The sequence below is a fragment of the Haemaphysalis longicornis genome, unplaced genomic scaffold, assembly GCF_048455015.1.
Source record: "Haemaphysalis longicornis isolate Haplotype H1 unplaced genomic scaffold, Haemaphysalis longicornis Haplotype H1 scaffold_1, whole genome shotgun sequence".
Lineage (NCBI taxonomy): Eukaryota > Metazoa > Arthropoda > Arachnida > Ixodida > Ixodidae > Haemaphysalis > Haemaphysalis longicornis.
The window spans coordinates 136,811,400-136,955,578 of record NW_027526203.1 but is presented as its reverse complement, the minus strand read 5'-3'; the positions used below and the strand labels follow the sequence as shown (position 1 = coordinate 136,955,578).

Here is a 144,179-nt window from a genome sequence, read left to right as displayed (position 1 = left end):
CGCGCCCAAGCGGGACCAGATCTGCGGGCCGCCCTTTGGTCCACGCCGTCCGCCGGCTCATTCCACAGCGAAAAGCGCCCACGGGGACGAACAGCTTACCGTCCCCGAGTCGCGACGGAGGTCCGTTTTCAAGGCGGCATCGAAGGGGTCGCATGCAGGGCGCGTTTTAGATGCAAAGCATCTCTTAGTCAACCCTGAGCCCTCCGGCGTCCGCACCTTTCCCCCCACACTATAAAAAAGAAATAGTTAGCGGCGCCCGGTTTCAATCCCCGACTCTCTGGCTGCAACGGGAGGTACGCGGCGCTCTTCCCACTGCGCTACATAACCGAGACAGGAGCAAGTGCTAAGAACGCGCCTTATGTCCTTGACTCATTCAAACTACGTCAAGAAGCTACTGATGCAACGAAGGCACGTGAAGCTGAACGTCAATGAAAAGGACGAACTGGAAACTTTAGAGGAGGATGTTGAATTTCCTGCGGGAAAGCTGTGGGGGGAAGCGCCACGCGCCTTGCAGCTCAACCAGAGAAGCGGACGAAGAGGCTGGGCAGCGGGGTAGGAGCGTGGGCACGCAATAAAGAAAGACGAGAACCAGGAGGTGTTCGATCAGGTAACGCTGGTGTCGGTCTCTTCGCTCTCATCTACATTTCTCTACATTTCTCTGTCTCTGCATGGGGGTTCACACTACGTTCCCATTCGTGCTCCGATAAATGAAACAACATGACGGCAACACAACGGAACCAACATGGAACCCCTAATTCGCATCCTCCTCATGGTTCCCCACGGGAAGATGGTGTAATTTTTTTTAAGTTGACAGAGCTTTCGTCATCCCGAAAGCAAACAGACGTTTGTTGTTGTTGCTTTGTTTGGCGTCCACGCCTGAGCTCTTCACACCGCTTAGGCCTGCTTATTCCCCAGCTCGAAGGTAGCCGCTGGCCCGGCGGCCTCTGCGTCCACACGGAGTGGGGCATGCAGAATTACTCTCGGAATGGAGTCGCGCGGACATGTATATAGCTTCCGCAACGCTTCTTGCTCAGACAGCCTGCAGAGGTTGCAGCGCAGAGGGGCGGGCTGAAGCCGAACGACCCCGCGAGTGGCCTACACATTCTTTGAATATCTAAAAACCAATATATACGCTGACCATTCAGCGAGAAATATCGAGTTGATATCAATCACGCCTATGCGATAAAGCTAATCGGACTAGCTTTATCGAACGGGTCTTCATCGCAATAAACTTTTTTGTCAACTGCTATACATTAATTTTTGTGGTAGAAACAGTGTATGTGGCCGTAGGGGAGGGCTTAAGTTGTCAATAATTACATATAACGTCTCTCAGGGCTAAGGAATTTACAATGTTCTTCAGACATTATTTCATTATTCGTATGCCTGACCCTTTCTTATACCGAAACGTGCGCATGCCGAAACGTCCGCGTACTTCGATGTCCGTGTACCGAAAAGACTACCGAAAGGAGCTGTGCCGAAAAAGACCGTAGCAGTGCTCGGGACCATTTTTATGTGCCTTTTTTAGGCCCGGTCAAGCTGTGTACCCACGACTGTTGGTCCAAGACGTCTTCTCATAAACCTCGGGAAAACAAGGAAGAGGAGTTGAAATAACTAAATTAAATTGAAATAGACTCGAAGGTTGGAAGGTTGTCAACCATAGCGTGAGCCCCTTCTCCCGCCCCCCTTCCCACTTCCTCCCTACCTGTCCCGAGTAAGTCAGCTTCGGTGTGCAGGTGAGGTTGATGCTCCTACCTTCACCTTTCAATGCTGGCAGCGAGCACACTCATGATATTTTTTTATATGATCGAGTGGGGCCCCTGACAGCTGGGGGCCCGGGGCTGCAGCCCCTGTAGCCCCCACCTTAATCCGGCCCTGGCAGTATCGCTTATGCCAGTTGGCCGGTGTCGTGTATGGAAAGCCGTTCGCGCGAGCTCTCTGCTCCGACCAGAAAGATACCAGCGTCAATGCGCGGTGTGTACGGTATTTTTTTTCCCAAGCTCAGAGCGCTTTCACGGCGATTTGATGAAGTCGGCGACGAGCGGCGGCATGCCCCAGGAGTGAGCTAACGTAAGGGTCTCTGCCGTAATCACTTCGTCGGAAATGAAGCGGGCACACTCGTACTTCCTTTAGCTCCCTTTCTCCTCCGTTTGCAAAGTTCACAAAACGTAGCCACTTGCTTCGCCGAGGTTCGTCGTTGGGCAGCGTATGAAAGGAGATCTCTTCATCGGGGGGGATGTCGCACTCCCTCGACGATTTGCCCGTACTACATGGGCATTTCAGGACGCAGCAACAACATTTCATTCTAAGTACTCGAACAAACTGAAGTTTTCAGTTGTTGTAAACTGAAAACGAGCTCTAACGACAGCAGCAAGCCAACACGACCACCATTCCGAAACTTCTGCGATGAGTGGCACAATCTCGTCGCTGCTTGCTGGTTTTTACTCCCCTTGTTTCTATTTTTACTTTTGCTGGTTGGCGATATGACGCCAACTTCCTGTCAAGGGATTAAGATACCAAGCAAGGTCGCGGCTGTGCGTGCTAGAACTGTTCAGTGGCCCCAAAGAGCCTCGAACCCAAAAATTCGTCCGCGCGACGGCGAGATGTCCAGCTCGGCCGGCGGTAGTTTCGTACGCATTGGCGTACATGTTTGCGTGTTCGTTCGGAACTTCAACCGTTTACTCCACCGTTCTCAGTGCCATAAAATGAATGTGCAGCATGTTTCAACGGCATATAACTCACTATGCAAACTGGTAGGCCCTGCCTAACTTGCGTTTTGCTTTTGCCGGCCTCCGCCAATCGCAGAGCATTCTAGTATGACATCGTAGGTTCTGTTGCGGGAAATGAGCTAGTGGGTCGCATGGTCATTCCCTTTTTTCCTAATTATGTAGCTTATTTGAGCGAAGTTTGCGGTAAAAGTGGTGTCAGTATGGTTCTAAAGAGGCAATCTTTCGAATGAACCAAACTTGTGTTTTCTCTTCATGGCTCCTAGGGGATCAGGTCTGGGTTTATGTGTTACACAGACAGTAAGATGCCTACGAAGGGAAAGGGAAAGGGCCATATTTTTACGCGAGAATAGGGCTCAGGAGCTTCCAGGTTATGAATCGTTACGGGACGGATGCATGCTGTTTGTTTGGAGGAGGAGCTAGAATGGAAGAATTATCGACTCGAACAGAAGCCCAAATGGGCGCGAAAACGGCGTAAAGCTGCTGCCGCCATTACCGCCTCAAGTTCCAGCTCGTCAAGTAGCAGCGAATCCCTCTCGGATGAACAGCGACTTGCCCGCCCGCTTGGAACGCTGGCGTGAGCCAATATCACCTCTTTAGAATAAGGGCTTTCAAAAAGACATTTTCGACCGCGCCTGTCACTCCTCAGCACGCGCACATGACCGGTTGTCGGTTTATGCGTGCACAGGTTTTAGTGGATAATAGTGGGAGGGGAGAAGGGGGCGTGCACGCGCAGCTATTCGCCCCGAGCGCGAACAGAGTCGGCCCCTGGCGGCGGCGGGACGAACCGCTCCTAGTGTGGATGGCGCTCTCGCGTCGTCTGCTTTTTCACGTTGCGTGCGGCGCAAGACGCGTGCTGCACACGACAAAACAACCAATATGTGTGCTCGTTTGGCAGTAAGCAATGACATAGTTACCTCTGCTTGCGCATTTCCTCTAGAAACGCAATAATCAGTGGCCGTTGAGGGTTAATGCGCTGGCTTAATTCCACGAAACATCTTCGCCGTGGTCACCGCTTGAGTGTGAACATTGCTTACACACATTGCACTTTTCCTATTGCTGAGTGCAGTCGTCTGCCGTTTCGGGAACGTCGAAGGGTGCTTATTGAAGGTGGCGTGGTGATTATTTAAAGGATAAAAGTTTAGTACGCGAAACGGGTCGGGTAAGAAGCGACAAGACCTGTGCATACGCGTGCAAATTCCACACCCTTGTAAAACTGCGCTGTGTCCTTATAGAAAGAAGAAACAAACAAAAACATTTACACTGCACACGACCCCTGAGCTATCGCCCATACATTACCGGACACGTATTTTACACCAGCAAGCGCCTGTGTGATCGTGTCCTTACCGTACCTTTTCTAAAATAAATACCATTTTTGGACAGTCGTTGTTTATACTGAGGAGGATGAATAAACATTTATTCAACTGTATCGAGTTGCTAATTTTACGTATTATTTAAAATACGTTTCTATGGATGCGCAAGAGTATTTAGGGGGGATTTTTCGGTAAAATTAAGCAGTTGTGAGTTTGCGTCTGTCGTGTGGCATTTCGTGTGTCATTTTCATATATATCATTTTCAAATCCGACATGAATCACCTTGTCCAGAAACGTGTCTCACTCAGCATAACCAAATGCCTAATATGGTCACGTCTTAACCTCTTAAGGTGGACCTAAGTTTAAAGAAAGAGGAGAAAACGTGTAATATAATACACGTTGTTGCCCACATGTGTGAGGAGTGTGTGCCTTGACTCGTTGATTTTTTTTAATTTTTTCCCACAATGCTAAGCTTTCAATACATTTTTGAAAAAGGCGAGCCACAATTCCTGGACAATCTCGGACCAAAGGGGGCTTAATTAATTTTGAAAATACGTGTTAAAGTACTGCTTTTTCACCGCTACAGAACACAACGCCTAGTGTAGTTTCCATTGTAAGTAATACTGATAACCATAGTTTGGCTTTTCGCGTTACATGCGTTCTCTTCTCTCTGCTCTTGCAACGTTGGCAGGACCTCCCCCCCTCTTCCCGAAAAAAAAAAGGAAATGCACAGAATTTCATTTTTTAACCAATCCTCAAGAATTAATGCCAAGACAAAGGCGATATTCAGTTTGCAAAACATAGTAGTTACCGGGAACCCGTTGCGCTGATTCGCAACGAGACATAAAAAGGAAATGTTTTACTACATCTGCAACAGCGCAACTTCGATCATTTATTGCCATCTTTAGGGTTCGTAAGCGACCTTATACGCAAGAATGCAAACACATGTCGCTGTTGCAGGCACCTGTTAGATTTTAAAAGGAACGCAAATGGTCAAAAGAGCAGCCGTAACAGAAAACTTGTGCTCACTGTGAGATCCCAGAAGCTCGGTTTGCACACTGTAAACCTGCTTGTCACTTTGCTAAAACCTATCTAAACATGAGATGTTGATTGTACTGTGTGCGTTGATAATTCAATTCGCAAGTTCACTTGCGACGAAAGCCGTAAATAAGTCATCTGAAACCGTTATTCATCAAACCTTCCTTCAGAGTCGCTAAAATTTAATTTAAAAGACCTGTTGGTTACATTTATATCTCTGCGCTGATCAAAATTCAGTAATTTTATGTTGCCTTTTGAACACACAAAAATATCGTAAGCTCTTAGAAAGAATTTCGGGGCAGTTAAGTAGTGTTACCATTTCAGGGCATCCCACAAATGCAAGAATGCATCATGCTACCAGTGAAAGCGATTGAGATTGCCGTTGTAAACTGAGTTTCAGAGATCGAGGATTCCTGATTTGTTTCTATTTATGCTTTTATTGAAGGCTCAAAGCCATAGTCTGGAAAGATCGAGGTTGCTGCGAGCCACAGCGTACAAGTTCATTGTCACAATTACGGCAATTCTGAGATTCCCGATGAGCCGTCGCTTTTTTTGGCGTAGTAATGAAAACTGACTGCCGCTTCCATGCTAAAACCTTTTTATCCGTTAATCTTTCATAAGATCAGAACATATTCTGGGCTGTGTTGCGCATGCGCAGTTACAACTTCCTGTCGAGCGCGCCAATTGTAGGGCCGCTAGCACAGCCCACTGATAAAATGGAAGCTCCCAGGGCGAAGAAAATAAAATGGTCTATACATTGAGCGTTGAGGAACCGAACTACAGCATACCACTCTTGTTTGCGCCTTTCGTGCGCACATACTGCGAGAAAAAAGCACGAAGCGCGGCCACAGTGTGCATTCTTACGGGCCGCTCAGCGGAGCATCCACACTAGCAGCGCGACGGTGTCGCCACCTACATGTCGAGCTCGCGGCGAATAGGTCTTATGCCTGTACTGATGGAGGACATGTTCTCGTGCTGGCGTCAGGTTCAAATGCGGACGTTAATTAAATGGCCCAATGTTATCTGTCCGGTGCCCTTAGTGATAGCTCGGATTGGGTTGGTGTGTTACACAAACAGTAAGATGCTTACGACGCGGGAGGGACACAGGCAGCTCCGTGTTTGTCCGCGAGAACAAAGCTTGGATCCTTAGAGGAGGAGGAGAAGGAGGAGGAGGAGGAGGAGCACAGCTTTATAAACAGTGAAGTCGAGTGGGTTCGTGGGCGGGCTCCTCAGTCCAGGACTACGTTGTTGCGGCCTGCCGTCTTCGCCCTTTCAGCGAGCCAAAGCTGGTTACTCTGGTCTGAGGTGGCAAACGCACTCTCCCACTGCTCGTGAGTTGCAATAAAGGCACGGAGCAAGAATAAGACAGGAGGCGAAACGAGACTTCCCAGAGCAGCCAGATAATGTCACAAGCGGTCGTCATATACTATAGGTTAAGCTAGCGGCATCTGCCACGGTTGAAGAAACTGCGCGGCCGCCGCTTTGGACATTGCACTGAGCAGCCTCGGAATGAATTGCGGCCGCTATCATTTCGTCCATCAGGTGCCGCTACCCTCTCCTTCGCCGTCGCAGCTGCGCAGCTTTGCAGCCCGTCTTGGTTTTCATTGTGACATTATCTGGTCGCTCTCCCGCGCCTGCCACAATAGGCCGTTCCGCCTCCTGTATATTCTTGCTCCGTGATTAAAGATTAGATCAAGGTCTGGGCTTGACTGGCAAGCCCAAAGCATACCGCAGTCCCTTCACAGGGGGTAGTATAATGTGGGGCGGATGGTGTGTAGCCGCGTGGGGGTGTGGAAATGTGTTAGTTTAAAGCCGTCGAAGGGTGACTTGTTCTTGTTAGCTGGTCAGCCGGCGGCGGGAAGGTGCGTCGTGTGAGCATGTTGTGTTGGGTGATGTCGTATGCGATGAGTGACTGGTCCTCTCATCACCCTCTTGCGGTGCCCGGCGAGCAAGTTCTCGGGCGTGAGCGTGCGCCGCTTGATTGCAGCGAACAGACGAGTGGGCAGGTGTCCAGATAATCCAGACTTCTCTAGGGGAGGTTTTGGTTTATAATTCGTGCGGCTACCTTGGAAATCCTTCTAGCCGTCTACGTTCGATACACCGCTTGCGAGTCCGCAATGGTGGTCGCGGCTTGGGTCTGCGTTATGGCTAGTGCGAGTGCCACTTCTTCTTTGAGGATGGTGACCGTACGAAGGGTGACACTTGTAATGACACCAGTGGGGGTGGCGACGACTTGTTTGGTGTTTGCGCGCGCTAAGTCCGCGGCGTCCGTGAAGACTGTCGTACTGGATCGTCGTGCTTCTGCCCTCGTGGTGCTAGAGGCTCATGTTTCTTGGCAGTGGGGGAACTGTTAACTTGGATCTTAGTTCCCGGGGTATGTCTACCGCAGTATGTTTCCGTTGGAGACACGTACCGTAAGTTCGTGAGAACTTGGCGTCCTGTGGGCGTAGTACTTAGTCGCGCTTCTTGGCCGCTCAGGTGCGCCTCCATAAGTTCGTCTAGAATGTTATGTACTCCCAGAACCATCAGGCGAGCGGTAGAAGTGCTAGTCGGAAGTGCGAGGGCTTGTTTGTAGACCGTGCGTATGATGGTGTCAATCTTTCAGCGCTCTCTTGTCAGAAGGGTGGCGTACATTATTCTAGAAATTATTCTAGACATATACTGCTTCGCCGTAAAAAAGTAGCGCAGGTTTCTTTTTTGCACCAAACAAACTCCCCCTCGGCGCGGTATTCGCAGGAGGTGGCACCTATGTTCCAAGCGCACACCCATGATACCAACGCATGCAGAGCGTGGCTTACAGTAACAGCGGTAATGGTATCGCCATAGCACCACTCACCAGTACAGCCCGTCTAAGAAGAGGCCCCTGCGCTGCACCTCCTCTATGCAGCGCACCATCAGGGCGGGCACCATGGGGGAGGTGCAGGGGGCGTAGTCAGCGATGGTGCCCCTGCGAGCGGCCCTTTCCTGCGTGGGGATTTGAAACACGGGGACACAGAGAAGGGGAACCTGCCACAGAGAGAGTTCAAGGACATTCAAGGTTCTGTGCGTGCATTTCCCTCTGAGAAATGTGAATAAGACCGAGGTTAAGTGAAAGATAACAGTTTGAAATGAAAAGTTATTGAAAAATAGAAATGTCGCTGGTGAAAACATTTCGATGAGATTGCCTGGGTTCGGACAGGTCCTCTTGTTAAAGCGATGGCTCCAGCGACTTCTTTTGTTTGTCTATTTCTCATAATTGTTATGGTAAAAAGGATAACCATTCTCACGTGCTACGAAGTGCGCGCGAATATTCGTTAAACCAGAAAATCCGAGCAACAGTCACTCAATCCGTTCTCATGTGGACCCATGTACATTTTGTGCTTATCAAAAAGAAAAATTGAGGACATGTAAGGAATCTAAGGTTACAAGGTCACCTTCGCATTCACTAAACGCGCGCATTGTTAGAAGGGAAACGCCCTGTGAGCCCAGAAGAGAAGCAGCAAGCATTTATAGGAAGCGTTCGTTAAGGCGAACTCGGTCATGACAAGTTTTGTGGTTAACACAACGATTTTGCTGGGTTCTGACATGTACAATGCAAAGCGCGTTTGCTCAGGAAGAATTGCTCGCAATACAAACGAATTCTCCGAGTCCCTTCAAGCTCGTTAAACGGAGTTTACTTGTAAACATTGCTAAGTGTGAAGCTACAGGGTATAATATCTAGATTATATCTAGTGGGTATAATACCCACACAGACTGGATAAACAGACAGACGTGGCCAGGAGACAATGTCAGTGAAAAAACACCCACCTTGTCTCTGCACTCGTGGTGGCAGACGGAGCGGCAGGACACGCATTTGAGCGCAGACCCGCAAAAGAAGACCTTTCCACAGGGCCCACAGGTCTCCGTCTTGGTCATCGTCTTGGTCACAAAGGCATGCTGCTTCGACAGCAGCTTCCCCGCAGAGTTGATCCTCCGCGCTGGGGTCGAGGGGATGGATTCATTTGGGGACGGCGAGTGGCTGCGTCGCTGGCACGCTGGCGCGTTGGGCGCTGACTCTGCGACGATGCGGAAGAAGATAACACACACAATAAAAGCCACTGTACCAGTCGCAAAAACATTGCTGATCCCGGACCACTTCGGGGTTGTGCAAATGAACCGGTTGCATGAAGAGCTGTGTGCAACTTACCGCTACTGAATCTGGGCGTGTGTGAGGGTGTCTCAGTAGGTGTTTCCAAAGCCGGTGTTTGTTCAGGGGTCGGCACGGGTGCACGTGCGGGTTTCGGAGGTGCTGATGGGCCGGGCATAGCGTGTGGCTGAGACGTGTACACCCGGGAGGTGGCCACCAAATCCTTGCCATTGGGGAGGGTCACCATGGCGGTGGCAACCACGCTGGCACAGCCTCCGTTCCCGTCCTCCTCCTGAATTGAAGCGGTGGTCCAAAACTTGACCCGGAATACTACACCAGGAAAGGACAAGATTCCAAACAAGCTGTTACGAAATTTGGACACCACGGCGTTAGAGGCTCTATTAGAATACATTAACGAACATTGGATTGCCGGAACACTCCCATCCCAGTGGAAACACGCCGACATTACACTAATACCAAAACCCGGTAAGCCACTAGCCCCACGAAATCTGCGACCCATTTCCTTCACATCTTGTGTTGGGAAGTTATTGGAACACATGGTACAAAATCGCCTTTCCCCGTTTATCGAAGATAATGGGCATTTCCCAACAAATATGTATGGATTCCGCCCCCATTTATCCACGCAATATATCCTGCTGCAACTTAAAGAAGAAATAATAAACAGGCTTTCCAATTCGCACAAAAGATGCATACTAGCTTTGGATATCAAAGGAGCCTTTAATAATGTTAACCACCAAGCCATTCTTCGTGGACTAGCCTCAATTGACTGTGGCCAGAGGCTATATAACTATGTTGCGGCCTTCCTGACAGGACGCACGGCAACCATCGGAATAGGCCACCTCCGTTCAAGAACATTTAAAACAATACCAAAAGGCACTCCACAAGGTTAGGTGATATCACCGCTCCTATTCAATATAGTAATGAAAGATCTCCCTCGAATACTCAATGACATCCCGCATCTACGGCATGCGCTTTACGCAGACGACTTGACCCTTTGGACCCCCACGGGATCAATGGGGGAGCAACAAGACGCCCTTCAATTAGCCATCGACAAGGCACACGAATACCTTCGAGCCCGAGGACTACAATGCGCCCCAGAGAAGTCAGCTCTGCTTACTCTAATATCTGGGAAAGCTACGCAGAAGAAGAAAAGCATCCCTGAGCCCGAGCTCACAATACAGGGCAAACCAGTTCCCAGTGTGCCTCATCTGCGTATTTTAAGGCTTGTGATTCCCAAAAATGGATCAGGAATGCATACAATTGCCCCTCTCAACCGCACTCTCAGCCAGCTAATGCACCTCATACATCGGGTGTCGAATAGAAGGTTTGGCTTGCTGGAGTCGGATACCCTGCGCACCATACAGGCACTGCTCATCAGAAGGGTCGCATATGGCACTCCCTATCTTGCCCTTAAAACAACGGAGAAAGCCAGATTGAATACTATAATTCGACAAGCTTACAAGATCGCCTTAGGACTACCATCAAAGACATCAACGAAAAGGTTGCTCCAACTGGGAATACATAATAGTTGGGAGGAGATACAGGAAGCACACCGAACCTCCCATCTTGAACGACTGAAGCTGACTCACACGGGAAGGACGACTTTAAGACAGCTAGGATATGCGACGCCACCCAGGCAAGACCACAAGATACGTGTTCCATTAGAGATTCGACAGCACATCCGAGTTCTACCGATACCAAGAAACATGCACCCCGTTCATAACAAGGCACGGCGCATCGCTAGAGCTAAAGCCGTCAACGCCAAGTATGGAAATAACCCAACAACAAGATTCAGCGACGCAGGCATACATCCAAATCAACCAGCACACGCCGTCTGCGTTGTTAACGCGGCAGGTCAGGAAATGACAGCTATGACTGTGCGTACAGCCTCAACAGAAGCTGCAGAGGAAGTTGCAATTGCCCTGGCTGCCACGACCAGCAAGGACTTTATAACAATACTAACTGACTCGCAAGCGGCATGTCGAAGTTATCAGCGGGGGCGCATCTCTACACCAGCACTGACCATTCTGAAAAATATTGCAGAACTACCTGATATGGAAATCGTCTGGGTTCCTGGGCATGCATCCATCGACGGTAATGAGGCGGCTCACACCGCTGCCCGCGCGTACATACACCGGGCCATTACCCGAGACGGAATGTTCTCCGCTGACACCAGAACGGACCCACTTCTCCGGTACTCAGACGTCCTGGGACATTATAGGCTCGGCAGAAGAGTATTCCCACCACCTCATCCTCAATTAAGCAGAGAAGAAGCCACCACTCTTCGGCGATTGCAGACAAATTCTTATCCCCACAGCACCCTCCTCCATTCCATCTACCCGACTCAGTATCCCTCCCTTTGCAATTTCTGTCCAACGCCGGGCACCCTGTACCACCAGGTATGGGAGTGCTAAAAAACTCCAAACCTACCCCCAATCCCCTTCCCAACTTTTGAGCAGTGGATGGCTCGTCTGGTCGATCCGGACCTTGGACACCAGCAAGAACTGGTCAAGAGGGCCTGGACGGCAAGTCGCAGCCTGGGTATCCCGGAATAAGGATGCCCTCCACCGGGCGAGTGCCCTGCCATCAGCACTTATGCTCAATAAATGTTTATTCTCCTCTCCTCCTCTCCTCCTGCATTCCCTGACACAGCCAGGGGTTTCACGAAGAAGAGAGCGAGCGAATCTTCTGTATTCACAACAGGAAAACAGCAAGGTGCAGCTAAGACCTTGCAAATCTGAGAGGCTGACTCACGGGCTCCAACCTTCCGGCTTCAAAACCAGCTTGGCACTTAAACTGCGGCAAAAACCAGTTCGCAAAGCGTGCCTGTAAAAGTACGCAGTGAAAAGGAAAGATTTATAACATCCCGATGAGTTATGCCTATTACTTTAGGAGTAATAAAAGTGAATTATGCATAATGTGTATCATCACCCATTCAAACGTTACGGATATAGTGTTGTGAATCGACAAAGACCACTAAAATGATCCCAAATGTGCATTATTGATGGGCAAACAGAAACAACGCAAATACATTGCGTTCTCTGGTTGACCTCTGCAAAAGAGCGCGAATCGGTGCGCAAGAACTAAGCAGGAGCTACTTACAACCAATCCCCGTTTCCAGAGCACACGGGAAATACGTACAATATGCACAAAAACGTGCACCGAGGATGTTTTCTTATTGTTCAGAAAATCATAGACACTAGGCATTAATGAAACGATGGTCCGGCAATGCTGGTCACTACTCCGTGGTTATTGGCCAATATCCCCAAGTGAGTAAAGAATCGCCACCTCCCCTTTTCACTCTGAGCTTCCCTGCACAACACTCTGTTGTGGGTAGCACCTGCCGTTTCTCACTCCTTGCGCACGTTCCTTATTGTCAATTTCTTTCCAACGCGATCATACAGCTTCGCCCTAGTTTGCAACCTTAGTTCCACAATTACTTCCACAACAACCATTTGATTTAACAAAACGCAAAGGAAAACACAATGCAAGTTTGGTTCACTCGAAAGGTTGCCATGTGAGATGCCAACTTTAACAAGCTTGATACTTCTCAGCCGGATAAAAAAGACAGACGAACGACGTATTATCAGCTATTCTCTCAGACTGCCCCTCGTTGTCAAAGGGACATGTTATATATGTGCAACTGAGAAAAGCTCATGCCGATAAATATGATTGTGCAATTGTATTGGTCCCCGTAGTCGAATGTGATTGAGGTGCTTCCGTACTATATGGAGTTACCTTTGGTACCTCACTGATGATATCACTGCTTACATTGCTTAGCGCGAAATGTGAAAAGGTAGTTAAGTTAGGGATTTTTTGTGGCTGTGTGAAAACAATGTCGTTCAGGGTTAGAATTAAGTTTAGCGAGTGGCGAAATACGTCCAAATAAAGCAAGTTGTTTGTCCTATTGTGGCCCTCCTAAAAAGATATGCATTACACTGTCCCGTGCAACTTTCGACAAAATTCGAAGAGGTTTCCCCCAGTGCAATGCTGAACTAGGTTAAAACAAAAGCCCCCTCAGTCTCTCAAAGGCTAATCAAAATTTTAGATTATAGGGTTCATTAATGTACCCAGCATTTTGTCTGGGGTGGTTTGAAAGTCTGACAACAAATTTTTATTTTATTTATTTACAGATACTGCAGGTCAAGAATTTGACCCAAGCAGGAGGGGCTTTTACAAAACATAGGAACGAAACAAGTACGAAAGGGAACACAGGCAAAAAATATATCAGAAACAATTCATGGTACCCCGCATCTTTTACACATGTATAACAAAAGCAACACGATAGAACACATTAATTTGAAAAAAGATGACGCTGTAACGCTTCTGCAAAATCTTTTGCTTTTAAAACATCAAGAGGTAAAGAATTCCACTCTTCAACGGTCCTGGGGAAAAAACTGTTTTTGAAGGCATCCGTTCGAGCGAAAATAGGGGTCAATACGAATTCATGAGTGCGTCTCGTAGCCCTAGTTACACGTGGTTTAACGCTGCCAGGAAGAGGTATTTTTATTTTGCCTGACAAGCAATCATGGAGAAATATCAGCCGACTTACCCGTCTGCGATCATCTAACGTTTGAATATTATTTTCTTTCATCAGAAGAGATGGTGAGTCATGCCTGCGGTATTTCCCGTAAATAAATCGGACGGCTTTTCTCTGCACATTCTCTATCTGAGGAATATCCTTTTTAGTAGAGGGACCCCAAACCACTGGAGCATATTCTAATATCAAATATAATATATTATATATACAAAAATAATAACAGAATAAATGAAAATAGAAATGAAATAAATAATGTAATTGAATAAATTAAAATACATACAAATAAAATATATACTGTAAGGAGACAGGACGCTTCTCTCAGGGAGGCAGCAGAGCGAACGGTTCCGTCCTTTACTTGCCAGATCGCGATTCCACACACCCGCGACATGAGATGATGATTATGTACAAATGATGATTGTAATGGTTATGGACAGGTGAGGAGTTGACCACACCGGTAGACGGTGGACGGGCACGGTGTGGGGCAGTTCACAGGTGCACAAGTAAGCGCTCACAATATATATAAATAATATTAAGAGTAGCTGTCTATTTTTACTTAATTTTCTCGTGAAAAAATTAACGTCAAAGCACCCGCTATAAAAATGAAATTCACCTGCGGGACAAATATAATAATGGGCACACCTTTACATAGCAAGAAATGACACGGGAAGCCTTTTTTGCCATTCCCGAAGCTTCGGACCCGAATTTCGAAGTAGAATAGGATAGACCGGGATGATGGGAGATCAGCGTGGGAAGGAAATAGAGCTAAGGTATTCCTGAATGCCTTCTTTTATGATGAAGTCAAGGAAAGCGTAGCGCACGTGCAGCCTCTTCGTGACCCTTATTTTTTCAGAAATGGAGAAAGAAAAACTATGAAAACTATGCAGTACAGTTGACTATTATTCGCTGGTATACCACATACAAAAAAAAAAGACAAACTGCAAAATATGGTTTTCACAGCGAAGCCAATTTCGAGGAACAAAAATAGAGCTGAAACTTGAAATACGTCTAAATGCGAAAGTTTACTCAAATTGTATCTGCCTGCAAGTGAACGAAATCTCTTAGTATACGTTGACAAAAGTTGCGCTGTGTAGTAAAATCGACCCATGTTTCTGGACGCTTATTCAGCATGACGTCATTGTCATCCGTGTTCACTGGTTTTCTTAACTTCGTACGGAATGTTCCCGCTTTCCTCGCTAGGATGTTATAAACTCAGGCGATATAAGTGAAGGAAAACGGAACCTTTTCATTTAGCGGGAGAGGGAGGATTATTTCTGTTCGCACAGCACTTAGCACTAAACCTAAAGTTGTTTTAGCATCCAAATAAAAAAAACAAATTCGATCTGATCTTATTAGTTTGATTTGACGTCAGAAGGCAGGCTCGACCGTACTGAGCCCAACCTGAAAAAAATTCAGCGTCCTTTTTTTATAAGTCGGCTAATAATTCAAATCTCGTGACAGTAGTTGCGCACAAAAATTCAGGAAGTGTAGTGACCCCACAAAAGTTGTAATTGCAGTCGCGCTTTGGAGGTGGGGCGGGGGGCTACGGATTAATTTAAACCCTGTAGCGACAAGGAGGGCCGACCCGAGCCGAGCTCAGTAGCCTCCGACATACGTGTGGTAGCGTGGTGTGAAGCGAGCGGCCAGTCGCTGTTGCAGCCCTGAAGAAGTCCAGAAGCCGTAGGCTAACGTAACTGTTTACTTCATAGCGAGAGATGAGCCGAAGCCAAAGAACAATGCCCCGACGGGCGAGGTTACATTACAGGATTCGAGCAGAGTGACAGCATTGATTCGCTGCTCAAACAGGAATGAGTTATAGCGCTTGAGGGGCTCGTATTTATACCCAAAAGCGCCAACGGTCCAAACAGCGTTCCCTCTAGATTATGCACACGCCACGGACGTCACAGACACACACAACACTCTTTCCAGAGTTCGTGAGCAGTCGGTAGCAGCGGCGAACGCTGAGTCCAAGAGAGGGGAGAGAGGAGGACATCTGCTGCGGACGCGGGGCTTCCGTGTCCTTGGGGTGCGTTGAAGCCTGCCTAGCCGTCAACCGCCGAAGTTTTGAAACGCGCCGAAAGATAGGCGCCAGAGACCCAGGCTTGTCGAAACGTGAAAACGTGAGTCACCGACACGGGGGGGGGGGGGCATGCTTGAAAGGCGCACGTAGTGGAGGCTTCGCCGTACGGCCGAGGAGTGTTGAAACAAAGCCCAACAGCGGGCTCAATCGTAACAGCTTCTCCGCCGGGGGTCCGAGATCCCGATGGATAAGGGTCTTCAACCATTGTCCGGAGGGATGCTTTCGGAGAGAAGTGCTCGCCAGATGCTCGACTCCGGGCCTGGGCTGTACGACACCGTACTGGAGCTTCACCGGGCCGGTCACTGGACGAGTAGTGGCCCGCCAAGAACGTCTCTGGCTTGGTCAGGCAAGCAACCGAACAACACAGGAAGACACAACCGCATCGCAAGCAAAGTGCGAAGACAAATCCACACTGAAGCTCTACCAGGCTTTTAGTTGCGATAAAATACGCTAATAACTAACTACACTAGTTATATTTTAGCCCAGCAGTACTTTAGACAAGTGCACAAACTTGAAAGGTGACATTTCGCGTGATTGGAAATGTCCCACACAAAGGGCGAAACCTGATTCAGGAAAAGCAATGAAATTGAGAAAGTCAGTCGTCTACAGGCCGCTTCTCGCACTGACAGCTGCGACTTGAGCTCTCGGCATTGCCCTGAGCTCTCCCCCTTTTCTTACGCACTTTAGGTGTGCCTGTTCTCTGAAAGCGACTGCGTCCGGTCGAGAGGACATCGGCCTTCTTCCGAGACGTGTCTCGAGTGCGCGGAGAAAACTGCCCTACTTTCCACCGCTCGAGCAAGGCGTGCGCTTTCGTTCTCGGCCTCTCCAAGGTCCGCTGAGACCCGGCGCAAAGCGTGCGTGCGGCGCTGCCACTCGGCAGGCGCGCATGAGAGCTCTTGCCGCATTTGTTTGCGACACTGTCGGCAAGCGAACACCGCAAGGTGCTTTCGCTCTCCTTCCGGCTGTCAAGGCCAATCTAGGTACGGGCGGCCCGGTCTCAACAGACGGCTCAACCCCAGGCGACACCGGAATCGCTACTAGCTCGGCTGGCCGTGGCTCGACATCGAGTATCTGAGTTGGAGGTGGAACGCGAGCGCTCGCTTCGTTGCGGCGTCGTCGTTAAGCTTAGCTGCACCGTGGAAACCATAGAGTTTCTTAGTAAGTATACTGTAAGAAACTCTATGGTGAAAACCGCAGTGTCTCGACTGCCGGCTCTGCCACAGCGTTGCTCGGTTCGGAAATCGCGTCCGGAGAAACACCATTCGTTTCAATGCACTCGTGTTGCCTCCTTTCGCTAACGTCACAGTTTAGGCTTTCCCGCGGAACGTCGGTAGCCTGTGTACTGCGCGTGTTCGGGTCAGCAGCCGTTTTCAAGGCCTCCCGTGAACCTGCGCACTTCGAACACGACGACGAAACATCTCTGCTCACTTTAGGGTCCTTACACGCAGTGTAAGGACCCTACGACCCTACCGTGGTAAGGTCCCTGAAAGACCTTATACCGTGGACCTCGGAGCCGCCCTCTGTCGTGAGCCTCCGGAAATGCCCCCTCCTCGCTATCTGTCTGAGTTTCGCCATTCCTCACAGAGGTGGCGACACTATCGCTACTTGAGCCCTTCGCAGCGAGCGCAGCTGATGCTTTCCTTGGCAGTTTCTCGAAATTGTACCCCTTGTCGCGTAACAGCTGATCCTACCTGTTCGAGAATAGGTACCTGTATTCTGGAAGAAGTTGTGGGGATACCGCCGCCTGCGTGACAAGTTCACCAAACGGACCTCCGACGCTGACCTTAGCAATCGGCAGGCGCACGTTTCGTGCTGCTACGGCCTGCTTCACCCGAACACACTGTCCCGTCAGCTGATCCGGTTCAATGTATAAAGGGTGGATCATGTCTGCCGTCGCCGCGGAGTCGCGAAGAACTTGGCACGGTTTACCGTTGACCATGAGCTCACGTACGTACGGCTCTAGAAACTGCCTGCTGTCCTCACTCTGATCTAGCACGTGAAAAACAAGCTTGCCTTTCTTGCAACTCGCAGCGAAATGTCCCGTCTCGCCGCAGTTGTAACACGCAGCCTGTCTGAGCGCTTCAAAAGCTTTCTTTCTGCGCTGCTCCTCAGCGTCTTCTGCTCTCTTTTCGTTTTCGCGGCCAGTTTCCCTATCCTCGAAAACGACTTCCCTTACTCCACCGTCTTCCTGGGGAGCTCTGCCTTTCGGCCCTGACTTATCAGGCCTCGGCCTGAACTCTTTTTAGCCGTCTTTCGGCCCCTGCGCACCTCGTCGTGCGACGAACTCGTCGGCTGGCTGAGCTGCCTGATCCACAGTATTCACCCTTGGCCTGTCTTGCACCCAGAGTCTCAGGTTTTCTGGTAGACGGCGGTAAAACTGCTCGAGACCGAAGTACTCAACTACCTTCTCGTGCTCTCCGAAAGCCTTTGCCTCTTTGAGCCACTCTTCCATGTTAGCCCTCAGCTTATAGGCGAACTCCGAGTACGACTCGCGCTTAGCTTTCTCGGCTTCACGGAACTTCTGGCGAAACGCCTCTGCCGACAGCCTGTACTTACGCAGGAGGCTCGACTTGACTTTCTCGTAGTCCTCCGCCTCCTCCTTTGGCAAGCGGGCCATCACGTCGGATGCCTCACCTGGCAAAAGCGTAAGGAGCTTTTGCGGCCATGATTCTCGACTAAACTGGGCCCTCTCGCACGTACGCGCGAAGTTGACCAAAAAAAAAGACCGATGTCTTCTCCAAACTTGTAGGGTCGCATTAGGTCACTCATTCGTACCGTAGGCCGCCCAGTCGCCGCAGACTGCACGCTTGGCGCGCTGCTGTCCCTCTCACGCCTAGATCGAGATGCCTCGATCTCGAGACGCTTCATTTCCAGCTCATGCTGTCGCTTTCTTTCCTCCTGATCGAGTAGGAGTTTCTCATGCTCTCGTCTCTTTTCCTCCTGTTGTTTTATTTCCTCGCGTTCCTGTTTCTGCCTCTCGAGCTCCTGTTCTCGCTTTCTTTCCTCGCGTTCCTCACGCTGGCACCCTGCCTCTGCAGCCTGACGTTTCGCGGTCTCCCTGCCATTGATGCGCTCTATGCATTCCGACAGCTCATCATCGTCAGCCCCAACAGCGAGTATAGCCTGTATCAGCTCTGGCTTTCTCAGCGCGTCCGAAACATCCAAGCGCAACCCTTTTGCAAGCTCCAACAACTGCGGTTTTTTCAACGCCTTCAAATTCATGGCCGGTCTAGAGTACTGCTTTCCCACTGCTCGAAAAATGTTTTGCGCGAATAACCCACGCGACAAAAACACACGCCCCACCAGCTATCCTCAGAAGCCTGGTAAAACTCAGTGAAGAAAAGTCCCGCACTTGCCCTTGACCGCCGTGAATTCTGCGAAGTCCGAAGCCGCCTTGACGTCCGTGGTGTTGGATCTCGCGCCGCTGGCTCCAGGGGTTACGAAGTTGCCATCTGAGCGCTGCCAACCGTTGCCATCCCACCGCTGAGAACCCGTTGCTGCGTACGGGAAGGCCGACCCGAGCCGAGCTCCGTCGCCTCCGACATACGTGTGGTAGCGTTGTGTGAAGCGAGCGGCCAGCCGCTGTTGCAGGCGTGAAGTCCAGAAGTCGTAGGCTAACGTAACTGTTTACTTCATAGCGAGAGATGAGACGAAGCCAAAGAACAATGCCCCGACGGGCGAGGTTACATTACAGGATTCGAGCAGAGTGACAGCATTGATTCGCTGCTCAAACAGGAATGAGTTATAGCACTTGAGGGGCTCGTATTTATACCCAAAAGCGCAAACGGTCAAAACAGCGTTCCCTCTAGATTGTGCACATGCCACGAACGTCACAGACACACACAACACTCTTTCCAGAGTTCTTGAGCAGTCGGTAGCAGCGGCGCACGCCGGGTCCGAGCGAGGGGAGAGAGGAGGACTCTGCTGCGGACGCGGGGCTTCGTGTCCTTGGGGCGCGTTGAAGCCTGCCTCGCCGGCAACCGCCGAAGTTTTAAAATGCGCCGAAAGATAGGCGCCACAGACCCAGGCTTGTCGAAACGTGAAAACATGAGTCACCAACACGGGGGGGCAGGCGGGCATGCTTGAAAGGCGCACATAGTGGAGGCTTCACCGTACGGCCGAGGAGTGTTGAAACAAAGCCCAACGGCGGACTCAATCGTAACAACGCCCAGAGATCCTGACGCATTGAGAAATTTCGTACCCACGGACAGTTTTTCTCTCACTAAGAAATTTTCTCGCTCTTTTTCTTAAGCCACTTCAAGTCATACGCTAGTTGTGCCGCGCTGACTTTAAAGCACATAGTCTCTAAACACCTGTGCTCGTGCTTTCTTCCTCTTATTTTTTTAATACCAGTAAAACAATTTTATTTTTCGAGATTTAGCTAAAAACGTCCAACGATAGAAGCTTCCGATACTACAAACCTGGATCGAATTGCCTGTTCGGTTGAAGAGTGGGGAGGGGGTTGGGTCGACGGAACTCAGGGGAGGGGGTCACAACCCCCCCCTTCTGTAGGTGCGCCACTGACAAGGTTTAACATTGCAATGCTACGCCTGAGCTATGATCCATGCTGTAGTGACGGGCTCTGGCTTAATTTCGAGCAGCCGGGGATCTTTAGCATACGCCAAAATCTTGACACCCCCAAGGGTTAACCCGGATCTGTCTTTGTAAAACGTTACAGCGGCAATGATGAGGCTTACAAAAAAGGAAGATTGATGGCGAATTGCCCCATACACCAACTCGCCAAGCGTTCCCTACTGCCACATTTTGCCTGTTCACAGCACAGACATGTCAATAACGAGACTCGCAGCTTCTAAAGCTTAATACTGAATCAAAGTAAACAGGTGGCACTTTTATACCAAGTTCTGGAGACGATTAATTGTTTATGAGGTTTAACGCGCCGACGCTACACAGACGATGAGGCGCGCCGCAGTGGAGATCTCCGGATTAATTTTGACCACCTGGGGATCTTTAATGCGCGCCGAAATCTCGAACACACGGCCCTTTTCGCCTCCATCAGAAAGGCGGCCGCCGAGACGAAAGGAGTGACCGAGCTGACTTTTGTGTACGAAACACAAAGAACAAGCAGTAGATCGCGCACGCAAATAAATGGGTGTTTACACGTAACTAACAATTGAAAAAATGAAAAAAAAGGGAGAGCTGGACGGTACTACAAGACGCACAGAGCATAAAAAACGGCCAAAGGACAGATAGAGATGGGAGCTCAGCATTCGACTGCTCCTCCGTGTCTGTTTCTTCTGCTCTGAGCGTCTTGGAAGAAATGCAATGCAGCAGCAGAGGTGCCTCACCTTGGACTTCTTCCGCTTCCTCTGTGGTGAAGCGTGCTATTGGAGGTGACTCCTGCTCTAACGGTGGTGGTGGTACGGTGGCCTGAAAAATGGCGTTTCCTACGCGAGCTGCGGTGGTGGTCCTCCTCTTCCTCACCACTGGCATGGAGGCAGAACCAGTGCTGGATTAGGAAACTTTCGGGCCCGGGTCTACTGCGTCCTTGGGGCCCTAATGATGATGGCGAGAATGATGATGATAATGATTCCGCTTTATTATGCTTAAATTTTCGAAGCCCACGTTATGCTCTTTGATCAGTGATAACTACATAATTTTACAGTTTCCGGAAACTAATTTCTTGGCTCGCTGTGTAGTATTATATAATGGATTTTATAAGGCGCAAATGTTAGTATCATTTGATTGCCGGTCCATCACAAATTCACAATCGAAGTGCCGCGTCGGCCTGCACACGCCATAGTACAGAAAAGTATTCTCTTGCAAGAAGCCCAGTTTATTAAGCAGTTAAGGTTTTAGTTTTATACGCATTAAAATAAACAGGAGGTATGTATTGTTGCAAATTGTAACCGGTAAAGTTTTTTTTCCCGAATGTGCGGCGTCGATCAGAAACCAGGACTAAGTGATGTGTGGTGACATTGTGTGTCTGTTATTTTAGGACTAAGTGAGGTGTGATGACTTTGAGAGTCTCTGATATTGTATTGTGGACGATTAGGCGGAGCAATTGCCGGCAACTGTGCAAGTCTAAGTCCGCCTCATTCAGCAATACTTGCTACTACTACTACTACCAATCTCCCGGCTCAGGCTGATTGGCAGGAGGCTCAGCATGGAGATGGTGTTGAAAGTTTTGGAGATTGTGGCCGGGAGACACATTCTCCAAAATTTGACGGTAGACACATTTTGGAGAATGTCCGAAATGTCGAATGTCGAACGGCGTCCGACGAACTCGAATGTGACGAACACATTCGAGTTCGTCACATCTCAAGGGGCGAATTGGAAATGTCGTTGATACCCGCCGCGGTGGCTCAGTGGCTAAGGCGTTGCGCTGCTGAGCTCGAGGTCGCGGGTTCGATTCCCGGCCGCGGCGGCCGCTTTTCTGATGGAGGCGAAAAGCAAAAACGCCCGTGTGTTCGAGATTTCGGTGCACGTTAAAGATCCCCAGGTGGTCAAAATTAATCCGGAGCCCTCCACTACGGCGTGCCTCATCGCCTGCGTTGCGTCGGCGCGTTAAACCCTACAATCAATCAATCAAATGTCGTTGATATGATATAGGGAAGTAAAGAATCTGTATACTGTGAAAAGTGCTACGTATGCTCCCCAGATTGTGTGCTACACTTCTTGTACATACTCATCATCATTCTACCGACTGGTAGACTCTTCTACTTCCTCATCGCCCTACCATCGTAGTCAGAGATTCAGACTGTGGAAGCTCGGTCGGGGTCGCTGGAATACACGGTTCTCTGCCTCACCGTGCCTTCGCCTCACAATACAACTGTATATGTTAACAAAACTGAATACATGAGTAATAAATGAAAAACTCCAAATGTGCAGTTAGACTCCTGCTCCAAGTGCGTGAAGACCCCTTGAGCACCCCAAACTCCAACTCTTCTCTCTCCTATGCTCCGAGTGCACACAAACCACTCTAGCGACAGCGGCCGGGACTCTTTTCCCGCCGCGAGAACCTCCAATTGCCCGTAACACAGCTGTATCATTAACTTCCCAAGCCATCCTCAACTTGAATCTCTTTTAGGGAGCTCATAAATTCCAAGCCTAACATCGACGGTCGCGACCCCTTGCACGGGAAACTGTCTAGCCCGAATGCTCAGCCAAGACCCTTGTTTATGGCAAAACCTCGGCATTTCGTTGTTTCAACAACGCCCCTCCAGTTCTCCACCTGCATGGGAAGGCTCAAAGTCCACGCAGGCAGCTGTTAATCAGACATCTGCCAAACAGGTAGCCGCCGCGGCTTACGGGCCAAAATCCTGTACGTTACCCGCGCAGATCCGCAGACTTTTTCACCAGAATTCAGAAAGAATGTCTACGTCGCAAACCTCCCAAAAGATATGCACCCAGCCCATCATGAGGGGAGGAGAAAAGCCAGAGCAGCGGCACTCGACAAGCGGTATTCCAAAGACTCCCCAGCAGTGGTGTACGCCGCCCCACACTGCAGCGTTACCGAGGAGCAGCAGTTGCAGTGGTCCCCTCAAGGGATCAACCACTCACGAGTCTCACAATCAAGACCGGTTACATCCAGGAAGCGGAAGTGGCGACCGCGTTGGCCATAACAGAAACCACCGCAATCACGATAATCACCGATTGTCAAGCGGCATGCAGAAGCTACGCGGCTGATGCAGTTTCTTCAACAGCACTGCGCCTCCTGAGCAAAACCCCTCTTTCTCACACGGTCAGAATCGTCTGGACCCCTGCTCACTCCGATCTCCCGGGCAACGACACAGCCCATGCATTGGCCCGCGCTCTCACCAACCGGGCCCAGAGGAGGAGCACAGTCTGACGCTTATTGAGACTTTCCAGGAAATAACCAAATATTATAGATTAGGTAGGAGGACCTTGCCCCACGCCCAACGCAGTTTGTCTAAAATACAAGAAAACACATTAAAACGAATTCAAAGAAACACGCTCCCAAACCCAGTGCGACTAAACCATCTCTTCCCCACACAATACTTCCCGGAGTGTGCGTTTTGCGGCAATTCAGGCACACTCTCACATCGTCTGGGAGTGCGACCGAAACCCACACCTTCCCCCTCATTCCCAACCCTTCCCGTGAGCAGTGGGAGAGCATGTTGTCCAGCTCCAGCCTCGACGACCAGATGATCTTGGTTGACCGAGCGGACAGAGCCAGGATTGCTCATGGACTTCCGGACCAGGAAGCCACCCCACAATTTATTTAATCATACTGACACCAGTTTTAACGTAAACTTTGCTCAAATGAGCTATATAATTAAGAAAAAAAGGGAATGGCCATGCGACCCACTCGCTCATTTCCCGCAACATTACCTATGATGTCATACCAGCCTGCTCTGCGATTGGCGCAGGCCGGCAAAAGCAAACGCAACCCCGACTATGTCCTTGCCATCGACATGCGTAAAGCATTTGATCGCGTGAGCCAAACTGCAATCCTTACAGAATTGGCACAAGCATTACCAAGCCAGCGAGCCCAAAACTGGATCCGGTAGTTTCTAGAAAACCGCCCCATACGTCTAAGCGCCACACACCTGGGATGGAGCCCAAGACCTACTACCTGGACAGGGGCGTGCCTCAAGGCTCTATCCTTGGACCTGCCCTTTTCAATTTGGCAATTGCCCGCGTTGCATGGCAACTAGAAAAGGACTCTGCTGCACGTTTCGCGATCTATGCAGATGATCTTACTGTATGGACCGAAGCTGCAGACTACACGTCAACTGAAGACATGATAACTGAGTTGCAGGCCGCAGCCCACAGCCTCACGTCGAACCTTCCGACGTTAGGGCTACACCTGGCTCTTGAAAAAACAGAGTTCTTTGTAGTTCACGGACGGCATAAGATACCTCCTAATATGCACCATACCATCTATCTATCTGACACACCAATTAGGTCTATGTGCGGCAAAATGAGATTGCTGGGCATCCCTTTGTCCAGTCACAATAGCGCACAGTGCTGGATACAGCAACTTCGAAATACCTGGAAGCCAATGCTTCATATAATTTCTAGAATGTCAAATAAGTACGGAGGGGCCCAACAAGCGGCTTACATTACCCTAGCACGAGCAGTGGCTCTAGGCCGCCTCTCTATGGTGCCCCTGTATATACTTTCTCAAATAGTCACAAGAAGCAATTAACAGTACTGCACAGGGCCACGCCCCGAACAATAACTGGATTGCCGCGACATACCCGTATCGACGCCTTCGAAAAGGCGGCTCCTCTGCCTCCTATGGAAGCCCTGCTTTCTGAAGCTGCCCTTCAACACGAACAACGCCGATCTCTTACGTGTCAGGGAGCGGCGCTCGCTGCGTGGGATGCTCGAACCATGTTGCCATCACCACTGAGTCAGGCACCGCCTGCCCCTGGGAAAGGCCAATTCTGATATCGCCACATCGCCGACCTGGTATTTCCAAAGTAAGGATGTTTCCCCGCCAAAAAGCCTTTCGTCGCATCCTGGACCAGAAGCTCCCAGATGAAATTGACCTCTTTACCGATGCCAGCCTGGACCAACACCGAATGGGCCTCGCGTGGCATTGTCCAGCACGTCCCGAATATGACGGTTCCATTACGATACATATACTTTATCCGTCTCCCACTGAAGCCGAATTACCCGCCGCGGTGGCTCAGTGGCTAAGGCGTTGCGCTGCTGAGCACGAGGTCGCGGGTTCGATTCCCGGCCGCGGCTGCTGCTTTTCTGATGGAGGCGAAAAGCAAAAACGCCCGTGTGTACGAGATTTCGGCGCACGTTAAAGATCCCCAGGTGGTCAAAATTAATCCGGAGCCCTCCACTACGGCGCGCCTCATCGCCTGCGTTGCGTCGGCGCGTTAAACCCTACAATCAATCAATCAATCAATCAATCAATCAATCAATCAATCAATCAATCAATCAATCAATCAATCAATCAATCAATCAATCAACTGAAGCCGAACTGCGTGGCATTCTCCATTCACTGAACCATCTTGCCTACAACATCTCTGCTCCACTACCTGCCCGCATTCGTATCCTCACCGACTCCAAAACTGCTATTGAGGAGTTCAACAAGGCTTTCTCTGACCATCCTACTGTCCACCAGATTCAAGGTATGGTCAACATACTCGCTAACAACGGCACTAAAACTCGCCTGGCATGGATACCGGGACACATGATGCAGGGACATGGCAACCAGACCGCGCACTCCGCGGCTAGGGAGAGCCTCCTTGTAACCCCTCCGCTGAATGACCAATCCCCTGCTGCTGTCTCGCCCACCTCCTTTTGCCTGCAACCGCGCCACGATCGCCACGCGCGCCGATGCCGCCTAGCACCAAGCACTCCGCTTGGCTACCAACACGGTGTCCCATCTCTACCACACCCAGCCGAAATTTTCATTAATAAGACTCTTGCAAATGCTGCTCTCACTCCTCACATCATAGCCAAATGGATTCACCCTGGGAAGTCACCACCCCAACGTTGTCCGCACTGTTCAGCGACTTCTATCGCGGACCTACATCATTTAATCTGGCACTGTGCTGCATTCTCAGACCATCGATATATTCTCGAACGTGCACTCCCAAATGGTTCTTCACCAGGTAATCCCCCATACCATGACCCATGGTATGGGTCATGGTATGGGGTCTGGTTCGAGTACTGTAAGCCGGAGCCTACAACCCACTCGGCCGCTCGAACTGGGCAATTAGTGCCTCACTTGGAAGCTGCCTGCACGACCCTTGAAGATTCAAGAAATGTTATTCCTCCCTGCCTGATATTCCCATTTCCCTCCTCTGGCCAACCGGCCTTCCCTTCCCAATAAAGGACTTTACTACTACTACTACTACTACTACTACTACTACTACTACTACTACTACTACTACTACTACTACTACTACAACTACTATTCAGCTCGAGCCTCGACGACCAGATGATCTTGGTTGACCGAGCGGACAGAGCCAGGATGGCCCATGGACTTCCGTACTAGGAAGCCACCGCACAATTTATTTTTGCTCAGTAAAGTTTCTTCCTCCTCCTTCTCCCGCGCAGACGAGAAAGCTCGCGGTGGTTGGAACTGGAACACGCGCCGCCTGTGAAGGTCTGGGAGGGGGGGGGGCACAGCTCAGACGGGCCGCGCAACGCAACCTTCCTATAGCAGCACGATTAGCACAAAGACGATAAGCAGAAAAATGTGGCTTGTTTTTTGGGCTGGGGAGCGGTCCGCTTCGTGCATGGGTTGCGCATGCCGAGCTTTCAGCGGCGACGAACTCCTGTTGCGCCGCTGTGATGGTCTTGCTAGTCGGCAAGCCGTTACAAATTAACGGGTCCCCTTTGGGTTGGAAAGCGACAGTGAGTACGAGAAATGGCGTCAGACAACAGTTTAATTGGGAGAGAACGCCCCTGCTCACCCCTGCGCTGCTGCTCCCGTCGGTGCCGCACAAGAGTTACAGCAGCCAGTAGTTCGTTGTCGATCGGTCAGGTCGTCGTTCGGTCGTCACTGCCAGTGGAAACACGCTGAATCTCCTTGTCTGGATTCGGGCTCTACGACCGAGACGAGTCTGGGTCGACCTGTAGCTTTCGAGTTCTCAACAGGTCTGCCGCGTCCACTGTATTCCCCGGGGCTCCTTTGGGGGTTCCTCCCCTCCTGCCGCCATGCCCAAGCGAGACCAGATCTGCGGGCCGCCCTTTGTTCCGCGCCTTTTGCCGGCTCATTCCAAAGCGAAAAGCGCCAACGGGGACAAACAGCGTACCGTCCCCGAGTCGCGGCGGAGGTCCGTTTCCAAGACGGCATCGAACCGGCCGCACGGAGGATGCGTTTTTAAGTGAACGCAGCTTTCGTCGTCCCGAAAGGCAGCCACGCCTGAACTCTTCACAACGCCTATGCCTGCTGATTCCCCAGCTCGCAGGGAGCCACTATATATGGACGGACTGGCCCGGCAGCCTCTGCGTCCACACGGAGTGGAGCCTAGAGACTACACTACTAGTGGTCACGCGGACGTGTAGCTTCCGGCGCGTGATCATCGGCGATCCTTAGCACAAGGTTCGGTGTTCGGTTCCGGCGTCATGGAGTGATCGGAGGAAAACGTTATTGACTTGGTCCGCAGATCAATTATTGCACCGTTGTCCGTCAACAAGTCCATTCCGAGAATTAAGTGGCGGGAGCAGTTGGGCAAATGATGAACGCAGCAGGGTAGGTGGTGCCGTCTATGGTGACGCGTGATGTGCACGTTCCACTTGGCGTTACGAGATGGCCTCCTGCCGTGCGTATGTGCGGACTGTCCCACCTGGTCATAACCTACTTGAGCCTAGACGCGAATGACCCGCTCATTACTGAGTAATCGGCTCCCGTGTCTATGAGGGCGACTACATTAAAGCCGTCGATGGACAACTGGACGTCGGACGGCGCCGTCGTCGAGTTCTGGGTGCGTTGGGGCGTCGTATATCGGCTTGTGCGTCTTGAAGGTTGGACACTGCGTCGTCGTTATCGTCGTCGTCTCAGCGGCCGGCTCGGGCATGTTCGGCACGCGTCGCGCCGTGTTACTGTCGTCGTGTTCGTGACTCGCGTCATAGTTAGATCGGGTTGTCGGACTAAGGGCATGTCGTGAATTCCATTCATCGGCGAGTCGTTTCGTCGTTGGAGGGTTTTCATTTTTCCCCCGTTGTGCAACTTCACCCCCAAAAGTTGCTGCTTTTAGTTTCCCCTGCGTGGGCTATACGGGGACCTCCCACGGGTGAAGTGTGCGTTGTTTCGACGGCTTGGCGATCGGTATAGGTAGGGTGACGGCGAATGGTTAAAGCGCGCTGGACCTTGGTTGGTGTTGGACAGGTATTCCTCGATCTCAGTAGGGTGCTGGCCGGGTAGGGGAAGTGGTGCGTCGACGGAGAACCCTCGCAAACCGAGCATATATTGTAGGGGCAGCGACGGTAGATCTGGTCGGCCTCTCCGCAGTGGTAGCACAGCGGACGTTATCGTGGGTTCACCATACGTCCGCCTCCCTCGGCATCTGCTTTTAGACTACGGGGGGTACGGCGGGCGACAGTGGATGGCGGTACGGCGACGCCTCTTGACGACGAGTTGCAGCAGGGTGGGGTCGGCGAACAGCTGCGGAGTAGGTCATTGCTTGTGGCTCGCGTGGTGCTTCACATGGCATAGATGTCCCCAGCGACTCCGGTGATTGTCTCGCGTAGTGTACTGAAGCTAATAATCTCACCACCGATTGTCTCCGAAACTAGCGCATTGATGGGGCGGTCGTACTGCCTCGTACGAATTTCCAGCGTGTTCTCCATTGCGGCCGCCTCAGACTTGAATTCGGCCACCGTTTAGGGACTCTCGGACAAGGCAAGCAAAGATTTCTTGCTTCGCTCCTCGCATCAGGAACCCGAGTTTCTTTTCTTCTGTCATTTCCGGGTCCGTGCGGCAAAATAGTCGCTTCATTTCCTCAACGAAGATCACGACCCCTTCGTTGGGTTGTTTTGTGCGCGTTTCAAACAGAAGTGCGGCTCGTCCTTTCCGCACGACGGTGGCGAATGTTTTAAGGAACTCGCTTAGTACAGTCGGTTAGGGAGCTTTCATGGTTCTCGAACCAAGTTCGGGCTGTATCTTCTAAATAAACGAAAAAATGGCGGAAAGTTTCTTCGTCAACCCACCAGGTAAAGGTTTTGACGCGCTCACTTTCTCCAACCAGTTTTGAGGGTCTTCACGGGGGATCTGCGGAACGATGTTGGTGCTCGAGGATGTTGTAAGACGATTGGAGGAGTGGCTTATTGCACCATGTTTTGTATGTTGCAGCGGTCTTTCTCTTGGTTCGTTCTGGTAGGAGACCAAACTCGGCCGGTAAACCTTGAAGTCGGCGGCTCGTTCGGCTAGGGCTGGCTTGCCGGCTTCCAGAAGGCCTAGGGAACATACAGGGTTCGTACCCAGCACCTCCAGCGGATGTCACGTAGCCAAGGACGACGTAGCCGGCTTCCAGAAGGCCTAGGGAACATACAGGGTTCGTACCCAGCACCTCCAGCAGATGTCACGTAGCCAAGGACGACGTAGTTGACTTGAAGGTAAAACAAGTTTATTGGGGCGAACTTGTGCTCCCCTAACAACTAAGCGAATACACAGGCGGTGAAACAGCAGTCAACAAAGTGACGTGCGCAAACTGGTGTAGGCGAATCGGATACCGTGGCGTCTGCTCTGCGAGTATTTATCTTTTGGCGCGGGTGGTTCTCGAACCACCGAATTACATCGAGAACACTGTAGATCAAAGAAGATTATTCTAGGCTGGTGAACTTCGTCACACTCTCCCTATCAAAAGAGATAACAAATGCGGTATACAAAATAATCAATGAACACGCGCTTCACTTATCACACATAACACAGCCCGGCGCGGCCGGGCGGTAAAAACAAACCATTAATAAACAAACCCAATGAATGGTTCACGGCAATATAAAATGCTGGCTTTCATAGGAGCTAGAGAACACATCACATACGCGACAAAAATCGGTGGTCCGCCCCTTTAAGCTCTCTCAAACGCGATTTACCGCTTCTGACCAGTCGCATGGTTACACCACTGGGCTCCCTACATCACCTGCAGCCTGCCGACACCCGTCTGGACTTTTCCCTCACCGGACAGCTGGGCAACGGGACCTTCTGACCTTCTGAACCCATCACGCGGGCCCCACTGCTAGGCCTTGCCACCAGGCTTGGTGAGGGCGGCCGCCATCCTCCCAAGCCGGCGCGGCGCCGCCACCTGCGCCTCTCTCCTGCCACGTCGCCCGCACCGCCGCGCTCTGCCGCCCCCAATTACGCCTCAAGAAGACGCGGGTACCTCGCACAACGCTTCCTATAACGCGAATGCCCCTGGTAACGCCAGTCAGCCAACGGATATACTCCTTTCATGGATTGCAACGTGGACACTTCGCACAACGCCGCCGCACGTGAAACAATGGACGCTGCCCACGCGGACGCCCGAGGCAACGCCACTCAACCAAGTGGCCCTACGACGCCCTCAGCGGGCGCACTATTCACGCCCCAACCCATGGCTCGAAGCCTTGGCCTCTCGCACATCCAAACATCGCAAAGACAACCTCGAAAGCTCTCCGGAGACACCCAAACCCACCCCAACCAAGCCCCTCATACCTCTGCCCAGAATTCCATCTACCCAGTATGTCACTGTTTTCCTGGCGGAAAAAGGGCACCGGGTATAAGACCTCTCCAATCCCGACATATCGCAAGGGCTCTCCCAAGCCAGTGGAATCCAAGACAAGATTTCGCGCCCTCATCACAGTACAAGTACAACCTCAACAAAACTTGTTTGTGATAGGCACACCAGATCTTTATGTCGCCGGAAGGCTCGCGCAACTCACAAGCATCCCACGCCGTACAACGCAGATGGAAGTCACTGCGTACATGAATCCACCCCCGGGACGACACGGGGGCCATACACGGCCTCCCCGACGACATCACTCCTGAGACGCTTCTAGACTACTTAGATCCAAACCGCCCATACCTGATTCATGCACGCCTTATGGGCCGCTCCAAATTGGCACTCCTCAATTTGAATGCTATCCGGGGGCCTTAAATGCAACTGTGAACAGATCGGATGTCGTCAACACCGGCGTGGCATTCAAGTCTGCAAGCAATGCGACAAGATGGCCCATCGCCCGGACGTCTGCCCTCACTCAAAACGACAACTCTACACTAATTGTGATACGTTAGCTCCAACAGCAGACCACACCTGTCAACGTCAGTGTGAATTGTGCAACGCGCCCCATATCACTGCAAGTAAGGGTTGTCAAAAACGCCACCTTCATGCCGCTCCTAAGCACCGCAAAGATGCAGCCACTCAACATTAGAAGCACAGCTCCCCCCACTTCCAAGCGGGCTTTCCGAGTTTGCCCCCCAACCAAACAAGAGGGCCGCCGCCACAAGCACCTCAGCCAGACACCCAACCGGTAAGCAGGTCAGCCAGAGTTTCTCACGCTCCTTCTGCTCCATCCACTCCCTTCTCCCCACCACCTCCCTCCCCCTTCACTTTCGCTCAAGACATTGCACACACCCAACAGAAAGCCTACGGATTCCTCCAGCAGGTCTCCAAAATCAGCAAGCAAATCCAGAAACTTGCGGAGAAACCCCTGCCCCCTTCCCTACCAGCATCCCTCGACCTGGAAGGAATACTCGCCAACATGGAAGAGAAACTCTCTCAAACTGTCAAACACATCACCAAATCCCACACAGCAATGATTACCCCGCTTTGCGAAGGACTCCAGACTCGCACTTACAGATAGGCCAAGCTAGAACTAGCATTCCGAAGCATCTCCGAATTACTTCACGTCTCTCATCCCCCAAGAAATCCAAGCATCACCCGTATCATGACTAAACCGCCAGACGACCGACTTTCGATACTACAATGGAACTGTCGCTCCTACGACAACAAGAAACCAAAGCTAGCATTTAACCTCACCTCGTTTCACTCAAATGTTATAGCGGTGCAAGAAAGAGACACTCCTCGCCCTACTCTTCGCGGATACTAAACCTATGCGCAAGACACCCTCCATCGGACGGCAGTACTGGCACCCAGCGCCCTTCCTACCCAGGCGCACTCGCTCGCCCAACACGTTCGTCAAGCTACTGCCCCGCAAACCTCTGCACCCTAGCATGTACATCTTACACATCTATACCCCTCTCAAACAGAACTTTCACACGACCCACGGGCCACAAAAGAAGGTTCAGCGCTAATCCGAGCCACACAAAACCACAACCTTGTGCTGCCTCTCTATGCCCACTAGAATTGGCAACAGTGTCACTAATGGCAGCATTCCGGATCTCCCATGGTCCCGAAATTGCCCCCATACCAACTGGACCTATCACTCGGAAACTCTCGGCAGCGATGATTATATTATCACCATACAACTACCGGCGCACAAGAAACCGCTCAGCAGAAGTACTGCCAAACTAATATACTGGCCCTCCTTCCGAAAGGACACCGAGGCCTTTCCCCCCATTATGGATGATCTCAATGCCTGGACGGAGGCACTGGAACAAATATTTAAGCGCTATACTCATGAACTCACACTCCCCAACGATCGCCCAGAAGCCGACGGCCACCTGCTACATATATGCGAGGTGCGCCGTGTCACGTTTTGTGGCACGTCTCGACCAGCTCAGAAGAATGGACACGGGAGAATCGTTGGCACGTTTACCACAGCAAACATTTATTATGCACAACTAAAACCCCTACGCAAAATAAACAACAAAGCAAACAAAGAACTCAACCAAAGAGATTCCTCAATACTAATCCCTAACAAAAAAAACAAACGAAAAGTCGCTACACTGAAGTCCCTAATAAAGCAAAGTTCCAGTCTATACAACGTCCATGTTACCAATCCTAGCAACAATAGTCATATGATACCAAGTCCCTAGCGGACGGGCCTACCGCTGCCTCCGGCGCTGACGTGTCGTACCCGTAGCGTGGCCGTGACACGCTGGTAGTCGTACTTGTCCGCTGCCGCGGTGCCGGTGGTGGCGGTACCGACGTAGTTGTGCGCGATAGTCACATGGTGGACCCCTTTTCAGCTACCCCTCGTGGTAGCCCTCGTAGCAGGAAGCAACCCCTGGTCTCGGGGCCGTCGCCGTGGAAGCAGGTAGCACCGGGGAGCTACGGGAACGTCGCCGCGTGGGGACCGCCAAGGCGTTAGTTGACGGTGCGTGCTCGCTGTACGCAGGCGCCCGACCGTCGCCGCTGGGGCCACCAAAGCGCAGGTTGGTGGTACGACGCGGAAGTAGGAGCCGATGCCACGTCGGTCCACTCCGGCCCAGGCTGACGTGGCTCTGGTCGATGGCGTAGCCTCGTACCCCCGGCTTGTTCCTCGGACTCGTGCCACCTGACCTTCCTGCTGTGGCGTTCTTCTGATCTCGCTCTCTCTCTCGGCCTGTGCCCCGGGATTAAATAGCCTTTGCCCGGCCATCGCGGCACTGTTGCGTTCGCTGTGCCCGTGTCCACCGCACGGGTCACCACCACATTGGTTATTTCTTCATGTGCCTCCATCGCGTCACCTCGTCATTCGTCCGCCCTCTTCGCGGGAAATTTGAATTCCCTTTCTTCGTCTTCATCTTCGTCGGCCTTTGGCTCCGGTATGACACGTCATCTTTATTCCCACGGGGGATCGCCCCCTTAATCATGACACGCCGCAACCTTACTAAACGCTAGAAGCATCAGCGCCGCAATAAAACGCTTAGGGAACGAATTTCGTTCCTCCTTATCCAAGCGAAGAAATATCCCTCGACCCTCCATCGGCAGAACTGGTTCTCGCTATGCGACCAACTCAAAGGCACGCAAAGCTGTAAACGTACTTCGCCACCTACTTTACAGCACCACCTCCACCAAATACAGAGGCTTATTCGGAACAGCTCCATTCACCCGAGAGACTTGGTCCATGCAGGCCAGACAAACCCCTTCGGCACGCCCGCAACCTACCCCTCTCCCCGGACCCGGACTTACACCGGCAAACGCAACCCCGCACTCGACGCCCCGTTCAGCATGGAAGAATTACAGGCCGTATTAACCAATCTGAAACGTAACACCGCACCTGGCAAAGACCGCATCACAAACCGCCTCCTTCATAACCTCGACATCCTTGACCTCGACTCCCTTCTGCAACCCTTCAACACTCACTGGACGAAGGGCACCCGTCTAGAGCAGTGGCGGCACTCGGAAATTACCTTAATCCCCAAACCCCATAAACCCATTTCGCACATCACTACGTCCGATCGCCCTTATCGCTTCACTGACTACCTTGAACAAAAGCACCTATACCCACTTACCATGTTTGGTTTTCGTACCAAACTTCCCACGCAGGGCATTCTTTTACAACTTAAGGAGCAGGTACTGGACCATCTCAGCCGGACCACGCCTCGCACCATCCTCACGCTCGACGCAAAAGGCGCATTTAACAATGTTACTCTCTAAGCGATCCTAGACAACCTCAACGCCAGCCACTGTGGGTTTCGCACCTTCAACTACGTTGGAGCGTTTCTCCGAGAGCGCACAGCTACTATCAAGCTCGGAAGTCTGACCTTGGCCATCATCGGAACACCCCCTAAAGGCACACCGCAAGGACCTGTTCTTTCCCCCCTACTTTTCAATATCGCATTACTTCAACAACGCACTCTTCTGAAGAAAATACCCAACCTGCAGCATGATATATATACAGCGACCGCAGTACTTTCTGGACTACTTCTAGTTCGAGTGGAGAGCAGCAAACGCCCTCCAAAAAGCAGTAGACACCACCGTCAACTAGCTGCGTCCCAGGGGCCTAACCGGTGAACTTGACGAATCAACCTTTCTCATCCTGCGGGCCCGCTCAGGTGCCCGCTATCCTCCCACACCTTATCCTTAAGTGTCGATACTAGGCGAACTAATCCCCTCGGAGACCACCCTCCGCGTCCTAGGCGTCCCCTTCCATCGGGATGGCTCAGGTTCAGCGCTCCTTCCGCAACTCCAGATCTCCGTTACTCGCCTGACCCATCTTATCCGCAGCATCCGCAGGCGACGTCACGGCCTCACTGAATCGGAAATCTGTCGTCTGGTTCAAGCTTTCCTGATCAGCAAAATCACCTACGCCACACCATAACTAAATCTTCGACCACAAGAAACCGCAAAAATTGAACCCCTCATTCGTAAAGCCTACAAAACAGCTCTTGGCCTCCACATTTACACCTCCACGGACCAACTGCCCAAGCTGGGACTGCACAACGTCCTCGGAGAGCTCGTGGAGGCTCAGAGAAACTCTCAGCTTCAACCCCTCAGCTTCACACCAACTTGCCATTCCATTCTCCGCACGCTCAGCTACCCTACGCCGCCAAATCAAGACCGACCACAACGTCTCCCAACTACCATCAAACACTGCATCCACGTTTCGCCCATACCGCGCCATATGCATCCCACCTTCAACCAAGGCCGTCGGGAAGCGCGCGTCCGCTGCCTTATAAAGAAGCTAGTGGATGACCCCCAGGTCCGTACACTGACGTCGCCTATGATTTCCTGCACTCGGCGAAAAACTTTGGTCCCCCTCAATCACGCGGGCCGAATCTCCACGGCCGCCACCACGCACGCCAACAAAATACAGACGGCAGAAGCTCTGGCAATCGCCTTCGCGGCCATTATACCCACGCCAAGCGGCCCCCCATCACTGCAGTCTCCGACTTACAGCAGGCATGCCGCCTCTGGGCATGAAACCTATAGCTGCGCGTGCACGCCCCCCTCCCTCCTACCTCCCACTATTCTGCACTACAAACCTGCATGCGCACGCACAAACCGACAACCGGTCTTGTGCGCGTGCTTAGAAGTGACAGACGCGGTCGAAAATATCACATGAAAGTCCTCAGAAGAAGTGATATTGGCTCATGCCGGCGTTCCGAGCGGGCAAGTTGCTGTTCATCCGAAAGGGATTCGCCGCTACTCGACGAGCTGAACTTAAGGCGGTAACTGCGGCGCCAGCAGCTTTCCGCTGTTTTTGCGCTCGTTCGTGCTTGTGTTCGGGACAACGCTTCAATTTTAGATGCGACGCATCTCTTGCTCTCGGGTATGTCCCTCCGTTGTCGTCGCGGCGTTGTCCGCACGCTCACTGCACATGCGCAACTCTCCTCCGTTCTTCTCTCCGACAGCTGTGCGCAACACTCTCACTCCGTCTCATTATCATAACAGTTGCGCCTGTGCGCTTCGCTGCTCTGGGTGCGCGCATGTGTGCGCACTCTCCCTCCGTCTCACTATCATAACAGCTGCGCGTGTGCGCTTCGCTGCTCTGGGTGCGCGCATGTGTGCGCATGCGCGCGACTCTCCCCCCCGGCTCCTCTCCTTTCAAAAGCGGGAATATAAGCGGGGGAGCGCACGGCGCCGGATCACTCCAGCGCTCGCTCTCGCACTTGACTTGACTTTGCTTGACGATACCTCCGTGCAAGATCTTCCGACGAAGACGTGATGGAAGCGACAGTCCCTTCAGCGAGTGGACTGACGCAATCCAATACCAGCGTCAGTCCAAACGCTCCCTGATGCGTCGCATCACATCAGGGTTCCCTCGCGGGAAGATGGGCGTAATTTTTTTGCTCTTCTTCCTCCAAATGAACGGCATACATCCATCCCATAAAGATTTAAAACCTGAAAGCCCTTGACCTCTATTCTCGTGTACAAAGATGTGGTTGTCCGTTTTCCTTCCCAATCGTATGCATCTTACTGTTTGTGTAAGATGTCTGTGTAACACATCAACCTACACCCAGACCACTCGATTAAGGAGGACAGCCTACTAACCGCATTAAGCCATTAAATTTCGACATCTTAATCTCCCACCAGCACAACCGGCATTTCATCGGTAGCGGCATGAAGCCTAGCTGTGCGTGCAGCCCCCCTTTTCTACCCGCAAACCATGCACGCATAAACCGGCAACCGGTAATGGCGTATACGTGGGCGTGAAAGACACCGGCGAAAATGTCGCACGGAAGGCCTTCCAAGCTGAAAAAGAAATATGGGCTCAATGGCGTTCCAACTGGGGAAGTTTCTCTTCTACCGGGAGGGATTCGCACCTACTTGGCGAAGTGGAATTTGAGCGGAAACGGCGACGGCGGGTTTCGGCCATTTTAGGGGGCAGCCCTTTGGCAGCCGTTGCCTGGGCTTCGCGGGATCGGCGTCTGTTCATGGAGCTCAACCGAGTGAGCGAACGCAGCAGCGACGAAAGGAAGCGAGAGGAGCGTCTAGCTGAGGGTGAGGTGGAGTACGACACATGCGGCTTCGGCTTCATCTCTCTCTGCCTTTCCCTTACACATCTCATGCGTCGCCACCAAGAAGCGCCCTCACCCTGACACTTTCCCACGGTTTCATTCTCCGCTAATCCAAACTACGTGACGTTTGCGCGGGAGGTTCAAACACGATATGCAACAATGCTCGCTGCTCCCTTGTGCGGGGCCACGGTGTACACCGTGTGCGGGGCTAATCCGAACCACGTGACATTTGTGCAGGAGGTTCAAACACGATTTGCAATATGCTGGCCGGCGGCGGCGGCGCACTGCGGGGTAGCAGCAGAGTAGCGCACGTCGCCGTGCGTTTATATACTGCTATGCAGTATATAAACATATACTGCTTTGCAGTAAAAGGGCGAACGGCCAAGGCGCCGGCTAACCAAAGCTGATTTTCGATATTATACAAGCAAACAACTTTGTAAATCTGGACCTGCTTTTTTACTCGCAATACCAAGGATGCTACTCACCCGCCGCGGTGGCTCAGTGGCTAAGGCGCTGCGTGTTAGAAAGCGCATCAGACAAAGGAAATGTTTGTTTGCTGGGCGAGGAGGGCTTTCGCGGTTGTGGCTGCATGCTAGGCTTCCTAGCTATGGAAAATTGCACTTACATTTCGAATTGGCCGCCACATTCATTGAAACACGTCACCAGCCGATGTTGCGTTCGCTCAAGACTTCCAGCGCTCCTCGATATCAAATCGTCTTCTCCAGGGCTACAAAATCACCGTTGACAATAACCACCAAACTCCGCTAATTAAGAAGTTCATTAGTAGAGTTTAACTGCCCACCTAACTAATGTGCACACCCTTGATACTATCTGGCGTCCGCCGCAGCTAGCAATCCTTCTGAAGAGGCTTTCTTTTTTTCTCTACGAGCGTATTTATAAGAATATTTGAAAGTGTTCGCTGAAACACCCTGTATATAACTCCACCTTGACTACGGTAATATTACCGGCGCTGCGCTTAACATAAATAAAACTGCAACTTCTTGACGCTGCCGATAAGCAATAAAAATGTGGGGAGCTAAACGCGCAACTTCTTGACGCTGCCGATAAGTAATAAAAACGTGGAGAGCTAAACGCCAAACTTCTTGACGCTGCCGAAAAGTAATAAAAAAGTGGAGAGCTAAACGCTAAACTTCTTGACGCTCCCGATAAGTAATAAAAGAAGAAGCTACAACTCTCCAGTTAAAATGGGTGTACTGCTCCTTGTATAGCGCCCGTACAAAATAAAACTGGATTGTGTAAACAACTGTTTTGCTACTAAAATGCTCTTTCTGTCAAATTTCTTTTAATGTGCATGCATGATCGTTTTTACAAAAAAAAAAAAATATCGCATGGTGCATCTATGCGACAACCTCCGCAGTTTTACCTATGCGCCCTATCGTGTGACGCCACGGGAAGAGAGCTATAAGGCCTAGCCTTCTAGAGGGTGTTGCACGGGCACACGCCTACTACTACTAAGTGATTCAGGTGGAAAAAGGAAAGGAAGTGCACTGGGGATATTATTGCATAGAGTTTCTTAGTAAGTATATTGCTTAATCTAAAAACGTTGGTATATTGTAAGAAACGTATTATTGAGCCCATCTGGGGGCTCACCTGCATACAACCCAGTGCGGGGGGATCGAGGGGGAAGAGGGGAATGAAAGATTAGAGAGGAGAAACAGGGTGGTAAAAGAGATAGGCAAGCTAGAAAAGGAAATAGTCTGGCCTCTACGCAAAACTAAGCGAAGCAGCAGCAGCAATGGCGCGGACAGCAGTCTGCCGTCTACAGGCGCTGGGTGAGTCCGGCGGCCTCAAGGTAGAGCAGGAGGTGTCGGAATACGTCACGGCGGGTGCCGTCCGGGCCCGTCGGGGAGAGCAGGTCCTCGAGGTGCTGGTGGGGCAGCCCAAGACGCTGGAGCGAAGTCTGCAGCACTCCTCGCTGTGCTGCAAACTCGCACGGGCACGCCTGCTTCCATTCCATCACCGATGTCATGTCCGGCAGACGGTAATAACCGGTTCCGAAAACGCCAATCTTCACGAGCTGTTTGCGTTGCCCGCGTTCCTGCTTGAAATGCAGAGTTTTGCAGTTAGCACTCCTTTTAAGAATAATAATAAGAATAATGTTTATTGTGCGTTCATAAACTGTATACATAAGTGAATATACAGAAGGAGGTCCCATAGCACTAGGCTGTAAGGGGACCTCCTGTGAGTAAGTACATACAGAAAATGCAAAAAGATCAAAGCAGCTACTTTGACAACAATAAAATACAAGTAGAGCAGTACACAAAGCAACAACAAGGGGAATTACCGAATGAAAAGAGTCGTCAAACGTGTTTATACAATGCTAAATGTCATGAAGAGAAGAAGAAAGTGCAGTTTTGAAGGAATTTATAAATGGTCGTGTTTTAATTTCACTAGGAAGACTATTCCAGATTGAAATTGCAGCAAAATAAGCAGTGTGTTTGCCATAGTTAGTGTTCACTTTTGGCAGTAAAAAGTTATTTTTTGAGGCAAACCGGGTACAGTTGTCATTCATTAGTGTTTCGGGGTGGAATATGATCGAAGGTATCAGTTTATTAACTGATTGGTACATAAGGATACTAAGACTGTATTTGAAGAGATTGCCTATTGTTAGTAAATCTATTATCCTTGAGTAGCTGAGCGCCGCTGCTGTTATATGGACTATATGTAATTATTCATATCGCTTGATTTTGAATGTGCTGAATAGGAGCGGTATGGGCATGATAGGTATTACCCCATGATGCAATGCAGTACGTGAGGTGAGAGTGAATGAATGCATAATAAAGCGATATTAAGGTTGATAAACTAAAACATGCACGAGCTTTAATTAGTAATTTTAATTACTAATTACTTTAATTTTATGCATACTATTAGATGACATTATTTTTACGTTGGCGAAAATTTGAGTGCAGTTGGTTTTTAAGGCCACGATGGCGGTGAGTGATTTGTCGAATGAGGCCGATTAGTGTCATGACAGCGGTTTGCATTTGGGCGAGTGTTGCGTGGCCAGCCCCGTCTTGTTGAATTTGAAGTTCCATGACACGAAGAACGGTCACCTTGGGAACGGGTTTATCCTGTATGGTGAGTGAGGGCTCAGGTGGTGGAGACAGTTGTCTGCACCCGCCGCGGTGGCTCAGTGGCTAAGGCGTTGCGCTGCTGAGCACGAGGTCGCGGGTTCGATTCCCGGCCGCGGCGGCCGCTTTTCTGATGGAGGCGAAAAGCAAAAACGCCCGTGTGTACGAGATTTCGGCGCACGTTAAAGAACCCCAGGTGGTCAAAATTAATCCGGAGCCCTCCACTACGGCGCGCCTCATCGCCTGCGTTGCGTCGGCGCATTAAACCCTACAATCAATCAATCAAATCAGTTGTCTGCAACGACAGCAGGTGCGGAGAACGAGTAGAGATGATTTTTCCGGAACACAAGTCCACAGGTTGCCAGATAGGCGAGCGTGGCATTGGTAGCTTGTTGGAGTGGGTCTTCCTGGTTGCGTACTGATCTCCTGGTAGTCCAGATGGGGAGGTCGTCGGCATATGTGTGGTGAATGTGAGGAAGAGAGTCGCAAGTTGGTGGTAACCCGAAAAGTGCGATGTTGAAGAGGAGTGGACATATACTGCAACCTTGTGGCATGCCCTTGGGTGGTGGGTGTAAAGCAGGGCTACGGAGGTCACCGATTCCGACCGTAGCTATCCGGCCAGTTAAAAGATTGGCGTACGTGGTTGGCGTGGAGGCTGCAATGGACCTTTTCCACGACCTTTATCTGAGCCTGCGCTTGCAGGCGCCGCCATTACTTTTGGGGGCTCGCTCTTATCGGAGCCGGTGCTTGTGACCGATGCGGTGGGCATGCCGAGCCAAGCTCCGAACAGATTTGCGTTGACATCCGGTGGCCCCTCCCAAATCTCAAAATCATCAGACAGCCAATCACCAGTATTTACAAATTTCGTCAACCGCGCACCTAAAGAGAGACCTTTGTGCATGAAGTTAAAGCAGAGCTGCACTTTGTGCAAGCCTCATAGCTATCACCATGGACACGGCCCCAATGATAAGCAATACTGGAAAACAGTGTCGCCGCCAAACGTGAACGAAGTCGCCAATTGTACTTTTCGTATTTGCCACTACTGGCGGTTTTCTTGACATGGAAAAGGTCCATTGGTGCATTTAAGGTTCTTTAGGATAGCAGCATGGGAGACATTATTGAATGCTCCTTTGACATACAGAGTCAGAACGGCACATGGGGTGGATGTGCAGAGATGGTCCAGAGCCTCTTCTTAGATTTGGAGCAGAAAATTGAAAACTAATCAGTATGAATGAGGTGTTCATAAAGCTTGCCTATGCATGATGTCAGAGGCACCGGGCAGAGATTGTTAATGGAGAATTGTTTGCGAGGTTTCTGGACAAGTGTAATATCCGCATGTCGCCACTGGGCTGGAATGTGCCTTGGGTCCATTGAGAGTCCATGGCCGGGAGTGGTGTTGCTGGTGAGCTTGGCCACTAGGATGTCATGAAGTTCTTGAATTGTAAAAGGGGCATCGAGGGTGGGATCTAGGGCACCGGAGTAGTCTGGACGGTCTGCTGTAGAAGAAGAGGGAGACCTAAATATGGTGGTTTTAATGGCGATCTCGGGGCCCTTTCTTTCTTGACGAGATTAGCTACCTGAAACTAGCCGAGATTAGCTATACGAGACTAGCTACCTGAAAACTTCGACACGTTTGTCCCGTCACCATTGCTGTGCGTTTTTAGGAAGGAATTTGGTGCGGTTTTCCCTTGTTCCTCCTTCACCACCCCTCCTATTTTTCAGTGTTATTTTGGTGATCGACCAGCATGTATAAAGTTGGTGCCCCGGTTCAATAAATCATTTGCTTGTTAGTAAGCGCATCTGTTTGTCTCGTCTCTTCTTCATCCCCTTCGTTGCGCTGCCCCTTGCCCTCAAAACAAAATATGCATTAATCAACTATTTACCAGCTCCAGTGCGAAACATCAACCTTACACTAGAAACAACATAACAGTGCAATACGGTCATAAAGAAGGACCTTTTATAGCATTTAGGTTGTCTCGTCACCCATAAACTTTAGGGTCTTTTTGTGTGTAACCAAATTTTCTCATTGGTTTAGAGGGAGAATGCCGCAAAATAACCCCAAAAATATCGAGGTTGGTCCGACCAACTCTGTTCCCTCTGTTCTCTCTGTTCCCTCTAAACTCTGTTCACTCTAACAGTTCCCAAAACCGTTTCACTAACCCTTTCTGGAGCCGGTTCAGAAGGGTTTTTTCAATTCGTTCCGATTTGGGTTCAGTTCCAAAATGGCAGAAAAAAGGTTCGGATTGGTTCCGGTTCCAGTTTTCAGTTCGGCTCCAGTTCGACACCCTAGTCAACGAGCAACTAACCCCTCAGATCACTTTGACGAGTGAGAAAGTGGCCGGTGAGTTGGCGCTGCCGCATCTTTTGTGTCTTTGTTATTGAGACAAAGCAGTCCTCTTAATAAACCAAAGTTGTCTTTGCGGTCCCTTTAATGCTGGCTTTGGAGCTGCGTTTACATCAGAAGAAATCTCCCTTCCTGCCACCGTTTCCACAGGAAGCAGCCACTTTCAAACCCCTCCTTTCGGAAAACATGGAAGCAGACAGAACAGCTCTAGAAAAATAAGACTTTATTCGGCCTATCAAAAATGCCAGCTCCCGAGGAGCAGACTGACATGTATTTACATGGTTATGTACAGAAGGTCAAAGTCGGTGTTCTACACATGGCTAGCCAGATTACAGCCAAGGACCTTAAGTCCTGCGCACACTGCTGTTATGTCCATATATTACCAAAAACTTGCACACACTGCACCAGTGCAAACCAGCAGCTCTCGAACAGCCAGGAAGCGTGATTTGTGTCCTGAACGCTCACCTCTAGTACAGGTGCAGGGACTCCCCGAAAGCACAATGCTGAAGGCAAGCATAGGGTTTGTTAGTGGCTTTCTGCCCCGGCACATTCAAGCCTCAAACCAGGATGTGTTCTTTTTCCCCTCTCGGCACTTTCTGGTTAGTGCTAGTCAAGGTTGATGACTAGACTGCAGGGGCTCTACTGCGCTGTACAGCGACCAACAAGGCCACTGGCAAGAGCCCGTGCCCCTAAGCTACCACCTCCACATTTGTACAAAGTAGTGCAGCTCATTTTTAGTGCCACTGCATGCAGCACATTTCAGCGTTACCACTGACGGTGGCTAAAAATGTGGACACCACCCTGGTATGGCCAAATTTCCTTTCTTCACAGCTGTCCCCAAAATATACTTTGTTCTTCCACGTTGCCCACGAAAGCACTCAAGCAGTAGCTACACTAGCTGGGAGTAATGCAGAACCCTTGATTTCCCAATCCTCAAGTGCCTTTTGCATGCACTCTTTTTTTCTCAAGAGGGGTGGTAAGGTGCAGCTTTATTCCCTCTCACAAAGTATAACACGTCGCGTGTTTGCCCTTGGCTGCTCGTGCCCCCCAGAGTGCAGGTTTTGTATCTAGTGCTCTTAACAGGCTGCAGCTTTACCAGAGGCCAACCATGCTGCTACGAGATATTGAAGGCACTGAAACTTTCCTTGCCTTGATAAAAACTGCAAAGCAATAATGAAAAAGTGAACAGATACCTGGTCTCACAGCTCAAACTACACACAGGCAGTTAGGAGAGAAATCTCAGTTGAGTTTGCTTTCACATGTAAAATATAGACACTCAGACATCTATCGCTAACACCAGCATGCTACAAAGGCACTTGGGTTAAATTTTTCTCTACAATGGAAGCCGAGTGCTAGCCAAGCTTTGCTGGTGTCCCCCTTTCACACACTTTGCATAACACCAAACACTCTTTAAAATAAAAAACAAAGGGCGTACAACGATAGTGTCAAAAGAAAATTGGCACAGACGCTCTTGTACCGTAGTGTCAAGTGCCAGGTTTCCGAGAAGCCCTCTTGCCTTGTCAACATTCAAAAATTTTGCCCCAAAATTGCTGAACTGGTTCACAAAATACGTACCAAACAACACCACACTAAAACAGCCAACGCAGGATACAAAGTCAGGATATGGATTTGTGCAACACCTTTGTGGGTCAGACTTCAGTTACTACGTTAGAGCTCCCAGTCCAGGTTTCGCTGACCTCTTGAAATGTTGCAATATAGTTCATTGTCATTTGTTGCCCAGCCTTGAAACTAAAATCTGCAAAGCTCCTAGCACCGTTTTTGGTTCACCCAAAACAGCGCTGGTTTGGGTGAACCAAAACCAGGAACGTTTTGGTTCACCCAAAGTGTTCCCGAAACAGTAGCACAGCTTTGACGGTGCACATCCAACAATTTCCCTTCATGAGAAGGCTTCCTTGCATTGCCAAGAAAACTTTCAGAGTTGGCACAGAAGGGCACATTGCTGGCCTGGTGCATGACATCCAATGCAGAAAAAAGGCTCTTCCTTAATCAACGTGACAGGTGCACTTACAACACAAGTTGACAGACGTAATTTCACAATAGTTGTACCCCAGTTAAGCCAGCGGTACACCAGTGGTACAGCCCAGTGGAAAGCATTTGGCTCTCATCCCATCTCAATGGTGATCCAGTCAGTTTGGGATGTAAAAAAAAATTTCCAAGCAGGAAAAATACCATTTGGGAACAATTTTGGATACCCTTTGGAGCTGTGCAAAAGTACATTTGTAAGATCAGGCACAGTGCTTTATTACCTATTGCCACACTACCAAGAAGTGTTCTGCTGTGGTGAAAATTAATACTGTTATGGAAAGAATGCACAGGAACAAATATATTTACAGTATTTACAAGGCAACACCGCCAAGGGAGCCCGCATCGAGGTCAGTGGCACTGCCACCGATGACGCACAGCCTCCACCTCCTTGTTCTATGCCCACCCAAACGAAACCCTGCTGCAGTAGCCAAACCTGGGTGAAGGCTGCCCTTTGACATGGCCCCCTGATCACTAAAGGCATGCTGCCATAATAAGAGGGCTGTACGGTACGGCTTGACCCACATGGGCCGATGTTGGCTGGGTCATTTCATGACATTCGTCACCCTACGCAGGATGTGATAAGGGTCCGTGCAAGGTGGCAGCCGTTTGGGACTACAAGAGCACCAAGAAACCAGGGGAGAAGTGGATGTGGGGTCTAACGTAAAGAACCGTGTGGTGGCTTAGTGAATCAGTGAGCCATCAGCAGCAACAGCCCATGCTATGGCGCTGTGCACGCATTCAGTGGGTGAAGCCACAGTCGATGGTACAAGAGTGTCTGATGCCAATGTTGAGCCCCATCCAAATAAAATGATAAAAACGAGAATAACCGACAGTATCATGTCGAAAGGAACTGTATGTAAACGTATGTATGGCAGGGTCTCGTCCCTGTCACGGCGATCAGACGAAACATACGTCAAAAGCTTGCTTGTGGTGGTACAATCCACACGCTCAGTGCGGACATTCACCTGAAGGTGATACGCTGTCATTGGCTTGCGTTTAGCTTAGTACGAGTGCAGCATGTCCTCAGTGACATTCAATAGTTGTCGAGGAGCGCCATGGTGATGGACGATATCATACAGCACAATGTCCACAACGTCAGTAGCGAAGCTTATTGGGAGGGCTTGCATAACTGCAAGGCAGGTCGTGTAGTCGGTGGCCCACTAATTGCCAGAAAATGTTGCAAAGAGACTAAGGAAGTCAAGACCGACACAGGGAAACTGGGAATGTCGAGTGGTTATAGGAAGCCAGCCAGGAGAAGGGTCACAGTTTTCCACCGTCGGCATTTATTAATCACAGGCAGCAATGAAATGCTCAAACGATCGATAGAGACCTGACCGAACTGGCGCCAAATGCAGTTGTAAGTGCGAATGACGCCCCGGGGATCAGCTGTGGGTTGGTCGTAGAGCTGCCGAAGTGCCTGCCAGTGCCTAGCGATCATACAAAGGCCATCATACGAGTTGGCCAATAAAGTCTCTAAAGAGAGACAGCCAGCAGAGTGCATGATACCACCGAGCGGTTTGCTGGAATTTGGAGACAGCCCCCATGAGCGAGGCATCCGCATCCAGAGATGGAGTAGCTGACTTTGGAATTGAAAAGCAGGTGGCTGCAGGAGGCAGCGATGCAGACATGACCACTCCAGAGCTGGGCTGAGACGACCACTCCACTGGCATTAGTTTGAAGCTTCAAAGTGTTCAAAGTGGGCTAAAGCAGTCGAGTGGAAAGGGCATTGATCTCAGTGGAAAAGGCTTCGGCTTGTGGTGGGCCCTTAGAAAACGGAACATCTTTCTTTGCAAGAGTGGTAAGGAAGCCAGTCTTAACAAGCGCTCACAACCCCGCAAATCAAGAGTGAAAACTGCGAAAGCTTCTGACATCTTTCAACGTGCGTGGCCTTGTATGGCCCGAAGTTTACCTCAGTTCGGTGGAACGCCCGTTAGCGTGAACCAGGTGCCCAAGAATAGCAATTTGGTGGCAGCCAATGGGGCACTTAGATGAATTCAGTTGAAGGACAGCCTTGCGGAATACAACGAGAATAGTTGGATTTCAAATCTCGATAAAGAAACAAGCACATTGTCTAGACGGCAAAGACAGGTTGATTATTCCAGGTCATGGAGAAGAGAGCCCATTATTTTAAAGGTCGCACAAGCAGAATGGCAAGAATCAACAGAGATCGGCAGGAGTAATAAAGGCCATTCTTTTTTAGCACACTTGATTCAAAGCGACTTGCCAATACTCTGAACAAAGATCGATTAAGAGATTTTGGCACTGTGTAGGCAGCCTATCTCATTGTCCATTTGAGCTAGGGATAGACATCCTTTTTGGTAATCTCATTCAGGTGATAGTCCATGCGAAATCTCTCGGTGAAATCCTTGGTTTTTACCAGGACAACCAAGGACTGGAAGGGCCGGAAGAAGGTGCGATGGTGTCTTCTCTGCCCCTTCAGCTTGGATGACAGTGCTCAAGTATTGAAACATGGTATGGGCAGCACTGGATAGGCCTAGCATCACCAGTGTGAATGCAGCATACAGTACCACGACCCAAGGAAAGTTTGGAAAGATAGAAAATGTCAGCATATTTCAGCAGGAGGTCTACACATATTGTCAGCTTGGCCAGGTAGCAGATTGGGGGCAAACATCTTTGACAGCATAACTGTGGACATTTGGACATGTGGACAAGAGGATGCCAATTCTAATTGAGGTAACTTCAATACTTACTATTCAAGGACAAGGCGTGGTGTCACTAGAGAGAACCTTCGCGGTAAAAGTTGCCGGAAGTGGCAGAAATTTAGAACGGAAAGAAAAGTCTGATTGTGCTTGATAGTTGCTACCACATTGCAAATAAGCAGAATACCCACAACCAGGGTAAGAATGTAATCACCATCTAGAACTGGTGGGGAACAGGACAATGGCACAAATGGTGGTAACCATGCAAACACAGAAGGATGGAGGCGAGTTTCGGCAAGGTCCATTGTGGCGGCAACGAACTCCGTGGCAAATACTAGCGAGATAGGTGGCTGATGTGCCAGTTGCTGAGCATATGCCACTCAACTGGATTACAAGTACCGACACGACGTCTCTGGTGGTTACCACAATGATTCACCACACAGAGAGACCAGAGGCTTGAGCTTCCGAATTCTTGAATGAGCGATAAGGAAGGCTGCTTGTCGGTGCAGGTTTTAAAATGGCAGGGAGAGACATGGCTTTCATTTCCTGGTCAACATCTCAGACATTGTTAAGTCCCGAGAAGTCATGGCCGTATTAGGAAGCCAGGCAAATTATTGGGAAATTTGTGTTTTTGGCTTCCTCGAACCAGTGACACATTGTGATGATGCGTCAACTGTGGAACAGCTTTAGGAAACCAGCCAGTGAAATGCATCGTCTGCAATGCTTTTGTGACGTGGCAAACCTTGCCAGATTCTGGCATGGCACGATCAACTTTCCGGCACACAGCTAAGACATCCTGGAGGTACGTGACGTACGACACTGTCGGCATTCGGGTGCAGGATGCAAGTTCTTCCTTGGCAGAAAGCCGTCGGCTTCCAAAAAACTTGATGGAGGTTTACCTTGCATTGGTCCCAACTCGTTGGGTCATCTTCGTGGGTTTCAAGCCACACACGAGCTGTCCCTTTGAGATAAAAGATGACATTGACAAGTATCAACCTCTGGTCCCGCCTGTTATGGCTGCTGGCCTACTCGTGTGCGCTCATTCAGTCTTTTTTCATGGAGCACTGCTGGGGGTGTTGGGCATGCGAGAGGACTATGGGTCCGTTGGCAGCCATAGCAATCGCAAAAACCTGGTGCCCACTACACAGTTCCATGGTTCAGTACCTCCACCATGGGAGGAAGGCACAGGAACAAGCATATTTACAGCATTTAGAAGGCAAGTTCGGTGGGAGTGGGTATCGACAGCCAACAAGTTCCGCATCTTCCTTCTTGGCCATCCAAATCATTTCTGCAGCAGTAGTGGAGCCTCACGTCAACATTAGATGGAGAATGCCCTTCGACAACACTGAAGCCCCAGACTTCCTGGAGGGTTAAATCTGTCATCAGATTGCAGCCCCTTGGCACAGTGCTTTTAGAATACGTGTGGAATCCAACATCACATTCCACTGCTTCGTCCCCTAATTTTAGCAGCCAGTATGAAACACGGGCAACTTCCAAACAGTACTTTGAAAATGAGCATGTTTGCTACTAGTGGCTCACGGGAAAAATGAACCTAACCAGAAGCTAAATGAATCCAGCTGGCAAAGACATCGTGGAGGGCGGTGCAAAATAGTGCCACGACTTTCAGAATACCGCGTGCTGCCAATGCTGCACAGTCATCTACAGCATGAGCTGAACCGACTGAGCGAAGACCAAAAGCTACGAGTGGCGAGGCACAGATGCGAGACCTACTTTACCAGGCATGCGACTAAGGTGATCTGCCCTTGCTGCTGCCCAAATGAAAAGCTGGCAACCAAAACAAAAGCAGTTCATCCCCACAGGAGCAGCAGCAGTCACTTGGCGACCCCTGATTGCACGCCTTACCTCGCCGCAAGCCTCTGTTTTCACGCCAGTGCTGCCATGCCACAGGCTAGCTTGGGTCGATGCTCGGCCTTTTTAGCCTATATACAAGCTGTTCGCGACTTCCCATTATTAATTACAAGTAAGTCCCAATAAAAATGGCACCCCCGCTGTACCAATAATGCAACCGAAAGATTACGCAGCACAACACTCTTAAGATGTTTCTAGGCTACTAGCTTAAGTGTACACTGCAAAGAAGCAAGTCCTTTTGTTCATCCACAGCTGCACTGATAGGCTAAACGTATGATATACGAAGGGTGCTGTTTCACTGACGCTTCAGGAACGGAGCAAAAAACGATACTGATCACACTGGTGTGGGCACAGCAATGGCATCCGAATATGCACTCCAAGAAGGCTACCAGCCCGAAAAACTGCACATACTAACAAGCCTTACGTGGACAGCAGTGAGCTCTGGCACACGCCGGGCTTGATAGGGCTGCCACCGGACACGGCCAAGTGGCACTTCAACAAAACGACGCCACTGCATTCCTCCTCCCCCACCCCTGTAACGCCGGGTAAGAAGGAGGCACTAGCAGTTAGGTGCAGAGATGCTACTACTGCAAAAGCAGGATGCCTCGCAGAAAAAGGTGATCGCACAGAGAGACCAACATTTTTAAATGAAAATGCCCGCTGTTGTTTGGTTCCAAGTCTCGCACAAGCACTGGCTAAGAAAGCCACCTCTCAAAATGCTTGCCGTTCTGTTCAGTGCTTGTATAAACTAGATGCTTTACCAGTAGTGCAGCGGAGCCTGTGGTCTTCACTCGCCCCTAAACACGAGCTGCACAAGCTGATCGTAAATTCCTCTACACTTGCTAGCCTGCAAAGCACCTGGTTCAGTTGCAGAACTACAAATACTTGCAAACGAAACAAGGCATAACTTCCAAAAGAAAGTATTCCCAGATTGTAGAATGCACTAATTTTTTTTTGCCCAGTGCGTTCAAGCATTTTACAGCCACTGATGTATCACTAGGCAAGCACTGCACTCTTGGTGCGAAAAACATAGTCAACTGCAACAGTGTTTCTTAGGCTAGAACCAACCAAGCTTGCCTGCACTACAGCCTCCGGCTTGCAGCTATGAGGGCTCATTTATTACCAGTCTCGTGTCGAGGGAGGGAAGCATACGGTGCCTTGCCACCAGTTCTGGCTGACAGCCTCTGGACACCACCTTTCTTGACCTCTCCACGGTTCAGTCGCCCAAATGTCTACTCCTCAGTCACTGGGCACCCCTTGCTTGTGCCCTTGCTCCAACACAGGCAACAGTCTTGATGCAATAAAACTGCTCATTATCAGCCAATTTTCGGCAACGCTCGACGGAATGTCCACCAGTAAAAGAAGCAGTCCAGCATGCCATGCATAAAATACACATCACTACACCTAGGGAAAGTAGCTAACTCGCTGCATTGTATCAAACTGCAGCTGCTTGAAAAAAAACTGTCGCCTGAATGAATACGCCGCACTTACCACACAACTTCCAATCACAGCTTTTAAAAGTAGAGCACTCAAAACAACTCAGATCCCGGCTTGTAATAATGCCTCCCCAGTTTAGAACCTCGGAGAATTTCCTTCTGCCTACATTGCGGGAAACTGCCCCACAGAGTTTCACACTACTATATATATACTAGAGAGAAATCTGGTGCTAGTGTCCACACGAGATGAGCGTCAACGAGTGTGCCATTACATACAGCAAAGAAGTGTTCAGTTTTACTTGGCATGGCCCATAACCACGCTCAAAAGTTGCCTGTGGCTGCAAAAAAACACAATATTGTTGTCCAAAGACTATTGAAAGTCATCCTATCAGTGTAAAAGCATGGCCCTTAAAATATTTATTCGTCATAAATTTTTTAAAAGCTTTACGCAAGACAAACAACTGTCAGCTTTTATGGCAGCCCCTGTGGCGGTGCAGCACTCGAGTAACAGTGTTCCTTTAGTATATATATTACAATACGAAACTATACGCAATGTCTATCGTTAATCCCGCTTTCCAACAAGGAGCACGTGGGACTTGAATGTCTCCTTTTTGCACAACATATTTTAACCGCCGGCAAAAAGAGACCTCAAACACCGGCTATTCATTCGAACATAAACAACAAATAATAAAAAAAAACTTTCCTCATGTTAAAATATTCGTTCAATAAATGCAGAGATCAGTATATAAGTACTAAACCTATGTAAATTCGTAAGCCTCTAGAAGACAATAGCGAAATAAAAACTCGTAGTATATAAAACCTTGTAAATACATGTCACGAGCACATTTTCAGAAGCGCGATGCTCCTGGAACGACACTGACTGCTCTCCCTAGCACTGCATAACAACGCTACACAACAAAACCTTTGACAGTTACGACAGGTGTACAAGCAGCACACAGTCCACAAATGCCAAGACATTCACCCACGGCCAAGGACTGCACGGCACAAACTCTGACGGCTCGACAACCGTGGAATGACAAGTTCGACTCGTTTGGACGCTCGTTTACGACTGAAAGAGTTGCACACGCAGCTTGTGATGACCATTCACTATGGCACAGTGTTTCAAGAGACCGCGGTCACTTACTGCGAGAGCTGCCGTTTCCCGTACGGCATTGAGTATATTACGACAGCTGCGTTGAAAGGAAACCTCGATGATAGAGACTGCGCAGGAAAAGAAATAAAATCTCATTCGAAGCTGACTACCAGCATGGACTAGCCTCTTCCCGTTGACTGTTGACAGCCCTTGGTTGAATGCTTGACTAGTGGACCTGCTGCCTACCGTTAGGGGACCTGCCACTCAATTATGCTACGAGCATCTTGTAGTCATGCAACACTCGGGTTGAGACAGCATGTTGTCACCGCACTCATAAATTCCCCATTGAGTTTGGTTCATCCTTGCATTGGACTACTTGGGCTACTTTGGAAGCACAAACCCGCAATTCGAGGGTTTCCTCTATGCTGACTGCTCACAGCTTGCTGGTGAAGACACAGGGCCGGCCCCGACCACACTGCAGCACGAGGGACGACGACTGCGTGCGAACGACGATGACCAAGTTGTGCCCCGAGTACTCCAAAACGTTTTCGTGCCCAAGTTTGTTGATTATCGCCAGACAGTAGAAGCAGCAGCCAATCACGGACGACCAAACGGACACTCGTGGCGTGTGATGAGAAACGAAACTGGCTGACTGAGGGTGCCCTCAAGTTTCCCGAGTAAATGAATGCCTCAGTGGGGTACGAACCAGCGGGGCTCCGCATCTGCTACGAGATCTGCCCGAGCGCAGCGCACCTTCCTCGAAGGACAGCTTTCGGGTCGACAGAGGGCCAGAAGAGTGCGCCTTCCGCACGTGGTGGCTGCCTCGTCGGCTCGAGTGCGCGCACAGCGCCGCAGAGGGGGCAGACCGAGGCACAACGTGCTGGGCGGGTTTGCCCAGGGGGGCGAGGGGGGCCTACACGTCCACCACGTCGTCGCTTTCCTCAAGAAGGACTTTAGTCTCCAGGGACGACTTCTTGTGCCTGCACCAGAGGGGAGGGTGTGGCAGGGCAGAAAACACCCACTCACCTCAGGCAACAGACCGGGGTAGCCTAGCACCAATGCACAGCGGGGCCGCCACGTGGGCTACGCTAAAAATGGAGGGCCAAATTTTGGCACAAAAAGTTCTGCTCACGGCAAAGGGCCAAAAAGTATTCAAGACAAGGTGGAGGAGAAGGAGGCGGTAGTGATAATACTAAAAACAAAATAGAAAAATAAAAAAGAACAAAAAGTGCCACACACACATAATTTTCTCATTTTTTTTCAAATCTCAAGTAAACGTGGTGCCTGGACACAGCCTTGTGCAGCATTGAGAAGGAAACATCCCAACACTAGAGCCCTTTGCAAGGTGCTGCCCAGAGGGTGGAAAAGGCCTTGCAAGGTCTGTCAAGAGTATGAACACACGCACAAAGCCTAGTAAATGTGAACCGAAAGCCCCCAATACTTGCAAAACGCCTTGCGAGGTCTGTCAAGAGTATGAACACACTCACAAAGCCTAGTAAATGTCAACCGACAGCCCTTAATACTTGCAACTCCCAATTATCCATAAAAACAAATCTTATGCACCACATGTTGCTAACACTACTAGGGACCTCCAGACAATTTTCTTCCAAGCTTTTCAGGACCAAGTCCCATTGTCAGGCTGCTAGATGCCTCCTAAAAACCCATTGCCCACAATATACAGGATTGTTTCTCGGAATGGCCGGTTTTGCTGATACCCTTTAGCTTTCGGCTGCGCCTATTTTACTGGCAGCCGGCAGATTAGCCCGGGAGAAAAGTTGCCAGCAGTTCCTTCCCACATCACGAGTGCAGCCAGCCAATGGCTAGGAACTGCTGGAAACTTTGTGCCGGCAGCCGGCAAAGTACACTGTGTAAAATGCTGCCGGCACTGCGCCAACATTGGCTGGTCGCGACCATGTGACCACCCTGCCGGCATTTTTTTTTTGCTGATAGTATTTTTTGCCGATAGCCGGTATCCCGCACAGCTAAATTGCTTTCCATGCATGCTTTATTCGTATTTTAATCCAACATGTAATCTAACCCAACCCATAAGAGCAAGTCCCGAGGGGAGAAAAAAAAAAAAAAAAACGGAATGCCTTATTTGTATTGCCTAGTATCAAGGTTCTGAGAGAAGGGCGACGAAAATCACAAGAAACAAAGCTGATAAAAATAAAAATAAATAAGGATTGCAGAGGTCAGATCAAATCAGGAACCAGAATCACAACCACCGCCCCACGCTAACCGTAGCAGACAGTGCTACCTGAAGAGGTAGATATACCATTCACAATGAAGTAAGCCTGAACCACCAATCAGAAGAATACCAGCAAATATTCTTACCCTACCAGATAAAGTGCCGGCTGCCGGCAATTCATCCACTTCCTTAGCTTTCCACTTCGAGAAATCGGTTTCTCTCTCATGCCGGCTACGTTACCCAGTGATTGACTTCAGGTGCCCGGCCCACAATCTTACCCGAAAAATGCGAAAAAGAACAGCTGGTGACGGCGTGTTGCCAGAACACAGCTGTTTTTGGTAAATTCTTTTCCATAAAAATCCACCATTGAAATGAGAAGTGCAAATCAAGCATTGCACTGTCCTAAAGCTCAAAAAGACGGTCAAATCCCGCTACAACGAAACTGACGGGACGTGCAAAAAATTGCGTTGAAGTGGAAATTCGCTGCGGAGAACTCTGCCCCAACACACCACAAAAGGGCGCGAAAAAGACCTCTGTACATTATCCCCATCCGTGACTGTACAATGCAATCTTTATAAAAAGAAGTGATGCACAGGTACAGCATGTTTATTTAGAAAGCCAATGTACTGGTGGTTATCAAACTGTTATTTTTTACCAGGACGTAAAGAGCGCCTTACTGAGGGAAGAAATGCAGTTGCATAACATACTGCTAGGCAATTAGGCACATCTACCAAGCTTATTACTTGCAGATACAGTTGAACCTCGATGTAACGAAGTCGGTAAAATTCGTAATTTACTTCGTTACATTGAAATTTCGCTACATTGAAATTCGCGGTTATAATGAAGTGTTCATCCCGTGAAGCGTTTCCTGAAAAAGAAACCCAGCGCGCATACACGGCCGGCGCACTGTTTCTGTTTCTATCGGTGCTTAATCGTATACGCGGGCATCAGCGTGATCCGCATGGAGCGTTTTCTTCCCGCAAAAACGCGCCCCGCACGCCACAGGCGCCCTGACGCAGCCGCGGAGACCACCCGCGCGATGCGGGTAGCTCCAGCGACCGATTCTAACCGTTCGCTGAAACGCAACTCGAGGGGCAAACGAGAGGGGTATGCGAGAAAAAAAGCGGCTAACGTGGGCGAAATTTTCACTGTAAAACGTCATACGCGCCACTTACGAGAGCGCCCATCAAATATCCTTCGCGGCGGCCTTATCGTCTAGCCAGCAGGCATCCCCGAGCGCTTCGAAGCTCCCGCCATAGGGTGCGGGCCTCCCCATTGGCGGAACCATGGCGAAACTGGTCAGGCTCCTCCCACTGCCACGCGCAGCGCGAGTCACTTCCCGCTGCCGGCACGCAATTGCGGACGCCGGTGAGAGAGAGAGAGAAGAAAAAAAAAAAAAAAAAAAAAAAAAAAACGCGCGTGCAAGGCTTATGAAGATTCACAAATGCTTGATGGGACGACGAAACCCAACAAGCATGAGCGCACTTGAACGAAGTGCAAGGCGGCGGCTTGCGGTGGCGGCAGCAACGCCAGAGGCGATTAGGCTTACAACCGCGGAGGATATTTGATGGGCGCTTTCGTAAGCGGCGCGTGTCACGTTTTACAATGAAAATTTCGCCCACGTTATCCGCTTTTTTTCTCGCATGCCCCTCTCATATGCCCCTCGAGTTGCGTTTCAGCGGGAGGTTAGAAGCGGTCGCAGGAGCTACCCGCATCGCGCGGGTGGTCTCCGCGGCTGCGTCAGCGCGCCTGTGGCTTGCAAGGCGCGTTTTGCGTTTTTGCAGGGAGAAAACGCTGCGTGCGGTTCCCGCTGATGCCGATTAAGCCGTGGACAATTAAGCTCCAACAGAAACAGTGCGCCAGCCGTGTATGCACGCCACGCAGTTTGTAGGCAAGGGACTTAAAGACTCCGTGGCTGGCTGCATCCGCGGCATTGGGCGGCCGTTCGCGTTTTATCGGGACCCCATTTCGGCGCTTGCGTCTCCCAAAATCTACTTCTACAACTTAAATATCGTGCCTCGTTCTCCATAAAACTTCGTTACATTGAAATTCCGGCAAACGGGACTTCGTTACACAGAGGGGGAAAATACATGGTGTGCATACACTTGAAGTTACAAAAAATTCCGTGGTTCGTTACATCGAGGGTTTCGTTACATTGAAGTTCGTTACATCGAGGTTTAACTGTAATTACTTGCAAGGTCGTTGGAAGCTCCCCTCTCACTTGTGGCAGATGCAGCGCCTGTTTTCTTATCCTCTGGCAGGGCACGGCGGCACCTGACCGTGGACGGCAAGCGAGTGCTTGCCTTCATCCCCCGAGCGCGCTCGCGATTGAGATAGGATGATGCGGGTTCAAGACTAAAGAGGAAAAAATTATTTTGGGTGGGCAATACTGGTAAATGCTTTCTCGCGCAGTCCATGCAGCCGAGCGGCATGGACTTCACCACACTAATTTCCATCAGCACAGTGACAGCGAGTTGAATTGGCCACTGACGTCTTCAACCTGCGCCTAGAAGCTGCAATGGTTGGCTGAACGGTCCGGTCCGTATGCTGTGACATGCCCACAGGCAGGGCCAAACCGTTCGTCCCCTCGAACCTTGGTCGCAACATTGGGGATTTGAGCCACTCAACAGCTGTGTACAGAGAGGTTCATGCAGCCAGGAATGAACCGGGATGTCTGACGCTGGACACGAGAGTGCCTCGCATGCCAGCACTCCAAAGTGCAGCCATGTACAGTGACCCTCTTGGGATCCTTCCCTCTGCCGGACTCTATTTGCCCACGTGGACATTGCGGGACCATTGCCCTCTTTTCAGGGGAAAAGCTATTCGCTAACTTGCATAACGCGATGGCCGAAGGCCGTTCCCATTCCAAGCATGACTGCTGACACCGTTGCCTGTGCATTTATCTACCACTGGGTAGCTCGGTTCGGAGTGCCAGCAACCATGACTTGAGATCACGGAACGCAATTTGAGTCTGCCCTATTCGCATGCGTCACACGGCTCTTGGGTACTTCCTTCATCAGAATAACTGCCCACCATCCGATCAGCAACGGTATGGTGGAAAGGTTCCATCGGCAGCTGAACACTAGCCTGATGGCAACTGCGAGTCACAATTGGGTGGAGGCACTGCCTTTTGTTCTGCTGGGAGTTAGGACGGCTCCGAAAGCAGATACTAGATGCTGCTCAGCTGAACTGGTGTATGGAATAATGCTTTGCCTCCCAGGGTAGCTTTTTGCTGACAGTAAGGACAAAAACGTGTACCCGAACATGGACTATGCCCTGCGACTGCGAGACATCATGAGTAAGCTAAGCGCTGTTCCTCTGCATCACCAGCAGCACGGACAGTCTACGTGCACCGTGAACTCTCCTCCTGCTCACACGTGTTTGTGAGGCACGAAGCCATACAGCGTCCACTCCAGCCCCCATATGACGGGCCTTTTAAAGTGCTGAAACATGGAGACAAGCACATTGCGATCGACCGGGGCAGCCGCCCTGACATGGTTTACCTGGACCGCGTAAAACCAGTGCACGTGGACTCTGACAGCAAAGTACCTGCACCACCTCGAGCTCCATCACCTCAGGGACCCCTGGCAGACCACACAGTACAGCCCCGACAAGCCATCAAAGGGTACACGTGGAGTGGACGGCGTGCAAGACCTCCGGTGCACATTGTGGGGACCCTTGTTTCCCTACGCCTCGTATGCCCGTTTTGGCGGGTTGGGAGCTGCCATTTTGGACAGTCAGCACATCCTGTGAGTCGTGACCTCTTCGTGACCCCATGCGATGCGCCGAACTGGCTCGCCGTGAACGTTTGCACAAGGGCGCGGGGGAAGGAGGACCAGCTTGTCGCCTTCCTTCGGGCCACCTTCTCCTCGACTTGGGGGAGACCTCCTCTCCTCCCCCCCCCGAGCTGACTTGCGGGACGTGCAAGCGTTCCAAAGGAAATTCGACTGGGCAAGTTGGTTGGAATCGGTTGGTTCAGAAGTGCCTACTCTGAATGCCCCGATGATGGACAACCCAGTTGGATCCACGAGATTCTGCTGAGAGATTTGGTCCTGATTGGTCGCAAGGGAAGTGCCCCCCACTCTCGCAACTGCGATGACAGATATCAAGGTCTCAGTACCCGCGGCTTGAGTGAGCGAACGGAGCCACTGTCTCCCTGCAAGCGACAGTAGTGTTGTTTGGTTTATGCCCTGTATTTGCCAGGCAATAAAGCCACACTTTGGATAGCCAAAGTCTGTCTACCACATGTGAGTACCTGAACCCAGGTGCGAGTCCGGATTCTGCTAGGTCCTCAGCTATCCCGTACGTTAGCCCACAGCACGGAATTATGAACCGCAGTGTGTCATCCAAGTGCAGCCGTTGTTTGCACACTCACTTGGGAGGGAGTACTGTGGCGACACAAAGCAGCGCTTTCGCGTAGGTGCCAACAGCGCATGTGCATGTAAGAGGAAGTTATCTTCGAGAGAAAGGCCAATAATAAACGGGCAGTTGTTTGGGACGCGTGCTGTATATATCCAGAGCATGTAGTCAGAAACATGGCATCTGCACTGGCTGATGAGTGGCACCAGTCCTGCGCAATATCTTCTGCGTTGGCTGTAGACAGATGCTGGGATAAAGAAAACTAAGTGCTTAAAGGGGGGGACGCGGCTTTCAACTTCGGAAAAATGACCAAAACATCGTTTTTTTGAAACCCACATATTCGGCTTCTATGTTTCCTATTCTATGCGTCTGCGAAGTTTTTCCGCTGGGGCAAGGCTTGTATTTTACTGATGCGCTCACTTCCAAAGGGAAATTGCAGTTTCTTGATGATAAGCTTACTTTGTCCCACTGCCATGTTTGGGCACTCCCATGAACCTTTGCTGCTGTCCAATTTGGCCTGTTCAAAGACTAAAGCGGGCATTGCCTTGGTTTGCTCAAAATCCATCCTCCAAAACTGTTGCAACCACACAGCCGCCACCAGTTTTTATCAACAAACACAACGGCTGCACTCATCCGGTTATCCGTGTACCACTTTGGTGGCCACTGCTCCAGAAAGTAAAGGGAAAGAAGCGCAGAAAAGTGCCACAAGGCCCGAAATGATACCGTACATCCACAAAGGCATCAAGAAAGTGGCGATACAGGTGCCAATCGTCTTTTCAGCACCGCGCAGGCTGTCGGAGCACTCCTTTTTTTCACTCACGATGCCCTCACTTTGGGCATCGTGATCTTGAAAAAAAAAAGGGGTGCTTAGAATAGAGTAAATACAGTATTTTTTATAGTTGTCAGATAGGATTCATGTTTTTTTGTTGTTTTTACTGTCTATTTCAATTTGGTCCTGGTTTGTGTGTCTTCTTTTGTGTTTTTGTGAACCCTAACATTGCACTGTACCTGAACACTTGCCCTCCCTTATGTAATGCCCTCAAACCTCTGAGGATGACATACCGTAATTACCCGATTATAACACGCACTTTTTTTCCGGAAAAATAGGTCGAAAAATCGCATGCGCGTTAGAATCGGATACGAAACCGTTAAACAACGGAAATTTCATCCCGCCCATCACCATCGCCATCTCAAGCAGGCTCCAAAGCTTTTAGCAACGATTTTTCAGACGCAGGAAGCATAGGTATAGTGCCTAGAATATTCTAGGCACTATAGCATAGGTGCCTAGGCTTTTCTATCGGCGTTCACACAAATCGTCAAATCGTTCCACTTGCGCGCTTGATAACAGCAATGGCGGCAACGGCTCTCACACGTTCAAAACGAGCGGTCGGCTGAAGCGTGCGCCTCTGGAGAAGCTCGCAGGATGGGCGTGCGAGGCATGGGCCACGATCCCATCGATCATGGTTGAACGTTCGTTATGAAGTGTGGCATCGCGAACGCGCTTGACGGCACCAAGAACGAGATGTTGTGGTCAGCGGAGAGCGACGAGGAGCGAGATGAGTGAGGTTATTTCGAGAAATAAATCGCCCGTTTCTCTCGCATTCGTTTTTCTTGCTCACAAAGTTCCGTCCGCGTTACAATCGGAGGTGCAAATTTTTTCGGTTTTTTTGCCAGGAAAATCGGGTGCGCGTTAGAATCGGGGGCGCGTCAGAATCGGGTAATTACGGTAAATGAAATGAAATCTGCTAAATTTGTCATAATTTCATGTAATACACTGAAACTTTACAGTTGCAATGTTTTCTTATAGGTTAGCACTTAAAATTTGTGACAAACACTTTAATTTTTTATGAAAAGACAGTACCGCTGGTTATCACCGTCAAAATTGGGGGTTTTCAAGGTCCTGCAAGGAGTTTTAAGGGACCCTAACTGACGTCCCTAGTGAATGAAGCAAAGCCCTCTGAGAAGAGGACCCTCTTGTTTGCCTCACCAGTCCTCGTGGTATTCCCGTCACCCTCGTGTGCCCCATTCCCTGTAGGTAGCGAGATTTGCTGTGTGGCCCAAATTTGTCTCCCTTAGCACAGGCTCAATGGAGCGCTAGAAAATGGGAAGCCAGAGGTGGGCGCGCATAGTTGCCCCGAATGCGCCAAAGTAGTGTGGGCATGTTGCGCCATCTATGGAGGGGTCACAAACACTCATAAGAGTTGTAGGGTTATGACTCTCAGCAACAGATGGAGTGCACGTTTCCAGAGTCAGATGTGACCCCAGCTGGCAAGGGAATCTTGCTATGTGCGTGTCAGCTGCCAACTGCACTTTGTGAGGTGGCTTGTTTTAATCGCACTAAAAAGTTTTCCAAAGCACCTGGCCATCCTATTTAGCAGATAACTATGTTTTCGCAAAGTGCTAATTTATTTGTATTAAGTACAACTATTTTATGGAATAAGATGGTTCTGATTAAGAATGTTTGCACATCCTCCAGAGCATCATAGCGCATTTCTAGCGTAAAATTTCACAAACAAGAAAAAAGAAGAAGACATGGGAGGGAGTAAGAACCAACCATAAAGAAGTCAGTTGGCAATGATGTTCATACAATCTCCCACTGGGGCGAATAGCTCAGATGACTAACAACCACGGCAGGCCAAGTTGAGGAATTGTCCCCCCTCGGGCACGCTTGCTCAAGCAGTAGGCAAAACTGTGCCCACAACTGGTTAGCAGTGTGCCAACCGTCCGCTGCGGGCCTGGTGCGCAAAGGACGCGGCCGGCCGTGTCCCTTCCAGCATATCACTGGCCACCGTCTACCACTTAGCCCAGACACAAGCTTCACTGGGCATGCACCATTTAAGCGGGGAAAGGCAGGAAGCGTCCAGCAGCACAAGCTTCACTGGGCATGCGCCGTGCAAGGGGGGCGAGGCAGGAAGCGTCCAGCAGCACGACAGAGCCCTCCACGGCGCTTGTCCGCGTCCCCGCTCTCGGTCCTCGGTTTTGCTGTTCGTGCAGCAAGCGTTAGTTCAGCGGAGCCTCACTTGTTGGCTCGCTTGCGCAGGTCTCGGCGGGCGGCGCCCCCGCGGTTGATGACTCCGCACGGCTCGTCCATCATTCGTACGAGCAGCGCCTGGTTGCCCGCATCGATGGGCGCCACCGAGATGTCCCGCACCGCACGGAACTTGCCACAGTTGTTCAGGTGCTCGTTCTCCAGCCGGAAGAAGTTCCACACAAAGCGCCTGCAGCATAACACGACACACAGCATCTCACTAAAACGCTCCTTGTTCATTTTTACTCTCCCGAAATTTCCCCTCTTGGTTTAGGGTGCTGAGAGGGCCAAGATACCCTAACACTAAGGCGGTGCAGTGAAGTGACGTAGCATCATACAGATAAACCGCTCCCAAAAAAAGAGAGAAAGAAACAATGCGACCTCAACAAATGTCTGACAGTTGCATACTGAACAGAAAAAATGGTGCAAAAAACAAGGACTAGAAGGTAAGAGTATACAGAGATGAGCGCTGACAAACAACTGAGCAAATTTTACTGTGGGACACAAATAAATACGTCTTTTCACAAACAAGCAAAATGAGCCAGGTGTATTGGTCGCAAAGAAGTGTGATCAGCACGCCATTTTTTGCGACGGTGATGCCGAGGCAACGCTTCTCGGCACTCTCTTCTGTGACAAACAACCTTACAGCAACTGACGACAAGCTGGCGAAGCTACGACCTGTACTGGACTGTATCATCAAGTCCATTGGCAGAGCCTACTCTCCAGAAGGTACTCACTGTGGATGAGAGCTTGATGAAATTTCGCGTTCGTCTAACATACGTGCAGTTCAACCCTTCAAAAAGAGCCCATTTTCATGTGAAGTTCTATGAGCTGTGCAAATCTGCTAGTGGCTACTGCCTGACTTCTCTGTATATACAGGAAAAAGTGAGCGAACTCCTGCAACCATTGGAATGTTGTGTAGTGAGGCCGTCGTCATCAGTCTTGCCGGCGATCATCTCGCGGATGGTCACACAGTCTACATGGACAACTGGTATTCTTCACTATTCCTTTTCCTTCACATACATCAAGCAGCATCGAATGCTGTGGATACTGTTAGGGTTCACCGCAAGAACATGCCCAAAGAGCTAAAAAGATGAGTGCGCACCCTTCCTCTCCGAAGCCATCATGGCCCTGATATGGCAGGACAAGAAGCCTGTGTACATGCTCTCTATGTGTCACAACTCAGCCAATGTGTCTGACACCGGCAAGAAAAAACGCCAGAATGACCTGCCTGTTTTGAAGGCCCCGATTTTGTTTCATCCTGCAGTTTGTGGCTGGCACTTGGATCATGCGTGGTCACTGTTCCCGGAGGATGGCCTGTCTCGGACAAGGCAAGTTGGGCTGAACTGGATTTCTCCACGTGCGCTGATGCCTCCACGACCGAGCTTGCCAGTGTCTTTTACGCGCCACAATCAAGGCACCTATTGACGCACTGTCCTGGTGACCCAGCACAGTGGAAACATGGATGCCTGGTTCCTGTTACGTACTCTCGACCCCCCAGTGCCCTCACAGACCTTGAACTCACCTGAACACCTCCAGGGGGGCAAGGATTGTGACCATGAGGTCCGAGTGGATGACGCCTAGCTCCGTCAGGGACACCGACAGCGTCCAGCCAAAGCGCAGCGCCAGGTCCGTGAGGATGGCGAAGTAGTAGTAGCCCTGCAACAGCCATGCACACCCTCTGCTATCGAACACTGCTGCTTTGGGCTCTGATGGACTGGCCAGGGGGACACATTCAAACATCGAAATGGGTTGAACAGGGCTCAAGTGAAGATAACGGCTGCTTTGATATGCATTACACAAAGAATCCCATCCTGCACATTCAGAGCCAAAACATCCTTGCACTTTGGATTCTTCGGGTATAGCCTTCACGTTTCTTAGCTTCTTCAAATGAACATTTCCTTACGCAGGGAAACAGCTTTCCTGTGCAGACAACACCCTACATTCGCCTTGTGAGCCCACGCCTGCATGACGTACTGAACTAAATGCAATTTTCGCACGTTCGCGCTGCTGCTGCAGCATCTGTTTGGACCTTTTGTTACTGTTTGGCTTGGTGATCAAGCAATGTGCTTCAGGCTTCACCTTTTTTTTTTTGTATTTTCAGGTTAAAATATTGTTTCTAATGCATTTTTGTTGTTTCCTATAACAAACATTATGACCACGTCTATTTTAAATAAAAGCAAGAGTGCTAGTATCAGTTATGTATTTATGGTTTGCTTTAACCCCTTAGCGTCATGAGCAGTTGCCACTTCTTTGCTCGACGGCCTATGGTCGTCATGGGTTTTTCGCAAGGTTCCAAGAGGTTTTTGACCAGCTCTGCTCGTCAAATGGTGCCTTTAATATACAAGACTGCTCAGGTTCCGCCACTGGCGCTTTAATTCAATGAGAGTTTGCACACTAGATGGCGGAACGCGTACCCTGTGTTGCCAGCATGATATAAACAGATGTGGCCCTATCCATGCGGCGTTCTATATCTTTCTCCCTCAGATGATGAGAGCGCCAGTGATAAAGATGTCAGTGCTGTATCCGATTCTTCAAGTGAAGAAGATAGCAATGGCGCTTTCCAGGACAACTACTCTGCATTTATTTCAGAATACACTTCCAATGCCCCACGTATGACCAATAAAACATTATCTGCCATAAAAATGTTTTCACAAATTTTTTTCTGTTTTGAACTTGTTAGTGAAGCATTTCACACCCTAAAAAATATTTGAAATTTTCGAACAAAATTGTTTTGTTTAAAACTTTCGTGACTGTGGAAAAATCGGCTGTTTTTGGGTAGTCCAAGAAATATTTTTTCCTGCCACAGAAAAGGATTGATGCGAAAGTACAAGGTATGAAATGATACAGGAAGGATAGGTCTTTCTATTCTAACAGTATTAATTACACATAACAGATTTATTATGAATATTATAAAAACTGCAGATAAGAGCTGTGATGTTTAGAACAGGCCGGATATGTTTACATCAACGCGTGGCAGCAATAGACTGGCCTGAGGAGAAAGCAAAACGAACCGGCAGATACCTGCAGATGTTCTGGGATGGTTTGATGCACTTTCACTGTCCGTACTGAAGTTGACAAATCGAAGTCATCTTACGTGTCTGTGCTGCTACCATCATCCAGAGATTACAGCTCAGATTCATCGGAATCCGTCAAAATGCATCGGCAAGCGGCATCTACTCCATAACAGACACCACGTGCACCCGACTGCGAAGGAGCTTTAAAAATCCCCCCCCCCCCTTTACTGCGCCGGAGAAAAGAAACTCGAAAGCGAAACTGATGAAATACTTCCTCTTTTACCCTTCAGGTGGCGTTAGCCGTCTATAAGTGCTCGGAGAGAGCCAAAATTCGAATTTGTATTCATTGATAACATAGTATCGATGGGAATAGGCACGGTCATGAAAGTGTTAATGTTACTGCGCTGGACAGGGCAAACGTTTTCTTTCTGCTGAACAATTTTGACAAGTATGAAGTTGTCTGCCAGATTTCGTAGTTTGAAAGTGTTTTACTTATATAAATGCTTCATTCAAGTATTCCTTTTAAACTTTCGGCCAGGTGGCTGAATCGAGGGAGAGACCGACAAAACTTTTCCCACTTATGTAGCCCAAGAAAGACCTACCGAAGAGGAGTAGACAATTTCCTCACGGAGGAACCGGTTCTCAGCCGCATTGGAGTCGAAGAGGCCCCAGTCCATCTTGACGTCCCAGGTGTATGTGAAGCACGAGCTCACCACAGCCGACAGGATCCACAGGATAAAGAACGGGTGGCTGCTCGAAGACGGGTAGCTGTCTGCACACCCCCGCCCACCCCAGCACCGCTGATGCAGCTCTGCACACTCATGTCAACCACACAATCACAGTCCCTAATCCAAAATCTGCTCTCTTTTTTGTTTCAAATATATACAGTAGTACAGTGTAGACCGCTTATAACGTATGTCGCGGGAGCCGCAAAAATCCGCACTATAAGCGGTACCGCACTATAACCAAAACACGCGCGAATTCAACCACATCGCCACCTATCTCTCAAGTGAACCTATATTTATCATCACTCAAACGCACAGCACTTAAAAACGAAGGCACGGTCTATATTTCGTGTTATTTTTAACATCGGCCGCTGCTGCAGGGCGAAAGCGCAGTCTCACAAACGGCGAGCGCGGCTTTAACTTCCGTTGTGTTTGTTTTGAGACCATGGCTGCGTTTTTAGCATCTATGAACAGATGCCGCAAGACGTGATAAGAACGCCAGCGGGATTTTTTTTTTTTACCCCACCTTGCGTTCACGATGCCGAAGGCGGCTGCTTATCAGCGCAACGTACTGGTGGTGGAAATCTTCGGCTTCGCGCGGCTCGAATGTTCGGAAAGGGAAAGAGCGGTGGCTTATCAGCAACAACGTTCTAAAGCGTGAACCGCGTGGTAGATTTGGTATCGCGATAACGTGCAGTGCACGCCAGCGCGGATACAACTGGCGTGGTGTGAGCGGCGCAGTAAAAGGCGGCAACATGGCGTCGGCACTGGCCGTGAAGCGGTGCAGGCAGTTCCAGTAAGTTCCAGCGACCGCTTCTAACCGCTCGCTGAAATGCCGCACGGGGCGCAAGCGAAGATGCTCATGCAAGAAAGGAGCTAATAATGTGGGCGAAAACTGGAATATAAACTGCCATCCACGCTGCTTGTGAAAGCGCCCATCAAAAAATACCGCGGTGGTAAGCCTAAACATCTCTGGCGCGGCTAGCGGGCTCGGAGCGCTTCGAATCTCCCGCCATTACGTACGCGTCTCCCCATTGGTGCAAGTCGTCAGGCTCCTCCCACTGCCACGCAAAGAAGCCACCGCGAGCGCGGAATCGTCGACACGAGCACGAAAAAAAAAAAAAAAAAAAAAAAACGACGCAACGTTGATGTGCACGATTTGTGCGCGAAAACGGGCCATGCGGTTCACGATTAATAAAATCAACTTGCCCCGCGCGGATGGGGAGACTGTCGCTATCTTACGAAATGCATCAAGCAAGGTCAGTTGTGGTTATCAGGCACGCACGAACTAAAGGGTGCCTATTTTTTTTCTTTGGGTGTCTACGTTAGAGGAGGGCAAGGGGTGCACGCTGCGTCAGATGGCCGATTTCACCCCTTTTTTTTTTCTTTTGCTACCCTAAAACGATGCCTCAGCTGCGCCGGTCGATCAGCAGACCCGCCGAAAAACCGCACTATAAACGGTATTGTGCTTCGGCGAACCGCATCTTAAGCGGTATGCTTATGCATTGAGTTCTATGGGAGGCAAACCGGTGGTCGCAAAAACCCGCGTTATATCCGGTCCCGCACTATAAGCGGTTACGTTATAAATGGTCTACACTGTACTTTCGAATTTCATGCACTGGGTTCATACAAGGGATGTATAAATACAGTGGAAGAGCGATCGTACGTCCCCCAGTTTTACGCCGACCCACTTCTGACGACGGATAACCGCGGTCCCGGCACACTCCCCATAGAAACAATGCATTGAATGAATGAATGAAAAGTATTTATTGTAGGATGGCCTTCTGGCCTAATAGGGGAAAAGGAGGTGCAGGAGGAGAAAAAAAAAAAAAAAAAAAGGAATAAGTGCATACACACATGCACTATATGCTGTACATTCGCAATCACATGCGGCGAACAATGCCTGCCTCGTGAGCAAACGCCCAGAGGGAGAGCCTGTGTGTCGCGGCTGTTGTTGTTGGGGTGGTCCATTGGTGCAGGGTGGTGATGTGCGGTGGCAAGTACTGGGCACAGAGGTCCTGGTAGCCAGGACACTCGCACGGCATGTGTTTCACTGTTGGGCACACGTCCATGGTGCATGTGGAACAGCTAACTAGAGGCCCTGTTCCTGGTAGTCGTCACTGTCGCGGTCAGGGCCCGCCTTTTTGCGAGCAAATATATAGTGCAGCCCCGCACGTGCTTTGTGGATGAGGGCCGTGGCAGTCCTCGGGGCAGTGGGTGGTCGTTGGTTGGGATGAGCCGCCAAAGGGCGCGCCTGCATTCCTTCTTGGCTGCCAAAATTTTGGCTGTTGGGTCGGGGTCGTTTGGTGCGAGCACAGTTTGGGTCGCCAGGACGGAATGGTCATCTATATGCTCGTTCGTTGCCTTTGCGGCTCCATCGCCAATTCCACCGGCATGACCTGGTTCCAAGTCCATCCTCGTAGTGCCTGCACAGCTCTGTGCTCACCATTTTGATCCCATGAGCAAGCATGCCAGTTCCGGGGGTGTGGACAAGGATTATTACAGTCCCTGTACTGCCCGTGTAGATGACCACCCTCTCCTCTGTATGCCTCAGTCCCCGACAGGTCTCCTCACAAACCTCGTCTACTGCGCACAGGATGGCGGACTGTGCAATTTGGCCTGGGTTGGGTTGGTGCTCAACCTTGTGTATCTGCCTCCAGGTGCCGATTGGGGAGGTCACAGCCAGCCTGGCTCAGTGTGTGATGGGGTCCCAGGTAGCAGCTGTGAAAACAGAGTTCCAACTGCTGATAGCACTTTTTGTGGAGGGGTTTTTGAAATTTGAGGAGCACATCGGGCCAGGGTTCTAACAGGCGTGGTAGCCGGGATGCATCTCGGGGTAGGCCCTTCGTGAGGGTGAGGAGTCCTCTGCCCCCTGTTGTGTTTTGCTGTCGTAGTTCGTGGCCCTCGTTGTGCACCTTGATAAAGGCTGTGAGGGGTGGGAGGCCAGAGTACCTCGTGTGACGTGGCAGGACAGTTGTTGTGCAGAGACATTTGAGATGGAGGACTTCCAGTTGTGCGTAGTGTGTTTGGTTCAACATGAAGCAAGCTGCTCCGTATTGGAAGTGAGTATTGCCAGGCATAATTGTCCTGACGGTGCATGTGCTGGCTCTGCCGAAGTGGTTGCCTATATGGCGGGTGAGGTGGAGGTGTCGGCGCCATGTTTTCTTGAGCTGACGGATCCATTCCTTTGGTCCACCAACCTCGCCGAGGGGAAACCCGAGGATCCTCACCCACTGCTCCGCTGGTCGCATGATTGTCTTGCCAAGTTGTAGCCACCCACCGAGTCGTAGCCAACCACCAGGAGGAGGTTAGTCTTTTCCAGTGATGGCTGCATGCCGGTGGAAGGGAGGTAGTGGTCGATGGTGTCCACGGCTTGCTGAAAGGTTCTCTGTACGCCTGCTGTGGTTAGGTTCGTGCCCTTGGGGTCCACCTACAGCGTGGTGTTATCCGCGTAGAATGGCAAGCCCAGGTGTGGGATTTACCGTAGCTCCACAGCCAGTCCCCTCATCACAATGTTGAAGAGGACTGATGACAAGATGGCACCTTGCAGCACTCCCTTGGCATTTGAGGGTGCCCTTGGTTGGCCTACGCCGGATTTGATCTCAAACGTTCGGGCTGCCGGGAAGAATCGCATGAAGTTCATATTTCGTGTGCCAACTCCAGAATCCTCGAAAGCTGTCAGTATGGCTGAGTGTGCCACCGTGTCAAAGGCCTTCTGCAAGTCTACTGCAAGGAGGATGCCAGGAACCTTAACGCAATCCCAGTGCCCACCTCCCGCCAGCTGGCGCAGTAGCAGATGGCTGTCTTGAGTGCCCAGCCCTGGCCGGATGTCAGTCTGGGCTGGATCGAAAAACCTGGGTTCTTCTCCTACTGGAGGTGGTATGCGAACTAAACCAGAACCCGTGCTCGAGGAGCTCGCATAGCGTTGATGTTAAGGGGGGACGTGGCTTTCAAAATCAACTTTTTTATTTCTTTGTGGATTTTGATGAAAATTGGCACAGCAACTGGAAATGCTTCTGTGATAACACCATAAAAATTTGAAGTTAATATATTGATAACTTTTTTATGTATGAAATTTTCTTTCTGTTCCGCTTGTACCGAGCTTGAGCGGCTTATAAAACACGATAGAAAACTTGTTCGAAGTGCTTTGCATTCCCAAATGAATGGACGAGGTCGTGACAGTTTTAGAATTTTTTTTTTACAACACAATGTTTTTTAGTTTTCATTTTTTTAGAGGTTAATGTGCAACAGGCATGTCAACTGTGAACGATTATTTGAATAAAAAAATCACAAAAAACAAATCTGGAAAACCAAAAGTGTCACGACCTGAACAGTTCATCAAGGAATGTAATGCAAGAAACGGAATCAAAATAGACCCAGCGGTCACAAAGAAATCCCTGGGACAAGCGACACAGGTGGCAAAAAAAACTGTTTTGAGAAAACGGCTTCCGAAGTTGCAACATAGGTTTCACATATTAAAAGTCGTCACGGTTGTAGCCTTTCATGTCCTTTTGAACATGGGGCTTCTGGAAGGCCTTGCCTTGAAATTGGAGTGCCTTTTCAGCCTTTCTCTTTCCAGAACACATCATTTTCAGCTCCTCAGTGAAGAGTACATACCCCCCTTTGCAAACCAAACGGAGGGGAGAAGGGTTTCAATGGGCTTTCAATGCAAAGTAGGTTAGTTGGTTGGCTGTATTGCACTGGACAACCTCCTTTTGCAGTGTTGTCACCATGGCAACAAGTTAAGCATTTTTTTTAATTAAATTTGAACATTTTTGGTTTTTTTTTTATGTTTTATCTTGCCTGGCACACCAACTTAATTAGTACTCATAGTGCAGGTGTTCATTGCCAAAAGTTTGCATACCACAAGGTTAAAAATGAGCTACTTTGAAGCTTGGTAGAGTATTCTGCATAACTCCCAACTTCAATGCTAGAGCATATTTTTTTTTTACTACTTTTGACATTCAAGGCATCCAATATTTCTCGCAGCACAGCCAGTATGCCCTGAGCAATGGTATCAATAATTTACCTAAAAAAATCACTGTTAAATGCTGCCACAGTAACGTACATTTTTAACGCAGAGAGCATATTTTTATTCCTATATTACTAACTCAAACCTGTTTGCATGAAAATTACAAGTGCACGGGAAACGTTGCGCAAGAAAGGCGATATGGCTCGCGCGCATCGCAGCGCACGCTTACCGCGACATATCGAGCTTTGATTATACCTGATGTGGCTGGTCAGGTCGCTTTTAAGATTAAAACTAACGTCGCAGGCATTAATTACAACTACTGGCGTTCAATCGTAACCGGTTGCCCAGTCATGTGATGCTCCATCGCGTCGGCTATGCCGTGCGCGCCGCAGCGTTTGACGTGTCGACCGTTTCTTTCTCAAGGCTAGCGAGCCCACAGTCAAAACACAGCAATAATTAAGCATGTAAACATCGCAAATCCGACTAAAAGTTCACTTCACGAACCGCTATCGCAAGCGCGCACACCGCGTCACCCTCCGCGGTCTGGCGACGGTAGAATCACGCGCACCACGAAGCGTTCGATGACCTCCGCCTTTCGAGCCATACAACTTCCCGTAATCTGGCTCGTTATCTCTGGCATTCCCATCGCGATAACGTCCGTGTTGAATACCCCAGATTGAACAGAAACTCGGCCGAGCGAAGCGGCGAAAATGAACTTAATCCGCTCGCTACGCAGCTCAGGCGGCCGCCATCTTGCGTTGCGCCCGCGACATCCAATCAGGAGGTCGTTGTTCTGCGCCCCGACCGGAGGACCAATAGCGCTTCAGCATCTATTTCTAGCTTCGTTTGTGCGCCGTTTCTTTTCTGCCGTTTGTGCGTTTGTGAATGAACGAAGATAAAAGAGACGAGCGGAACCGGAAAGACGATCGCTCGGCCGATCTAACCATATCAAAATGGCCGCGCCCGGTGGCACCGTTGCGGAGATAGAGCGCGCCGAAAATTGCCGTTTTTTCGCCCTTTTGCGCTGATAGTTTGTCACCGCGCCTGACAAAAGTATTTTTTTATGCCACTTTGCGACGCTTTTCAGCGTAAAAACTTTGCAGACGCACAGAATAGGAAACATAGAAGCCGAATATGTGGGTTTCAAAAAAACGATGTTTTGGTCATTTTTCCGAAGTTGAAAGCCGCGTCCCCCCTTAAAGTTTGAGTTGATGTAGGTAGGAGATTCTTAATGCTGTTGGGTTTTTTCCCCGGCTTTGGGATGGGGCAGATAATCGAATGCTTCCATTCCGCTGGGATGCTCCCAGTTCGTCAAATCTCATTCAACTCGTCCAGCAGCATGAGCTCCTCTAGTTCGTCAAGGTTGAGGAGCATTTGCCACGCGATACCAACTCCACCTGGAGCACTACGCATGGCAGCATCTAGGGGCCAGAGTCAGCTCTTGGAGAGTGAATGGTGCCTCAGATTCCAGGTCACTGGTTCGTTTCCTTGGTTCATAGGTGCGTGGGGGATCTGTTGGGAAGGCCGGGTATGGGAAGAATGCCTTAGCAGTGGCCTCCTCAAATTCCTCTGGCGTCAGTTGTAAGGCCATTTGCATGTTGAGTGCAGAGTTTTGTGTCTTGCGCTTGCCAGTCATGGCTCAGTGGGTTTGCCAATAACTTGCGAGTGCTGCTGTGCTTGTCAAAGGTTTTGCACTATTCAAACCACCTCGAGTGGGCAAGCTGCTCGGCGTATCAGCGGGCCTAAGGAGTTTTGTTGTGCACTCGGAGGAGATCCCTGTATTGCCGGCCACTGGCCAGGTAGGCCTTGTGAAGGCTCTCCCGTGCGGTCCATAGGTTCAGTAAGTGCTTATTCAGGGTAGGAGCCGAGTCGTCTACCATAAGATGCCGTGTAGCCCCCTGTGCTGATCTAAGGAACCGACGGGTTACCAGGACCCTCTCGCATGTTCTGCCACTGCTTTCCGGAACGCATCCCAATCTATCACTTTGGTCCGGCAAGGGCGTCCTGTGCAGCCACCCACAGACAGCTCTAGCCAGAGTGGGTAATGATCCGAGCCCATTGGATCCGCTCTGTGTCTCCATTCTGTCACTAGGCCCTTGTCAGCCCAGGTGAGGTCTGGGGAGTTGCACCACTGGTTCACTCGAGGGCTGCAGTGTGTCGGGTAATCTGTGTCACTGGCCAGCATTAAGCGTGCTGCCTCGGTTGGTTGCTTGATCTGCAGGCCCCTGGCGTCTATTTTCTGATTACCCCACTCCTGGTGTTGCGCACTGAAGTCGCCTGCCAATGAGAATGTAGTCCTTTGGGTAGTGCTGTCGGAGGTCTGTCATCTACTGGAAATCCACTCTACCCTGCAGGCCATGCCTGGAACAGCTGGGCTCAGATCGGCCGTAGTAGGAGACCACGAGACCCCGATTACGCAATGCTCAGGTGCATGCGGCCTGCTTCATACGACGGATGCTGGCGGGGGTGAACCGGCGTTGATTCGCCTTTTACGTCGCCTCGTCCCGACCTTTATTTCTTAACCCCCGTTTGACGTGGCTTGATGTGGAAAGGTAAGCAGCTCACGGCCGGCCCAACCACTTGCTGAACAGACTCAAGCAAGCAGGCCGGTACTGCAGGCGGTCCTTGCGCGGCAGCAGAACACCAATGCGCCAACCACAAAAAGCCAAAGCCGAGGTGGCGGACAGACCACCAAGAAGCTCCCATCGAGCCGACGAATGTGAACACACATACACAATACCCCATGGCGATTGTCGCTTTGTTCCTTTCTTTCCCACCTGTTCTGCCACCACTGCCTCCTACTATCGTTCATTTTGCTTCCCCTTCTATCGACACTAGGCTGTGGCCTTAGCAGTTTCACACCCTTGCCATCTCCCCCTCTCAATTTGCTCGGCCACGTCGGCCTTCGCAGCTTACCTTACACGCGCGAGGCGCAGGGCTGGTGGGCTAGCCCGCCGAGTACTTATCAAAACCCAAAAAGTAACACGCAGTGAATGCGGCCTGGAGGCTCCACTAGTAGCCAGGGCTGTAGCCAACCAAAACACAAGCCACCATTTTGGTCATGCATACTCAGTGCTCTGCATGAGCTTGATAGTACGAACTTGAGCGGAGTGCCGCCTCTAGATGGAAAGTTGTGCTGGCAGCTGGGAACTCGTCGAACCTTCAGGCAACGCGGCATCTGTGACAGTGGAGGTCTTGAGACAAAGTTGGGATAATGCCCTAAACTGTTTGACCACAGGCCCAAATGCAAATGCAAATGCAAATGCAATTGACAGCCTCAAACATTGCACGCACACTTTCTGAGGGCGACAGCTACACAAGGTCAAAGTCAGTGACAACAACGATGTTGAAACCCAAGCAGGTCCATTGCTGATAGACATCGTTTTAGTTTTGTCGCCCCACCTATTTTGGCTGGCTTGCGTTTGAAAAAAATGTTTTTTTTTCCCCCCCCCCATTTTCTTGCCTTGAGAATTTTAGGGATTGGCTTAGCATTGGGGCCAGCCTAGATTCAACTAAATACACTGGCATATTTTAACAAATTCAGCAACAGTTCGATATAGGCCATGACTGAATAGATTTCTGTTCGATATAACGAGCTTTGCAGCTTGTAAGAGGATTGCAGCCAGGCATAAGGATGGGTCCTGGCATGTCAAAGGGCATGTTTGAAGTTGGTATCGCAGATGAAAAACCTGTGTAAAGAACGACTCGGGTCGCCAACAAAGTGTTTGTCGCGCGGCAAACACGATAGGTGATGAAACCAGTGCACATTTTTTAGTGCTTGCTTGGTGATCTCAAAAGTGGTGCAAGCCAACAAAATAAAGATTGGCAATACATTTCCATCGCATATTTGTGCTTCGTTTTGGACTAGAACAATTTCGGATCATGGAAATATTTTCTGCCACCCCACGAGGTTTGTATTAGAGTTGTGGTACCTCGGTAGACGTTGAACAACGTGGAGAAGAGCACCACGAAAAAGGTGGTGGCATATTTGGAGGCGTTGGCCAGGTGGGGGAAGGCCTCGCGCGTATCCCGGTACCGGCGCAGGCACTGGGCGAACCGGAACCAGGCCGGTAGGCATGCCAGCACGGGCCGCAGGGCCAGGTTCACGGGCCGGTTCATGCAGCGCGCCGCATCTGCACAGCCATGCCCCACCCATTTGTCGGATGATAAAGGACTGTGCAGAAGCAAGGCAGATGAAGGAAGAACACCTGTCTACCTTTGCACTTCTACACACCGAAGTTTCCTTGACAAGAAGGTGTTGACACCACAGCACTCGCAAAGCTAGTTTGCCGACCATGCACGTATATCCCAGTATGTACTGGCACCAGTCCTAGCCTCAACTCTTTGCATACGCACTTTGGTGAATGTGAAATGCCCTTGCCATGCACGCACAGACATTCGTGCTGCCCATGTTTATCAGCAATAAAAGTGATGCATTGCTGGCACTGGGAGAGAGACCTGCAAGCAAGGACAAGGCCAGGATGGCATCACGCATGGCTTGAGGGCATGCTGGCGAGGTTTTGAAAATTTGGATAACTTTTTCCCGCCTTGCACTGCTCTATGCGGCTAGTTTCCTTCCTACTACTGACACAAACTTCCATGAAACTGTTGTTTATGTTTTTCTTCTTACAGAGCGATGTGTCAATAACAGTTTGTCAGTATATATGTCCTCATTGCTCTATAATACTGAAACACTTGTAGTTGAGGCCACCAACTGAGATGAGAGTTGCCCCACATAAAATACAATATCAATCATCAATAAAGCTAACAGCGGTAGATTAGCTACTTTAGGTTAGTTTTATGCAACTGAAAAATTTTGCAAACCCTTTAACAAAGGCCTTTTAGTTTTCTAAAAGTTAGTTACTAAAGCATGCTTGGAAATCATAATTTTACTTTTCTCACTCGAAATCACTAAATATACACTTCAATTCAAAAGTACTTCTTTTGATTGGCACTATTCAAATAAAATCACGATTTGCTTCGCATTAGCTTCAAAAGCAATAATCACCACTCACACACTCCTAGTTATTATTGCTGCAGTTTCTAAGGGATTTTGTTCGTATGTCATTTGCAACTGTACTACAAGGGTTGAAGTACCTGCAACACTATCTGTACTGCTGAAATGTACAAACCTTGACTTAGCACAATTTCCAACAAAGTTTTCAGCTGCAAGTTTCTTTACATTGAGGTTCAACTGTATTCGAGGTGGGCCTCCAAAATTTATTCATAAGAGTTCAACTATTATCATATTGGATGCATACAAATAGAAATAGGAAATTGAACTGCATTCCTAATATCCATTATTTTTCTGTTTCCGGGTTCGTAATATGCAGGTTGTACTGTATCAGTAAAAAATACTTACCCAAATGCAATAACATTATAGGGAAGTCTGACTGCAACAGACAGGAGCATCGTAAAAGGACACGGTTTCACTGCCCTTTTGTAAAGCCTGGACAAGAAGCGTTCTTGCAAGATGCATAGCATAAACCATGGTAGCACAAAAAGCCGTCAGCAGCCCCACGTCTTATGATTTAATCAATTTGTGAGTATGAACCTGCGTAAAAGCTGCCTTTTGTTCCCACAGCCCCGCGTCGCCAGTATTTGATGAAAGCTTTGATTGCCCTGCACCCCCCCCCAAACCGGGAGGCGTTTTCCTTAATAGAATGATGGCCTATACTGATCAGTACTACCCGCGCCAGCAGGTGAGATACTACCACGAGGCTATCTTCTCTTGCCTGCTAACATGAGCGTCCACATTGATGGAGACGAAACGTCAAGGACTGCGCTGAACCGCCAACTGATTTCACTGTGAATGAAACACCGTATATGCGTGCCATCCAACCAATGGCCCTCATTTGTGCACGCATAGAAACATCAGCCATTTTTCTGAGAGCCTAATCGAAGCCCCGTTGACGCACACCTCCTTCTTAAGTGCTAAAATTTGTTCCGATTCTATGATTTCACAAGTCCGATGTGTTTTGTGCTCCTTAAAGGGACACTAAAGGCTGAATGAAATTTTGTTTTAACTGAAGGATCATACGTTTCAAAGCTCTCTCTGCTTTTGTTTAACAAGTAATGATGCTTTATTTGCTGAGAAATACGCTACACTCTCACCCGCTTCCCTTACATTTTTTCGTGACGTAGCCATTGTGACATAAAATAGGAGCGAATTCCCGGCAGCACCAGTGCTGTTTAGAGCGTAAACGCTGGCAACGGTAACCTTTACGTCTTTGAGCCATGGCTGACTACGGCAACGTTTCTCTGGCCGGGGACACTGGCTTGAACGTTTCCGATTTCTCACCGATATAATGAGAAACACTTTCAGATGCTCGAGCGGCTGGTGTGCTAGCCTACTCTGAATTCCCAGACCCCATCCAGCCGTCTGCCAGCAAAGCTCCTTTAGAAGCAACAAGCTTCATTTCGAGTATCAAGTGTGGCATCCTGGGCTCCCGGCTGGTGCCATTCAGGAGGGCACCTTCACTTCACCTCATCCGGCACCAACCTAGCATGAAATAAGCACTCTTCACGGCAGCTGTGTCGAGTAGTCGTCATTGCCTGTGCTTTGTCTGGCTAAAACATAACACGGGCAGAGCGACGTGCGCTTTACAAATTATCAACGGCGGCTTGAGGCAAGCGGAAAAGCACAAGGGCGGATCGATGAGCTAACCACTCGCAGTAAGTTCATTTCACGGGCGATAATGTTTGAACTGGGCGCTGGCATGCTTTACCGATACCAATAACCACGCGCGGAGAATGGGAGTTTGGAAAGTCAGGCAAGTCGCCTAACCACCCACAGTGCATCTTGTTCTTTTTGCCGCTTCTAATGAAGGGACTTTGGCTGCTTCCTGCAAGGTATATTGCTTGCAGAAGCTCGGGCGGTCACAGTCTTAGGTTATTGACTTCACTAATTGCGCACCAATGCTTTTCGAAAATGATACTGAAACTATGATGGCCGACTAAATAGTGAGGGAAGCAGCCTGCCTCGCAGCATTTAAAAGCTGTAGTCTGTGTGTTTTAGATACAATGAGCTCGCGGAAAGCTTTGACTAGCGTTTATTTCATGTGCTCAACAATTTAGGAACTATTTATTTTAGGAAACCATTTATAGATGCTTCTCCAATGAGCTCTTGCCATTAACAACTTTCGTGACATAAACCGTGGTACTCAAAAGCGTACGCGGCGGCGTCGCCTGTTTTTACGTTTATGGCGTTTTCTGTCTTATTAAACAACTGCTAGTCGCGAGAATGGTGTATTTACATTCTCAGCACCGCAATCTATCGATACAGACCAACTTGTTTTTACCCTTTAGTGTCCCTTTAATGATAAAACTACTTTCCAAATCGAGCGAACAGTCTATGCAATAGAAACAATATCTTGCCAGAAAACCCATATTTTTTCCCTCCGCACATTTTTTCCATTGTTTACATGGTCCCTCAACCTACTGTTACCTCACCTCCCAGTTTGGCCAAAGTACACTTTTCCACCCGTCATTAAGAAGCACAAAACACGCCTGACTCGTGAAATCACAGAATGGGAACGAATTTCCACCCCTGGGGAGGCACGCATCAGTACGGCTTCCATTGTGCGCTCAGAAAAAGAGCCGCCGTTTCTGCGCATGCGCAGACGAGGTTGGCTGGACGTTGCACCGATTTGCTAGCAGCAGGCAGTGCCCACCACTGTTCTCCATCCACTGGAAGTCGGTGGCGTAGAAGCAGACAAAGTACTGGGCGTCGATGAAGACGGGCACAAGGCTGTTGAGCTGGTCGGCCAGCCAGAAGTCCGCAAAGCCCACGTAGAAGAAGGGTGCCGCAAAGATGCGCCCCAGCACCCGCAGCAGCCAGAAGCGCGCCTGGTGCCGCATGGTGTGCAGGGGGTTCACCAGAAACACCAGCATCAGCAGCAGCAGGGCCAGCGGGTTGGCATACGTGGGGATGGCCAGGGGCCCCGAGTACAGGAACGCCAGCACACTCAGGGCCCACAGGACCCCGAAGATGGCCGCCATCTGCGTCCCAAGGGCATGCTCTGAGAGGCTGCAGCTGCGCACCATCAGAGACTAGCTCTGCAAGTACCATTGTAGCGGGATAAGACGTATTTACGAGCACTGGTTGGTCTGCTAACAATTGCGAGGGGTGCGAGTGTAAATTTCAGGGAAGTGTTGCTGTCTCACATGGTCACTGGCTTCACATTCAACTCCAAACGCCTTTTCCACACCTGTCGTAAACTGAAGGTTGTTCACTGTCCACACCTCGATACCCGAGTGGACATATACTGTCTGTGAAGTATTTACCCCTCTGTGCTTGTGCCTGTTCATCCCACTGTTGTTGGCAGTGTCTGCAAAGTCGCTGTCCTATCCCTGCTTCCATGTCCCAGTACGGCACTTACACGGCTTCTATTCCACTGCAGGGACTAGTATGGTAGTATGGTGATTTTGTAGACCTGATGACACAATGTCCATGTCTTGGGCACATTATCATAGTACGCTTTGGGGCATGGTACTTGGTTCCGAACCACGCTTCTGCTTACTTTGCACGGGTGGCTTGAAGTGCCTGCAAAGATGCAGGTATAGGTGCAGTGGTATACAGCATTGGGCGAGGTATAGAGCAGTGGTATACAGCATTGCCAAGATATCCTGTAATATGGAAAATCTGGGACTAGGTCAATAACCTAGAGAGAGTTCGCTCTCTGTTGACTAGAGGTGTTAGGACTATCGAGAAAAAGGGACAGCTTTAGTGCTCCAGAGCCTTATCAGGATGGCAAAAGAGAAGCACAAGGGCCGATGCCAAGGAGATAACAGGCGCCCCCCGAAGCGCCTCCCTCCCGTCCCCGCACATCACTGGTGCATTGCAAAAAAGCCTGTCGCCAGAGGAAGGCGGTGTATGTTGGTGGCAGTCTATTGCAGGCGCTCAAAGTGTGATACATCGAGGGCCCAACGAATTGAAATTGGTTGCAAAGGTTATACTATTTGGCACAGGTTTTTAATGGGGAATTTCTCCTCTTTCCATGTTCACTGAAACAACTGTCCCTTTGCATTTTCAAACTTCAACAGAACTACGGGGGCACCAACGCAGTCGTCGTGATGTAGTGGTTACGCAACAATTAGTGTCCAGTTGTCGAATGTGTCCTCCAATTATTACAAACATCTTTTATCTTTTCTGCCGTTTTTTGTTTTTCAGTTACCATGACTCGGCACATACCCCCAAACCTGCGTTCAAATAGCCATGCAAAGAGGTGAACTAGCGGGAATGCACCTTGCTGTTTCAGTGACTAGCGTGCTAAAATTAGTCATGCAGGGCTCAGTACGTGTCTCTAACATACGTTTCTAAGTCAGTGGACACAGCGCATTTACCTTTTCCCTTTGTGTCTCTTCCTTCTTCTCGCCATACTTTAGTCGGCTTTACACAAACTTGCACGGGTGTTACCAAATACAGAGGACATTTAGCGGTAACCTGCTTGCTGCTCGCCTTACTGATGCTTTTGCAGTGAGCCCGGTGAAGTTACTCGTGTAAGTTTGTACATGTCTCTAACACACATTTCGAGCCGATGGGCACATCGAAAACACTAGGGCCACCTTGAGTCAGCCAGTGTCACTGTGGGGGATGCTTGCTTGCATTACGCTGCAGAGACCCCCGACCCCATTTTGCCCATTGTTTTCTTTCAACTCATGCTCCTATTCTACGACCCATCTGCAGGCACTTTGTGTGCCACCCACTGGCGGCCATTTTGTGCCGAGGACACCGGATTTCTGACTCACCATGTTCACTAGCAGTTTCGCATCATAATATGCGAAGTTGTTGAGTGGTGCGATTCGGTTCAAACAATCGAATATCACATCCTTTGTACTGATTGATATTCAAAAGTTTCAAACATTCCCACACTTGTTTGCCATCCTCTGTGACGCACCAGGCAGAATAGGCAAGGCAAAAAGGGTAAACGCAACCCTACAAAGTCCAAGGAAAAGGCTTGCTGCCCCTTCTGCTTTTGAGCTAATCCAAAGCTAAGCCGCAGCCGCGCATTTCTTGTGGTGTAATTTGGCCATTGAAGCACAGGATGGCACACATGAAAGAGCCTGGTGCTATCTGGGCAAAAGATGGCACAGGTAAAAAAGCTTGGTGCAAAGTGTTGCACATAGCACAGAGACACACTGCAACTTTGTTTAAGAAAATTTGCAGTGAAGCCCATTTTGCCGTCGTTTTCTCAGACCCTTTCTGCCCCTAAGGCGGTGGCGGCACATGATTGAGTTTCAAAACTGCAGTGGCTAATTTGCGACGACAACAAATGAAGTGGCACAGTTACCTGGCCAAACTTCGTGACATGACAAGAAGGCGAGCCATTTTTTGAGACTGTGCGTCCCCTCCAATAAGAGCTCTTGCCAATCTTATCGTCCACTGTGATGCAAGAATATGTTTGTAACACCAAATTTTCAGCCAATCCTATGCAATGCACTTAGGCAAAAGGTTCGCAAATTTGTATCACACAGAAAGTTGCACCAGCCATGATCCACTCCACAGCCAATAAGAACTTCTTGCTGGGCTAGTTGGTGAATAGATGCCATGATTTGAAGCGCAACAAAAGCACACGGACAAAGAACAGAGTAGATGAGACAGGCACTATCTCGTCTGTCTCGTCTACTCGTCTGTCCTGTCTCGTCTACTCTGTTCTTCGTTTGTGTGCTTTTGTTGCGCTTCAAATCGTGGCATCCACAGCCAATGATTAATTTCGTTTCCATGTACAGTCCAGCCTGGTTATATAGCAAACACATCGGCAAACAGAAATCAGTTCGTTACATCTGTTTTTCACTATATGTGGACATAAAATCTATGTATACAAATGGTTATGGGAAACGAAGATTTGTTCGTTATAGCCGGGATTTCGTTAAAACCGGGTTTGCTATAAGTGGGCTATACTGTATTACTTCCTTGTGCATGTACTGCAGCAACCAGTTTCAGAACTTTGTCGCAATACAGTCGAGTCTGGAACTGACGCTGTGGTCCGACCCCCCCCTGGAGTTCAAACCGACGAGGTCCCAGTGCAGCAGACAGGCACCCACCTCCATGAGATGCTGCTCGGAGAGGTGGTTCCTGGGGTCGAGCTCAAAGATGAGCACGTGGTTGACGCCTGACGTGCGCCAGCCGTACACGTTGACGCCGATGAGGAACATGAAGAGGATGATGAGGAGGGTGCCTCGGTACAGGCGGAACACGATGCGCCAGTCGTCCCGCGTCTGGCTGAACACGCCTGGGTGGGAGAGGGAGGGAGTCACCTTCCCGGCAGCAGGCAGCACTTCCACTGGGTGGAGTCTTGCTCAGATTTCCACACTTTAAGCCGCATCACTGTCAAAATGACGTCAGCAAACAGGAAAAATTTAACCGATTTCGAGCAGAGCTGTGCCTCCTCCCGCTCAGTGCTCGATATACACCAGTTTGACCATGTCTAAACCAGAGTGCTCTCTCAAAAAATTCAAGCGTGAATGAAGGACCACTTTGATTACACTTCCATAAAGAAAGGCGAGATTACCTCTCCTTTCGATAGTTGATGCCAACTCAGGGCTAGCTGATTCGCCTTGATTTTTAAATTTGTGAAGGAATTTGATGCTCCTCTTTTATGCGTCAATGTTCATGAACTGCAATAGAAATTTTTGGCATTGTAACAAATGAGGCACGCGACATGATTGATATTGTTGATGGATCACAGCCCAGAAAGTACTGGCTATAAAAAGTAACTGCACGAACTCTAAACAGAGCAGGGCCAATGGGAAGAGGTCCCACCTGAGAGGATGACTGCAATGATGAGCACGATGTAGGCACCAGAGAAGAGCCCCACCTTGAAGGTCACCCAGGGGGATTGCTGCAGCAGGGGAGATGCACGCTCATCAGACAGCGGGCGATCGTACCACAGAGAGGTGCGGGGGACTATGCCCATTCCGCATGCACTATGCCCACCCGTTAACGATGGAGATGCCCCGACTAGCCGAGACGGCTCCACCACCTGTCTCTCCTGCCTTGTCGAGAGTGCACAGCAACGGTGGTTGGCTACTCTTGGGCCCCCCTTGGGTTAGAGAAGGACGAGGTTCTAGCCCTGGTGCAATGCGGCCGGGCCCCGTGTGGCCTTAACTGTCCTGACACTTCCGGCAGCCGGTCAATGAGGCACATGTAAGTGGTCCCTTGTGATTACCTTGCCCTGTCGATGCTATCACCACTGGGCTAATAGGGGCCCCGTTCATCTCCTTGGCCCTTTGGAGCCTGTCGTCGTACTGTCGGTGAGTCGAACCCATCGCAGCATTCCCACATGACGCCGCAAACTCTTGGTGGATTTTGGGGATGCTGCTGGCTACCCTTTATGGCCACACTGGCACCCAGCGGGAGTAGGTGACTCCCGCAGCCCCTCCAGTGGCACACCTAGTGCGTGCGGCCAGTGCCCACAAGCCCGCACAAGGTGGCAAACAAGCGTTGAAACAGGCCACGCTTCCATAAAAGGAGGTGTCAAGGCAACGAAACCCCTCACATAGGTAAGCCAGCCCTGCACACCACCCGCACTCCCATGTTGCCCCTTTAGAGAATGTCCCCACACAGGCCCCCACCAAGTGACTGAGTGAGCAACCTGACAGTCTTGACAAGAAAAAAAGAAAGAAAGAAAAGAGAGTACAGACCCAGCTTCTTGTAAAAAAAAAAAACTTAAAAGCACAATTTTAGTGACGTCATCACTGACACTCCTCGACTAAGCCCCGCCCATAATCTAGCAACCTGGAAGCAGACTCTCCCGCTTTTGTCATGGTTTTTGTCTACGGGTGGTGGTGCCTGCGCATGTTTTTGGTGAAACTAAGCACCGTGAATGTATAAAAAGTTACAATGGCTGGCGTTGTGCTTACCTTATTGTAGAATAAATGTTCAAGCCCAGCCCCACAGGGCGAAAGCAAGCCTGACAAAAGGTTCGCTGTGGCAAGGACTTCGATCCATGGACTTCTACGGCTAGCTGAAATATTTTCTTGGAGTGGAGTTCATTGTAGCGGCGTTCAACTGCACTTCGCAACTACACCCCCCTATACTCGAATAACAAACGTAGCAGAGGTACAACTAAACTTCTTGATTGTCTTTACCCACCCCACTGCCCTTCTTCTCGCAACAAGAAAATGACTAAAATCACTGCTGTACGCAGTGGCACATCTGCCAAGCTGTTTACTCGTAGACAGCGGCAATGTTATCATCTGCCTCTCTCTTCTGTGACTCTCCTGTGGCACCTGACCTGGGAATGGCTGAAGCGACTAGAATAGAGCATTGCAATGCAAATTCCTTCGGCTCACCTGATCGCCCAGTGGGGGCACCCGTAGCCGCTTCATGGCCTTCTGCCGGTCCCCACCTTCTAGCATGGTGGTCACCAAGCTCTGCAGTGAGGCCACCAACGCGATGAGCACGAGGGGGGACACACCCACTTGCCCGCCCACTCACCTCAGTCTCCTGGATGAGCCGGTCGATGTCCTTGTTGGTGTAGAAGGGGGCTGCCTCCACGTTTGCCTGCCGCCACTGGCCCCCCAGGTTGGTGCCCAACAGCTGCACACACAGACACCCTTCCACCACTTGCCGGGGGCAGAGATCACACCCCCACTGGCTGTACAGTAACAACCCATGCTGCTGTCCAGCCTTGAGCATTCGCCCACACTGAAGAACGCCTCCCATTCACTTCACCGCCTCACAAGGCACACCAAAAATTTTGCAAGCAAGCATCCCAGCATCTTTTGAACAAGCTATGCACTCATCACTATCTTGGAACCTAAACAAAAATATCTGCCCATCCGTGCTTGAAAGCAAACCTGGCTCAACTTAAACTCAGTGGTGTTCTTTTGCCTGTCGCCAAAAATGCCTATCATCCGAAGTTCACATAATCAAAACGAAGCCTGTTACGCTTGCCGCCTTTTTTCCCTGCCTTCACATCGCCAAGCATGAAGTCTTCTTTTAGAGGGCTTGGAAAACATTTGTGCACCGATTTCGCCACTTGTCAGGTGAGCCGCACAATACATGAACTTTGCTACACGAGGCAAGTCTTTGTGCAGCTTTTTTCCACCCACAACACCAACTGATCTTGGCTGTCTGGGATTTCAAATTTGCAGAGTTTTGCCCCGTTTGTCGCAAGCCCACCCTCATCGCTTCAACGTCATGCCCAGCTGCGTTGGAAGCGGCAATTGATAATGTGTCCATGGATCTGGTAGGAGACACACCTGCAAGCACATGGAGTGAAGGTTTTCCACAAAGCAAGTACATTTTTCAGAACTGAAAATAAGAACTGTGTTCGCTGTCCTGGGGTTAATAAAATTCACACACTCTTTGCCCTCAGTGCATGAAGCCGTGCAGTGAGAGCCACACCACTTCCATGAAATGCGGGCAGAACAACCGACATGGCATCGTAATTGTGACCAAATACAATCGAGCCAACTTATACCAAACTTGGTATTGTTCGTTTTATCTGCAGTTCATAACAAGTTTTCGGAACAGCACAAAGGGACGTGGACGAGGTGTAGACGGGACTGCGCTGTGTCCCGTCTACACCTCGTCCTCGTCCCTTTGCACTGTTCCGAGAATGCTGTACCAACACGCCCAAGCTTATACCTTAGTCATAACAAGTGTCACACACATTTCCTGCCTTCCAAAGTGCGGCACGTGCACACACGGCACAAGGCTTTACATTAAAGCTCAAAAAAGAGCTTTGACACTTCACTTGGCCAGAAAGCACAACAGCACACTAGTCGTGACAACTTGAAAAACGGTGGAAGAATGCCTGCACGATCGTGTCAGATTAGCACATTTTTAACACCATACCACACGTTTCCCACCACTTCCCCATCCTCTCCTCCCTCCCGGGAAAACTACTCTCATGCCGCTTAGTCCGCCCGAGGTCACGCCACAGGTCCAGGAATGCTGGCACTCACTGGCCACCTCCTCCGACCACTGGACACCGGTTGGACTGAGCCGCGACGCGAGGAGGCCTCGGAGGGGTGTCACAATGTGCCGGATGGCTCCCCTCCCAGGCAGCTCAGCCATCACAGACCCCCTCTTTCCTGCTGCTCTCATTCCTCGGAGCCCAGTCGGGAAGGCAGTCCACACCTAATGCCGTGCATGCACAACAGGCCACCCCACGCCTGACACTGCAGGACATTTCGTTCCAACTGAAGTGAGGCGGCCACTGCCACAGTGGAACAGTCATGCCGCGCTCTTTCATCGCATCTGAACATTTGTTACACACGGCCTGCACATGACGGCCCCACTGCCCCTCCTGGAGCACTGCTCCCAGTTTTCTCAGGGCTGCTCAAGATAAGAGAGACAGGTAAGTTCACGGCCTCACACCACACCCGCAGTGTACCAACATTGCAGCTATAGCAACGCCCTATAGCTGTGGGCTCCCCTGCGAGAAGTGCGTGCCAAACACGACCGTTTTCAAATTTTAACGTGAGCTGGCTGGTGCCACTAGGGTTTCATTCTAGCAGGCGTACTGTAACACATTTCAGGAAATTCACATTTAAACTGGTCCTACCCTTTTCTCTGTGCCCCTTGCAGCCCCCGCACTCGTACGAGAGACAGCAGCACTTACTAATGGTCCACAGCCGTGAACGAAACAAAACTTGCTCGCTAAACGGACGAAACTACTTAAGGGCCCGACCTTGTCGTGCTTCTTGAGGATCTTGCGAAAGCCGGTGAAGTTGAGGTTCTGGTAGTTCTGCAGCAGGATCAGGCTCAGGTAGAACTCGCTGAAGGCCAGCTTGAGGTCGTGGATCTTGCGCGTGTGGATCTTGACCTCCTGCGCCTGGCGGTCGAAGGCCCGTATCAGGGCCAGCCGGCCGCTGCCCGAGCGCCCACTGCCGCTCAGCCGGTGCGACTCCAGCTTGCTGATGTAGTTGTTCAGCTCCGACTTGAGGTTGCTGAACTTGCGCGTCGCCTCCGCCAGTTTTTCTGCAACAAACAACAGCCGCGGCACCCGCAGCAAGGCTGCTCTCTCAGGACGCTCGCCTCAGCGTCCCTGGCCCCCCCCGCTGGGGCCACACGGAGCCCCTAAAATGCCAAGGCACCTAAAAATACTCCTCGGGGAGAAGCCACACAATGCCAGCTGGCCACTAGCATGAGCCAGCGTGGCTGGCTTCCTACAACCCGTCAAAAGGCACGAATGGGCTGGGAGCACTGTAAACAGACAGCACGGTGTAAAGGTGAAGGGGGCACCTCGGGACACAGTGAGTGCGAAAGCATGCGTGCCCCGCTGCCAAATGCCCTTCAGGGTGAGGGACCGAGTGCAAACTACGCTGCAAAAAATGGTAGCTGCAACGGGGGACCCGATTAGGCACGAGAGTGTCCCACTGCGCCCTAGCCACACTCCTCCTAGGGAGTGCACAAGCCATCACCACCGAGCTGCAGCAGGCAAGGAACACAGCTGGCAACGCGCAAGCACTGCACAACTGGAGCTCCTGGCAGGCAGACACTGAGCGTGCACTTCCAAGGCCCTCGAGAGAAGCCAGTGGAGGCCACTCCAGCAGGGCCGACAGGTGAGAGGCTCGTCACAGTGCATGCCGAACTCCAGCCAAGCACACACAGCCGTCTGCCGGCAGCGCGTGTAAGCTGGCGCTCTGCTGGAGCGGGGTGTCGGTAAGTGCAGCACCTCATCTACTTGCACTCATTCACGACAGCCTTGTGTGCGCCTCGTGCCAGAGGGCTCTCACCGCGCTCGGTTGCGTGTAAAACTCTGCCATGATGCACTGAACAGCGCGCACCAGCTACGCGCATTGTTTTGTTGCTTTCCCCTCGCGTACGTCGCACACCTCACTCGAAGCAGGACAGGAGAAAGTGTGACTGGCTACCCAGTTCCCCCTGGTGTCTCGCTTGCAGCTGCCCTGCTCCTCTGCTGGCACTGCCTTGTCGTGTCTCCAGTTGGACACTGCGGCCGCCAGATGAGTGGCAACCGCGTCTTAGCTGCCATTTCCGGCACCCCTCATTCCACCGTGCCAGAATCCAGTGCACATTTGCTGCCTCCATCCCCTTCTCTAACTCCGGAATTTGACATTGCCACTCCGAACCCAGGATTTCTTTCACATTGAGATCAAGTTTCCACAATGACTGAAATTTCAAATTTACATTTCACCCCTCTAAGTTCTCAAGGACAAATTAACACTGCGGCCCAAATTACTGAGCTTAAATGTCATCCCCTCAGATAGATTTTAATTTTCCCATCACCTATGCGATTTCATCCCTGCCATAGATATTAATTTTCCTATCACCTTTGCAATTTGATTGCCAGGTCCCAAATATTGTGTGCTTGTACCATAACATCAGCACTGCGATAGCCTAGCACCCACTTTCCGAATCTGCACACAGCGTCAAAAAATCATATTCGAACGTTTCACCCCTTTTGCAAAATTACATTCATGGTTCGAATTTCCCAGGTGTGGTCCACAATTTCCATGCCCTTTACTACACTTTCATTTTATAGCCCGGTCATCACCAGCTCCTTGTACAATGCACTGAGGAACAGAGCAGCCTGCATTACTGCTTGACCGCCAAAACATTCAGAGCAAAGAAGAGCCACGCTCCTTCCCATTACCTCGCTTCTTTTGACCTTGACAACGAATGATCATGGTGAGACCTTGCCACACTTACAAAAGATTTAATTTTTTTTTTCTCAAAATTTCGCAGATTAGATGCACTAAACCTCCACCTGGGCTCTGAGACACGCTGTAGTGGGGGGCTGCAGATTATTTAAGACCACCTGAAACGCTTTTACCCATGGCCAAGATTGACCCTGCATCTTTGGTCTCAGCAGCACGACGCCACAGCCTTTGGCCCAAAACGACAGAATCCCTGGCTTTTGCCAATATCTGCGAGCCCCTTACAACGCAATTGGAACTACAGTGTTATTTTGGTGAATGTGGGCCGTGCTTTTGCCCGACATCCAATGAAACTGGCAAGGTCAGCCTGGCAAAGGCTTGTCACACCAGATGAAAATAAAGAAATTTGATGAATATGATGATGATTATGGTAATGATGTGCATGCTTGCACTGAGTTATTCATTTACAGGCACTAATCCAGATGCCCCACAGTCACCTGCCCTGCCTGGCTCAAATGGCAGTGGGGCTGTTTTCCATTCACAAGATGTGGGCTTAATTACAGTAACACCACGTGGCATGAGACACTGTTACAACAAAAACTCAGTTATAAGAGACATTTCAATATGGTTTGGTTGGCTTTCCTATGTTCACCAAGTTAGCAACATCGCGTACTCAGAATAATACGAAGCACAACAGCCTCACGAAGCGCTGGCAAACTTGGCACACGGTGTGTAGGCGCTGAGGACAGCGCAGTCAGTCGCTAAACTGTGCCGGAATGCTTGCCTGAGCAGGGCAGCTTACTTCTCTGCCTAATATTACTCAGGGCAACTTTTTTTTACGCCCCGAGAGAGTAAATTCTTCCCTCAGTGTAGAACGCTTATAACGTATGTCGTGGGAGCCGCAAAAATCCGCACTATACAAAGCATGCGCAAATCCAAACATATCGCAAGTCACCTTTAAACCCTTCTTTGCTTATCATCACTCAACCGAACGGGACGGTCTTTATTCCGTCTTTTTTTTTTTTTTTTTTCCGGCATCAGCCGCTGTGTTTATGTTTTGAGGAGTGCATTTCTGAGTGTCTAGAAGAATGGATGCTCCAGAAAGGGAAGCAGCCTGGCGTATGCCCGCAACACAACGTAATAAAAATGCAAGCCGTCTTTTATTTTATTCCCCCCCCCCTGCGCCTTGCATTCGCAATGCCAAAGGCGGTTGCTTATGCAGCACAATGTACAGGTTGTGGAAACCTCTGGCGCCGCAGCTCGGCTCGCTATCTTTAGATGTTCGAAAAGGAAAAGGGCAGTTACTACTTGTCTGCACAAGGTTCTTCTAATCGCAACAACTTACCGCGTGCAGGAGTGGGGGGAGAACGGAAGGGGAGGGGGCCCGCTATCTTCCGAGGAGTGTCAAGACAGGACCGTTGTGGTTATCACGTGTGTGCAAACACAGAACGTGCGAATGCCTTTTTTTTTTTCTTTCCTATGTCGATGACAGAAGAGTGCAGGGAGCATGCACTGCGTGGGATAACTGAATCAATCTTTCTTCTTTCTTCCTTGCGACCCTATAATGATACCCCACCTGCACCGGTCGATCAGCGGTCCCGCCAAAAAACTGCACTATAAACGGTATTGTGCTCCGGGCAACCGCATTATAAGCGGTAAGCTAATGCATTGACTTCTATGGGAGGCCTACCAGTGGCCAGGAAAACCCGCGTTATATCCGGTCCCGCACTATAAGCGGTTACGTTATAAATGCTCTACATGTATTTAGAAGAGACACGATAAAAGAGGGGCCCTACATGGAAAATCCTGTGGGAAACTGCCTTGAAGATGGAGACGGAACAACACAAGCAGCACTCACAATGTTCCGTTTTCACTCTTCGTCCTTGTTGTTCTACGCTGTAAACTTTTGTCAAAGACATTGACTGGGCAAGTATTCTTTTTTCCCAAATATTCAATATTCACTTCCATCAGAGTTTCAGTATTTGCAAATTTTGACAGTAACGAACAGCAAAGCTTAGGGTGCTTCTTTTCCCAGTGAAGAATAACTGCGATCCCCATGTGAGGCTTCTGAACTAGATTACGCCTGCATGTTTTGGACGCCATATAAACTTCTCATTTGAGGAGCTCATCTTTTACTATGGATGGGATTTTTTCCTTTCCAGGTTCCAGATCCCTTTCCTACCTCTCTCCCTCTTTCACCCGTAGTCATAGCACACCTGTTGCGGGCAGAAAACAGAAGTGACATTATCTTGGAGCACATTTTTAGAATTGCAAGACATCTGACGGCGAAGTGGAGCAGCAGCTTTTCTTACTTGGAGCACCATGAGAGCTCGGACTGGAAGGAACGTTCGGAGCCACTTGGGCAGCAGTGCACATGCGGCTCTTAACTCTTTCGTTACCGCGGGAAAATTGACCGATTTTTAGGGGTCCAAGAAAACATTTTTCTTCTGATAAAATAATTGGTTAGGTACTAATTACAGGAACACAAAATGCAGATTATTTAATGGCCTTTCCAATAACACCAGTTTTTAAAATGTTTTTATATATCATAGTTGTGAAAAAAAAATATCAAAATCAAATTTTTTGTCAAAATGTCGAAAAAAAAAAGATAAAAAACTAGTTGTATATAACAAACCACCAGTAGTAGAAAAAAAAATGGAATATACATTTTGTAGGGAAACATTTCAACAACACGCCCTAGAAAAAATGGCGACGTGCGCGGAACCGTTTTTCAGACATATATAAAAAAAATGTTTGCACGCACGGTGCTCGTGTCTTGCGGTGAAGCCCAACCTCCAATTCAAAATGTGCAATTTCGGGTGGTTCCATGGAAGAAATCTGGCGGTTTCACATTATCAAAGGCACCAATTTGCCCCACATAACGTAAAATCATCTTGTCAATGACCGAGTTTGCATTGACAGCCAGCACAATATTTGGGACAAGCACGCGATGCGGAAAAACATGCATGAAGTTGAAAACGGAACTCCGTGGTTCATGCTTGTTGACGTTCACGGTCAGTTATCTCTCAGCACATAAAGTTGAGCTTTATTATCATCTTCTGACATGCAATTGTAGCCTTGCTTGCAGGAATGAGGTGTGATGCGCTAGAATCGTGCCCTGCAAACTTTGGCCAAGTAGCTGTCGCGCGATGAAAAAGATCAGCACAACGAGCCTCCTCTATTGCAGCGCCACCTAACATTTTAAAATGAAACAGTACAAAAACTTATCTATCAGAGACTCCGTCCGAATAGACAGTTCAACTAACCAGCAACACTAGACACCCGGAGATACCCTCGTATGGAAACGAAACTGGAAGGCGAACAGCTGGCAGTGTGTAAGGCCGGTTTGAAGCGCTGTCCTCGTCGGAAAAGATATCTGGCGACTGGGTGTGATCTTTTGACTTGCAACTGAAGTTCTTATTGCAGAAATCGGGTTAAAGTTCAGTGAAATCAGGAGCAGCATGCTTTGTTTAAGGATCAGTCGGGGACGCTCAAGGCGCCATGGCAGGTAGACTTGAAGTTGGGCAGCTGCGTAGTAGCGCCACATATGAATCTTGCGAAGCAGGAACGAAACCAAAACTGTCGTAAACTGTTCGCGAATGGTCCTGGGGTAAGTAGAACTACCACACAACTTAGAACAACGTGCACAAAGGCAATAAAACTGCCTAGAATCATAAAGTAGCTTTGCAAACGGGCACTGCTGGACATTTTCAACCGATTTCTGGAATTATTACTGTCAGAGTGCAAACCTGACGATTTAAAATCGTTTGCTGGTTCATCATTCATGCCCTGATAACCAAAAACAAACGCTGATGCAGAATAATTACGAGTGGCACACATTCTTCATTGGCAGCAGTGACGCACGTTGACCCCTCCCATTTTCCACACTCAGGTGATTCAAACGAGCGTCAAAAATCACGTTTTCGTTGCAAAAATGAAAACAAAACTGATTTTGAAAGGCCATTTTCTGATCTAACTCCGAACAGCTTTACTTGTTGGAGCAACGCCTGGAGCGCTATGAAAAGGCGCTCCGAAAGTATCGTTCAAATTGAACGATTTTGAATAGGCGCGGTAACGAAAGAGTGAAGATTCCGGCTTGGACACCAGCCCGCAGGCATGCCCGCCGGGGCGACTAAGGTCTACTGCAGTGCAATCGCTAGCAGAACGTCCTCTTGACCCACGTTTGCACGGCAAAATAAATGCCCGGGGAGTGGTAGCAACATAGCAATGCGTCACCACCGCTGAAAGTCAGCTGGCTTAGCCCAAGCCCTCGCAGTTGAAAGGACAGATGCAAGCTCAATAGAAAAGCAAAGCAAATACTTACTCTGCACGAGGAAAAAAAAGAAAAATGTGCGTCATTAAGCAAGCTAATACAACTGTACAAAGGCTTAGCACATTTACTAAGAAATGTCTGCTCACAGTGAAGGAGCACAAAAGGACACACTGGTAGAGGAAATCAACAACTAGACCTCTCCTTTACTGGTTTACTGGGCACTGGTTTCTGGTGATCTTTCCCACCTATACCCCCCCCCCCCCCCTTCCTTCCGAGATCAAAGCAATGCCATCGAGATTTTATTGCATAAGAGTAAGCCTCAGGGCAAGACCACAGACATGACTAAGACGGGGTGAATGTGTGGCACCTCTTGAAGCCATGCAGACAAGAGACCATGCGACAAAATACAAGTTCGTTTAATTCGAAAGATTTCGTGTTTTATAGGTCCCCCAGCACTTGTACGGCTGCAAATGGTGCTGTATTCACTCAGAAATCAATCAATTAAGGTTAAAATTTTGATTCTCCCACCAAATTGTGTGTTTTCGTCGAGCGAGGGCTGAAATGGTTTGTGGTGCCACATAGGGATACACGAATGCAACAGAATCAACACTCACTTGAAGAAAACAAGCACGAATGTGCGTCAAATCTTTCCGATAGCCCCCCTGTGCATTTACTCAAAGAATGGCCTGCTTGAAGGCAAACGAGTGGGTCACCCCGCTAACTGCTGCTAATGAACCCACCTGAGTAGAATGTGTTGATCTTGGCGAGCTCCTTGTCACAGTACTGGAAGAACTCTTCGTCAAATGATGCCAGGTACCTTGTGATGACACTCTGCTCCACCACTGCGAGCAGCACAGGAGCAGCGTTTCAGTGACAAGCACGGGTCGGCCAGAGTGCAGTAAACCGAAAATAGAGGTTACCACGCACTGAGAGCAAACAATATGACACGGAACCGTCGCCACTGCTGTATGTATTTAGCAGCGCCTGCAAAAGGAGCTAGCCCAGCTTCGTCCATCTCAACAGAAGACGACAATCTTCCTTGGTGGAGCCCTAAAATATTTGCTGGCAAAATGAGTGGTGGCTGAAGTGGTTACATGAGCACACTTTCACTGAACTCCACCTGTGTCCACACAACACAGGTGCCTCTGAAAAGAGCTTACGTGCCAGGCTGGGCACGGGAGCCTAGATTGACAGCAAAGCCTGTGTGTTCTCCAATCGCCAAGACCTTCATTCATGGTTGCAACCGACACAACTACACGATTTTGGAATGGACTGGCCTGTTAACAAGATGCTCTTCTTTTCTGGCCATGTGGTTTGGAGTTCTCTCTGGGTTCAGTTCTCCCCCCCCCTACGACACCTGGGGCAGTGCTATCTGTGGCGGGGCGGCAGCAGGGCACCCACAACCCCGCCCAAGAGTGGGAGCCTCCCCATGCCCTCCTCGCACTCCCGAGAAGGGCGGCTCTGCAGGGTGCACACTGCTCTGCTCGCAATGTCTGAGGCTTAGCCAGGCTGGTCCACAAAATTTCAGCATCGTCGGCAGCCATGACAGTCCACATGAGAAAAAAAGACTCCCACCACACTCCACACACAACTGGAAATGGCACCAATAAGAAAGACGGCAAGCAGGTTCAAAATTTCAACTCTTCTAAACTGCAAACTGGTGGTTGAATGTGCTGCCCCCTTTTAAGGAATTAAGCTGATTAGTTTTGTATCACAAACTTAAAATTTCTCGAGGCAAATATTGTAGTACGTGGGTTAACATAAAAATTACTTTCCCGAAATCAGGTGTTAATTTTTGCAGGTCCCGCGTCTTCGAAAAACAAGCAAAATGAAAACGCCCTTTCGTAGCATGTGCCCTTCAAGCCCATCTCGGACATAACGTGCCTAATTACTCCAAAGGCCAACGAGAATGAGCCATGATTTCAGTTGCTGGGTCACAAAAAAAAAAAAAAAAAAAAAAGAAAGAACGAAACTGCGAACAAGTCAGCTTTAGGGAAGTGTGCCAAGCAAGTGGAATGACGTAAAAATCCCTCGGTGACGAAAAGCCGGCACATGCCAGCTGAAGGGCCTCTGGAACCGATAGCTGACTAACGCACGACAGCGACAGGGCACTTGGCTTGTTGAGCAGTGCGCCTAGCAGACGAAACAGCAAGCACTGGCGAAAGTGAGCGAAATCACGGCTCTACATTTCAACCACACTTGCAACAACAGATGCAGCTTCACAAGGAGAAGTGTAACGAGAAAAGCACAGAGCTCGCCCATAAGCCCTCCTGACCAGAGATGACCACGGAGAGCTGCTGCACTAGTTTGCTCACCTAAAAGGGAAGCACCGCATCAGTAAGATTCCTCGCATTACTCGCAACCAGATGCCATTATTTTCCGAATAAAAAAAAAATAAACACGAGAAAAATTTGTTTAAAAATGGGACAACGAGCTGACGCAGATCTTTGTTAGCCCGCTCAAACGTGGTTTCAGTGAGCCATTCAGCATGAAATTTTTCTCAAGACTCTTTACCATTGTGCAAAAGGAACAAATAAGCATTCTACCAGAGTCCTTCAATGCTTTTTTGGTCATGAAACTCCACCATCCAGCTATGGGAGCGCTTTGTGCGCTGCCCGAGGAGGCCGCACCGCAGCACTGGCATTTAATCGAAGGGCAGCCGGGGAAGTGGTCGGGGGGCGTTCGGCAGGGAACGGACGCTCGCTGCGGTATTAGCCGTGCACGTTCGCTTTACTTTTCGTGGGGCGCGAAAATAGACTTTGCATTTTGTGAGTGCCGGAAAATTTCGTGTGAACAGTCATGCTGTTACTGTGTTTATGCCTGCCGGTATGGCTAGCGAGGAAACGGCGACAAAACGTCGCTATTAATAAGTAGCATTCTTTGCCGAGCACCTCCACAGCCTGGACCGTGTAACGCCCTGCATTTCCACAAAAATGCAGATCTGTCGGAAGTTCGCCCTTTATTCGTTATAATAGCATAAATGGAGCCGATTTGGTCAAACAGAATTTTGAAAAATAAAAAAAGTAAAACTATAATATAAAACACCGTTTTCACAAAACTGATCCGACAAAATGAAAAAATATGCATCTCATACACCTCCCCCCAAAAACTGAAGAAGAATAAACGAAAAAAAGTCCGCAAAAGAACGTTCAAAATACGGCTTTATTCAAAATACAGCCATATTTGGCTATAAAGAACTCGCACTCTAAACAAGCAGCACAACAATGCTACGCATTAGAAGGCAATTATCTAATTTCTGCAGATTTTGTCACTCTCCTTCTGGCGCCGAGGTGCACGGGAGATACAAGCATACCAGTCCCTGCAAACTGCACGTCCGCATATGTAAAAAACAATCTCACAGCGGCTTGTGGAATGCGTCGTGAATGGAGATATACAGTGAGTCAATGTGTGCGCAGATTGATTGATTGATTGTGGGGTTTAACGCGCCGACGCAACGCAGGCGATGAGGCGCGCCGTAGTGGAGGGCTCCGGATTAATTTTGACCACCTGGGGATCTTTAACGTGCGCCGAAATCTCGTACGCACGGGCATTTTTGCTTTTCGCCTCCATCAGAAAAGCGGCCGCCGCGGCCGGGAATCGAACCCGCGACCTCGTGCTCAGCAGCGCAACGCCTTAGCCACTGAGCCACCGCGGCGGGTAATGTGTGCGCAGACATTGTAGAGAGCATACCCCTGGGCAACAGCAGATAAGATCCACTTTTTTAAGTGCCTTCTGCATTTTTTTACTCGCAGAAAGAACAAGGCATCGAGGACAGAGGTTCGCTCATAATTCTTAGCGTGTGAAGGTGAACCTGAGCCAGCGAGAGCTGCTGTGGAGATTTCTTTTTTCTTTCAGCCTTGTATTCGCACATTGTTGTACTTTAAAAGAAGCTCTTAAAACCAGGCTTTTTGTTTTGCAGACATTCTTCTTTTTATCAACCGGACCTTTGTTTCTGGGCATAAAGAGGCCAGAAATAAGCCTGCCATATAAAAGGCCTCGTGACAATATGCCTGTAACTATGTCAACCATGTTAATATTATATGTGATATGGATATGTAAAAATGAAATGCTCACTGTGAATGAGTTTCTGTGACGGCACGCGTAACGAGCAATGCACAAAGCCGAGAATTATTAAAAAAGGCTCCAACTGCCGTTCTCATTCTAAACTTGAATTCTACAACCCTACAACCAACTTGTTTTCATCAGAAAACAGAGGCACTCACAAGAGTAATCTTTTTTTTTTATTGTGCTCAATAATGCCAAGGCTTGCGGCATTTTGAAAAAGCGCACCATGACACCGCACTGCACCTAAATGATGCGTCAAAAGAAATAATTGTCCACCCGTGCTAACTTTCCCTTTCGCGCCGTGTCGATATGTCTCCTCTGCGTTTCGCACGGAGTTCAGTTGTTGTCAGTCCTAGCAGTTGTCAGGAATTATTTCCACGTGTCACTCACTATAACCACCTCCCTGTGGGTTTAAGGAAAACGCCTTGAATCTCGGCCCCTACGGCATGCAAGCACGGGCACCACAGCCAAGTGAGCCCGTTCTATACATGGTGCGAACACGCTTCCGACGCGCGTGAATTTTCCCTCGAATGAAGAGGGTAGTTTCCGGAGCTTCGATGGCCGTGCTGTGAAACTGATTTTCGAGGTTGAGAGCTGCAGCTGGGTAAGGCTAGGAGAAGTGCGGTCAAAGGTCAGGAAAGAATTTACACCATCTCGGAACCCAACTCCCCCTAAAGTCTCCCACGCTTGCGGACTTCTGAGAAATTTTTCAGAAAGAAACCCAGCCATCAGTCGACAGTTTTAGCGTGCGTTCTGCTCTACACGCATTCCCCCTAAGGGCTGCAATTATAAGACTTTCCTGCTGGGTTCGTTGTGTAGCAACAGATGAGGCTATAATTACCAACAACACATTTCTATCAAGAAAGTAGCGCTGAAGGCGGGTGCAGGTTCTACCACACGCAGCTGCACGCATGGAGCAGCAGCGGCCGCCCAATGCCCTCCAATCTGCGGTGGTGCCCCTCGCGGTAGCCTTTGTCCCCAGACGAAACTTGGGTGGGAGTTTCATGACCAGAAAAGCATTGAAGGACTCTGGTTCTACCGAGCAGATGGACCTCAGTGAATGCTACGCTTGTAAGCAATGACACATATGACGAGATGTAGCAGCCGAAAAAGCTTTTGTCGGACTCCCATATAGCTGGACCACTGCAGAGTTCCTGTTGGGGCAGCACGAGGCAGAAGGCTGTTGGACACACGTATAATGCGACTATGCGATCGCCCATGGAGTGTGCACTCGGGCCTAATTCCGTTGAGTTCTTTGTCCATCAACCTGGGCTGTAGCACAGAGCCCCTGATGTTGTCACCATTACGCCTTCCATGGCAACACTGATGCAACAGGGACCCCTTTCTTCTGTATGCAACGCACGCTATCTCATTTTGTAAGGAGAGTGCATCGTCCTGTCGTCCCTCGAACAGAATGTTTGTCTTTGATCACCTACTGATTCGGTGGTTCTCGAAGGATAAACACCGAAGGGTAAATGCTCGCAAAGCAAACATGGCCGCATTCAATTTGCCAATGACACTCGCCTACGCACGCCACTTTGTTGACTGCTCCTTCGCTGCTTGTGTACTCCTCGAGTTCTTAGCAGAGCACAAGTTTGCTCCAACAAACTTTTTTCCTTGAAGAAACCTGCATCCTCCTTGGCTATGTGACAATATGACACAAACTCGAGGACTTTCCCAGGCTCTGCATGTGGCTTTTCAAGGATCGAACTGTGTGTTCAATCGAAATAAGACTGGTGTTCAGGGGAAGATGGAGATGATGTGCGAGACTGTCGAAAAATGGGAATTGGCTAGAACCAACATTTCAGCAAAGGTCTTCAGCCAAGTTCCTCATCGAAAGGATGGCTCCAGCAACATCTTCTTTTTGGACAATTTCTCATAATTGTTTGTCAGAGCTGTACACAGACAACTGCTACATTTAGTGGTCTTTGATGCACTTTTCAATGTCCAAGAAAGACCTCTGTGCAGGGTGTCGAACCGGAACCGGAACCGAACCGAAAACCGGAACCGAACCCGAATTTTTTCCCGGAACCGGAACTGAACCGGAACCGTATTTTTTCCGCCATTTTGGAACTGAACCCGAACCGGAACGAATTGAAGGAACCGTTCCGAACCGGTTCCGGGGCCTCAAAACTGTGATTTCTAGTTTTCCATCCCGGTACCCTACCTTGCATCCGAATATATTTTTACCATTCGCCAGACGGCACCACGCAATATTTTGCATAGTCTGCAGTTCCCAAGGCCCATAAGGTTATCATTTTATTATTACCCTAAATTTAATGTAAAGTCCGTATACACTACTAGTTTGCTTTAGGTATTGCCCATCTCCCCAAATTATCTTCTTGCATTCACAATAACATAAGTTAGAACGCATATTCCTGGCAACATATCATGGGGTATTCTTTATGGTTTCTATCTGCAGTGTGTTTAAAATCGTGTGAAGTTTTCATGTTGTTAATTCGAATGCATCCGTGACCGCTTGCGAAGGCCTTCAGGGACACCATCAACAATAAATCCGTATCTTCCACTTATTTTAGTTTGAGTGGGCACTTATATAAAAACAGTACTGAGACACAAACACTCACAGTTCTCTACGTCACCATCACCTTTTCTTGTACAGTGCCGTTGTGTCCTTTGGTTACTGCCCCAGGAGAACATGACAATTGAAAAAAAAAATTGGGGCCTTCTCAATTTCACTTTTAAAGTAAATGCGATAGCATTTCGATGCATGGATTTAAGTCGATTAACGCGGATTAGCGGGTAGACTAGGGTGGTTTAGTGAGATGAGTGAATGAACTAATGTGAACCAGTGGGACTGCGGTGTTGATTAATATGGATTAGAGGAATTAGCGGGTCAGTTAAGGAAGATTAGAGGGTTGGACCAAACATGATAGATTTGGGGTCCTTGGCATTTGTAAATTTTGCAGCGTTCTCTTTCTCGACCAATCAGGAAATTTAGTTACGCACAAAATAGCCGGAAAGTTATGTGTCGACCACCTGAATGCTATAAAAGGCTTTTTTTATGCACGTATTACGTTCTTATGTTATTTCTCGCGTAAGATTTACATCTCGCACTGAAGTTAAAAAATAATTGCCTAATGCATGTCTTATATTACCCAAAAGGTTCTCAAAATGTGTATATATATGAGGTAAGACTAGGAAGCAACTAAACTGAAAGAAAAAAAAGGAACGATCAACAGGTTTGATGCGAAAGAAACCTGATAGCATTCTCCGATACCTTCTCTTTCTTCGTGCTACCGTTCTGCAGCCTTCCACAGGTGTAGCATCTCAACCCCTGAACACAGCCCCTTCCAAGCTGAGGAAGAGGCGATAGCACGTGCGTTAGCCAAAGGGCCGCCAAAAGTCTCATAACAGACTCTTATCAGGCGTGGCGCAACTTTGCCAACAGTCTATTGCATGTTACAACACTTCGAATGAACAAGCAGAGACCACCAACGAGACCAGCCAGGATTGTATGTGCACCAGCTCATACTGGCATCGCCGGCAGACAAGATCACCAACCTCGTGGCTGGACATTTGACCCGCTTAGCCAGCGCTGATGAAGCCGAGCCCGAGCGCATGCATCCTGTATACATACCAGGAAATTAATTAGCACTATAGGCTCTCCCGTAGAACATATTCCTTCCCGCACAAATCACTAGCGAATAACCAGGAAAGATTATTCTGTGCACTGTGGATTAACACCTTCCCACACATCACCAGTCTTCACCTCTTTGACGGGACACAATTCTCTCCATTTCGTCGCTTCTGTGGGGAGCCTGGGAACCTCATACACACAGTAGGCAGCTGCGACAAGTCCACCCTAGATCCGCCAAACCTACACGTTTCCATAGAGATTTGGGAGAAAGCCTTGGCCAGCTCCGGCCTGGAAGGTCAGTTTCTCTTGATGGAAACGACTGTCGACTCTACCCCTTGAATGATGACGCCTCTCTGAAACTTTTCCTCGATTTATTTAAAGTTCATTTTCCCTCTCTCTACGAGGGATAATTACTGCTGCTTGTGACTTCACTCAGCTATTATCTCTCGTAGAGACCAACCGCTCTCACCTGTCGCTGAAGTGCCATTTAGCAAGTTCCTATCTCCGGTGGTTCCCTATCCAATGCCGTCCTGTACACGGCGTCCAATGAGTCATTAAAGCCGTTCTTTCTTTCTAACTGGTACGTTAGCATATGAAAGATGAGCAGAAGGAAATCGCTTTAAACACCACCAGCCACGCTTGACAGTCGGAGGTTGACGCCGACGCGGGACTGTTTTCGACTTCCAGCAGTGCTAATGATTTCGTGTAAAAGCTAAAGCGCCGTTGAAACAAGGGTACATGAAAAGCGTAGCAGACCAATCAATTTATTTAAATGCAAAATTATTTGCCGCATTGTGCGAAAACAGCGGTGCATGCGCGCGTGCGTGCCTAGACATTTGGTGGAACCAAAAAAGATGTTGGGCGCTCAGGCTCTCCTGCCCGCCAAAAAGACTGCCCGCTCACCAGTAAACTACCTGCCTGCCTGGTTGCCTGCCAGGCAGGCGATTCCTGCGAGGATGCGTGATTTCGGGACGAGGTGCGGCCCCCCACGAGACGCCCGGGCGGAGGGGGGAGGCGTCGGAGACGCAAAATACTGTCCATGGCGACACTCCAGGGTACTAAAAAATTTCTGCAGAAATTCAAACAATTATCTACTAATGCGTAGCATTCCTATGCCGCTTGTACTCAGTGTGAGTTTCTACAGCCAATTTTTTTGGTTTTTATAAATCCTGTCCGACCAATTATCTCAATTGACGCTGCTATAATTACAAATAGAATATTCGCGAAACCTCCATTATTGTGGAAATGCAAGCAGTTATACGGCTTCCCATTTTCCTTAATTGCTTAATATTTTTCTTATTTTATAGTTTTTTTTTAATTTCGTTCGACCAATTACTTGCATTGGCGCTATTATAACGATTACATGTGTAACTCGCGAAATCTGCCGTTATGTGGAAGTGCAGGGTGTTACACGGTTCGCCAGTTTCCGCAATTATTTTACATTATTTTTATTTTTTACATTTATAAATTTTGTTCGACTAATTATCTCCATTTACCCTACATAACGATTACAGGTGGAAATTTTCCGAAATCCTCATTATTGTGGAAATGCAGGGTGTCACACGGTTTGCCAGTTTCGGTGGTTAATTTTTTTATTTTTTAGTTTTTCAGAAATTTTGTGCGACCATTTATCTCCATTTACGCTATTATAGCGATTGCAGGTGGAACTCCCGCGAGATTGGTATTTTTGTGGAAATGAAGGGGGTTGCACGGTCCTTGCTGTGGGCAAAGAATGATGCGCATTAAAACGATTGTGGACGGACGGGTCGTCTGCTTAGTAGGACGGGGCAATAGGCAGTCTGCTGGTAGGCTGCCCATTACCAGAAGATTCTGGTGAAGATGCACTGAGGGGGAGGCGTCGGAGGCACCCGTGTGCTGCCCACTGGTCAGGAGGCTACCTGTTTGCCTTCCAGAAGGCTGCGGCGAGAACGCATTATTTGGTGACGATGTGCGGCCCGTCACTTGTCGGCGAAGGGAGTGGACCACATGGCTGCACAGCGGCTACGTAGAGTCATGCGTTAGAACGCAGCCCTTAAGCACCCGCTCCTGTGGTTTCGCGTAGTCCCTCAGCGTTGGACTGATTGTAACCGAGAGAACGAAGACGCCACCGAAGATAGAGCTAGCAGGAAAACGGAGGTTGCAAGTATGGCGAAAGTGTAAGGGGGAGGGCGTAATTCCGTGACCGTGCGAGACGTGCTTCACAGTGGCGACCCCTTACGAGATAACGACAGAGTATGCCGCGCGCCGTCGTGCATTAACTGATGAAGCGATCACTTCCTGAGGCACAGCATCGATGCGCCGTCGCCGAGAAGACTACAGTTCGCGCTGCACTCAAATTTCGCATTAGCGAGTGTCGTAATCGTCCGTCATTTTCTTACTTAAGAAAACAACTGCGGGGTATAAAACTACAGTGTTATGATCCAAGAATAAATTAAATTAAATTATAAAAATGAAAGAAACGAAATCAATAAAAATAAACTTGCGGCCATAAAAAGCAGGGCTTTCAAATTCATACAAATACGGAGTCTTATGTGTCCGAGCGAATTTTTCATTTCGCTTCAGTTAATGTTGTAATCGTGGACCTACCATAGAAAACATTTTGCAGTACATTTTACAGTTAAAGGAACTCTTTAACACTTTAGATCAACGCTCTCACTGTTATCTTCGCATCTGGAAGCACTGCAAAAATTATAGCTATTGCCAGCACAGAGGAGCAGTGCGGGATTTGCTCGTCCCAGCAGATACGCCTTCCATTTCTGCTTCGCTTTTGTGGTTTCATTTTAATGTCGCAACTTAAGGAAAGCCGGCAAATAGCCGCTACATCGCTGTAATGACGTCATTCCAGCGGTAGAAGAACGCCATGACTGGGGAAGAGAGAAAGATATTTCAAGCAAGTTTGTAAGTTATCTGATGGGGACAGAGCAGTACTTTTTGTCTTTTCCGACTCCCTGATCTAAGTACTGGATGTGTTGGTTGACTACTTTCTGCAAGCATTCAAGATTTCGAAGAAAATTGAAAAAAGGGTTGCAGGGTTGCTTATTTTTGGCCAAAACAAAATATTTTCACAAAAAAATTACGCCCACCTCCCCTCGCGGGAACCCTGCTGTGATGCGACGCTGAGGGAGGTTCAAGCGCAATCGGAGAGCAACCGTCGACCGAAAGGCCGCCGGAGAGGGGCACACCGGTTATATGCGCAGCGCGCCCGAAGGAGAGGAGACCGCGGAGAGAGTGCCGCGGCTATGACGCAACACAATCCAACACAATCCACTTTAATTCAATCCAATCCAAATTCAATCCAATCCAATCCAAGCTAGCCAAGCCAAGCCAAGCCAAGCCAAGCCAATCGAATCCAATCCAATGCCCCTCGCGAGAGAGTGTTCGCAATCGGAGAGAGGGGGAGAGTGGCTGCGGACAACAACGGACGCACGCAGGAAGGACAGGGCCGCCGACAAGAGATGCTCTGAGCGTCGCATCTAAAAAAACCTACATTATGGCTTCGTTTTTGACAAAGAAACCTGACAAGGAAACGAAAATCGAACACAGAAAAATTAACAGGAAAAAACACGTCTGCTCTTTTTTCTCCGAACCCGTTCGAACCCGTTTGAACCGGTTCGAACCGGTTCGAACCGGAACGGAATGGTGCGCCGGAACTGAACCCGAACCGAACCCGAAAGCCTTGAACCCGAACCCGAACCGAACCCGAAAAAATTGCGGTTCGACACCCTGCCTCTGTGCATAACCCTCGGCGCTTTGTAGTAGCTGCCCTACTTAAGCCCCACAAGCTGAGACATTGCATCAGTTTAACAGCCAAATCAGCAAGGACAACTTCTGGAACCCGGGGTTTAAGCTCCGGCATCATGCAGGGAAGCCTGAGTCCAGCCACTGCATGCCATCGAAGGCAATCTGATAGGAATGCTTGGGGTTATTCTTGTGCTGGGTTTGATGCACGAATCGCCCCCCATTATTCTCAGGCCAGCATTCTGTGTCCCTCTGCAGCAACAAACAAAAATCAAAAACACACACAAAGCTCAATTTTTCCAAAAGATACTGGAAAGCTCTTGGTACACCTTTTTCAGGAAACCCCCACCACAGCACTACCATAACACGCACTAGTTCCAGCAGGAGCATTTAGGTTTAAGTTGCTACAGAGATACCTACGGGGGCTTGAGCCTGAAGCAGTTTGGGAAGCAAGAACTACCATCTCCCCACACAGATCTCGGTCTGTAGGAAGTTGCCGAGTGGCACCAAAAGAAAAAAGAATAAGAAGAAGCAAACCAGGAGGGCAGAAATGGCCCCCCTTATACTTGCTTAAGAACAAACTGCATTTCACTAGCAAAAACAAATAATAAAAAAAAGGACGAGGATGGAGAAGAAGCCCACAGGACACTCGCTGCTTTACAGAAAGTTGGGCTAGTTGGTTATTAACTGACTGCATTTCACCAGTGAAACAAAGGATGAGGACGAAGAAGAGGAAGCGCACAGGATGCTGGGGAGAACAACGAGAGAGAGGCTCACCCTCTGCAGATGGCGCCCTCTCCACGGCAGCGTAAAGCATTGTCTTCATTTCCTGCAAGGAGGCACACACATTAGGAGGACACATCAGGTGGCTGCACCCCGCCAGGCATCCACAAGGTCAACCAGTGCCTGAAAGAGCCTCCCGCAAGGTTGCCATCCATAGCATCCTCACGCGCGGGACTGCTCTTCGGTTGCAATTTGCAGATTGGAGCAGAAATGGAAGAGGGGGGCAAAGCACGGGCAATAATTGCAAGCATCAGCATACGGTGCCAGTGCTTTGAATGCGTGCGACCCACAGAGACAACTCAGACTGGTCCCAAGTAGGGCGACAATAAATTCCACCAGGAGTTGTGCTTGTATGCAAGAGCATCAGGAGGCCATTTACGATACTTTGTTGCCTCCAGAAATGCATCCTTGGATGCTTGCAGCCAGTGGATTTACATTTCAGTCACTCCTGCCACACAAGACGGCTCACTCTGCCACAGCCTGAGGCCCTTAGCCGCTGGCACACCCGGAAGGGGCGGGGCCTCGCTAAGCGCCCACACAAGGCCCCAAGCAACCACAGCCCTCGGGCCCTGCAAGCACACTTGTGGTGGTGCTGGCCTGAAAAATGCAGACACCCAAGTGCCGAGGCTCGGAACCTTTCAGTCAGGAAGGAAACATGATGCACACCCATCACAGGTCATACAACTGCATACACTGGTGCACATGTGAAAGCTCATTTGAAAGAAGAAAAAACAATATCTGCCAGGCTCGTGCCTGCATCGTAGGAGGCGTGTTCACACCAGGCCAAGGGTCAGCTGATTAAGGATTGTGTCCACAAGTAGTGGGTGCTTATGGCAACACCGCGCCAACAACAATTCGCCAGCGCGTCAGTGTCAGTCTGTATGCACTCTGCAAACTGTGGAGCAGTTAATGTTAAAGCACAAAAAATGGTGAATTCTGTATAGAAAACATTGCCCAAAAACAAATACATCAACTTCAAAAAAAAAAAAAAAACATGCACTATCAGGGATTAGAACTTGTGACTTGCAAAACAATACATCTAGTGCTCCAGACTACTCAGCCATAAGCCAGCGATACCAGGGGCGGAAATATACAGTATATAATGTATAGCCAGTTTACATTTTTGTTTGGTTTTAGCTTTTCAAGCCCCTTAAATGACTATTTCTAGTAAAGCACTCGTGCAGTAAGCGTCCCCCAAATTCCCACAATATCTCATGTCTCGCGACTGCATTCCTTAGACGGAAAAGCCTTCACAGATGTGTGGTTGTGCTGCTGACCACTGTGCTAGCTCACCCAATGCAAAACGTGCTCCCCGCACCCTGGTTTTACACTGTCCGATAAAAATTTCAGTTGATTTTAATTCCTTCGCACTTATATTAACTTCGCTGACTCTTCTCCTGCCTTCAAGTGGCCTTAGATTTTTCTGCTAGTGTACCAGTCATTGAAGCATCACGTGTGTGCTTGTGTGGAGTGACTTGGAGCTTGATACAGTCTACAAACTAACAAACTAAACGCACATTCTTCCAGGCACAAATCGTGTCGTGGCTTAGTTTCAACTGAGCGAACAAATTGCGATGACCTGCCGGCGGACGACTAAACGCTGGGTTGACTGATTTTGTCGGCGAGCTGTGCAGTAGCGCAGTCAAGCCAGGCCACCTTGTTCTGACGTCATATGAAACATCATAGGAAATCAGCAAGGAGGATGCAGAGAGAAGGACAGCATTTCCGAATTGATTTTTCTACTGAATAAAGTCGTGTAAACGCAGCGAGAGTGGTTGAACGTTGTCTAGTGATTACAGACTACAATTTGTGCTAGTAATCCCGCAATGTTTACAAATCCCTTCAGTGTCCCTTTAAAACTTATAGGAGCCACTACAAGGATGCCCAATTATGCCCGAATGTTGTTTACCTTGATCAGACCTTGGTTTGCATTTCAACCAGGAACAAGTAACAATAAAAATTACGCTCCTATTATGATTAGCAACAGTTACAGCAGGTTTTCAGTCCTTGACCTCGTATTGTCAAACTGAAACTAAACCGCACTGGTTCTAGAAATCCCAAAGATTTTTATATAAACAAATTTCTCTACATTTTTTATTCACATGCAGGCCCCAAGCTATAACGTTGATGAATTTTAGCCATCTGTGTGTTGGTTTTTCTATCTTTCACATGGTGACAGTTTCAAACCTTTATTTACATTTTTTCCAACAAAAAAGTTGGCAAAACCTCACATTACGCGAACATTCATAACTTTTTTCTGAAAGGTAATTTGAAATGAAACTTTCCCCCACCCTGGTTCTACACTGCACGAAAAAATCATGGTTCACTGCACACATACAGATGAGTGCAATGAACCACGGTAAAAAACAAACAAAAAACAAATGCAATATTTTAAGTTTTAGAGCTCATTTTGCAAGAAAATAAGCAATTTTTTTTCATTTGATTAGGTTGTTCAGTGATTAATTTCTTAATATTTATCACATTACACTTATTCTGGTTCATTGCACAGGCCGCACCTGTAGCTGGATTAATTCCAAAGCTTTCTTCTATTCAGCATTCCCCATCTAATTATCATTGTTGGCATGGCTAGCAACTTTGATGCATTTTTCAACAAAAAAATAAGTTAGAAATCAGTAATAACTTTTTTGTACTTTAAACAGTCTGTCAAGCTACAAAAAGCATTCGTACTCAGCAGAAAAAGGAAATTGCAATCTGGGTTGTGAATTAAAGAACAAAATCTTTAGAGTTGGCTCCCCCTTAATGTGCAACATTCTTTGCCCAGCACCCCCCCAGCCATAGCTGTGTAATGCCCAGCATTTGCACAACATTCATAGTGGGCAGAGGTACCACATTTAATTGTTCTAACCCTGTAAGGGAGGTAACTCACCAAACGGAATCAAAAAAGCCAAATACAAAAAAAAAGAAAATTATAAGTGTGAAGTAACGAGATCAAAAGTAAGCATCTTATACTCTGCCCTCCAAAAAAAAAAAAGGGAAAATTAAAGGACCAGGAAATGAAAAAAAAAAAACACAAACAAAAAATTGCAAAAACTGACCAAACGTGTAACGCCCTGCATTTCCCCAAAAATACATAATTGGCATATTAACACTCAATCGTTATAATCGTGCAAATGTACCTAATTGGTGGAAAGAAACTATGAAAGCTATAAAATAACAAAAACAACCCAATGTCTGCTAATCTACTACAATGTCTACTAATAGCCAAATCTGTATATAAAAAATGATGAAGACAAGCGGAGCAAGAATGCTGTGCATTAATAGACTATTCTCTGAATTTCTGCTTTTTTTTTTTTTGCTTTTCTCATTACTCCTATAAATCTCCAAGACGAATGCGGCACTTCACCCCAAACAAAGAACAATGAGCAGCTGTTCATTTCAGCCACACCCATGGGCACCAACTCCAGAAAATGCCCGGAACGTACGTCCCTTTTCAAGGTCTTACACATGTCTTGCACTACACTCCGGCACTTGCAAATCCTGCATCGAGCTCAATATCGGCCTCAGCCATTTGCAAACACTTATTGGCTGCAATCATGTGATAATAAAATGCCGCCCAGAAGTCAAAAGTGTGCATGGCCCGTTCCATGAATACGCATTTTGGGGAATATTTTCAAAAAGAGTAATGCATATTTTCAGAACTAAATTGAATCAATATGGGTTCAAATGGGAACGGCATTCTAAGAGCGGGTTGAAACAGGAAGGGTATTTCAGGAACAGGTTGAAATAGGATGCATTCAGATGGCAAGGTTTTTTCAGGAATGCCTGCACACATTAACCCTCTCAGGGTCAATGACGCACACGTACATCATCGCTTGTATGTTTAAAAAGCGTGCCTTTTCCGATCGTTTCTCTCGTTTGGCATGTGCTGCCACACTGTGGAAATATGCGAAATTTTTTTCTTGCGCTGATGGCTCTTCTTTTCTGTTTTTTTTGTGCTTTACAACAGGCATGCACCAACTATCGCTTGTGCATCCGGTCACGTGCCCACGCACAACGGCTAGTTTCGGTTTCATCCTCTGGGCACTTCCCACTTCTTGTGCCCATGGAACTGATGCACTTCTCGCGCTTCTCCCACTCCTTGCACCCACAAAACTTTTTTGAACTATTCTTGTGTTATTCATGAATAAACCATATGCATGTAACAACACCAACGATTTTTTTTTTGCTACTTTATGGTCACCCTAAAAATGTTACAATTTTTTCTCGAAATGAATCGTCGCCTGAAGAATGTAAATCAGCAATAAAAAAATCGAACCTGGGGGGCCGCATTTGGCAAAAAAGTTTGACCCTCAAAAGGGTAAATGGGAATTGCACTTTGCGAACGGGTTCAAACGGTACAGCTTCAAATGGGAATGGGCTGTTTTGGGATACACCCGCCAACTAAGTGATTTATTGGAACCTCTTGTTTCACTCCACTGTACCACTTGGGTGCCAAAAAGGAGGTAACACACTACTAACTCTAGTTTAGTTATTTCCCTATTAAGTTACTGCTGACGTTATGCAGCAGATATTTCAGTTTTCTTCTGTGGCAAAAACATTGTGACCATGTTACCAAGGGCTGGCTGTTTGAAACAAAGCGGCCCACTGAGCGTCCCAAGGCACGCAGCAGCAGAGAAATAGAGCCAACCGCAGGGTGCGGCCCCTTCGGTGCTGAGCTTCCTATCCCGCCAACCAGCACAGAATGGTTCCCGCATCCCTATACCAAACAATCTATACAAGATCTTCCACATAAAGTGCATGCACACACAAAATCACCTTCCATCCGCCTGTGAAGAGCAGCTTTTCCTGTACGAGATCCTATAGTACGAAGACTCTCTGTGGTAACCCGCGAACTTGAACATCAACTCTGGCACACCTCTCAATTGGAAAGGTCCCTCAAATTTCACATTCTGTTATCCCTCTGTTGCGAGTTTTATACACGTATTTCTGAGGCCCCCCCTTTGCCCTCTTTTTGGCTGCGTGGAGACCTCTTCCCTTGTGCAATGCTGTTGCCCTGAACCCATAAAAACTTGTGGTTACTAGTTGGGGCCCTTCTTCCTGTGTCCCGTCCGTCACGTTTTCATCCGTACGATTATGTGCCGACCAGCGAAAGGCTCAACACTTCTGAGGTGCTACAAGTAAGACCCCTTAAGGGTTGAGCCTTGGGTGCATGCCGCACACAGATTTGAAGCAAGCACTTTGCCCTTCCCTCGCTGGGACTGCAGTCCGTGTTTCAAATGTCCCGCAGGCTGCCAAGAGGGTGACATTTCTCCGGCGCGGTCTTGCGCCTTGCTCACACAACCAGCAGCAACATGCCATTGCAACATTGGTGCCTAATCCTTTCCCCGTGTTGCGACCACAAGGAGAGCGCTTACAGCAGTTTGATTGACCCAAAGGAGAAATGTTGATGATGATGCTAAAAACATTAATTGGCACTAAAACAGGGACGAAGAAGAAACACGTAACACACAACACGGTGCCGTGTTGTGTGTTACGTGTTTCTTCTTCGTCCCTGTTTTAGCGCCGATTAATTTTTTAGCAGTATGTACCAACTCACCCACATCAAGCTTTTGATGATGATGATTGTAGGGTTTAACGCGCCGACGCTACACAGGCGATGAGGCGCGCCGTAGTGGAGGGCTCCGGATTACTTTTGACCACCTGGGGATCTTTAACGTGCGCCGAAATCTCGTACACACGGGCGTTTTTGCTTTTCGCCTCCATCAGAAAAGCGGCCGCCGCGGCCGGGAATCGAACCCGTGCTCAGCAGCGCAACGCCTTAGCCACTGAGCCACCGGGACGGGTAAAGGAGAAATGTGCACAAGATATTGCGAAGTTGATGGTGTGTCAAAGGGAAAAGATTTTAATGACCACACGCTGTCAACAATGGATTGACGGGTCATTTTGTGGTGAAGCGGTAACCATCATTCCTCTTGGTTCAGCGGGCTCGAAAAGTAACGGTTCATATTCAGGTTCAGTTTCGGCAAAAGAATGATGATTCGGTTCAGTTCCAGCTCAACACTCTGCCCAAAACACAACTTCGCGAACTTTGGAGACATTATTTTCTCATCAGATATCATGAAGTTTCTTGGTGTCGCTTCAGGCATTTACTTGAAGTTGTTAACCAGTCATGTAGGGCGAATGTTTTTGGCATATAAGTGCTGCTTGCTCTCCTCCATAGACGCATGCATCACCGAAAACTGAAGCAGGCAAAAACCGATTTCACATGCAGCCGTGATTTTATATTTCCGGCAATGTGCAAGTATGCTTCAACTTTTTCAAGCCGGCCTGGCATGCTGAGTGCTTGCACGATAGACACTAGAGTGCTTTTGCTTTGAGTGCATTTGAAGCACGTGTGCTTCAAATGCACTCTGCTCTTCCTGCTGCTGCATAGTGCTCTTTAAAAACAGGTTTACCGTGCCAGAACAGCCTCAATGTTTTCAAGGGCCCGCCACCGTCCTTCACCAAAGAGCACAAAAATACCCCCCCACAAAATTCGCGTACCAAGTTTTGGAAGCTGGATTTATTCTTAAATTAATGGGCTTGCTGATCAGTGGAAGTGCGATTCATTTTTGCGGCTAGCGTACAAGGGCATTGAAAGATAAAGCGCTAGTCCAGGCAAATCAGCCATTGATAGGGGGAAGGCGAGCAACTTTTGTTCGAAACTGTCAGAATTATCGAGACGAAAGCGGCAGACGACGTTCAAGTGGAGATGGAAGACTAGATGGGTGGGACCGCTGCTGAATCGGACAAAGCACTGGGACAGGCCTTCGACCTCTTGTGAACTCAAGTGGCTAATGAAGGTGGCGACGTCTCGCTCTCTGCGAGCGCACCCTTTAGCGCGGCGCTGGCTGTGCGGCAAGATACCGCTGCCCCAGCACGGCTGTGCGAGAACAAATGCTGCGTACAAACGCCACTTCAAAGCTACGGGGCAGAGCACGAGGATGAACTGAGGTGGGGCCAGACGCTCGTACGTCTTCACGCGAACACGTTCGAGCGGAACGAAATCGTTGCACACACAGGAAGCGCCCGCTGACGGTGCAAAAATCACGCAGGGTTGACAAGGGCTCTGTGAAGCCCTTCCAAGCACGAAGAACGACCGAAATGCTCCGATCTCTACATATTCTTTGACATGACCCAGTGGAAGAACCGCGAGTAGAGCAGAAACTACGCATCGTCCACCTCCATTTCATCTCGGACGTCAGCTCGAGACAACTCCCAGCACCTAAGAGACAATCGAAGGAGAGATCAGCAACACGAGCTCGGCGCGTGTAACATCCGCCCGGCAGGCGGCTACGCTTGGAAACATGACTCGAATGAAACAATAGACGAGTTCACTCTGCGCGGGAGCTCCATGGGGCAAAGGAGCGGAGCTGCTTTGCCCCATCGAGAGCGGCTCTCACCTCGTAAGAAATGTATTGCTTGCGCCATTCAGGCGTGATGTGCGCGGCCAAGTGCTCCGTGAACTTCATGCTGCTGTTGGTCAGGTGACACGACGAATGGGTGACTAGGACGGCCTTCGCTGCAACATGAACGACGACGCGTTACTCCGCTCTGCGCGTTACGCGCGCTCGCGAGAGACTGACGACGGCTGCCATCTTGGTACTTGAGCTGTTTTTCATCCCGCAGAAAATCACGCGAATAAAAACACTTAAACACCAACTAACCTCAACTTCGACTTTTTTTAAAAGCTCTACTATTTTTACGGCAGTAAAAAATGTTTTACAATTAGCAACAAAAAGATAAGTAAACCACAGTCAGTGCCTTTGTTACATTTAATGCCTGTTGCGTTGCTCCGTTCCGACGCAGCGTCTTTCCGTGCCCCATGGAGGAACCATGCCGTGCCCTAAACCACAGCCGTTAAATGAGAGCGCACGCCAGGTCCGGCCTGCCGCTACACTTTACTGCCGCTTCCATAGAGTTTCATGCAATAATATAAAACCCTGTGGCCGCTTCGCCCGCGCTTCAACTATTCTAGCCACTGTACATCAACGGGCGAGAATGTGAATCGCGGTGTTTACGTTTGGCACCGCTACACTCCCTCGAGGCGCTAGCGTTCGGAGGCGGGTAAGGCCCCTCTATTCTCGACTTTATAAATTAACCATGAACTGTGAATTCGCTGAAAGTCACGTCTGAATGGATACCAGTTTTTTTGACGTGCTTCCGGCTGCTAAAGCGACCGTTTACAGCGAGCACTTACCCGTTTTGGCCAGATGACGCCAGCGCGGCACTCGCCGCTACTGGCCTTTTCCAGTTTCGGTTTCGCCGTATACGCCTCGAGCGCGGCCCGTAGGGGTTAAGGTCCCTAAAATTACTAAGGTAGCGCCAACTGCTCCCTCCTTCTCCGCTGCCCTCCTCTTTTTTCTTTCCCCTCGCCCGCGGCGCCGCGGTCCCTCGAACTCCGTGCCGCCATATTTGTTGGCCACTTGAGAGCAGACGCCCTCGCTACGCTTCAGGGCGCTCGCTGCAGTTTGCTCTTGTTTTCGCGCCGAAATCGCTCTTTGGTAGCATTTATAGGATTTATTGAGCCCCGTTTTACCAACACGCACTGAGTGATAGTGTTTTGTTTTATATTTTTGTCTACAAGGGGATATTTGCGGGGCGGATGCCGCTGGCGCATACGCACAGCGCGGTTTTTGTTTACGTGTGCGGCATTCTGTAACACCTCAGGATAGCTCGTGAATGCGAAAGGATCGAGCGTGGACATTTCAAACTGCTCTGTTACGGTAGTTCCGTTCTTGCATTCGCGTGATTGTGGTCGTGCAATCACTGCACAGAGGTCTTGCGCACGGTTCGCGGCAGTATACAGAGCGCTTCATTCGCAAATGCCGTAGTTCGAGCGCTGCGCTGGCGTCCTTGCACTCGCCTTTCTTGCGATAATTGTGAATCCTCAGCGGCGTTCACTCTGCGCCCGCTTTTACTAACGACCTGCATCCACCTTAATTCCGCGCAGTTTAGAGTGTTTTGCCGTTTTTGTAGAAATGTTTCCTTCACCTTCATGTCGTTATAGGCTCCTGTGAGTAGATTAAAAAGATACACATGCTGTTGTGCGTGTGTGCACGTACAGCAACGTGAAAAGCCCCTGCTTCCCCGACTTCGCAGCCGGATACACTAAACTGCACTCGCGGCCGTACGTTCATGTGCGGACCGAGTGAAAAACGCAGACTTGTGGGAATACGCACCAGAGAAGACTGCGATCAATCGATCGGGTAAACTGAAATCACAGATTTGTGGCCTCTTATTTCTCATACGAACCAGAGATCGAGTCCCTCTAGGTACAAATTATGTAACTAGTTACTGCAGTTAATTAATCATGCAATACGTTTTTTCACCGGGCGCGGTTGTTTACAGCCGTTATTAATGGAGGCGCCTGGACAGAATTGTTTTGTGCTGGGATATATTCTGGCATATTTGTAAATTGCACTAACACAGGGATACACCCGAAAGAAATTCAGAAGAGGACCAATGTCACGATGATTATCAAGAGAAAACAATAAATCACAAAAATGAATTGGTGCCACCAAATAGATATTTATTGGAACAAACGTCCGTAATGACGTCGTGCAGGTGGCTTGTGCTGCTGACGTGGCTTCCCGTGAGAAAAAAATGTTGGGAGTGGCATTTGGGTTTAGTTTTTTTAACGCCAAGCCTCTCCAATATCCGTTGCTCAAATTGATCCGTGAAATAATCCTATTGAGAAGGGAAAAAAAATATCGCCACCGAGTTTGAGATGCGCCACAAACACTCCGCAAATATAGGCAATAATGCATTGCAGAAGGGAGTTAGTGACCGTTCTACCGTAGCATGGTCAAATTCGTGTTCGCGCATCTGCTCAGTGCCGCGTCCGCTCAACTCGCTACACTAAACCCGTTTAGCAACCGCTTTGCTGGACAAAAATACGTCTGCTGAAAATAATATAGTCGCCCAGTGTGTTTTGGTTCAAATCGCAATGACGCTGCGCCATTGACTACGAAGATGAAGTAAGCGCGCACACTGCAAATGTACGGCATCACGTGTAATGCAAACGCAAATTGCAATTAACGTTCCTCTGTGCATACACGGAAGAAAGGGCGTACAGCCGTTACGGTGCGAATATGCATTTGAAGTGCTCATTCAAACGTGCGCGAATTTAATAAAGCGATAACAGAAATTGCGAATCAAACGTACGTCAACGGCGCGGTCACTTTATTAGCTGGCCTAAAATTGTTTTACCTAGCCGCAATTTTTTTTTTCTCGCAACAGCCTCAATTTGCGCCGCACCGACTAAGCCCATATATTACGCAGCAAATCACTCCAATGTCATAACAACGGGATTATAATACCACCCGGGTCGCTAACACACAAAACATGACTTCACGCCAAAAAGAGCGTACACGCACTCGGAACGCACACGATACATGGTCAGACGCAAGCTGCCGTCGGCCAAAACAAGCATGAATTCAGGTGAACAATTCTCGCGTCACGGAAACCTTACGACAACTGACTGAACATGCTACGCCGCTGATATTGATGCTGGAAGTTAAGCGCGCACATGACAAATACACGGCCTCTTTCTTATCCAAAGCAAAGCTTACGACGGGACGAACTCGGCGCTGCGCGCAATGCCTACTCAGAACAAAGCGTGGACGACGGTCGCGAAGGGAATACGCATTTCTTCGTAAGTGACCGCTCAAGCTCGCGCAGAATTTAACAGAGAAAGAACAAACATTCAGAAACTTACCTCACTAAAGAGTGATGGCAGCGTCGGCGTGAAGTATGCCTGTTCAAATCTATGCAACCAAACTTTTCTCCTTTCTGCGTCGCGTTTCCCGGACGGAATAACGGAAGGCACAACACATCGGCACCGAGAAGCAACATAAAACGACACCGGTGTTACGTTTTTTCGAAACGAGCAGCTAATTCTTACTTTGCTATTAGCTGGCGCCTACGATAACGCCGGTACTGAAGCTCGGTGGCTCGGAAGCCAGCAATGGCGTCGCAGCGGCGGCGTTGCGCAATGTCCCAGCCGGCGAGGCGACCCGGCGGCGGAGCAAAAAAAAAAACCACGTGACTTTTCCCTTGGCCAATGGCGCGCGGCGTTCGCCGGCGAAAAAGAAAATGGCAAAAAACGAAGTAGGAAAGGAGCGCGGGCGAGGGCGAAAGGCGGCGAGATCTAAAGATGGCGCTACCTTAGTAATTTCAGGGACCTTAGTAGGGGCGCCACTGTAATCCCCCTAGCGGCCCGTTTCGAAAGCAGCCGCGGGAGTCGCCGGCCCGCTCCCCACTGTCACCGTTGCTCTCGGGGCCCGTTCACGACTGAGATTTACCGTTTGTAGGCGTTGGAAATACATATTTATGTGTAGCAGTCACTCTGTTCGCAAATGTGGTGTGTTTACGAGAGTGTAAATGTGTGTGACGCGATCTTAGTCTGGTACATTCGGTCTGTACAAGCGCCAAGTGTGCGTCACAGGTCGGCGTCGCGAAACCGGGATATGCATATAGAGATGATTGTGATTCCACTGCCCTGAAATTTACTAACAGTGTCTCCGTAAGCATAATATCCCCAGATGGTCATGCCATGGCTATACACTACGATGTAAATCAGTTTTGTGCGCTTAATAACCTAGTGGAGCGCTCACACCTGACAGCACGTTATGCTTGTCAATATCATATATACCTCAGATAATGATCACTACCCTGGACATAAATTTCACGAACATTCTACGAAATAAGTATGATGGATAATCCAAAATTATACCCGAGATCAGCGCACGACAAGAAAAATAATGCTGGGGCGCAGTGATGCCAATTTAGCGGATTTTCCGCTAAATCTGGCGGATTTCATTTTACTCTGACGGGGAAAAAATTAGTCTAGCGGCTAGTGGATTTTTTGACGGGCCATTTTCATACATAGCGGATTTTTGGCGGATACCTCACGCAGTGCACCTATTCAAAATCGCCCTGCAAGAAACCATTTCCGTGTCCTCTAAAAATGCAGAAATTGCTTAAAGGAGCCATGAAGAGAAAATACAACTTCGTTTAATTTGAAAGAACGAGGATTCAGTATCTCACTCAGCTCCATTAGAGCCAAAAAAGATGTTTTTTTAACGAAAAAAAAGCAAGAAGTATTTAAAAACTTTCAAATTTTGCGCCAAAGTGACGTGTTATGAGCAAGAATGACGTCATACGGGCCAACAATAAAACATAATTTTCAGTGCGTTAACTGCACGTTAGCATTCAAGTGATGCGGTCAAATGGAACTAGAGGCCCAATTACAGACGTCCAGTGATGTGTCGTCGCGACAGGTCTCTTAGGCGGCCGCCAATCGCACAAACAAGGTTCCGTGACGTCATAGAAAAGTTGCGGGAAATTGGCTAGGGGGTCGCGACTGCTTCAAAAGTTTTCTTTAATATCTCCGTTATTTGTTCGAAGATTGTGATGATATTGGTATCATTGTTATCGGGACTAAGCAGTCTTTCTAATAAACCCAACTTGTATTTTGTCTTCATGGCTCCTTTAACTTCAGAGGTTAGGAGGGCTGCTGTTCACTTGCTCCGCCTATCTCACACAAACAAATCCGTGAGGTTTGAAAACGGCTCAGAGACAATCGAAAAAATTCAAAACCAGTGGACCAAAATCACCTTCCTGGACTGGAAGCAAATATTGTCCACGCAGTCGTTCTGGTGTGAAGTTCACTCCTATAAGGACCCGTTCGCCGAGCTGGCCGGATTTGCCATGTCGATGCTCGGGCTGCCGTATTCAAATGCCGAAGTAGAGATGAGGTTTAGTCAGCTTAACATAGTAAAATCCAAGATGAGGAACAAGCCGAAGCCTGAAACAACAAACGCCATCCTCGTAGTAAGAGCGGGGCTGAAGTGACACCAGAAAAGTTGTTTTGATTAAGAACTTCCCGCAGCAGTTGTTAGTGCAATCGGGACATCTGCAACGTATGTTCAACCAAGTCACCTTTCTGGTCCCTCAAGGAGTACCAGCGGTCCCGTGGAGATGGTGTCAGACGACGACAGCGGCGACGAAGACCTCGATGTGTTTTTCGTTGACCTGTGATTTCTTTTTTTTTTTTTTCATCAGTGTGAACATTTATAACTTTTAGCCTCTTCTGTGATGAGGTTGACCAATGACGACCACCGCAGCACTGAAACCTGAAGTGTTCTGTTAGACTCCTTGGAAGACTCTTTTATATATTATTTTAGCTCTCGTAGTTTTGGGGAGCTTTTAAGAATGATAAAGGTATTTATCATACGAAATTGCACTGTTATTTTAAATAAAATAGGCCCTAGCGGGAAATTTAGCGGATATGTTTTAGAATCTGGCGGAATCTGGCGGATTTCTCATTGCTTTTTAGTGGATGTCTGACGCCCAGCGATGGCAACACTGCAGTGGGGCGTCTTGTCGTGAGCTGAGCGCCCGCAAACATTCATATATGTTACATATATCCTCCGCGAGCAGGCCGGAGAAGGGTTTCTACAGTAATGCCCGTTCGCGACTAAACGTTTCTTCGAAGCACAACCCGCCGCGAAGGCTCAGTGGCTAAGGCGTTGCGCTGCTGAGCACGAGGTCGCGGGTTCGATTCCCGGCCGCGGCGGCCGCTTTTCTGATGGAAGCGAAAAGCAAAAACGCCCGTGTGTACGAGATTTCGGCGCACGATAAAGATCCCCAGGTGGTCAAAATTAATCCGGAGCCCTCCACTACGGCGCGCCTCATCGCCTGCGTTGCGTCGGCGCGTTAAACCCCATAATCAATCAATCTTCGAAGCATAGTCATATGACGCAGGGAGCCTGCAGAATCTAGCACAAACGGAAATCAGAAGGCCTTATCAGGTATCCCCCTCTTCTAACAACACCTTTTATCAGTTTTGAACTTGTAAACCTCAAAAAATGCGTTCGCCGAGGGATCAGCTGTTAGTTGAAGTCTAAAAACTAGAGTGACGTGAACGAGTAGCTTGTGTGTGTGATTACTAAAACGTTCTTTGCTTGATTTCGCTCCGCAATCGTACACAACGATAAGCGTCCCCCTCCACTCCCCCTCCTCATGTCTTGCGAAATAGCAGTGCATTTCGCACACTAGTTGGTCTCGTAAGTCCTACCCGGCTTAAGTTTATACGAACGTCCTTGGCATTTCAAAAGCTGCACTGAGTTTTTTTTTTTTTTCATTTCTGTACGAGCTATTTTGCTTCTTCCGGACTTGCAGATCATTCATTTTTCAGTGGTTTAATTCACTTTTCTTGGTTCTTGCTATAAGGCATGAGTGCACATCTTTCACGAAGCAGAGCCTTGGAATATACTTAACATTTTCGCGTGGCTTATATTCTTATAAAAGGCACAAGTTATTATCAGGTATTGGGTGATCGCATCCCCTAAATATATTTTTCTACGACGCATATATTCGTAATGAGGCATTCGTTGTCCGCGCTACAAAACAAAACACACCTCTCACTGTGCCAGTATCAGGTGTAAACGAGGCTACAATAAAATTCACTTGTGCCGGACGTATTCGGAGGTGACAGTGGTGGTATGCTGCTGCCGTCGCCGACGCCCGTAACAGCAGCCGAGAAGGACGCAGAGCCGCCTTCCCGGATAGCTATTGTTGGTGTTTGAGCACCCTACCAATTAAGACGCAGCGGCTTTTGAAGTGACCTAAAACGTACTGTTTACTTACAGACGTCACCATAAAAAGTTTTCTAGCGCTTGGAAGGGCAAAAAGAAGCGAAAGAGAACCAAAACACTGCATGAACCCCAATGGGCCGCGCAGCGCTAATCCCGTCAACTCCGCGGAGAAGCGGCGGCAGGCGGCGCAGCGATCGCAAAGCTCGAGGCGTATACTCTCATAGGTCATTGAGTTTCTCAATTAGTGAGAAACTCTATGCCATAGGTGACCGGTAAAAAGCGCAAAGTCTCATGGGTACATTGCCTGCTCCCGCGGAGCCCAGCCACTTCCGGTTCGAGAGCTGTCCTCCCGTAGGCCGGCGGCTTTCATGCGCGCGTGTGCTTGTTGTGAACTCGTCTATTGTTCCATTCGAGTCCACCGAAAAAAAAAAACCGCTCATGCATCGCACATTCAATGAATAACTACGATGAATCCTACTAGGGGCTTTTCTGGAAGGTAAGCACTCTGTGACAAATAAAAAGCACGCACACACGCGCGCACGGAGCAAGATAAACTCCGTGCACGCGCGTGAAAGCCGCCGGCCTACGGCAGGCCAGAAGAGATCTCGAACCGGAAGTGGCTGGAGCAGACGACGTACCCATGAGCCTTTGCGCTTTTTAGCGGTCACTTATTGTCCGCTCGAAGTGTGTCGTTGGCAAAATGAGGTAGGCACGAAGAAAAGTCATAATTAATTATTGAGGACGCAGTCGGAGTTCGCGGAGGTCGTCGCGAAATGGAACAGAACGTTCGCGGAGGTGCTCCAATGTACGGAAGCATGTGAAGTACCGGACGCGGCATCACCAAGCGAGATTCAGTCATTCTGTCCGAACAGTTCAGGTTCCCACCATACACCCCGTGTGTCGCACTTATTACGACAACTAGATCAGACAAAATGTGGAAAAGCAAAAAAAAAAAAAAAAAAAAAATAACGTTATCGATTACAACTGTGGCTCAGAAAATATGCTCAGTCTGGGAGCATCAGGTGCCTTAGGGCACTCTCGAGGACACCATTACGTATACCTGAAATTTGGTTCCTTTCCTCGTGTATTTCGTCCTACCGCGCTGTTTTTACATCATGTCGACCTACCAACTCGCCCAACTTTCTATCCTGCTGCGATACATTTCGCTGCACGAGTAGTTGAAGTAGATTATTCTAACGCTACATTCTCAGCGCAGTCCAATGCAGAGCCACAACTGAGGCTGCACAAAATGAATGTTCGCCACTCTCTGTAATTAAATCCTATCTATGGTTCCAATCGGCGACATACATGATTATCGCAGCCAAGCGATGAGGTCAGAAATAAATAAAACTTGCTGCAGCAAATCTGACAAAAATTAATGCACGAATGCACAAGTAAAAATAAAACACTAAGCACATATCTAAAATTGTCATGTCAGAAATGCTACCAACCAAACCAATTATGTAATGCATGTTATAAAATACAAAAAAAATGCCCACATCCGTAGCCTCATGTGCCAGCTCGGAAAATATCTGTATGTGGTAACAAAACTTGGTCACCCGATTTGAGCATTTATAAACTTCACTGTGCGCGCTAAGCATTATTTCGCGACTTGCACGCGAGCGTGCCTAACGTTAGTAGCCACGCATATGGGATGTTTTTGTCCACCGAAGGCGCCATGTAGCAGTTTATGCATGTTTCCATAGCCGCAAGTTAGAGCGAACAGGCAACAGCTAATAATGTATAGACGGTATTTGAAAAGTTTAGCGGTAAATTTCTTCGCTTGGCAACACTGGAAACGGCCACAGACATGGCCGATGCGCCACGGACACGGCGCAGCCTGGGCCACTGCGGCCGCACGCCGAAGAAAAAAAAAGACACCGGCGTGCGTCATCCAGCTGCTCCGTTCCAATCCGATTCTAAACTGTGGTGCCAACAGAGATGTTATTAATCGTACTCACAGTGAACTCGACACAATACCTTGTGTTCGGCGAAGAGAGTTCGTAACGTGAAACACAGTCATGTGTTTCACAGTCGTGCTTAGCACGGACAAGTGCCGCCATCCCGCGGAGCCCGACGTAACGAGTGACAGCGCACCGTGGCCTCGCAGCCGATCGCGGAGGCCACGGGCGCACTCACACGGTTGCATGGAGAAGAGGGGTGCCTGATCTGCGGGCCGTGCGCACAACGTCACCTAGCAACAGACGCTTGGCCACAGATATGGCGGCGCACACTTGCCTGCATGCATTCCACGCCATTGAATACCGAGGATACAAGGCAGACCACGTACCTCTAAGTCAGCTGACAAATATAACGCTGAACGCTTCAGCTTTTTCATCGCACGTCGAAACATGAAGAAGCGGTAAAGGAGTGTACAACTTTCACACCCATGCAAGATTATTTTGTTTACAGCCTTTCATATATTCTAACATAGCGCATCCACAGCCAACCCTTTTAGCGTAGGCCGGAAAGGAAAGCTTTCGAAACGCTTTAGAACGTTAATAATACAGGCAGAATTGTGTTTTAATATGCGATGTTGCCACCCTTAGGCTTTTATTTTGTTACTCTAAGGAAGTACGTAGAAATAGAAAAAAAAACTAAAACCAACGGACAGCTCTATTTGGATGAAATGCGTGACGAACAATAAACGCGACGAATGTCAATCAAAACAGCGCTCAAACAACCTTCGTGTGGGATTTTTGGTGAGTAAGTTATCTCTGAACGCTGGCACACCCTCCCTACTTGGACAACAAGGCCCCATTCATAGTTACACTCCAAAAAAATAGTCAATTCGCCCATCCAGCCACGCCGGCACTCGCCGATGCGCACGGACACCAGCGAAGGCGACTGCGAGAAACGCGTTCTAAAAGGCCAGCCATGCCGAATTACGTCACGTCGGCCAATATGGCCGTGCCCAGGGCGCCGCGCTGTAAACCATCTATAGATGCTTTTTCAGTTCCGGAACTGCACCTTCCCGGGCGGGCGCGACTTTTAAAGCAAAGCTTTACTGATCTCGTCGAGCGGTTTCGCCGTCGCGGAGGATTTGACTTTCATTTGACCGCAGCCTCGCAGTACCCTTGGCAACGCAACACGCGACTCGCTGGGCCGAGCTCCGCCGCCAACCGCGTTCGCTGGCCGCCGTCGCCGCTGCTGCCGGCTTGGCGCATGCGCTCTCCTCAGCTGAGTAGCCGCCTTACCACGTGACTAGCAGGGCCCATGCGAGCTTGGCCATGGATGAGAGCGAGCCGGGGCCGTCTTCTCTTATCTGAGCGTTGCGCGGAGGCCGCAGACTTTGAGCCATCGTCGGGAAGCGTATTCTGACCAGTTTTCGGGTGTTGCCCAGCGAGATGCTGCACTGGAGAGGGTCCGGAATGAAAAGCGCGCAAAGCTAGCGTCCGTGACCGAGGGTAGAACGAGCCGTTAGGCTTGGAAAACGCCGGAAGCGGGACCACAACCGTATACAAAGGCAGGCTTTGGACGAGTAGTATAATAATTGCGGCCAAATCAAAGGCTAACCGAGTGAAACCAAGACTTCCCCAGGCCGAGCCGAGCATTCGCTTTGCATATCCAGGGTTAGCTGAGCTACGCCGGAGCCATTTTTTCCCAGGCGCTGAGACGGCGCTCCGGTCGCCAGTTGCGCGGTTTCGGCGACAGCATTGCCGGCGTGGGCCGGTCGGCTGAGCTCACGGTCGCGGTGTAGTGGCGTGTCTGCTCCACAAGTTTCTTTTCGCTTGCGTTTGTCTGAAAACCCTATACGAGAATCTTGCTTTTTTAATGCATTTGGTTTGTGGCGCTATTGAGCATTGCGGCCGCGGACTGAAGGATTTCGTGGCTCCGTCAACACGCTGTGTTTCCTTTGATGTGCTGGGCTTAGCGCAATGCCAACCTGCTTTGCACCCGGATGTACGAACGGACAATCAATCAATCAATCAATCAGTCAGTCAATCAACCAATCAACCAATCAATCAATCAATGTTTATTAGTGCGCCCAGGAACAGCCGGGGGGGGGGGGGCTTTGTGCTGGCGCACGAGAAAAACAAAAACAAAAGGAAACAGGCGTCGCAAGATGTGCAATCTCACACACAAAAGAGAAAATATCATATCTTACGTTGAACAAAAAAAAATCGCGCCAATCCACCCCGTGAATGTGGTTGGAAAGCAAAGCTGTAAACGGCACGCACAACGATTACCCATGCGACGTCACTTAAATTCACTCACATCGCTCTACAAATAGTAAAACCAGAGAGAAGTGTAATGCACTTAACCACACCATTTATTACGTCAAAGAGATATTCTTGGTAAGGTTAAATCAATGCATGATGCTTGAACGGTGGTTGGTTGAGTTGTATTGGTGTAGCACAAGAGTGGAAACTTTTTTTATAAAATTAAAGTAAGCTCCAACACGGTGTTAGACGATCTGACTTCTCCGTCTCTGCGCCGCGGACGGAGGCAACGACATTTGCGGAAGAAATACTTCTGTTCAGATTTCTGAACGGCCCAGAGTGCAGCCCAGGAGAGTGATTCCTTCTCCTGTGGGGCCCATACGCAGTCTGCGTGGGCTCTGTTCTGTCCACCCGCTGAAGCTGAGTAGGTAGAGAGGGCCTGGACAGCAGCATCTCCAATTGCTCTGGTTGGGTAGTTGACGGAAAGAGAGGAGGGTGCTCAAGGCTAAAGTCGCACAACCCGATTACGGGGCGGAGTGTTCCTACTTGTGAGCAAAATTTACATTCAGCGTCGTAGCGAATTCGGATGCATTAAGTGAAGACGCGTAGGCTGTGGGAATCAGCCCGGATTGTATGAGCCGTAGGGTAGTTGTTCTCTGGAAAGGTCATGGTAAGACGAAGGTACGGTCTGTCTCAGAAGGCGATAATGCTGGGTTATCTCCCTGAACGTGACAAGCGGGTGACTGTCCTCGTGCAGCTCCATAGCACGGGAGGTGAAAGCACAGGCTTGTTGGGTGGGCGTATTTGTTGCCCTCCATTGAAGCGTGAGGGGGTGTCCAGACGAGCTGAATGGAACCGTTTGGGGAGTGTTTTTTTAGCACGCGCAGTGCAGGTCAGGACACCCAACCCGACTGGTAATTCCAGTAGGCTTGCTGGGAATCGATTGATTGATTGATTGAAGGGTTTAACACGCCGACGCAACGCAGGCGATGAGGCGTGCCGTAGTGGAGGGCTCCGGATTAATTTTAACCACCTGGGGATCTTTAACGTGCGCCGAGATCTCCTACACACGGGCGTTTTTGCTTTTCGCCTCCATCAGAAAAGCGGCCGCCGCGGCCGGGAATCGAACCCGCGACCTCGTGCTCAGCAGCGCAACGCCTTAGCCACTGAGCCACCGCGGTGGGTGTTGCTGGGAATCGGTCACTACCCTCCGAACCCATGGTTGAGTGAGAGCCAGGGTGATGGCTGCCTCTTCTGCTGCCGTCATTTATTGGGTCCTAAGCGATGTACACGCAAGGAGGTTGGTTCTGGAGGTAGCCACGATGATGGCGTATTGCTGCCCTCGATGTTTGGAGGCGTCTGTGTGGATAACTGCATGATCCCCACCGAGGGTGGTGTTTAGCGCTTGAACCCGTGCTTTCGGTGACCCTCGTCATGTGAGGAGTTCATATTTCTTAGCGAAGCGAGCATCCTTAGTTTCACTCGCCAAGAGTCTGGGAGTACGTCAAGCGGAGTGACATTCTGGGCTGCCCAGCCAATCTGGTGAAGCATGCGGTTACCCACCCCAGTTCTGATTCGGACCTTCTGGTTAGAAAGATGGCCTTATATCAGGTCTTCCACCGTGTTGTGGAGCCCCGTGCTAAGCAGCCTCTGTGTGGACGCACTCATGAGAAGACCAATGGCCTGCTCGACTGCCTTTCTAATCATTATATAAAGCATCTCTATGTCCTCCTTGTCGAGAAGAAGACAGTGGGTTGACGTAAGTGACTCTCCTCTCGAGAAGACAAAAGCTTCAATTAATCGAAAAGTAGCGGATTCCTTTAGGCCTCGCTACTTGGTGGCAACTCGCCTGATCATGTGTACGATTTGATTAATGCTGTTTTTGAGGCGCTGCAAGGAGACGTCACTCTTGGTGTTAGCCTGGAGATGTAGGCCCAGGTTCTTGATGCTGGGGCTTGGAGTGATGGCCTGGCCATCAAGGAGTATTTGAATGTATTCCTTGATTTGGCGTGAGGGCGGACGACAAGGAGCGGTTATTTTTTACGAGAACACTGGAGGCCACAGGCTTTAGCACATTGGCGTACTAGAAGTGAGATGCCATGCATTGGTGTGAGCTTCCTTTAACTTTTTAACTCTTAGCACATGAGCAAGGTGCGACCAGGGCCGCTAGATGGGCGTGAGCGGTCGCGTGACGCTTTCACGTGGCATTCAGCGAGAACCCAGGGGGAAAACCCATAGATGTGCTTGGTGAGTACACCACCTGTCTTCCACGTCTTCGCGTGGGCTCATAGCTAAAGCGGTAAGACAACGGGCTCTCGCTTTGTTAGTCTATTAGTTCCAGGTTCGATTCCCGGCGGAGGCGGTAAATTCTTTTATTTGTTCGCTGGAGTTTTCTGGTGACCCCAACGGTCGCGAAAGAACCCTTGCGGGGTAGAGGTAAAAAGCTTTGCTTTAAAATTTCACGCTTTGACACACACACACACACACACACACACACACACAAACACACACACAATATATATATTGTAAGGCGCGCACCAGTGGTTTTGGGGAACGTCTTTATTAGGCGAGCCTTGTCCTACGTGACAGGGAGCGAGCCCCAGAGAACAACCAAGACGGGCGTTGATGATGATAGACAACTGATGACGATGATGAAGCATGATTGCATGTGGAAGACAGGCCTCCGGAGTACGAGTCCACTGGCGCATACCCTTCTGCTAGTACTTCGCACATACCGTTTGTGTGCAACTACCGGGGGATTGTCCGGACGCACATTCCTCTGGTGTCGGGGCACTAACCAGCGCTTACAATATTCCCCCCCCCATTGTGGAGCGGCCGACTCGGGCGCTAAGAGTGTGTTGACCGAGAGAGAAATGGCTTGAGCCGGGAAACGTGCACGATCTCGGGTCCACGACAACGACGGTCGGTGACACTAGCGTTGGGCGTCACTCGGTAATTCACAGGGGAAGTCTGCTCTACGATGGTGTAAGGTCCGATGTAGCGGGGCAAGAACTTCTCACAAAGTCCTTGTGCACGAAGGGGAGTAGAAAGCAGAACTTGATCACCAGCTTTGAAGGAGACAACGCAATGCGTGGCGTCATAATTGGCCTTGCGCTCTTCTTGTGTAGCTGTTGTCCTCAGACGAGCTAGATGACGGGTATGATTAAGTCGAGAAATGAACTCATCGGGAATGTTGGTTCTGGGAAGTACTGGTGCGGACAAGAAAGACGTATCAAGAACAGAAGCTGGTTGGCGGCCATAAACAAGGAAAAATGGCGAAAATCCTGTAGTACTTTGAACGGCGGTATTATATGCGTACGTGACGAACGGAAGAATAATGTCCCAGTTTTTGTGGTCCGGTTGAATGTAAGAAGAAATCATGTCGGAAAGGGTGCGGTGGAACCGTTCGGTCAGGCCGTTCGTTTGAGGATGGTAGCTGGACGTAGTGCGGTGAACAGTCTCGGCTGCGCGGAGAACCTCTCCAAGCACGGCAGAAAGAAATACACGACCTCGGTCGCTAAGAAGAACTCGGGGAGGTCCATGGCGTAAGAAAATATTCTGCAAAAAGAATTGAGCCACCTCGGTAGCGCAACCCGTGGGAACAGAAGCCGTTTCCGAGTAGCGAGTGAGGTGGTCTACGGCGGTAACAATCCACCGATGTCCTGCCGAGGTAACGGGGAGAGGGCCATAGAGATCAATCCCTACAACTTCAAATGGAGATGAGGGACAAGGCAGGGGTTGGAGTGTCCCTGCGGGGCCGGAAGTGGGTCGCTTGCGATACTGACACGCGGCACACGACGCAACATATTTCGTCACGCTAGCGGATAGGCCGGGCCAGAAGTATCGGCTTCTTATGCGGTCGAATGTCTTGTGGAAGGCTAGATGACCTGCGACAGCATCGTCGTGAAATGCCTCCAAAATTTTGGGTTGAAGAAGACGGGGAATGACAGGCACCCATCTGTCGCCTGTTGGATGGTAGTTGTAGCGGTGAAGAGTGCCGTTAATAATTCGAAATTTGTTGAGCTGTCGTCGTGAGCGGCTGTTGCTGGGTTGACTTGCACCGCTCAATCGGTCAATGAGCTTCCGGCAGTAGCTGTCGTTTTTTTGGAAAGCACTGAAATCACTGGGTGGTTCCACGCGAGAGTCCACTGGCGCAATATTTAAGGATTGCGTTGTTTCAGAAGACGCCTGAATACCATCTTGGGTCGAGGATAACGGGCAACGGGAGAGGGCGTCTGCATCTGTGTGCTTCTTGCCGGACTTGTACACAACGTGGTAGTTGTATTCTCGCAAACGAAGCACCCAGCGTCCAAGCCTCCCAGTTAAGTTCTTGAGGGAAGCCAACCAACAAAGAGCGTGATGGTCAGTGATCACAGTGAAATCCCGCCCGTACAAGTATGGCCGGAATTTCTGGACGGCCCAAACTACTGCAAGACACTCCTGTTCTGTTATCGTGTAGTTCCTTTCCGCAGGTGTCAAAGTGCGACTTGCGTAGGCAATTACTTGCTCTACGTTGGAAGGTCTTCGCTGTAATAACACAGCCCCAATTCCGTGTCCGCTGGCGTCGGTGTGAAGGATGGTCGGTGCTTCCTCGTCGAAGTGTCCGAGAACAGGGTCGGAAGTAAGTGCGTGCTTCAATTTTTGAAAGGCTGTTTCACAGTCCTCGGACCACACAAATGGGGTTCCAGATGCCAGGAGTTTGTGTAGGGGCGTAGCAATTGAAGCGAAGTTGCGGATGAAACGACGAAAGTAGGATGCCAATCCTAAGAAGCTGCGAAGTTCTTTTTGGCGGTCTGGGCGCGAGAAATTCAGCACAGCATTCACTTTATCGGGTTCGGGCCGGATTCCTTCCTTGCTAACTAGATGGCCCAATACTTTAATAGATGTACTTGCGAAGCGGCATTTCTTCGTATTGAGGGTCAGTCCGGCATCGGCAAGGCAAGTTAAAACGTCGTTGAGGCGCTGAAGGTGTTCTTCGAAAGTGGTAGAAAATATAACTATGTCATCAAGATAACATAAGCACGTCTTCCATTTCAAACCACGCAGAACCGTGTCGATCCTTCTTTCGAATGTCGCCGGGGCATTGCACAACCCGAACGGCATCACGTTAAACTCGTAAAGACCGTCAGGCGTGGCAAATGCTGTTTTAAAGCAAAGCTTTTTACCTCTACCCCGCAAGGGTTCTTTCGCGACCGTTGGGGTCACCAGAAAACTCCAGCGAACAAATAAAAGAATTTACCGCCTCCGCCGGGAATCGAACCTGGAACTAATAGACTAACAAAGCGAGAGCCCGTTGTCTTACCGCTTTAGCTATGAGCCCACGCGAAGACGTGGAAGACAGGTGGTGTACTCACCAAGCACATCTATGGGTTTTCCCCCTGGGTTCTCGCTGAATGCCACGTGAAAGCGTCACGCGACCGCTCACGCCCATCTAGCGGCCCTGGTCGCACCTTGCTCATGTGCTAAGAGTTAAAAAGTTAAAGGAAGCTCACACCAATGCATGGCATCTCACTTCTAGTACGCCAATGTGCTAAAGCCTGTGGCCTCCAGTGTTCTCGTAAAAAATAACCGCTCCTTGTCGTCCGCCCTCACGCCAAATCAAGGAATACATTCAAATACTCCTTGATGGCCAGGCCATCACTCCAAGCCCCAGCATCAAGAACCTGGGCCTACATCTCCAGGCTAACACCAAGAGTGACGTCTCCTTGCAGCGCCTCAAAAACAGCATTAATCAAATCGTACACATGATCAGGCGAGTTGCCACCAAGTAGCGAGGCCTAAAGGAATCCGCTACTTTTCGATTAATTGAAGCTTTTGTCTTCTCGAGAGGAGAGTCACTTACGTCAACCCACTGTCTTCTTCTCGACAAGGAGGACATAGAGATGCTTTATATAATGATTAGAAAGGCAGTCGAGCAGGCCATTGGTCTTCTCATGAGTGCGTTCACACAGAGGCTGCTTAGCACGGGGCTCCACAACACGGTGGAAGACCTGATATAAGGCCATCTTTCTAACCAGAAGGTCCGAATCAGAACTGGGGTGGGTAACCGCATGCTTCACCAGATTGGCTGGGCAGCCCAGAATGTCACTCCGCTTGACGTACTCCCAGACTCTTGGCGAGTGAAACTAAGGATGCTCGCTTCGCTAAGAAATATGAACTCCTCACATGACGAGGGTCACCGAAAGCACGGGTTCAAGCGCTAAACACCACCCTCGGTGGGGATCATGCAGTTATCCACACAGACGCCTCCAAACATCGAGGGCAGCAATACGCCATCATCGTGGCTACCTCCAGAACCAACCTCCTTGCGTGTACATCGCTTAGGACCCAATAAATGACGGCAGCAGAAGAGGCAGCCATCACCCTGGCTCTCACTCAACCATGGGTTCGGAGGGTAGTGACTGATTCCCAGCAACACCCGCCGCGGTGGCTCAGTGGCTAAGGCGTTGCGCTGCTGAGCACGAGGTCGCGGGTTCGATTCCCGGCCGCGGCGGCCGCTTTTCTGATGGAGGCGAAAAGCAAAAACGCCCGTGTGTAGGAGATTTCGGCGCACGTTAAAGATCCCCAGGTGGTTAAAATTAATCCGGAGCCCTCCACTACGGCACGCCTCATCGCCTGCGTTGCGTCGGCGTGTTAAACCCTTCAATCAATCAATCAATCGATTCCCAGCAAGCCTACTGGAATTACCAGTCGGGTTGGGTGTCCTGACCTGCACTGCGCGTGCTAAAAAAACACTCCCCAAACGGTTCCATTCAGCTCGTCTGGACACCCCCTCACGCTTCAATGGAGGGCAACAAATACGCCCACCCAACAAGCCTGTGCTTTCACCTCCCGTGCTATGGAGCTGCACGAGGACAGTCACCCGCTTGTCACGTTCAGGGAGATAACCCAGCATTATCGCCTTCTGAGACAGACCGTACCTTCGTCTTACCATGACCTTTCCAGAGAACAACTACCCTACGGCTCATACAATCCGGGCTGATTCCCACAGCCTACGCGTCTTCACTTAATGCATCCGAATTCGCTACGACGCTGAATGTAAATTTTGCTCACAAGTAGGAACACTCCGCCCCGTAATCGGGGTGTGCGACTTTAGCCTTGAGCACCCTCCTCTCTTTCCGTCAACTACCCAACCAGAGCAATTGGAGATGCTGCTGTCCAGGCCCTCTCTACCTACTCAGCTTCAGCGGGTGGACAGAACAGAGCCCACGCAGACTGCGTATGGGCCCCACAGGAGAAGGAATCACTCTCCTGGGCTGCACTCTGGGCCGTTCAGAAATCTGAACAGAAGTATTTCTTCCGCAAAAGTCGTTGCCTCCGTCCGCGGCGCAGAGACGGAGAAGTCAGATCGTCTAACACCGTGTTGGAGCTTACTTTAATTTTATAAAAAAAGTTTCCACTCTTGTGCTACACCAATACAACTCAACCAACCACCGTTCAAGCATCATGCATTGATTTAACCTTACCAAGAATATCTCTTTGACGTAATAAATGGTGTGGTTAAGTGCATTACACTTATCTCTGGTTTTACTATTTGTAGAGCGATGTGAGTGAATTTAAGTGACGTCGCATGGGTAATCGTTGTGCGTGCCGTTTACAGCTTTGCTTTCCAACCACATTCACGGGGTGGATTGGCGCGATTTTTTTTCTTTGTCTTGTTCGTGCATAGGTATTTGCCAATACCCCGATCTCAGGTCTAGACTTGAAAAGTATTCTGCACCTTGCAAAGTGTCTAGAGCATCATCGATGCGAGGCATCGGGTATACATCCTTGCGGGTGATGTTATTTAGCGCCCGGTAATCGACACAAAACCGCACGGAACCATCCTTCTTCTGGACTAAAACAACAGGTGACGACCATGAACTCGTTGAAGGACGGACTATCTTGTTTTTGAGCATATCGTCGACTTGTTCCTGAATGATTTTTCGCTCCTTTGGTGAGACGCGGTATGGGCGGCGGCGAATGATGCAAGAACCATCTGTTTCTATTCGGTGGGTGGCTGCGGATGTTTGCCGCAAAACGGAGGAGGAGGCGGAGTCAAATAGGGTTTCGTGCTTGGCCAGAAGATCCAATAGTGTTTTCTTTTGCTCCAGTGTGAGATCAGGACTGATAGTATCATCAATGGCGAGCGACGGTGATTTATGACCGGCCGAGCATTCTGCAGATGAAATAGACTGAAAGGAAATGACGCTCACTGCTTCGTCGCGCGGAACAGAAGCAATGGTCGCGCCTTGAGGTAATAAAATAGTCTCGGTCGAGGTATTCTGTGCGACCAGAAGAGCAGTTCCACGAGAAAACCGTATTAGGCTGGGGGGTACAAGAAGACCTCGAAGAGAGAACTTTCCGGTAGGAGTAATAAACACATCGCCATCGAGAATTTCGGCACAGTGAACGGAGAGCATAGCTTTTTGTCCAGGAGGCAGAGAAAAATCGCAGGAGGCGGCCACCAATCGTAGTTCTGGGGAATCAAAAACACTGGCCAGGTCAGTGTCGGTCATACGAAGCAAGGGTTCTTTGCACGAGATCACAGCAGACGCCGATTTGAGAAAGTCCCAACCCAATATCATCTGATGAACACATTTTTATTTATTGTACTGCGAGCTGAATGTGATGTCGAATGCCGGCAATGGTAACACGGGCTGTACAGAGTCCGGAAGGTTGGATCATGGCGTTGTTAGCACCACGTAGAGAGGGACCAGGGTAGGGGGTTCGTACTTTACGCAATTTGGAACGTACGTCTTCACGAATTATAGAAATACTAGCACCAGTGTCGACAAGAGCTTCCACATCAATTCCTTCAACAACAACAGATAATGTGTTTGATGGCCGATCAGGGGGACTTTTAGAAATCCATCGCAACGCAGTTTCGCCCCCAGAAACTGCAGTTTCTAGTTTTCCGTGTGGTAGTTGGCGCCCTGGGAGGCCGGACGAAGCGGCGAGACAGAGCGGTGGCGGGAGGCGAACGGCGAACTTCTTCTCGGGAGCCGGGGGCTGCGTTGCTGATCCGGGGGGTCGTTAGGCGAGGGAAAACGTCTGGCGTCGTGGAACCGTTGGGAGTAATATTGGTAGGATGGCTGACGGCTGCCTTGTGGGATGGTGGAGTAGGCGAGTCTTTCGTCTTGTTGGCGCCGTCTACAGAAGCGGGAGACGTGCCCCCGGATGCCGCAATAGAAGCATATGGGTCGCGGAAGATGCCAAGCCGGGTAGCCGTACGCAAACTGCGGAGGAACAGCAGGTGGCACTGGGTAAGGATGGACATGGACTGGATGCGAAGGGACAGGCGGTCGACTGACAGGAGCAGAGTCAGTTGCCAGAGGGGAACATGCAGGTTCAGGGAGAGGTGCCGTCAGAACTGGAGCACTGGGAGCAAAAGGCAGTGGAGCCACCAAGGCGGGGTCAGTGACTGGGTGAACGTCCGTTCTAGGTTCTGAGGGAGGCACAAGGGAAGCCAGTTCCTGCTTGATTAGTTCACGCAGACCTGGTATGGAGGCCTCGCGGCGCGGTTCGGACAAACCGTGCGATGTCTGCACTGCCAGTTCCTCGCGGATGATCGAACGTATCAAATAGCGCAAATCGGCTTCGTCCGTCGAGGCGCGGCTATCCCACTGGATTGGCTGCCGACGTAGTGACTGAAGGTCGTCGAGGCGCTGGCACATCGTGACAATCTGGTTAATGGTGGTGGGGTTTTGTGCGGCCAGCGCGTTAAATGCCAAGGGGGAAATTCCTTTGAGGACATGGCGCACTCCGCTTTCCTCCGTCATGTCTGTATCCGCACGGCGGCATAAGGCGATGACGTCCTCAATGTACGACGTGTAGGACTCACCAGGTCGTTGCACGCGCTCGTCCAATTTCTTCTTGGCGGCTTCGGTACGCATAGATGACGCGCCGAAGACTCGGCGCAGCTCCGATGTGAAGCGCTGCCAGTCAGGCAAGTCGCGCTCATTGTTGTGGTACCATGTCTCTGCTATGAGGTCAAGGTAAAAGCCGACGTGCCTCCGCTTGAGGGAATCGTCCCATCGATTGAAGGAGCTGACTCGCTCGTAATTATCCAGCCAGTCCTCTACGTCCTCATGGGGAAGCCCAGTAAAAGACCGGGGTTCGCGCTGCCGGCAGGTTATTGTCCAGGCTGGCGCCGATGAACTCGCCGGGGGAGCACCCATGGCGGCGTTCACATCGGTGGGGCCACCTTGCGTCATAGTGATTTCTTGCGCCTTGCGGCGACCTGAGCGGAGCTCCAGGGGTAGGCCGGGGGTCGAGGTACACGGGATCGAAGGAGCTTACCTCCACCACTTGTAAGGCGCGCACCAGTAGTCTTGGGGAACGTCTTTATTAGGCGAGCCTTGTCCTACGTGACAGGGAGCGAGCCCCAGAGAACAACCAAGACGGGCGTTGATGATGATAGACAACTGATGACGATGATGAAGCATGATTGCATGTGGAAGACAGGCATCCGGAGTACGAGTCCACTGGCGCATACCCTTCTGCTAGTACTTCGCACATACCGTTTGTGTGCAACTACCGGGGGATTGTCCCGACGCACATTCCTCTGGTGTCGGGGCACTAACCAGCGCTTACAATATATACAGGGTGTCCCAGCTATCATGCACCAAGATTTAAAAAAAGGGAAATTGCGTAACTCGAAGAAAACCTAGTGCATAATGTTTGCAGTACTGTGAAGAAGCGGATAGTATTTTTTTCGTTAATGAGACGTAATTAATTAATTGTAATGAATTATCTAACTTGAGAAATACTGTCCTAATCCCTAAAGTGTCAATGAGGCACTTGTAGGTAACCACGAGGGGCATCTAACTGCGCTATTTTGAGCGACGAACTAATTGCGTACTTATTTATTCTGACTGATAAAGGAAACCCGCGAAATATGAAAAATACCACGTGATGACGCTTACGCGCGCATTGTAAAGCAGCGTCCCCAAACAAAGCTGATTGAAAGCAACTGCTTCGCGTGTTACCCGCCCTAAGAGACAGCGCATCACCTTGATAATAGCATGCATGGAAGGAGCAGCAGCAGCAAGATTCGCGGGACGCGTGTGCAGATAAGGAACAAACTCGGTCGCGATTTCATCTTTCTTTCTTTTGTCTATTTCATTCTGGCTAACTCAGAGGCAGCCTGTTTGAGGGCGTTGCTTTACGGTGCGCGCGTAAGCGTCATCACGTGGTATTTTTCATATTTCGCGGGTTTCCTTTATCAGTCCGAATAAATGAGTACGCAATTAGTTCGTCGCTTAAAATAGCGCAGTTAGATGCCCCTCGTGGTTACCTACAAGTGCCTCATTGACACTTTAGTGATTAGGACAGTATTTCTCGAGTTATATAATTAATTACAATTAATTAATTAAGTCTCATTAACGAAAAAATTACTCTCCGCTTCTTCGCAGTACTGCAAACATTATGCACTAGGTTTTCTTCGAGTTACGCAATTTCCCGTTTTTTAAATCTTGGTGCATGATAGCTGGGACACCCTGTATATATATATATATATATATATATATATATATATATATATATATATATAAATCTAGAGAAAGATAAAATCACAAAGCGCGCAGAAATAGTATAAGTAAAGAGTCGGATACACAGCAAGAACAATAACAAACAATGTTTACTTACGTAGCGGCAACGGGACTTGTTACATGATTTTGCTGTCAAAATCATGTAACTTTACTCTGATGAAGGCAAGTCCCGTTGCCGCTACGTAAGTAAACATTGTTTGTTATTGTTCTTGCTGTGTATCCGACTCTTTACTTATACTATATATATATATATATATATATATATATATATATATATATATATATATATATATATATATATATATACATATATATATATATATATATATATATATATATATATATATATATATATATATATATATATATATATATTGTGGGGACCCTTGTTTCCTTACGCCTCGCCTGCACATGTTTCCGCGAGCTGGGTGCCGCCATTTTGGGTAGCCGGCGCGTCACGTAGGTCGTGTCCTCTTCATGACCCCGCGCGACGCGCCGAACCGGCTTGCCGCGAACGTGTGCGCGAGGGCGCGAGGGCAGGAGGACCAGTTTGTCACCTTCCTTCGCGCCACCCTCTCCCCGACCTGGGGAAGATCTCCTCTTCCCTCCGAGCTGACCTGCGGGACGAACGAGCGCTCCACCGGGAGTCGACTGGGCGATTTGGTCGGAGTCGGTTGGCTCGGCAGTGCCTACGCCGAATGCCCCGATGACGGTGAACCCAGTTGGCTCCACGGACTCTGCCGAGAGATTCTGCCCTGATCGGTCGCCTCGGGATGCCTCCCCTGCTCCCGCGGCCGTGATGACGGATATCGGGGTCTGAGCCCAGCGGCTTGAGCGAGCGACAGGAGCCACTGTCTCCCCGCGAGCGATAGTCGTGTTGTCTGGTATATGCCCTGTATCTGCCAGGCAATAAAGCCTCATTTTGGATTGCCGGAGCCTGTCTACCGCATGTGAGTACTCGAACCCGTGCGTGAGTCTTCGGATTCCGCAGGGCTAGTGTACGGCGCGTAGCGTTCTCTAGCAAAGCTAGCCGGGGTCCTCTGCTATCCCGTACGTTAGCCCACAATATATATATATATACAAATTGTAGCGCCTACAGCAATAGGACAATGCACGCGAATGGTTGTTCGTATGCACACATACTGGAAAGAGAAATATGCAGATGGAATAGTGCAAGCCGTACAAACGGAGTGATCTTAGATGGCTTCTACTCGAGATAAACAGCATAAAAGGAATGCTTCCATTGAAAGATAAGAGAAAATAAAAAAAAGCAAAAAGAAAAAAGGACACAGGTTTGCGTTGTTGCGCTTCACGCCGAAATAACAGCATAAAAGTCAGTCGTACATTATGAGGACAAGAATGAAAAAAATCACGCCATATCCACGGAATGAATGATGATAAGTGGGGCGAAGCTCGAGAGGGGGAGATCATCGGTAACCGTAACTCTCCCGTGAAAGTTCGCCCATTACATCATTAAGAAAGACGTAAGACTGTGTGCGTACATTGTACAAATCAACTTTTATTTTCGGAGTCAATGCTCCCAGGCCCAGACCTGGTGAAAGACCCCGCGCCATCGAGGACTACCCCGCACCTCCACCACAATTTGTCACGTAGGATGGGACACAACGGTAAAGAAAGAACTTTTATTTAGGGCGAACTTGTGCCCGAACAAGACGAGAGGAAACGAGCAAAGGTCCTTGCGTCTCGTTCGATCTCCGAGAACGACTGCCTGCGTTCGTGGCGTGATCTCTTGCGTGATCTCCCCCTCGCAGTGCACGTGCGCTCACGCCTCCGTTGGCGAACACAGACAAGCTCGCGCTCCCGGTGCCGAGTTTGCGCTGCCGGTTGCAGCCGGTTCTCGCGCGTGCAACGCGGCCCACTTTGCGACATCTCCGAAAGCATGCGGCGGTCACGAACCACGAGACACAAGGGATGGACAGACCCATGACTTAAGGAGCTTCGCCCCTAAAAGCGCTATGTTATGGCATGACAAGCTCACGGACATACTTGCGGAAGAGACTAGGGTAATTATCAAATATATCTAAGTTTTCAGAGTACCGGTTGTACAAACACTGCATTCTGAACAGAGGGCACAAGCCACCAGACATTTCGTATCATAAAAAAGAGTCCTGTTTCCTTGTCAATTTCTGCGGCACATAGAGTGGAACATGTTGTAGCAGCACTACACAAGACACTGAGCCGTGAATAATTTTGAATAGGTATTGGCGGTGAGATGTTTGAGTGGCGCCCCCTGGCTCTGACGTCGGCTTAGGGACTCGCGCCGCTGTCGTCTGCTACACTCCGCTTGTGAGGGGCAGCAGTGTCTGTGCTTGAAATCGCCCGCTTTGTGGCTGTAGTGCATTAAAAAGCGTATTTCTAGTGCTTCAGTTATTTTGCCAGCTTCTGACGCATCTGAATAATTTGAAGCTGTATCCCCCACAAGTTTGCAACACACGAGGAGATAGAGAACAACTTTCTTCAGAGCATCGGTCAGAAGATCGATTGTAACTCGTCCTTTGTAGCTTATTCGTGAGGATCAGCGCTCATAGCTCCTCGATAAGTATTCAAAATGCGAAGGCTTCCCTGCAGTATTTTTGAGATGCTCTTATGAAGACTCAACAGTCTAATGCTACGTACCAAGCAGCGCGGGCCCCTACACGCGCATCGCACGTACAGCAAGAAATAAAATGCCTGTCTTCTATTTCTTTTGTTGTTGTTGTCTTGCATCAGATGAATGTTTCTTGTTCTTTTTTTGTGCCCGACGCATTAATTTTTCTGCACCATCCTAAACGTCTTATTAGAAGGCTTGGGAATGTTTGGGAGTCTCACAAAGATACTGTGGATATTTTGTTCAAGTTGTACGGCATACATTCCCTTCTTCACAAATTGGCTTTCACTACGGCTGCGTGCAAGAATGTTCATATCCGTAGCGTGCTTTGTTTATTCACATGGAAATACAATGAGGAGGTTTGTGCTGCGCCACCGTGATCGCGCCCCAACCAACGTTGTCCACAGTACTCGAAGGCGGCTTTTGTGCTCCGAATTTATATCGTAATCATTGTTATCATAATGAACTGACTCTCAACCCAAACAATAATGACATGATTATGGTGTTGAAGGCATTATATACACGCTAACTAACGCAATAAATAGTATACCTGCAAATAACACAAGAATCGAAACCGATGAATATTTCTAGGCAGGTCTTTATTGTTTTCCAACCATTCCAGGCGCAAAGAACAAATCCTATTCTACTCGGTATGGCGTTCTATGAATTAAATAAAATTGCTTTTACTCTCTTGTCCTGTACTGAGGACCCGGCCCACTAACCAGCTCGATTTCATTGTTAAAGTTTTCTCCTCCTCCCCTTCCTCCTCCTCCTCCTGAGTGCAGTTTTCCTATAACGCATATCCGAATATCGGGAGGATATGGCTGTGGAAAATGTACCGAAATATCCCTCCAGGTCTGAACAAACAGAGTGTTATTGTATCTTTAACGTAGACGTGACTCGTTTTGCTCAATAAACCTCCTACTGGTTAGAAGCCTCGTACAAAACGAGCACGCGCCTATACACACAGTGGGTTATTTGTAACTCAACCTATAGTTTTTGCAGCCTATAGTGCATGTCTGCAAACTTTCATGCCATGACAAAGTAACGTGATGTGATACAATGTGATGTGATACTTTCGAGCGTTCGGCAAGGTCGCAAAAACTGTTTTACCTTACATATGATTACCGGGAATCATAATGCCTTCTGCCAAAGCCGATAGCCCTGAAGGCCTAGAATTTGTTTTGATATTTCATTTTCGCTGTTGTCGGTTATTATTATTGCAGCTGACTGTTCCCTTATTGAAAAATTGCCTAATAAATTAAAGAAGCTGACGCCTAGCTCCGACTCGTCGCGCTCCGCACAGGACCGGCTCCGCAAGGAAGGGGGCGACGCCGGCAAGGTTTCTTCCGTAGCGGTATCTAAAACTATACTCTAACTCGCACTTTACGCCTATTATTATGATAAAAAGTTACCCGCACGCCAATTCTGGTGCGGACAAGCATCGGACGTTGACCGAGCGCAAAGAAACAGCAGGGAGAGCGAGCATGAGAGAAGCAGACGACAAATGCGAGAATCCCTAAGCTGACGTCACGGAGGCGTGCTCCGCAGCGCCGCCCGTGTTCGCGCTCACCGCCAATAGAAGACGCCTTATTCCGCCTGGAGATTAATCGGGGTAGCGTCAATGCAGAAGATGATCCAGAGTCATTATTACCGGCGAAGCGATGGTTAAAGATAGATATGAACTTATTTTGGACCCTATCAGTGATCATACAGTTTGTTACACGTGCTATTGCAAACAACACAAGCATGCCCAAGCTGCCGGCGACAAATAGTAGTGTATAGCTTGAGAAGATAATTCGGTTCTTTGAAATCCTTCGATATCCGGCACACAACACCAAGGGATCGAAGAACCCTACGAGTAATTAACCGCATATGCTACGAGACGCTCAGTTTGCTGTCAAAATTGACACCGAGATCGTTAACCTCTGCCACACGAGGTAGCACTTCACCATTAATGTCATAGGGGAACAAGATGCTATCAGTTTTTCTTGTGTATGTCATTACCTATAGTTTTAGATGTATTGATAAGAAGTTTGTTGCAAGCGCACCAGTGTGAAAATGACGATATTGCTCTCTGGAGAGCAGAATAGGTTGCAGTGTTCGAAATGAATTTAAATATTTTGACGTCGTCAGCATATAAAAGAAAATTGCAATCCTTAAACACCGCGAAACATCATTTATAAAGATTGAAAAGAGAAGTGGCCCGAGTATAGAGCCCTGAGGGACACCACTGGTGGCCTCATAACAAAGTGAGGACTGACCATTTACACTCACAAAACATGACCTTTCACATAAATAATTGCATAAGAGGCAGGTAAGAGATGGGAATATATCGAGTTGAGACAGTTTGTTAAATAACAGATCGTGGAAGACGACATCAAAGGCCTTACTTAAAGGGGTCCTGAAATACCTTCCGCCGATGCATGGATGTACATCTACCCAAATAAAGCAATGTATTTGCAATCTCCTCCCGCAAGAATTTTGTTAAAGCGATGAGTATAAGCTGAGAAATCGTAAATCAAAAACCGCGCATTATCGTCGCTCCGCGTTTCCTCCTCCTTTCGACTTACTCTCCGCTGTTGATTGCGCGCGAGCCTTGCCTCCCATGATGCTGCGCTCCGCAGCGGTGACGTACTTCCGCTATTGCGCTGATCAGACTGTCGTCTGCTACGGGCCAGCTTTGTTGACACCATGAATCCCGCACTCCGCCGCTCAAGGCTGGAAAAGCGAACGAAAAATCTGGCCGCATGCATGCGGCGGCCTCGCCTTGCCCTTTCGCGGTGTACGTTGCTGGCGGCACATGACTTTATCGGCGGCGAACTCGCAGCCGCACGGGGAGGGTCGTGCGCTCTAAAGTCCCTCGATCGGCGTTTATCGAGGGACTTTAGTGCGCTCGTTCCCTTGATGCACCGCGCACTGTTTATCCAAAAAGCGCCGTATCAGATGTGGCCCCGCTGGTGCCGGGTCTTATTTTGCGGCGGTGGTAATTCCTGCCGGCGGCATGTGAAAAAGTCGTATTAAACCGATACAGAACCCGTGCACAAAACGCTTCAATCATGTGACCAGTTCAGCTTGGGGCGACGCGTGGTGGAGAGCGGCAACGTTGGCAAAACATTCTCCACCGCGGCTCTGAGCTTTCTAGCGCTGGAGCGAGCGCCATTTCTTTGACAATCTCAAACATCGGTTGCCTTGGCAACAAGGCACAAACCGCTTAGAAGTCAGTTACGGTTCCGTGATCCCGGTTCAGCTCGGGGCCCCACCTCGCGACATGTGGGCACTGCAGGCGTATCATTCATTCCCATTGGGAAGTGCGAGATGCGTTTGGCATTACAGGAGGCGATGGTGTGTGTGTTGTGGACGCCTTTGTTTCGCGATGAAATGCGCCGCTGTGCTTCTGCGGGTGGATAGTGCTTCCCATGGTCTGGATTATCTTTCTCGAGCGACGTACGACTCAACCTCGCATGGGGTATGTGCAGTGTGCGTGGCTAAAAGCCATCGGCTTGTGCGCCAGAGTTAAGTGACTTGCTGTTCGTCCCCGCAAAGCGCGCGCGAGGTGAGTACCGAATTTACGACGGACAGGAGGCAACCCATCCTCTGTCAATCGTGGTTCAGACTTTCAACGCATGTTGTGACGTTGTGTTCGTTAGAAACGCATGTCTGGATTGTTTTGAAGTTGAATAAAATGTATGCGTCAAACCCGGGCATTCGGCTCAGGGCGTTCTCTGCGATTGCACGAAAGAAGTGCCACGGGGCTTCAACGCTTTCTTTATGGAACGTACTCAGGTAACAGAATATCAATGTCGTGTTATGGCCGTGTTGCATTCAATACAAACGGTTAAGCGTTTGTTTTACACTTGTTTCGTTTGTCGTAAAATGCCCAAGCACTCCGGCACTCCGCTGGCAGATATGCCGGTGAGCCGACTCTGAGCAGACGACTCATCTCTTTGCCGGAAGTGCGTGAAAAAGCCGCCCAATAGCAGGGTGTCTAGCTCATGACGAACATCTGGGAATCGATGATGTAGACATGTGAAGATGGCGGCGTCCAAAAACACGAAGGAAAGGGTGAGAAAAAAACGACAAACTTTGCAACAAAAGTGTGAGCTTTCCGCTGCGCGTAAAAGAGTAATACTTGGCACAGAGGACGTTGACGACCCAATCTAACGGTTGCGCTAGTTCAATTAAAGCGCTCAAAATGCCTTTCAGGGCCCCTTTAAATCAAAGTAAACGACATCAAGTTGGCCTGTCCCCTGCACAGCTGCCGAGGCGTGCAGCATGAAATTGACAAGATTGGAGGTGGTCGATGTTGCTCAGGTAAGTTGCTCATGTTGCTCAGGTATCAATATGTGTTTTATACGGAACGTGAGTAGCATATGCAATACTGTCTGAAAGAGAATGGAAGCAGCGCATAGAGATTGGCCGGTAGTTCGTGGGGTCGAATTTTGACGCTGACGTAAAAACTGGAACAACTTGCGCAGTCTTCCAGCGAGAGGGAAATCGGCCAGTTTTGAGGAAGGTTTGAAATATACACGTCAACACAGGTATAAGGAGGTCACCAAAAGCCTTAAAGGGGCACTGACACAAAATTTTGAAGGCGAGATAGCTTCGGAGATAGATTGGTAGGAACACATTTACATCTTTTGGAAAATATCAGCGGCGAATACAGCCTAGAACATATTTAAAATCAATTTTAAAGTGTGCGAAACGCAACCGAGCAGCCAGCAGAGGACCACGCGCAATCGACATCCCGAGGATATTGTGTAAATAAACAACGTCCAAGTAACGACTTTGTGTTTGCCGCTTCCGCACTGCCGGCGTTTTTCGCCGGCTCGCCGCTCCAATCGGAGGGCCGGAGGGCGGAGCTTCTGCTCTCGAGAGCGAACGACCCGATCGTTGGCGGCGGTGGCGCCGTGATTTCGTCAGCTCATCGGGCAGCTGGCCGCGACCAAAGTTCTACAGCGATTCCAGGCACTCTGTTCCTATTACTGTTTATTACCATTGGATGCGAAAACGCGGCGGAGGCACGAAAAGCCCACTGAGCTAGCCGCACGGTCGCTGTGCCGCGAAGTGGCCCAGGCCGGCGCAGGTAGCTCGAGTGATAGCTTGTTACCGCTGCACGAAATTGTCCCCAAGTACCGACCATGGTGGCTTACATGAGAAAGGAGTTAATGATGCCATGGCGGGTTGCATTAAAAATTGTCATCTGCACCGCTTACGAGAGCGGCACTCGAATATCCGCCGCAGTGCTAAGCCGAACACATCTGTAGGCGGACCTGTAGGCAGACCGGCCGGCTGCTCCCAGCGCGCGTCTTGCCACCCACCGTCTCGAGCGTCGCGCGTCGTTCTTTAGCCGCGGTAGCATTTGCACTCGCAGCGCCTGCGTCACATCCACGGTCGCTTTTTAATTAAGCGCCTCACGAGATCAGTACGTGGGGGCATTCGCAGAAACTGCCGTCGACGCGGATTCGACAGTGCTACGGCGGCTCTGCTCTGTGATATCCCTCCGACGGTCACGTGGTCAGCTCTGTTCACACAAAATCCACAAAATCCATCGTTTCGCGGCACTCGCTGAAACCGAAACCGCGACTGGCCGCATTGAAAATGCCTCTAATTAAACAACCGTCGCACGCTGAAGCAAATGAGGTTTCTACAGGTTATAAGTAGGTCACTAGCTACTTATCGCAACAAAAAAAACAAGATGCAAAATTTTTGTGTGCCGTTAGGGCCGCACGAGAATGACGTCTGCATTCGCTTTAGAGCTTTCGAGACAAGACTATCTGAGATTGCCATTTCTGAGCAATTATAACCGGGATATTCAGACATTCAGATTTTTATTTTATAGAGTTCCGGAGATACCTGAGGGGGACCAGCTACACTTTTTTTTTTTGCTGTATGCCGAACGGAATTGTTCCGCAAAGACATTAGAAACGTCAGATATGCTATATACCTGATCATCGAGGAGCTATTTCCTAAAGAATTTTTAGATGTTTGTGAACGGACGTGGCCCCAGAAAGCTTTTGCGTCCCGTGTTGCGTCAGCTTCAACTGCGGAAATCATTAGCGCACCCAGGAATTTTTTCTAGGGGGGGTTTGAAATTTTCGCAACAAATATAAAATATGATAATATATAAATGTAAAAATGTAAAAGAACAAATATAAAGACAAATGTAAGTAATACAAAAAAAAATAAAAATAAATAACCACAACGAATAAAATATATAAAACTATAAAGAGCAGCCGAGTTTTTATTATTTTTTGCGCGAAAAAATTACGCATTAAATGAGCCGCCATACCCTATACAATTCGCCTGTAGAAGGGATATAATAATGGATGCACCTTCACATAAAAAAAGAAGATACGCGAAGCCTTTTGCCATTGCCCGAAGCCCCGAACCCAAGTTTGGAAGTAGGATTGGAAGAAAGGGATGACGGGAGATGAGGCTGGGAGGGAAATACAATTAATGCCTTCTTCACTGGTGAAGTCAAGCCAAGAGTAAAGCGCGAAATCTGTTCATATAGACTGGCACAATTTGCACTGGACAGTCAAATTAACACATATTTCTGAAAGCCTATTCAACAACACGTCATTGTTATCCGTGATCACAGGTTTTCGTAACTGCGCACGAAGCGTTGCTGTCTTCCTCACTATAATGTTACAAACTCAGGCGATATATATAAAGGAAAACCGAACCTTTTTTATTCAACGGCAGAGGGAGGGCTCGTACAGTGCTTATTATTGAAGGAAAAGCAGTTGTTTAAGCTTTCGAATGAAATAAAACAACTTCAATCTCATCTCGTTCGATTTGATTTGAGGCCAGAAGGCAAACTCGACAATACTGAGTCCAAACCTGTTGAAAATTTCAGGGTCTTTTTTTTCT

At 49.3% G+C, this 144,179-nt stretch overlaps 1 protein-coding gene across 1 annotated transcript; it reads right to left on the bottom strand.

The window, feature by feature from the left end:
• Nucleotides 1-43,180: 43,180 nt before the first annotated feature.
• Nucleotides 43,181-112,007, bottom strand: LOC144180709 (solute carrier family 53 member 1). Its single transcript, XM_077708994.1, has 14 exons — nt 111,802-112,007; nt 104,393-104,444; nt 92,955-93,056; nt 86,012-86,301; nt 83,809-83,910; nt 83,664-83,744; nt 82,132-82,210; nt 81,414-81,601; nt 78,041-78,368; nt 74,300-74,500; nt 65,273-65,442; nt 63,179-63,312; nt 61,646-61,843; nt 43,181-53,058 (listed from the first exon to the last, which is right to left on the bottom strand). Exons 1-14 carry the CDS (start codon nt 111,868-111,870, stop codon nt 52,992-52,994), a joined length of 2,061 nt encoding a protein of 686 aa, XP_077565120.1. The 5' UTR covers nt 111,871-112,007; the 3' UTR covers nt 43,181-52,991.
• Nucleotides 112,008-144,179: the final 32,172 nt, after the last annotated feature.

Bases quoted from the DNA above. Each gene is read 5' to 3' on its own strand.
- LOC144180709 (XM_077708994.1), bottom strand. From the start codon at position 111,870: ATGAAGTTCACGGAGCACTTGGCCGCGCACATCACGCCTGAATGGCGC. The intron at 81,602-82,131 runs GTGGGACCTCTT...TCTCCCACCCAG, and splicing joins CATTGCAGTCATCCTCTCAG to GCGTGTTCAGCCAGACGCGG. The intron at 65,443-74,299 runs GTACCACAACTC...GGGGGTGTGCAG, and splicing joins GTTGTTCAACGTCTACCGAG to ACAGCTACCCGTCTTCGAGC.